General features: G+C 32.5%; 14 protein-coding genes and 3 pseudogenes across 23 annotated transcripts; 7 read left to right on the top strand and 10 right to left on the bottom strand.

Annotated features, from left to right (window-relative positions):
• Positions 1-955: 955 nt before the first annotated feature.
• LOC111302566 (uncharacterized) lies at positions 956-1,917 on the bottom strand. Its single transcript, XM_022898419.2, has one exon. It carries the CDS (start codon positions 1,862-1,864, stop codon positions 956-958), a length of 909 nt encoding a protein of 302 aa, XP_022754154.2. The 5' UTR covers positions 1,865-1,917.
• Positions 1,918-3,841: 1,924 nt separating this feature from the next.
• Positions 3,842-5,846, bottom strand: LOC111304166 (uncharacterized). Its single transcript, XM_022900687.2, has 2 exons — positions 5,328-5,846; positions 3,842-4,662 (listed from the first exon to the last, which is right to left on the bottom strand). The coding sequence occupies exons 1-2, from the start codon at positions 5,714-5,716 to the stop codon at positions 4,185-4,187; spliced, it is 867 nt and encodes a 288-aa protein (XP_022756422.2). The 5' UTR covers positions 5,717-5,846; the 3' UTR covers positions 3,842-4,184.
• Positions 5,847-8,760: 2,914 nt separating this feature from the next.
• Positions 8,761-15,963, bottom strand: LOC111303055 (thiol protease aleurain-like). 2 transcript variants are annotated; one of them, XM_089742059.1, is made up of 8 exons: positions 15,665-15,963; positions 15,413-15,534; positions 14,898-15,013; positions 14,474-14,559; positions 14,111-14,375; positions 13,558-13,689; positions 12,930-13,065; positions 8,761-9,068 (listed from the first exon to the last, which is right to left on the bottom strand). In XM_089742059.1, exons 1-8 carry the CDS (start codon positions 15,847-15,849, stop codon positions 9,031-9,033), a joined length of 1,080 nt encoding a protein of 359 aa, XP_089598185.1. In that variant the 5' UTR covers positions 15,850-15,963; the 3' UTR covers positions 8,761-9,030. The 2 variants fall into 2 exon arrangements, with proteins under 2 accessions (XP_089598185.1, XP_022754794.1); XM_022899059.2 differs by having other exon boundaries at positions 14,474-14,547.
• Positions 15,964-23,339: 7,376 nt separating this feature from the next.
• On the top strand, positions 23,340-25,582 carry LOC111304165 (EPD1-interacting receptor-like cytoplasmic serine/threonine-protein kinase 5A; annotated as a pseudogene). Its single transcript, XR_016326604.1, has 5 exons — positions 23,340-24,078; positions 24,216-24,351; positions 24,448-24,584; positions 24,700-24,823; positions 24,898-25,582. The product of XR_016326604.1 is annotated as an EPD1-interacting receptor-like cytoplasmic serine/threonine-protein kinase 5A (transcript).
• A 2,645-nt stretch (positions 25,583-28,227) lies between these two features.
• LOC111303054 (RING-box protein 1a-like) lies at positions 28,228-30,498 on the top strand. The gene is made up of 5 exons (XM_022899058.2): positions 28,228-28,503; positions 28,591-28,641; positions 28,748-28,807; positions 30,053-30,124; positions 30,228-30,498. The coding sequence occupies exons 1-5, from the start codon at positions 28,368-28,370 to the stop codon at positions 30,263-30,265; spliced, it is 357 nt and encodes a 118-aa protein (XP_022754793.1). The 5' UTR covers positions 28,228-28,367; the 3' UTR covers positions 30,266-30,498.
• Positions 30,499-36,989: 6,491 nt separating this feature from the next.
• LOC111303053 (subtilisin-like protease SBT1.8) lies at positions 36,990-40,525 on the top strand. Its single transcript, XM_022899057.2, has 2 exons — positions 36,990-38,767; positions 39,556-40,525. The coding sequence occupies exons 1-2, from the start codon at positions 37,135-37,137 to the stop codon at positions 40,218-40,220; spliced, it is 2,298 nt and encodes a 765-aa protein (XP_022754792.2). The 5' UTR covers positions 36,990-37,134; the 3' UTR covers positions 40,221-40,525.
• Positions 40,456-45,113, bottom strand: LOC111304164 (uncharacterized). The gene is made up of 6 exons (XM_022900685.2): positions 44,983-45,113; positions 43,746-44,866; positions 42,729-42,781; positions 42,518-42,562; positions 42,379-42,423; positions 40,456-42,109 (listed from the first exon to the last, which is right to left on the bottom strand). The coding sequence occupies exons 2-6, from the start codon at positions 43,890-43,892 to the stop codon at positions 41,539-41,541; spliced, it is 861 nt and encodes a 286-aa protein (XP_022756420.2). The 5' UTR covers positions 43,893-44,866; positions 44,983-45,113; the 3' UTR covers positions 40,456-41,538.
• Positions 45,114-49,734: 4,621 nt separating this feature from the next.
• LOC111303050 (protein LURP-one-related 6-like) lies at positions 49,735-51,646 on the top strand. The gene is made up of 3 exons (XM_022899055.2): positions 49,735-50,230; positions 50,928-51,170; positions 51,336-51,646. The coding sequence occupies exons 1-3, from the start codon at positions 49,997-49,999 to the stop codon at positions 51,477-51,479; spliced, it is 621 nt and encodes a 206-aa protein (XP_022754790.1). The 5' UTR covers positions 49,735-49,996; the 3' UTR covers positions 51,480-51,646.
• An 824-nt stretch (positions 51,647-52,470) lies between these two features.
• On the bottom strand, positions 52,471-53,193 carry LOC111303051 (copper transporter 5 pseudogene; annotated as a pseudogene). Its single transcript, XR_016326603.1, has one exon. The product of XR_016326603.1 is annotated as a copper transporter 5 pseudogene (transcript).
• Positions 53,194-54,176: 983 nt separating this feature from the next.
• Positions 54,177-64,453, bottom strand: LOC111304163 (cation/calcium exchanger 4-like; annotated as a pseudogene).
• Positions 64,454-68,428: 3,975 nt separating this feature from the next.
• Positions 68,429-69,520, bottom strand: LOC111304162 (uncharacterized). The gene has a single exon (XM_022900684.2). It carries the CDS (start codon positions 69,070-69,072, stop codon positions 68,626-68,628), a length of 447 nt encoding a protein of 148 aa, XP_022756419.1. The 5' UTR covers positions 69,073-69,520; the 3' UTR covers positions 68,429-68,625.
• Positions 69,521-71,745: 2,225 nt separating this feature from the next.
• Positions 71,746-74,179, top strand: LOC111302565 (uncharacterized). The gene is made up of 2 exons (XM_089742058.1): positions 71,746-72,062; positions 72,140-74,179. The coding sequence occupies exons 1-2, from the start codon at positions 71,955-71,957 to the stop codon at positions 72,353-72,355; spliced, it is 324 nt and encodes a 107-aa protein (XP_089598184.1). The 5' UTR covers positions 71,746-71,954; the 3' UTR covers positions 72,356-74,179.
• A 201-nt stretch (positions 74,180-74,380) lies between these two features.
• LOC111303049 (proteasome subunit alpha type-6-like) lies at positions 74,381-77,876 on the bottom strand. The gene is made up of 9 exons (XM_022899054.2): positions 77,652-77,876; positions 77,452-77,546; positions 77,255-77,336; positions 76,599-76,695; positions 76,118-76,176; positions 75,842-75,924; positions 75,168-75,263; positions 74,994-75,053; positions 74,381-74,653 (listed from the first exon to the last, which is right to left on the bottom strand). Exons 1-9 carry the CDS (start codon positions 77,725-77,727, stop codon positions 74,561-74,563), a joined length of 741 nt encoding a protein of 246 aa, XP_022754789.1. The 5' UTR covers positions 77,728-77,876; the 3' UTR covers positions 74,381-74,560.
• A 2,764-nt stretch (positions 77,877-80,640) lies between these two features.
• On the bottom strand, positions 80,641-83,503 carry LOC111304161 (methylthioribose-1-phosphate isomerase-like). Of its 3 annotated transcripts, none has more exons than XM_022900682.2 (9): positions 83,277-83,503; positions 83,086-83,141; positions 82,833-82,991; positions 82,549-82,648; positions 82,190-82,338; positions 81,952-82,057; positions 81,501-81,639; positions 81,150-81,427; positions 80,641-80,936 (listed from the first exon to the last, which is right to left on the bottom strand). In XM_022900682.2, the coding sequence occupies exons 1-9, from the start codon at positions 83,370-83,372 to the stop codon at positions 80,853-80,855; spliced, it is 1,167 nt and encodes a 388-aa protein (XP_022756417.1). In that variant the 5' UTR covers positions 83,373-83,503; the 3' UTR covers positions 80,641-80,852. The 3 variants fall into 3 exon arrangements, with proteins under 3 accessions (XP_022756417.1, XP_022756418.1, XP_089598183.1); XM_022900683.2 differs by having other exon boundaries at positions 81,150-81,418; positions 83,277-83,500; XM_089742057.1 differs by having other exon boundaries at positions 83,076-83,141; positions 83,277-83,369.
• Positions 83,504-84,748: 1,245 nt separating this feature from the next.
• On the top strand, positions 84,749-89,886 carry LOC111303048 (protein trichome birefringence-like 16). 5 transcript variants are annotated; one of them, XM_022899051.2, is made up of 6 exons: positions 84,749-84,969; positions 86,043-86,203; positions 86,740-86,892; positions 87,405-87,557; positions 88,067-88,262; positions 88,573-89,886. In XM_022899051.2, exons 1-6 carry the CDS (start codon positions 84,959-84,961, stop codon positions 89,399-89,401), a joined length of 1,503 nt encoding a protein of 500 aa, XP_022754786.1. In that variant the 5' UTR covers positions 84,749-84,958; the 3' UTR covers positions 89,402-89,886. The 5 variants fall into 5 exon arrangements, with proteins under 5 accessions (XP_022754786.1, XP_089598182.1, XP_089598181.1 ...); XM_089742055.1 differs by lacking the exon at positions 84,749-84,969 and adding an exon at positions 85,368-85,511; XM_022899050.2 differs by lacking the exon at positions 84,749-84,969 and adding an exon at positions 85,801-85,951.
• A 13,367-nt stretch (positions 89,887-103,253) lies between these two features.
• LOC111303047 (sm-like protein LSM1B) lies at positions 103,254-105,893 on the top strand. Its single transcript, XM_022899049.2, has 5 exons — positions 103,254-103,614; positions 104,459-104,527; positions 104,647-104,762; positions 104,869-104,931; positions 105,274-105,893. The coding sequence occupies exons 1-5, from the start codon at positions 103,554-103,556 to the stop codon at positions 105,349-105,351; spliced, it is 387 nt and encodes a 128-aa protein (XP_022754784.1). The 5' UTR covers positions 103,254-103,553; the 3' UTR covers positions 105,352-105,893.
• A 270-nt stretch (positions 105,894-106,163) lies between these two features.
• LOC111303046 (uncharacterized) lies at positions 106,164-108,876 on the bottom strand. Its single transcript, XM_022899047.2, has 3 exons — positions 108,437-108,876; positions 106,922-107,043; positions 106,164-106,670 (listed from the first exon to the last, which is right to left on the bottom strand). Exons 1-3 carry the CDS (start codon positions 108,558-108,560, stop codon positions 106,350-106,352), a joined length of 567 nt encoding a protein of 188 aa, XP_022754782.1. The 5' UTR covers positions 108,561-108,876; the 3' UTR covers positions 106,164-106,349.
• Between the last annotated feature and the right edge of the window lie 5,625 nt (positions 108,877-114,501).

Genomic DNA, 114,501 nt, shown 5'->3' with positions numbered 1-114,501 from the left:
CCCAGAAATGTTAAAACCTTTGCCTCTCTTTAGTAAACTATTTCCGATGACTTAATTCACAATGCAATTGGATAAAAAAAATCAAACTAAACAAATGCAGTGAATACACAGAATACATGACACAAACTTTTGATGTTTCTAAACCCAAAAATAAAAACACTGTTAAGTTTCAAACCCATTAAACATTGAAATACCAATCCATCAATGAGGCATCAGCTCAAGCTTTTAGTTTCACGTTAGACTGATAAATCATAGTGAACCTAAACCCTGACTCCTATCTTAATTTCTTAAATTTATGGTATGCATTATGCAATGCAGTAAGGATAGTATTCTTTATTTTAGATTTGCCTTCTTTTCTTTCTCTTTATTATGAATTTTAACAAATATTACTGATTGGATAGTGTGATTAAATATTACTATTTATTTTATATAAGATATTTCTAATTCATCTTTAGATAGAGCAATTGTAAAAAATTGTGCATATAATATGATAAGATTTAATATTGCTTAACTAAAGTTGGGTACTCTTATATCTTGTTAATTTTGTTCTTATATTTAAATAAAGTAATAAGACAATCCAGATAAATATATAATAATCTAAATATGTTTGATATGTGATTGTGAATTAGATTTTATTTTAAACTATAATTAATTTTTTTAATCCAGACAAGTTTTAAGCTGATATTTTAGTGTATTTTTTTATTATATTTGAAATTATCAACGATTGAATTCTATATCATATATCATCTATGAATTACTAAGTAATATGTTGAAGGAGATTACTGGGGAAAATAGATCATTAATCAAATTCCATTCCTTCTTTTCTTCAAGTTTTGAGTTACATCAAACAAATTGAGTACTTTCCACGAAAATAGCTTCAAACTCCATGCTATATTGAATTTCCCTAGATTTGAAAAAAGATGATTGAAACCCCTCCTACATAGAGAAATTATGATCATAACCCAAATGAAACTGGCAAATTCGTTGGTGGCGCTGTTGGAGAAGGTTTGAGACGTTGTGGCTCAAATTTTCTAGCCCACACATGCTTCCCATTGATGGTAAACTTCGTTTTGCTCATACCATTAAGGATCACTTCAATGGCTGATGCTGAGTGACAAACAATTCGAGCAAAGAGCGATTGCTCATCAGGCAGCACTTCTTGCATGTGTAAGGACTCTATGCAATCCCCATAAGCCCTGGTGAAGAATTCTCTGACTTCCCATTCATATACTGGGTAGCCCTTAGAGAATGTGACAAACATAGTCCTATCGTCTGGTGGTACTTCATTTTCTTGGGTCCAAGGAAGTCCCACATTACCTGGACCAAATCCCATCTGAGATAAACCTGGTAGAACCATTGGTTGCAAAGTTTGTGACATTGCTTGCTGCCGCTGGCTATCAGCTAAGCTTTGGGCAGCATTTCTTTCGATGGCATGTTGCATGATGTCCCTTAACGCTCTCATACATACTTCATTCACAATTCTGACCATACCTTGTGCCGCAATCAGCCGATTTTCATAAAAGAATTGGAGAGACAGATCTCCCTCCATCAAGCTTTGCATCAAAGGAATGTCAATGCCCTCGGACAAGGAAGCTAATTGGTTATTGTTAATGATGTTGAGGCATGCGACAGCGTCATCTGCAAGTTCATTTATCAATATATAAGGCAAGGACAATATCTTCTGTACAACATTTTTGAACCCTACCCTCTCCAGCCAGAGCCATAGGGCTATAACCCGAATAGACTCCACAGGGTCCCGCCACAGGTTGATAACAAGCAGAGTGTATAGCAGCCGATCAATTGTGTGAAATATGTTGAATTCCTCTTGTGAAACGAAAGATGGGGGAAACATCATTTTTAGCATTGCCTTGATTTAGACAGGTGAGCAAGAGGTATCAGGACCCTGTATAATAAGCATTGCAATCACTAAGTTAGAGTAACAAAAGAAAAAGGGTGAACGGTTAAAGAAAATGTGACTGCAGAACAATGTAATGGCATCTATGGAGCCTGAAAAACCATTGAAATCTTATATATAAGCTATCATTTGGCCATGAATGCAAGTAGAAAGAAACCTGATTCTCAAATAGGACTGGATCTCCCTCGGTAAGCAGCCTCCTCTATCACGAAGCAGCACAGGTAAAATCAAGGGGCACCCCCACAAGACAGCCTTTTGACTTCTCTTATTCCAGTCCAGTACAGACCAACATATATGCACTGCCAGTGCAAATTCAAACTAAGATTGACCTAGAATCATAATGTTGTTCTTATCAAAATAATGACTGAATAACACCAGAACCTTTGCTGGCTTTTGTCATTTCAGGAAAGAAATTCTTTAGGGCAAGGTATAATTAATGTCTGTAGCCTTTCTATGGAAAGCAGAGTTGAGATTATTAGTAATCTTTCTGTTTCAGGGTATCAAGTATTTGGCATTGAGGAAAATTTAAACGTCTAACAAGATAAAGAACCTAATAATTAGTTTACCAATCTACTAATTGTTTTATTCAGGAGATATTTCAGGTTTATCGTTTGGTCAGAACTCTAGTTTTCATTCCATATATATGAAACTAAGAAGGAAAGGGCTTAAATCCGTCGATTTACTATTCTATTTACGCGCAAAAATCAGAGTTGTTGTCCAATGATGGAAACAAGTTTACTCTTTGATAGTTGCTGTTTATTCACTAGTCCTTTGAAAAAAAAAAAAAGTCGGCATCTTCACCTGATAGATTTGCTTCATTTTTTGCATAATTGTGACATCGAATACACTTCGAAACTTCAGACTCATTATGTTCACTTACAGCTCTCGGATTGCTTTGGAGTGTAATGAAGTCTCTTGTTAATCAATGCTCAAATATCACACAATGTTTATAAACTTCAATCATTATTAAGATATTTTAAGTAAACATGATATTTTCAAGTAATTATTGTCCCCTAAACAAGCCTTCTGTCATCGCTTGATATAAATCTACCGCAAGAATAATAGAACTATCTAGTGCTCAAGATTTTTTGCTCATACTTGGTATCACTGTTGATAATTTGATGCCATTATGAACTTTAACATAAATTCTGTTGTTTTGAATGCCACACATGTATACTTGGTGAGCTTATGAACTTTAACGTAAATTCTGTTGTTTTGAATGCCACACAAGGATACTAGGTGAGCTCATCAGCTATCCCACAGAATCAAAACTTGGTTCAATATGTTTTCACTATGGCCAATGCCGTCCGATCAGTTATATATCTCTCGTTCAGGAATCATAAAATATCTAAGCATAAAACATGAACTTTTAGCACTAAGAATATTAATTCTTATGTCAATACTCTAACCTTGGTCCGTGTATGCATCCACATGTGCATGTTACATGGACATCTGCACATGCCAGTGCAACCATCATCTGACTTCCAATAGCTATGATTTTGGTGTAAACACCATACTTCATCAAACCAGATACAATCGACTGAAAACTTACAGGAAAGTTAACCAGGAAACAAGACTGAGGTAAACTGCACTTCCAAAGTAACAAAAGGAAAGTTGAAAACATTTATAAGGTTTATTTCTCATTTCAAACTGTCTGCAACTTGCAAAAGTCTTTCCCAAGTTGCATTGCAAAAGCATAGAGAGCCAAATTAGCAAATGGGATCTCTTCCATGCTGCTGATGACCTATATAGTAAATTCCACTATTAGCCACAGGAATTGGCAAAAATCATAAACCATAAGGACGACCTGAACTAACGACCCCGTGGAATCAGTCACTCTAAATCACAGATCATAGTACTATAACCAGCACCCTCTATACAAGAAGAAAAATAACGCAATGTTGAAGAAGGTCGAGAGGAGGAAAAGGAAAAACTGCACTGCTACTGCAGTAACATGTAATTATGTAAATAGTGATTGGTATCACTGAGAAATGAGAAAAAGGCCAACATTTGCTTCTTATGAAGAGAATGAATTTTACTATTTGTATTATACAATAAAGCATTCTCATCACCATCTCAAAGCAAACAAGAGATGAAAATGTTACAGCAGGAATTAGTTCTCAAAATGCATGGCCACAGAATACCTAGCATTAAGAGTACAAGCATTAGATCAAAGCAGGAGGTGATAAGTGACATTCTCCAAGTCCAACACCATAAACATTTTGGCGACTTCCAGTTTCACAATTCTGAAAGTGTACTTCAGTTAAATTCAATGCAGTTTGTTGTCCTTGTTGCCATTACGAACAGCCAACCCAGCTATGTTAGGAGTTACACCAGCAACAAACTGTAGATCAGACAAGGAGAAAGACCGGCAAGGAGGGTTCAGTTGAGTAGTCGGTGATGATGATCTGTTGGTAGCTGATTTTTTACACTGTGGATGCAGAGGTGGAAGACAGCTAGATGGCGATGATGAGATTGAGTTGAAGTCAGAGCTGCTTGTAGTAGCTCCAAGAGCCACAGTGCCTCTATTGGAGTTGGCTAGTCTCTTTGATATCTCACTTCCACTGTTTCTCAAAGGATTATTACGATTCTTGTCCAATAAATAACTATGAGCTAATAAGTTCTTGCGTTTCCTATTATAGGGATTATCTGGCTTTGCAAAATCTTTAACAGAGGAAGCAGCAGCAGCATCAGCCAGACTTGTGAAGGACTTTGATTTGCCATTATAAAACTTGGATATGCCTCTTCTGAAATAAAGCAAAATCACACAAATAAGAAATTGAAGCAACCAACAATAACTGTGCAAAATCACAACAGTCCTTTTAAGAAAAAATTTTCCTGTCATTCAAGCAATTCTTGCCAAGGAAAATGGGAGTGCACTGCCCTTGGCTTATAGTTGGTAATCTTGCAAGATGAAGAACTTTCATTCTACTGAACTGGTTTAATGGCATTAGATTAACAGAGTGCAATTTCAAGTAGTAATTGGTGGTCAAATATTTTGAAGACACATTTTCTCCACTTACTATGCTTTACATGCTTCCTGTCTTCCACTACCATTCTAGGAAGCTAGCATCAGCACTTCCCCCATTAACTTCTTAAGTGATAATACAAAAATCACTTATATTTATTAAAGCCAGTTCAACTCTCTTGAAGCAATGGAAACTCATTAAATTTCATATAGGGTCCAAATTAAGAAGTTATAAAATGGATATTTCTAATGAATTCTCCAAACCAATGTTACAAGATAAAAGAAAAAATCTCAAACTAAACCTTAGCCATTCCTCTAAACTACCTGAGAAAATTTTAACAAAAGCCATCGACCAAAAACCAAGATTGGATCAAAACCCAGAAAGAAAGAAAGAAAGAAAAACCCAAATTTTTAAGGGTTTTTTTTTATCTTAAAAAAAATTACCTCATAGGCAAAACCTCCTCTAGAGCATCCATGGTATCCAAAGGTCCTTTAAACTGGCTTTGCACTTCAGCCTCCGTTGAATCTTCACCTTCCGATGAAGATTCAGCGGAAACATCACTGTTCCTTCCGATCGATGAGGAACTACAAGACCCCAAATCATCCTCTTCTCTCTCCTCCGTCGACAACAACCTCCTCCGATCCTCGCTTTTCTCCTCCGGCGAATCATAGACCGAGATACACTGCATCCCGTGGACAAACCCTGAGCGTCTGATTGAACCAGAATTATCATTCCTTTCAAAAATAAGGGACATCGTTTGGGGAAATGAAAAGAGCAGAGAAAGTAAGGGAGTGTAAAAGCAGTGGATATTAATATCTGGTGAAGCGCACATGGGTAGTCGATATTTCCGCCATGGTCGATAACACAGAGAATTTTTTTTACTTTAAAAATTCTATATTATTTTACTAAAAAAATAAATAATTAATGCAGAAGCCACTTTACTGATGGAAAATTCTGTTATTTTATATTTTTTGTTGGAAATTGTCGAGAGGAAAAAAAAAAAAACAGCAAAGAAAATTATCTGGATAAAGATATTTTGGTTTTGTACGAATTAAGAAAGAACAGGGCAGAACTATGTTGCAGACGAGGTTACGATGATTCACGTTTGTCCTATGTTTTGGTTGAGCTGGACTAGGGGTGTAAATGATACATTAGTACTCGCAAGCTACTCGGGTTCGATTCGAAAAAAACTCGAATTCGGTTCGATTATTGTCGAGTCGAGCTCGAGTTCGAGTAGCTCGATTTATCGATCGAGCCGAATTCGAGTATTATTATATCTGACTCGAGTAGCTCGCGAGCCTAATCGAGCTTTTATATTTAAATATATTTTTATTATTTTAATTAATAAAATATTTCGAGTCCGAGTTCGAGTTCGAGTTCGAGCATGAATAATCGAATTTTTGTCGAGTATACGAATCGAGCTTATTTTTACATATTAATCGAGCTTAATCGAGCGAGCTCGAGTAGCTCGAATTCGATCACGAATCGAGCTCGAGCTTGAAAAATAAAACTCGATCGAGCTCGAGCCGAGTATCGAGCCCCGAGTTGTGAGTCGAGCTCGAGCTCGAGCCTCTCACTACTCGGCTCGGCTCGGCTCGTTTACAGCCCTAAGCTGGACGATTGTGATTGGTGCTTGATCATCTCTATCTCTTTACTTTTCATCTTTTGTGTGGTTACTGATGAGAAAACGTAATATTGTCAGTTAAAGGAGGGTTTACAGAAATATTCTGCATTCATATTAAGAGAAGAAATATCATAAAAATTGTGGAGTTGATTAAGGATGACTTCCATTAAATGAAGAATTTAGCGTTTTGTTTTGTTAAAGATGATTAAATGAAGGCTTTTATTAAGGATGATTTTTATTAAATTTCTTACCGGTTGTTAGAATAATTTTATATGTATGGGGGCTAAAATTTAAATTTTAAATTTATTAAAAATAATTATATGTTACATAAAAAATTACATAAATTAATAAAATTAAATTTTATGTTTTTATTTTATATCATATTTATTTAATTAATACTAGTTCGTTGGTTATTTTATTTGTTTATTTAATTTAATTTATTAATTTTTATATATAATATTTGGATGTGATTATAATTTTTTATATAATTATATCCATATTTTTATAAGAAAATATTGCTAATGTTTAATGTATATTAATGTATATCATGATTTTAGAATGAAAAAAGCTGATTGGTTCAAATAAAAATTTGATCCTAATGAAACATATATAAAAAAAGGCAACTTAATAAAAATGTTTGACCTTCGCATTTAAATCTTAAAGACCTCGAACATGCTATATTTTAGTGTCAAAGAGATTTTAAAATTTTAAAATTTAAAATTCAAATTTTATCATGTGTTCTTTTAATTTAATTTTATTCTAATTGCATGTTGATTCTTTAATTATATTTAATTTAATTTATTAATTTTTTATAAAATATAATACTTAAATTATAATTATAATCTCTCTTATTTCAATTATTTTATTAAAAATTATTAAATTTCATATTAAAAGAAAACTAAAATTCAATCACTAATTTCTTACATTAAATATGTATACGTAGAATATCTCAAAATATCTATTATATGTAATATTTCAAACATCAATAAATGATTAATTTAATCAATTAAAATTATTTTTTTTATGAAAAATTTTATATTTGAATCATGTCGATGATCATTTATTAAAAAAAAATATTTCGAACACAAAAAGGTTTGCTCACAATTTAATTTCTTACTTGTCATTTATTTATCAATTAATAATTTTTCAACCAAATAATGTTTAAAAAAAAATAGCGAGCTTTTATTTTTTTCATTTTTATTAAAAAGAATGGGCTGTTTTACCTTTTTTTTCTTTTTCTTTTTGGTTGGTAAAAGAAAGCTCCATTATACGTACTTAACATCTAATTCACATTCAGACCAAATAGAGAATATAATAAATTTCTGGGCAATAAAAGAATATTATAATCCTCGGCAAGCTTTTTTTTACAAATAATAAAAGAAAATCTGTTTTGGATTTGTCTTGTTGCTTTCGATTCTTTTATTGCAAGTATTCAGTTGACAGTTTACAGTAAAACGTGGCAATCATGGAACGCCGGAGTCAACACGTCGCTTTCGTGCTTTGGTTTTGATTCATGAAGACAATGTCAAGACTGTGCTTATTGGACATATTATATATTATTTTTGTCTCATTTTTTTTATTCTTTTTTTAATGTCTCAAATTATTATTTTTGAATATTTAAAATTTTTATTTTTTTATATTTTAAAGTTATTTTTTATTAAAATCATGATATTTTAATTTTATAAAAAATTTAAAAGTTTAATATTAAATATATTAAAATTATTTTTTTAATTTCATAAAAATCAATATATGACAAACATTTTGTAATGAAAAAAATATATTTTTATCTGAAGAAAGAGATTTAAGTTATTCGAATAACAAAAAAAAAACAAAAGCTATAGTGCTTATTGAATATTATATTTGACTTAAATCAAAATAAGAAAAAAAAACTATAATGTGAGATTATTGAAAGGATACATTTTTTGTAGCAACAAAAAATGTTTTTTTGAAGATAAGGTTTTAATTGTGAGGGATTCAGAAATTTTTTTAAAATATCCATTTTATAATATATAAAAAATTAAGACATTTATCAATTTTATCAAAAAAATTTTCAATAAAAAATTTTGAAAAAGTCCCAATAAAAATATCAAAAAAAAAAATTGCAACCTTGAAAAAGAGCCAGGGTCACCGGATAAGGCGGGATTTGGCCATCAAAGAATAATCGACAAACTCTCAGGAATGCCTCCAGCCAAGCCTCATCAAAGGAGGACAGATGCAGGCAAGCGCACGCAAGAAGGCAAACTTGGGTGCTATTTAGGGGGAATATAAAAGGATATAAATTGATTCCCAATGTTGGCAAGTTATTACACGAGAAGCATTCAAAGATAAAATTTCCATTCTGTTTTGTTGTGTACGATACATTTGCGTCTTATTCGTCCTAGACATTATTGTGCATCAAGCCAGCACCCTTCAACTACACTATGACCCCTCGCCTCTTGAGATCGACAACTACAACATTCGTAGACCGTAACTAGAGGGCTTGAATAACATAGCACTGACCTAATCCAGACAGTTCTATCAAATCAAGCAACAACGGGGTATGATGCACATGTTGCCACACCTGCAACCAGATGGGAGATATCAGCATAAAGGGAATTAAATTCTATATATGGATTGTTTACAACTCAAAATTTGTGAATTCTTAGTTTTTCATCATTACCGGATGATCTTCATAGAGTAATAAATCCTTAACATCATAGTGTTGAGAATATTGACTCAAATCCCATAAGAGATTTGTTTGAGATTTGTTTGAGATTTGTTAGAGATTTGTTTGAGATTTGTTTGAGATTTATCAAATATTGCTTGATGGACAAGAAGACTTACAAAAGAAGAATTCTAAGAGAAAAAAGATTCTTAATATGTAAGTTTGACTTGCAAGAGAAGAATTCTAAAAGGAAATAGATTCTTAATAGGCAAGTTTGTATAGTTATAAATATGTGAAGTCTTTACAGGGTTAGGTATGAGAAAAAGATATAAGAAAGTTATAAGATTTTATGGGATAGACACCCCATAGGAGTATTGGAGCTCTACCTCTTATGGGTGCGTATATTTGTTTGTGAGTGGACTAAAGGAGACTGAGTATATTTGTTTGTGAGTGGACTAAAAGAGACTGAGAGGGTCCACATAGGTATGATGTATGAGAGCATATGAGTATGTGTTTGGTTATGTTGAAAGGGTGCACAAGGGTTTGAGTTTGTGTTTGTTTGAGTTGAGAATACTCTATAGGACTAGAGGAAATTGAGAGTGTCTTATGAGTATTGGTTATTGAGTGAGATTGATGATTTGATGTATGTTTGTAATTCTCTACAACTAGTGGATCTTGTTTCTCATCCGTGGACGTAAGTTGATTAGATCGAACCACGTTAAATTGTTGTCTCTTATGTGTTTGATTTATTATTTAATTTCGCTTCCGTTAGTGTAATTGGATTGGAGGCTTTTAGCCCAACAAATGGTATCAGAGCGAGGTTTAAGGTTTAAGGTTCGTGGGCCCAAGGGATCGTAAAGCACTGTTTGAAGGTGTCTGAAAAAGGTATGTCTGGTATGTCTATGCCTAAGTTTGAGATTCCGTTATTTGATGAAAAGAGTAATTTTATGTTATGACAAAGTACGATTCAAGATCTGTTAGTACAACAAAGGTTGGATCAAGCATTAAAGAGTAGTAAGCCTGAGGGAATGTCTAATGCTAATTGGAATAAGATTCAGAAGAAGGCTGTTAGTACTATTAGATTGGCGTTAGCTCCAAAAATAAAGTACAGTGTGTTGACTGAGAGTACTCCAAAAAGTTTATGGGATAAGCTTGAAGGTATTTATGCTTCGAAATCGTTGACTAATTGATTATGTTTGAAGATGGATCTGTATTCTCTGAAGATGAAAGAAAGTATGAGTCTTCATAATCACCTGAATGAGTTTAATAGATTGATTTTTCAATTGCTAGCAATTTCTATTGATGAGTTAAAAGATGAAGAGAAGGCTTTAATTTTGCTGTCATCTTTACCCAAGTCTTATAGGCCTTTAGTTCAGACTGTGTTGGTGGGCAGATCTACTTTGAAGTTAGATGATGTGACTACCCTGTTGCATGAGAATGAAAGGTTTATGAGAGCTCAGAACTCATCACCTGGGAAGAGTATACTAGCTGTAAAGGGTTTTGATCGAGGGAGGACTCAAAAGAGGATTGATGGATCAAGATGAAGATCTAAGTCAAGAGACAGAGATTACAGTGATATAGAATGTTATTATTGTGGTGAGAAGGGACATATCCAAGTGCGCTGCAGAAAGCTGAGAAGGGATATGACTGCTTTTAAAAGGGCGAATGATGAGAAGAAATCAGATGAAGAAAAGAGTGATACTGCTGCTGTCGTGTCTGATGATGATGATGTTGTTTTAACAACTTGTGTGGATGAGACTCAAACTTTGAAAAGTGATAAAGGTTGGGTTTTAGATTCAGCTGCTACAGTTCATGTTTGCAATGATAGGAGCTACTTTGTGGAGTTGAATGAGAATGAAAAGTATAGAGATATTGTGGTTGCTAACAAAGAAAAAGTGCAGATTCAAGGCATTGGGAGTATTCGTCTTAGATCTCACAATGGTGTTATTAGGACACTTTGTCATGTAAGGTATGTACCAAATTGTCACTACAATTTGATTGCTTTGGGTGAGTTAGCTTCTCGGGGTACACATTTTATGGTAGTAATGATTGATTGAAAGTGTATAAGAATGGTAGTGTGATTCTACAAGAGAATAAGGTCAATCACTTGTACATGTTTGATGGAGACTCAGTTGCTGAAATGCGTGTGATGAAAGAAAAGAAGAAAGGTAAGCATGTTAGCTTTGCAGATACTGTTGAAGTGTTTGGAGATTCAAGTCAAGGGAGGATTTGTTGCGATTTGCCTTGAATCTCAGAATCCCGCATCGAAAGTTAAGTGAGTTTGAGTCTGTCTTGTATCCCACATCGAGAGTTTAGTAAAAGTATAAAGGGTTTCACCCTTATAAATAAGATGTTTTGATTTTAATTTAGTAACCCCAGAGAGTTAGACACCAAGAAAATAGCTAAGTGAGTAGGCTATTAAAGGGTGTAATTGAGTTTGGGGTTAAGTTTTGAGTAAGGAGTTTTAGGAGACTTTTCTCATTCTAAAAGTCTCACAATTGTAAAGATTTATTTTATAGTGGATTAGGTTTGGAGTAGGCCATTTTGAATTGGGCCGAACCAAATATATTTGTGTGTTCTTATTCTTGATTTGAGCTTGTTATTTTGTGTGTGGTTGCTGAGCGTGTGTGTTTGTTTTTTTTCCAACAAGTGGTATCAGAGCTGAAGGTTCAAAACGTGAGAAGAGTTAAAAATTCAAGATGTGGAAAGAGCCAAAGGTTCGAGACGTGAAAGAGCTGAAAGTTCGAGATGTGGGAAAAACTAAAGGTTTAAGATATGAGAAGTGCATGGTTTGAGACATGGGAAGAATCAAGTCCAAAAAGAGCTCGATTCAAGAGAAGAGTTCGAGTTCAAGTTTTGAAGATTGATGATTGGTTTGTATGAAGTGTGAAGACACAAGAGAAGAAAAGATGATTGTAAGACTTCCATTACAAGTGGAGCCAAGCATATCTAGCATAAAGACAGATGATTGATGAAATTTGAGTCAAGGTGAAGATTGTTAGGAATATTGACTCAAATCCCATAAGAAATTTGTTTGGGATTTGTTAGAGATTTGTTAGAGATTTGTTTGGGATTTGTCAGATATTACTTGATGGATAAGAAAACTTGCAAAAGAATAATTCTAAGAGAAAGAGGATTTTTAATAGGTAAGTTTGACTTGCAAGAGAAGAATTCTAAAAGGAAAGAGATTCTTAATAGGCAAGTTTAACTTACAAGAGAAGAATTCTAAGAGGAGAGGGATTCTTAATGGGCAAGTTTGTATGGTTATAAATATGTGAAGTTTCTACAAGGTTAGGTATGAGAAAAAGATGTAAGAGAGTTGTAGGATTTTATGGGATAAACACCCCATAGGAGTATTGGGACTCTACGTCTTATGGGTGTGTATGTTTGTTTGTGAGTGGACTAGAGGTGACTGAGAGGGTCCACATAGGTATGATGTATGAGAGCATATGAGTATGTGTTTGGTTATGTTGAAAAGGTGCACAAAGGTTTGAGTTTGTGTTTGTTTGAGTTGAGAATACTCTATAGGACTAGAGGAGATTGAGAGTGTCTTATGAGTATTGATTATTGAGTGAGATTGATGATTTGATGTATGTTTGTAATTCTCTACAACTAGTGAATCTTGTTTCTCATCCGTGGATGTAGGTTGATTGGATCGAACCACGTTAAATTGTTGTCTCTTATGTATTTGATTTATTGTTTAATTTCACTTCCGTTAGTGTAATTGGATTAGAGGCTTTTAGCCCAACACAGAAATCCAATGAGGTTGACACTTACCACACATGTTTTTCCCCAACTCCATCTTGAAGTAGCCATTGTCACCCCATACTGCTCCCCATGAGTTCTTGATGAGCCAATAAGGAACACCGTTTTCAACTCCATACCCAACTGCAAGAACAGCGTGGTTCACATCCTGCCACATAAGCCCATAGTTCATCAATCCATCATATAAATGTGTGTTCTTGGTAGGCACAAGATAGACAAAATGTCATCATAGTCCAAATGATGAATAACCACACACATGCACACATATGTAGGCATTAGCAAATCCAATTCGCATAGCTTTACTATCATTCAATCCAATTGAAAGGTTCAGTTTTGACAAGAAAAACAAGGGCATGAACTGTTAAAGCTTTTATTCTTTACTACTTTCATAACTCAATCTTGAAAGCACGAATTCTGCTATAACCACTAAAATGCTGATAAGGCTGGCAATACATGCAATTCTATGGAATTATAAAAAGCCAGGATCTAAAGCCTCGCTACAGGCTGAACCTATTTGGGTCATATTTAGAAATTTCATAACTTCATAAGATAAATGATCAACAAATATCATTTTCTTGCTACCTAAAAAACCTTATCTAACTCCTAGCACAAAAATAATAGTTATAAAGAAAAAACTTACCATAGAAGTGCTACCACATGTGCCACTGGTGTAAACTCCACTCTTGTAAAATTGGAAAAAAATGTCAGCTTGAAATGCCACACTAACTGGACGAACCATGGCAACTGCATGCTTTAATTCATCTTCAGAACCCTGTGTTTGATTGCACAGATTAGGAAATTCAAAAAGATGAAATATGTGATTTATACATTAAATTCACCAGGCACTTGTTTGGACTTTGGATCAAATTGAATTCCAATAATTGTTAGGGTCACATTAGATCAGTCAATTACAGCTATGTAAATGGAACTGTTCAGATTTATATCACTGAAAAACAACCATGAACCAACAATAGAGATAAACACACTTGTTGGAGTTGAACATTAGTCAGGTTTGGCTTTAGCCAATACTCAAATTGAACTAGACATATACCAATAATCCAAAACAAGAATGATACAAATAGCCAGCACCAACCCATATAAACCAGTCAAATCAGCCACAAGTCAGAATGTCATCCGTTTTCTGCTTTATCCCAGAAAGAAAGGTTTATTTGACATCAAGAGCATGAACTTACCAAGGTAATGTTGACAGAGTCAATGACTTGGACACCAACATTTTCAGATGAGAATTTGCATTGACCTTCTTTTGCTGTGTAAGGGTATGCCTCCTCGGTATCAAGGCCACCATTATATTTGATGTATTCAAAGGCTTGGGATGGCAACCCACCACTGCAACCAAAGTTATTAAAGGCTCCAGCACAGTCCACAAGCTGCTGCTCAGAAAGAGAGATCCCTTTCCCAAATGCCTGATGGTAAGCTGCCTCGAGAGCTCCAGTAGTACTGCAATATGCAAATGCATATCGTCTCAACTGAAAAATTTACAAGCTAAGCTTAGTAGCTTGGTAAAACGCATTTTCTAATCATAACTGAAAGCTAACCTGAACGTCCAGCAAGATCCACAGCGGCCTTGATCTTTGACTGGGCTTACTATGCCTGCTTCCCTCCAATCTTTCTGCAGATATAACTTAGCAGAAGAGTCACCCATTGAGCCAGACCTCAATTGTTACTTCATTTATTATTATTCATTCGGCAATAATATTGGCTCATAGATTTCTTGTTATATGCTTAATTATAAATACTGCACTAACAAGTATTTATCACTAAGTAGCTTTATAGAACATCAGTTATGTCTTGGTACTTCAATAAATTCCACCTCACTATCCTTTACAATTTGTTGCATGTTCAAATCATTATTGATTACCGGGTTAATTAGGCAGGCCTATTGTACAATGAATCATAATAAAACATCGTTAAAAATTCTTAATCTTCATATTTGTAGGAGGTTTTTTCCTGTGAAAGTACCGATTCAGGAAGGACGACATCCGTTAGTTGGTGATTGCCCTTTGTGGTAGCAGAGCAGTTTTGAGCAGCTCCCAACCTAAGTTTTTGAAACTCTTCCCAGGTCAAATCGGCAAACTCTGCATCGATTAATCAATAAGCAAACAAACAAACAAAAAAGTTCATAACAAAATACAAAACAAAATTGAATAAAAGTTAACCATGTTTAGTTGAAAAGAATCAAAGATCAAGCGCAAGTGCAATAATCAAGATCATTAGTTCAAATTTTCATCGAGTCAAAGTACGTTCAGGTCTCTAATGCTAACGTGTCAGGCTAAAGTTGGCCTGTAAGCAAACATACTGGAACTAAACGGAACTAATCCAGATCATACTTAGGAAAGCCAACTTACATACTTTGCAACAAAAATCAGTTAGGTGTCGGAATCAGACACCTTCGACTCGTCAGAAGACCACGGATATACACTGAAATAAACTTTAAACCTTAAAAAAAAAAAGGGTAAAAGAAAGAAGTAACGTACGATTAACAGTAAGAGTATAAGGTAATCCTTTCTTGTTAGTGGATCTGATTAAATCCAAATTGTCTTTGAAAATCTGAAATCGTAGCTTCATCTCCTCCACGTTCTCGTACCTTTTCCCATGCCTAACCAACAAACCAAAAAAAAACAAAAAACAAAAAACCCAAAATTTCATATCAATTTTCACTTTTTTTTTTTTTACGGAAAACAAAAGTAAGGATTAAGATAACCGTCCATGATGAAATGATCGATTACTTGTAAGCAAAACGGGCGAAGGAGACAGCTTGACGAGTATGACCGATGACACGAAGAACAGAGGACTGGAAGCCACGGAGACCATCGGATACCATCCGGGTACGGTTGGAGTCCTCGAAAGTTGATGCTGCGGTGGCGCAGCATATCAGAAGGATGATCGAGGACACCAACGTCAAGCGAGACATGACTTTTTTATCTTTCTTTTGGTTCTCTCTCTGTCTGATTCCCTGCTTCTGTTGCTGTCAGGCTATTTTTGTGGAGAGAAATTTAAAGCGGAGACGTAGTTGATTCGAATAATTAGGACAGTTGGATTGACCAATTGGGTAAATAAATTAAATATTAAATTGTTTTTGGGCACGTGTTTCCCGTGTTTGTTTTAAAACTCCCAAAAATTCCAACTTACTAATTTTCACAAAACAAATAAATAAAAAAGCTTTGACAAAAAAAAATCAAATAAATAAGCATAATCAATGTATTTAAAACAAAACCATAGAAACATTTTTGTGTTCCATAAAAAACTTATTCTGGGTTCTTGTTTTTTCTTCCTTGGTAGCTCTCATTGGTAGTATATTTTGGTTTTTGTTGACCAATATGCAATAAAATATTGTCACATGGAAGGCATTTGTGTTCCTTTGTTTGCAAAGAGCTTTTATGTAATATATCCTATTTAAATAACGTGATGGTTTGGACACGGCATAATGTCTTTTTTTTTTTACAAAAGTTGGTGAAATGGGAAAAAGTTGAGTTGTTAGCTTTACTTTGCAACCAAAATTATCAAGGCTATGAACGTTGATATTGCACTGGTTTTGAGATTAAACAGGAAAATTAAGGAAGAAGACATAATCAGAAACTTTGACATGGATTAATCTCCATCTCACCCCCAACTCAACTAAAACAGAAAATTCAAGTAAACTACAAATTAAGACAATTCAATCTCGATGTCCACCTTTTTTTTTTTTTTTTGGATAAGCAATAATTTTATTTATCCAAGTATAACAGATAAACTGCTACAAGTTCACTGTCTTCCTTCGTCAACTAAATACAACTAAGATCTACCAAACAATCATTAAGTATGTAAGAATTCAAGCTCCATGAATGGCAGAGATTGACAGAATCTGCGGAGGTTCCTCAAGCTTATAATGCGTCCAACAGCCTCTTTGATACACCTCAGTGCCTGCAATTCAGTTGCCTGCTTCTCAGCTTCTGATTAAGCTCTCCATCTGACTGCAATTCACTTACACAGGTACCATCTATATATAGCTATTCCCCAATACGTACCAACTAGGTCTATCCTTGATTTGCAGTCTGTTCATAATATTCTGATCAGAATAGCCACCTAGGATATAGCTCCATGCATCTGACTACGGAGAGAAGACCATATTAATCTGTCACATCTCACTTCCAGAAAAGGGCCAAGCAAGCTCTCCATCTGACTGTTGCAAGAACCGAAGTACTTTGTGCCTAGGCAGAAGAGAAGTTTTGTCCAACACCAACTGCTCCCCTGATTAAGTGGAACTTGCCAGAATGATCATCCCTCACGTACGTAAACCTGGACCCAAGCAATCCATAATGAACCAGAATGTCCACTTTTTTTTTTTTTTTTGTGTCTGTGTACTTCCTCTTTATTGTTTTTGCTGTTTTATAGTTGAAGAAATAAGCCATTCCCATCCCATCCCCATCCTCTGCCCACTCCATCTTCCCCAACAAATAATAATAATAATAATAATAATAATAATAATAAAGATAGGATAATTTTTTATTATAAAAAGAGTAATTGCTTAGAGATGGATTTTGATGATATATTTATGTAAATACCTCACATGCTTTACGAACCATCATAATTATGGTCATAAATGAAACTGATAAAAAAAAATCGTATTCTATTTGATAACCAGTTTCAATGGAATATCTTATAGGCATATATAAGAAATATCAAACCAATGGAAAATTTTATTGCTCAGGCGCATTTTTTATTCAAAAAGAGAACAAAGGATAGTGTGGACAAAGAAATATATGGACAAATATTGTAGAGGAGATACTTTTACGTCATCATTAACGAGCTATCCAGGCTAATTATTAGGAATCATTTGGTTGGAAACAAGTCACCCACTTGCAGTGGACAGGGGCACTAATCAGCAATTTAGATTCCTTCACATTCCAAAAATGTATGCTCATTTCTGGATGTGGAGAATATTGACCCATAAACTTCTTTCCTTTTTCTTTTTTTTTTTAATCCATTGAAAATTGTCAGAGTTGGCTACAATGATGCGTTTCAAATGTAAGTTTGATTTTAACGTATTAAAATAGTGACTGAATTTGAAGTTTTGCAGCTTTCAAAGGAATATCATTCTTTTATCCACCACTTCTTTCTAAGATAAGTTAAAAAGCAAGGTTTTGCATTGAAAAAATAAAATTATTTCCTAATGGGGCCAATTAGCCAAGCATGCAAGATCTAGGCCGACATTAATTGTGCAACAATGAGCCAATGACTTAAAAAGCCACTGTGGTTTTTCCACCTACTGGGCCCAATGAGCACCGCGTGTCCTTTCCTTGGTAAGAGAATCAAAACATCAAAACATAATTTGGGTTATCCACTCCTATCTCAATTGAAATCAGCCCCTTTACTGGGTCCAATATGCGCAAAGTCTTTCTGATTGTATAGGTCGAGATGCCTAACACGGGCTGCGCAGGAGCGATGTGTGTCCTTTCCTTGGTATGAAAATCAAAACATGGGTTGCCCACTCCTCTCTCAATTGACATCAGCCCCTTTACGGGGTCCAGTATTCGCAAAAGGCTTTTTGATTGTACAGTTTGATACTCGAGATGGCTAACACGGGCTGTGCAGAGCAGTGTCATCGGATTAAGCTTTATTTTATAGATTGTACGCCATTTGAACGGATATTTTCGTATATATATATAATTCATTAAGATAATTTGATATTTGAACAAGCAACAAATAAGTTATAAATTAATCTAAAAAATATAGGTAACCAAATATGGAAATGTAATGGGTGCATATCAAGTTGACTTTTGCTATCTTAAAAAATATATATTTTATTAATTTCGATAAGATTTCAATTACAAAAGAAATATAAAGTTTTTTATCATTATCGAGGTCAAAAGAGGCAATCTTAAATGAGTGATCTAGTACATATTTTAATTAGTGAAATAATCTAATAATAAATTGATTGCTCATCTCTTCTAAAAAAGCTTAAAAATTTTTATAACTATTCTATTAAAAACTACTTAAAATGGGAACATTAGCATATGAAATCTACTCTTCCATTAACATCTCTGATCATGATCATAAATATGGCTCATGACATCATATATCCGATCATGATTATATATAAGGTGGGCTCATAACAAGCAGCAAGCGCTGACGGGCACCAAGCCAACAACCTACCTCGGTGCAAAATCTTTGCTACTACTAGTAGGTCTAGTAGTTCGCAAATTGCTGCACGTACGCGTTTAAGACGAAGCCAAACTCTTTAGGCTGAAACCTGAAGCCTGAAGGGTTCAGAAGATAGAATCCATAGTTTCCAACTTTCCACTCACACGGCGAAAGCTTGTATATCAGTCAGAAAAACCGAACGCCATTGAAAGATTGACTTTGACTCCGTAGGATCTCCTCCATTAATTCTCCGCTGGATTGTCATATTTTTCTCCTTCTCTTAATTGTTTTCTAACATGTTTCAGTTCATACCTTGTTACGTAAGACGTACATAAGGATCTTTAACTTCCTAAAACCCAACCAAATTTCACACTTGTTCTATTTTAAGATCATTCCTTTCCACGTTTTCAAAATCCCAAACAACCCAAAATTTTGTTTTATTTTATTTGCTTTTTTTTTTTTTTAAGGAATTTAAAAGAGGCTAGAAGTAAAATTTTCCAAAACTGGCAAGATATCGTTGCCTTTGTTTGGTTGTTCAACTGAAAAAAAAAAAATACAGTCACTTGCAAATGAAATTCCATGAAGCTGTCAGCTGTAGTTAGCTTATTTTTCGCCTTTAATCATGTTATAGTTAGGGAATCTTATCTATAATAAAGAGCAAATCGGACAAGTTTTGCCTGCACAGTACGATAATGAAGATTGAAGGATTCGGGGACAAAATGTCAACCATCTAAGACATGTCGTCCTAATCCTGAGAATTTGCATGCCATGTCCAATTAAAACTCCTAATTGCAAATCTAATGCAATTAGTTTCGTCTCTATCTTATCATGTTAGTCCATCGACTCTTGAAAATTCAAGGAGTAAATGATGACAAATTTTAATCATTGTACAATAAACTCAATTAGAAGAGTCAATGTTGGATATAATTAAGAAGTTCATTTTTTTTCAAAAATTTGGTGTTTGAATGTTCGGACAAATTCCATAAAGGGAAGGTGAAGCAGTTGTAGTTTGATTGATTTGTTCATCCTAATTTCTTGACCTTAAAGCAACTGTAAAACTAGAATTAACCTCAAAACACAACAATTTTACGGCTAATTATTACAAATTTTGTCTTCAAACTGCTGCCACTCTATCCTAAGTTATCAATGAAAACTAGACCTGTTTAATTAACTTGTAGAGGGAAAAAAAAAGAATACAATCAAATAAAATATTTGACGAGTAATTTGTTAATAAAGTCATTTTTTATTTATATATAGTTATTTATTAAGCTTAATACATGATTAAAAATAATATTTTTATGATTTATTAATTAAATGAATAAATTACTAAAATAATAAAATTACTTTATATTCAATTTTTTTACACCCTCATATGTAAATAAATAAAATATTCGATAAACAGTTAAATAAATTTAATTTTTATTTATTTATATTCTTTCATTAAATTTAATAAATGATTAAAAATAATATTTTAAAATTGATTATTTAAACAAACAGATCAATAACATAACAAAATTTTTTTATGTTCCTATATTTGATTCATTTACATAACTTTCCCATTTAATTATATTATTCAACTGCCATTTAAGACAACAAATGGTGTACAATTTTCAAAATGTCTACAACATTTTTTTTATAAGCAAAATCAAAGAAAGCAGTCTCTAGATCGAGTTGTTTTGAATTAGCTTTGGGAAAGAAAAATCAGAAAGGCAATACCCATGCAATATGGAAATTCAATACTAATTTATTTCATTTGATTTCTTTAATAACTACTTATTAGTATGTATTTGTATTTTCCTCGCGTGGATCAAGTCCAAAATAGACTTTCATTCAAGCAAAACGCGGTCGTAATTGCCCATTGACTTCCTTAAGGTGACGACATGACGAATTGTTCTCTCATATCACTCACCGACTCCCTCATTGACAAATTTGCCGCTTCCATCATTTTCATGGATTGAAGGATTAAGACATGAGAACCCTCCCATCTAGGGTTAGCAATCCAATCTGTCTCCGATGAATTTTTATCTGATCTTATAAGATTGATTTTTTTTTTTAATTCAGATTTTGAGTCATATCGAATAAAGTTAAAAAATAATTAAAGTTAGATCAGATTCGAATTTTAGACAAATCCGACTTGATTCAACCTAATATTATATAAAAAATTATTTTTTAATTAATTATTTAATTTTTTATTTATATATATAATGATATTTTTAAATATTTATATTTAAAAAATAATATTTTATTAATTTTCAGTCGGATCGAATCAAGTACGATTTTATATAATATCGGATAAAAATCAGATTTGGATATAAAAAAATAAAAAAATTTTAAATAAAATCGAATTCAAATTTAATAACAAATAAAATCGGATCGAATTCGAAGCGAGCAAAACTTACTTCGAATCCGATATGATACCAACCCTACTTTTATCTTCTTTTTCTCTTAAGCAAAGTCCCTCTCTTCTAAATCTTAATCACATGCATAAATTTGTGTGGTACAAATTATTAAATACTACGCTTTAAATTGCAACTTGGCCAAGGTTCTATCTCAAAAAAAATTTTGTATCTTTTTTTTTTCCGAATTTTTTCATGAACACTAATGCATTGAAAGTAATTCTTGACAAGATTATTTCTTAGTTATTTTTAGAAGAGCATTTCATTTATAAGTTTTTATTACAATTATACTATTACTTAATTATATTAAAAATTATATAAGGATTCGTTACTCATAAATATGGATTCTATAAGAAAATTTGATGCTATCATACAATTTTAAATTATAATTAATTAATTATACTAAAATAATTATAAATAATATATTTTCATTTTTTAGACCCACAACCATGATAGGATTGAGGGGTCTAAGCTCTAATGTCATTGGCAATCTAATTTTTTTTATGAAATTAAAAACATAAGAGAAATTATAATAATAACCAAATATTATTATTACATTCTTATAAAATATATCATTAAATAATTAATTAATAAATTAAAATATAATTAAACAATTAAATTCACACGTAATAAAAATTTAAATTTATGACCTCAAAATTACAATCTCTCTTCATTATTGTTAAGCCAAGGTTCCGTCTGTTACAAATATGATTTTTTAACTTTTAGTTCTGGATAGAAGCACGAACAAGATTAAACAACGTTTATAGTAAGATAATAAGCTGATCCCTCACCCACCAGCTTTCCGGACACGCTTGATATGATATATCCAAGGTCAACTCCAAGTAAAAATCATTGCCGTCAAATCCATCGGAAGGGGATAAAAGTCCACTTTTTACGCGGTTGTGATGATCCTCGTGTAGTTTAATCGACATGCATACCGAATATTTTCATCATGTCACCCATCTACAACAAAAATTAATACTTTTATTTTGTAAATCTTTTGAACTTTTTTTTTTTTTATATATAAGGCAGTTTAGAACTGTTGTTGCACTTAGGAAAAAAAATTTTGAGTTGAAAAAGTTTGTTTAAAAATGTAATAAGAAAATATGTTTTAAAGATTTTATTGTTTTATATTGTTATAAAAAGTTTTATATTGCATTGAAATATTTAAAAATATTTGCATAAAATAATAAAAATTAAATTATTTTACCCAAAAAATTGTGATTGAATCTCAAAAATAATTATTTAATAATTTTTTTATTTGGATTTGCATATAATACCTTTAATCGCAAAAATCACCTCCTTTTTTTATTGCTTAACATTAATACCATTGGATAAAAAACAACTTTTAAAAAACTCAATGCTAAATTAACCCTAAAAGACATAACTTTATATTATTGCAGCCATACCAATCTCTTTCTTTCCTTTGTAAAAAATGAAAAAAAAAAAAAAAAAACCCCTCTTTCAAATTTGATGAAATTGTCTCTGACTGCGGATTTTAGTATGTAATAGCTTGGTATTCTCAAGATTAATACCAAATGTTATTCTTTTAAATTAAACCCACATTTTTTAATTCGTTTTATCAGAAAACAAATCGTTACCTGCAGTTAATTTTGGAATACAACAAGTAGTTTCGAGTTTATAGCCAGACGAAAAGAAGTCTTGCATTATAGCATGTGCTTTCATACAGATGGAACATTCCAAAGGCCAAAAAAAACAAAGTTCTAATTTTCCTATCTTCTTTTTCACTATGGGAAGAGGAAAGTCAAGGGAGCCGGGGCAGCCGCGTCATTTTGTCGATTCGATTTACCGATTATTCAAATGATATAACAATGTCTAAAATCCTATAAATTATTAAGAAGCGTGGAACTTGGAAGAATTCCATTTATTTATGTTGTTTAGAATGATAACGAAGAAAAAATCAAAGGGTGTTGAAAACTAGAAAAAAAGGAGTTGCAAACCTCTTTCTCTTGGTCGGGTTTTCAGAGCGGTCGTTGATTTGGTATTTCAATATTGTCAATCTTTAACCTCCCTTCCTCAAACCTTGTTAAATTCCTTCCAAACCATTGCTCATTCTTCACCATCTTCTAATATCTTCTAACCTAATTTTCTGCTTCTTTCAAATCATTACCTAACCAACAACCACGGATAATCGTCTAGTTTTGGATCCTATATACGTCGATACAAGATTGAAGAAGTGAGTTCGTAGAATTGTAGTAGATTCAAAAAAAAAAAAAATGACTGTGATGAAAATTACTTGGAGATCCATCATCCCATGCTGTTTTTCCAAGGGTGCTGTGAAACCAGAAGCCAAGCCTAAGAAGGAAGTTGCAAAACAAAGTTCATTTACCAGACTTGCTATGTTAGACTTAAGTTATCCTAGCTCGATGCTTTCGGAGGATCTGTCTACATCTCTTGCCGGTTCAAACCTTCATGTTTTTACGCTTGGGGAGCTAAAGGTGATAACACAGAGCTTTTCATCAGCTAACTTTCTGGGTGAAGGTGGGTTTGGACCGGTTCATAAGGGGTTCATTGATGATAAGCTTAGGCCTGGATTGAAAGTTCAGCCTGTAGCTGTTAAGCTCCTGGATTTAGAAGGCCTGCAAGGACATAGAGAGTGGCTGGTGAGTGGTTTCAATCAATTTTGCTTGCATTACATTTGGACATTAATTGCTCTGTTTCCTGAATTTCCATTTGTTCTAATGCTTATTTCAGCTGGAAGTTTGATTTGTTAATTAATAAATGTTTCTTTCTGGAACAGACTGAAGTGATCTTTCTTGCACAATTGAGGCATCCACATCTTGTGAAGCTGATCGGATATTGTTGCGAAGACGAGCATAGGCTACTGGTATATGAATATATGCCTAGAGGCAGCTTGGAGAATCAGCTATTTAGAAGTATGTTCTCTGTGTAAATTAGCATTAATTCTGTTTTAGAAAAATTTTGTTTATACAAACAATAAAAGAAATTAATGTCAATCTGCTTGCGTGCAGGGTATTCGGTTTCTCTTCCATGGGCGACAAGGATGAAAATTGCTCTTGGAGCTGCAAAGGGTCTCGCCTATCTCCATGAAGCCGAAAAACCAGTCATATACCGAGATTTTAAAGCGTCAAATATACTGTTAGACTCAGTAAGTATTGCTTTTTTAAGTTCTTGCCTACCTCAAAAAACTTGTCCCTATAGAATTGAAACATGGGTTTTCTTCATTTACTGATGTTACGCTTTCATTCATGTTTCTTTTTCAGGATTACACTGCCAAACTTTCAGATTTTGGTCTGGCAAAAGATGGCCCTGAAGGAGATGACACTCATGTTTCCACCAGGGTTATGGGGACACAAGGCTACGCTGCTCCTGAATACATCATGACAGGTACAGCATTTTGATTCATATAGTTTTCGCCTAATTAATTTCTCATATTCTCATAATTGTAACTGTTGTTTTAGGTCACTTGACGGCAATGAGTGATGTATATAGCTTTGGAGTGGTACTTCTGGAGCTTTTAACAGGGCGAAGATCTTTAGACAAGAGCCGTTCCCAAAGAGAACAGAACTTAGCAGAATGGGCAAGGCCAATGTTGAATGATCTTAGGAAACTTGGACGGATAATGGATCCTAGATTGGAAGGCCAATACTCGGAAATGGGGGCACGAAAGGCAGCTGCATTAGCTTATCAATGCCTTAGTCACCGGCCAAAGCAAAGACCAAAAATGAGTGATGTGGTCAAGACTTTGGAGCCCCTTCAGGACTATGAAGACATCCCAATTGGTCCCTTTGTTTATACGGTTCCAACCGAAAGTGGTTCGTCAAAGGAGGACAAGCAAACTAAGGAATATGAATCTAAAAAGGACTTAAAGAAAGAGAATGGTCATTATCACAAAAACCACAAACTCCATCATGGCAATAGGCATCAAAACAGATCACCAAGGATGTCTCCATTTCACTCGGAAAGCAACATTCTAAAACAAAATCGTAGAAATGGGTTGAATTCTCCCCTGCACCATAAATCTAGGGAACCATAGAGTATAGACTAACACAACTGTAAATAGGCATTAACTAGAGATATCCTTGGATTTCACACTATGGAAATTTTAAGAGTGTAAAGTTTTTTTCTTGAAGAAAGGCTTGTTTACTTCCATTGATTCTTTCAAATACAAGAATTTTCGTATTTTGTTTTTTTTTTTCTTGAATTGTATCTGGAATGGGCCGAGTTTAATTGTTTATCAAGCAAAAGACTAGTTCAAAAATGGTTAATCACCAACCTATGTTGATCACGAAAGCAAATATTGAAAATTGTCAAATACACAGCTCAGCATTGAAACAACGTGGAATCAAATCCCACTAAACTACTATTTCCTAATTCAATTATTTGTCTAATTAAGTAGCGGGCTAGCAGCCTTGTGCATGATTGATGATATGCCATCGCCAATAATTAAGGGAGAACATATTGTCCTCAGATATACAATCAAATCCGTGTTTTAAGTTGGTTTCTCGATTTTCTTTTAATTGAAAATGAGACAAAGATTCAATCCAAACAAAAGAAAATGGGAGAAATGAGAGAAGAACAGACAAACTCCAAGCAACAAATCTCCCTGACCTACTGGCAAATAATTTTGTCGTTGATTTTTATTTTTGCAAGAAGAAGAGTGATCATAAAGTTTTACTCTTGAGGTTGAGAACAGGGCAAGCCCCAAAGTTAGCCAGGCAGAGTGCAAGAAAAGCATTCGTTGGCATTGCGAATAACACTTTATAAAGCATATACCTTGATTAACTGTAATAATTAAAAACTTTTTATTTCGATCCTGAATAAATATGCTTGTTTCGAGATGTGCCATCAAATTCCCTAGCTGCCTGACTTGACTTCTGGCGTCCATTATTTCTATTTCAGCGGTACAAATATGATTGTGAAAGACACCAAGATATCAATTATCATGAATCTGCAACTCTGAGACTAACACATTAATATCTATACGTTTATGGTCTAAAAAAATGCCAGGAACAAACCGGCATTTCAACCGTGATTCCTCCACTATTTGATCTATTGTTCGCAGTCAGCGAGAGACGTTGGCATTTCAATCAAACAGCTAAAGAGGATATAAACATGCCTGATGACAAAACCACTCACGTGTACCAGAGGAGACGCTATATGTGGGGAAACCATGTAGAAAAGTACATAAAATAAGGATTTATGTGGAATTTAGATCTTATATGAATGAAATAGGAGACGGGGCTCCACGACTGCAACAAGTGGAAACTTTCTTGGTGTTGCCAATCCATGAACTTCTTCCATGCCCAAAATTTTTATTTGAGTAAATTTACATTCAAACTTATAAGGTATTATTTATTTTGATCTAAAAGTTTTATAATTTTATCTCATAAAAAATATTTCATAAGTTTGAGATTAGATTTCAGATGTGGAAATTCTAAAAATAATTCTCTATTGTATAATATTTAATGACTAATACGGTTCTATTGTGTAACATTAAATCTTAGACGTGAATATTCTAAAAGTGACTCCTCACCGTGTAATACTTAATAACTCATATGACTTCATTGTATAGGCATTTAATTACTCCCATAGCTCTATCGTGTAGCATTTGATTTTTGTCGATTGATAACTGCTCTGATATTATTTGTTAAAACTCACATCTAATTTACATGATATTGTTCATTTTAACTAAAAAATTATACGATTTTATCTTATAAGAAACGTTTCATAAATTTAAAATTAGATCTCTACTTATATATTATAATACATCCACATATTTTTTTAATATAAGATTGATACATCACAATCAATATTCCTTTTGTTATAGCCACCAAATAAATTAAATTATTCTTTTTTCCAAATTTTATTGATGGCATGCAAAAATTTCATTCTATTTGCTAACATATAACATATTTAAGCATTCAAATAATAATAATTAATGAAGCAGCATATTTTGCCATTATTTTAGAGATAATTTAAAAAGAGACTAATTTTAATGCTCTACTACTATAAATACCACATTCAAACTCATTAGATTTTGATTTTATAATTAAACCAAATAACCGTTTCTCATCTCATAAAATCCAACTTATGAGTTTTAAATTGTACTCAATAAATCTTGAAGAATTTGCTTTTGCTGTTTCTCAATCTTTTCTAATAAAATAAAAAATAAATTGATAATAAATCAAAACCATATTTGATTAAAAATTATACTAGTATATTAATAAAAGAAACAACAATAATGTAAAATTAAAAAATCTTTTTTTTTTACTTATGCAAACTAGACCTCTATACAAGTCAAACTACTTATTCAATTTGTTAACCTAATCAAATTTAAATTTTAGCCTTATGGATTTCAGAATTTGAGTCAGGTATAATTTGAAATATTAAATTATTAATAAAAATATTTTTAAAAATATATTTAAAACTAAATAAATTTTAAATATTTTAATATATTTTTAAAAATTTACAATCTCTTAAATTCAATTGACCAAGCCAAATTGTAAAAATGATTTTAAAAAGTTAACCGAATCTGGTTCAATCGGATTTAATTCATAGATAGTTTAATACAAACTAAAATTAATGTTTAAATATATTTTTTACCTTTGTTTTTAGTCATTTTTTGCCTTATATATATAAATAAAGCAAAATGAAACACAATTTAAATAATTTTATTTTGTAACCTAATATTTTTCCTACTTTCGTAGCATTCCTAGTCGGCATAGGGGTTGGGGACTTAACGCAGCCTATGTATAAATCCGAACCCAAACACACCCACTTATTAATAATTTCCAAGTTTTTTTTTTTAAACAACACGCTCGAGCTTACACGCGCGTCTTATTTTCTCTTCGATTCGCCTGACTTTACCTCTGCCCCAAAGCAAAAGGAAAAGAGATTTTCTGCCTGCCCTTGCTGTTCGATCGCAGCCATGGCTACTCTAGATTCCGATGTCCCGATGGTCCCCGTCGGCGAGGCTTCCAGTAGCAGTGCTCCTTCATCCTCCTCTAAGAAGCCCAAGCGCTTCGAGATCAAAAAGTGGAGTGCTGTTGCGCTCTGGGCCTGGGGTACCTAACCCTAACCCACTTCCTCTCTCTATATATTTTCTATCTTAAAATTAACGTTTTTTACGCTGATTTGGTTGATGGATGCAGATATTGTTGTGGATAATTGTGCAATTTGCAGGAATCACATCATGGATCTTTGTGAGTCTTTCTGTCTTGATTTTATTTTTTTGTTCGATTTACGATTTTGGTTTTATTTTTTCTTGGTTTATTAATTCTAAATGTTTAATTTAACTTGTTTGTTCAGGCATCGAATGCCAAGCCAACCAAGCCAGCGCCACCAGTGAGGAATGCACTGTTGCTTGGGGTATGTATTTCTTTTATCACCTCCAAAACCTTACGCTGACTGAATTATACCATATGGTAATGTCTTAGGCATGCTTCATTGTTGGGGATTAATAGATTATACAATTGACTTTGCAATATATATATATATACATATATATCTATACACACACATATATATATACATATACATATATATATGCTCGATAGTCATATCTCAGTGTTTGACTCGGGAATTCTTAAAATTCGGTTAGGGTTACAAAGAAGTACTCTTAAAACATATAGCAATTGTTTATTTTGGGTTGTGTATGCATTATTTACTTTGGGGATTAGTGCTAGGTTGTTGGTTTGAGTATACTTTATACCTAACACAAGGGTTGAGATTTTAACTCAATTTTGAACTTTTAGTTGTTGATTTCGTGAATTTGAGGAGTGAGTGTTCTTGTCTGGGTATAGAAGAGAACAAATTAGTTGTAAGGTTTGAAGTAATTATGATGATGCTTTTTATGTTTTTATTAAGAAGAACATATCCAATGACTATAGCTTTTACGATGCTTATGGTAATGAATCAATTAAGTTGATGGGGGCTATCCTGTTTCAATTTCTAATGCTTTGCCTTCGATAATATATACCTTGTGGCATCCAGATGCATTATTTTTTAGGTTGTGCTGTAAGCAGACCTACATAAGCAAGTTGACCTGTGGGGTGGTTTTCTTAAATGCATTTGATTTGAGTGCACTTTTAGTACAATGTTAGATTATTTTGCATCCAAAAACTGTCTGATTATTTTCTCTATTTTGGGCTGGGCCAAGTATATTAACTATATTGGTTGCTCTTCATTCAGTGGTTATATGTAATTAACCAAAATTGTTGATCCCTACATTTTTTGAGCATCAAATGTGAATAGAATTCCATGACTGCACTAAGTGAAGTGCTACAGAAACTAGTTGTTAAATTGCAGTTCATTTTACTTCTTAAGATTCATATATAGTCTGAAGAAACTATTGAATCATGTGGATGATAACATAAAGAACATGACAGCTTTAATATATTTGCTTGTCAATTGATGTTGTTTGGTCTTGGGGTTTTATGGCCTTACCTGAAACAGTTCTTACTTATCCTACATACAAATGTGTATGTGTTGAAAGGTGATCAAGTAAACTTATCCGACTTTTTTTTTAAAGAAAACACAAACTATAATATTCCTGATCTGCACTCTAGCTTCAGCATGATCAATTCAATATTTAAGTGCTGTTTGTGTATATAGGGGTTTGCAACCATGCATTTCACTTCCATTGCATCAGCCGATGGCTCAAAACTCGTCAAGTGTGTCCATTGGGTATGCTCTTCGTCTCCCTGTGCCTTATCTGACTTGGATATTTTGTACATCTCATCTTTTCATACTGCATAGTGTTAATGTCTTCATTGTTTTGTTTTTGCAGATAATAGTGAGTGGGAGTTCCAAAAGTATGGCCACTAGATTTTGGGCTGGTACCCGTGGAACCCCTCTTACCTTTCATTTGGCTATATGACTTAAGAATCAGAATTTGAAATGCCCTGAGTGCAATATGCTAAATTTTATGAGAATTAAAATTCTTATGTTAATCTTTCCATTTCTTTCTCTGGACGTGGATGGTGATGAATGTCTTTTCATGTGAATATTATTCCTTGTTGATCAGTTTGTGCATGAAAGGAAACCTATCTATTTAGTTAGTCTGTTCTGTTGCAACAGAGATTATATGGTTTGCCATATTTGCACATGTGAAAACCTTCCTCCAATGTTATGCAACAACAAAATTTGCTAGGGATTGAAGGTGTATTCTAAAGTTCATTGCTCTGTGAAATTTCTTATTTTCTCATTGCTCTCTCTGTTCTGAATTTCTATTAAGGTAAACAAAAGTTTCTTCTCGTCTCATTGCTCTCTTTGTTATGCTAAGGCAATAATGATAGCTCTTTCTTTGTTTTTTTCCTAGGTTTTCTATCTTTGGCCCAATGAAAAAAAAAAATGATACCAATTGATTCCTGACCAATCTCCACAAGAAAAGAATTACTATAAAGAATATGACGACTTAAACGTCCTCAAGAAAAGAAATATTCGAGATCAAAGTCCCCCAAACGATTTGCCCAATCTAATCCTAGTTGATGTGGGTAAAACTGAACTATAAAATTTGATTAGTTATCAAATTAATTTTAATCAATTATTAAAAAATTTTAATTTTTAATTAATTTTATTTGAAAATTGAATTAATCAAAATTTTAATCAGAAAATAATAAATTTATATATATAATTAAAAATATATGAAATTTACCCTATTTCCTTTTTATGATTTTTTTTTTTATAATTGAGCATATCTGAATTTAATTATTAAAATTAAAAATTTAGTATTTTACATAGCTGTTAGACTTCTTTCACCCTTTAGCAGTCATTTCAATGAACAGAATTGGTTCTGTCTCGTCACCAATAGTGTTTTTGAACCCAAAATAAAGCACAATAGTAAAAACAAGACGCAAGATTAAGTGCAAAACTGAAATTAATGACGACAGCTTTTCCACCACCAATGCTTTTTGTTGGGCGAGAGAAAAGCATCTCTGTGTGCAGGTCGCTGCAAAACAAAGGGAAACAGAGGGAACTTTTTTATTCCTCGAATCCTCCGATATCATTCCCGAATAAAATTAATTTAGCCCATATTTGGATTGAGAGAGGTGAGAGTAAGAAAAGAAAAATAAATAAAATTTTTTTTTGTATTGTTTAGTTTTTATTTTAAATTAAAATAAAAGAATGAAAAAGAGTTGAACACCCCTTTTTTTTTCTTTCCAAAGTTTTATTTTATAATTGTCCCAAATTAAAGGAATAAGTAAAAGAAAAAACAAATTTTTTTAAATGTAACATAAAAATTTTATTTATTATTATCTTTAATTTTTAAAAATAAGCTCTACAGATAATATTAAATTTTACTTTTCTGTCAATCTCAAACTCGTATCTTTACTTATTTTTCATTTTTGTAACTTTCATCAACTTATTATATTATATTTAAATTTATTTTTATGTACAATTTTTATTCATTTTTCTTTTATAGTATATTTTTTATTTTATATGAAAACAAAATTTTAAATTATTATTGTTTTAGGTAACTGCCAATTGTCTATAAAGAAAATATAATCATATTCTTTATTTTTTTTAATTTATGTTGGGTTTTATATTGTTTTTATATTTTATTATTATTTTATAAATTTGAAAAAAAATGTACATGAAAAATATATACAATTACATAAATTATACCTATATTAATGGAGCTTGTTAAACTTATAAGAAAATATTAATATAAGTTTATAATTAATTTTATTTACTAAGACATTTAAATTATAAAGTTTTTTCAATGGAATTAATTCTGAAAAAAAGTATAATTGCATAGAAATAATTTCAAATCTACATTATTTTAGGGATTAATAAAATAACACTTCTTTTATTGATTTTTTTTACTTAAAACAATTAATTTTTAGATTATTCCTATGATATGTATTAAATATTTTAGGGTGTACTTGAAAAAATAAATATAATGAATCATTTTCTTTTTTTTTTTCACTCTTTAACTAAAAATATTTTATTAATATTCTTTTTCTTTTCTTTATTCATTTTAATTATCTAAACATGGGTATATGTATCATTTCTTTTTTTTTTTTTAATTTTTCCTTTTCTTACCTTTATTTTTCTTTCCTTTATTAATATCTAACCAAATATAACATAAGATAGAGATTTTAGGTAAAATTTATGAATTTTTTATTAAAAATAAATAAATAATTAATTATTTTAAAAATTAAAATTTATAAATTATTAGAGTTTAATAAAAAAAATAAGTAATATATAAAATATTTAAAATATAGTTTACAATTAAAAAATTTTAAAACTTATTTAAAAAAAAAACTCTATTAAAATTTTTAATAAAAATATTTATAAAAAAGTTATCGACTTATTATTTTTTTAAAAAAGTGAATGCATTTAATTTATGTAAAAAGTTTTTTTAATCTAATGATTTAAAATTTTATTTAATGGCTTTACCAAAATACCCTACCGAAATCATGCCCGTCCCTCCGAGCCCCATCCGTTCCCTATAGTTCACGCTCTTTGAGTGAAGGATATGATTTTTTTTAGTATATACTTTTCTAAGTATAATGATAAATTTGACCTTCAAATTATATAAAATGAAGTTATTTTAATTATTTCTTTTATTTAAATCAATTGAATTAGTCCTCGTGCAATGGCTTTTATCTCATTTCTCGTGATTGCAGCTAGCCTTCATTTCTTCTTTAGTGTTTGGTATGTAGGAAGCCACTCAAAACTAAAATAAATACAGCCAATAATCAAAGTTAGCATCATTCAATTTAAAAGTGCCATTGTCAAGTAGGAAGGTTTGTGCACATGGGTAGAGTTGCTAGTTGCTGCAAGCCTACACTATCTGCTGTGCCACTGCAATGGCCCTCTCCTGAAATCATGCTCACTTCTTTTCCAATTCCCATCAAGCTTTTCCTTCTTTATTCCTCTCAATAATTATGCAAAGACCCCATAAGATTAATTTATCCCTCTTCCGGGCCACCCTGCATTGGATGCAGAGTAATTGGGACCACCTCGATCTTTCTCACCATACTTAAAACCTACATTTTGTTTTTCATAGTATCACTTTGGGAGAGGAGAGCTCTTGGTCCGAAACCAAATCCTTATGTTTATATCAAACACTTTAATCACAAAGTCAAGGATATGGGGACAACTTAAAACCTGCTTTGAAGATATTGCAGAAACATGCTTATGCTTATTATTATAATCTCAATTTTTTTTTTTATAAAGGAGATTATAATTTAAGAATAAGAAAATGATTGTGCTAAAATTTGAATTTTAAATTTAATAATTATCACATTTTAAGAGTAATTACATAAATTAATTTATAGACAATCTCAAACATTCTTTATAGTGAGAATAGTCCAAAAATGAAAGTTATAATTGTAAGTTATAATGGTTCCATGACCATATTGAAGTTGACGGGAAAATGTGAAGGGGAGTGACTATCCCAACTCAAACTACATTTATTAATGGATGCAACTTTTCTTGACATCTAATTCATCTACCCTTTTTGAAAAGTCATCCAAAATCAACTCACTTTGTTTTTTACTGTGATTATATATGTTGTGGACATGTATTTTAATTTGTTACCGAAACTTTCAATTTCATATTTCATCATGTACAGCATTAATTTCTATTGACAACATGATATGAGTTTGTATGATTGCTTGCACTCAATCTTTTAGCTTTTTTTTTTTTTTCTTTAATCCAAAGTTTTTGGCCTTATCAAGGAGTCTAATTCTATCTATCACGGCTATGGGGATTTTCCAAAGCCTACGATATGGACAAAAGAAGAAAAATTAAAAATTGTGATATGGGCCACATCTTACTTACTGCCTATTGCCTAAGGAAGGTTATTAGGTATTCCCAATGGAAGAGGCAAGTAGATGGTGCGGCAGCTGGTGTGTTTGGTTTTATCCCCACCACAATGGATTGAGGATTCACTGCATCTAAATTATACTCTTCATTTTTATGTGTTGGGTATTTTTGTTTTAGAAAAAAAATTACTTGTGTCTACGTTATTTTAATTCACATGCTTACCCACTACAAATCCAAGTAAATTTTACATGCAAATAGTAAATCAATGGTCAAAGATACCATTATTTGTACAAGCTGGCCAGTCAAAAAACCTATAAAGCCGCCCCTCACGATCAGTCACTTTGACTGTTTGACAACAGATGATTGTTGTTTTTCAAGATGAGAGGAGCAAATTTTTATGAAAGAAGCTAAAAAAAAAAGAGAAAGATGGTTTATAGATGACAGAAAACGCGTGGGACATTATTGAAGAAGAGAGAGAGAAAAAGAAAGAAAGCAGTGTGAGCGTGCGGTACTCGGCAGATTCTTTCAGATTTCATGGGAGTTTTCGTTGCCTCGATTGACGCCATTATCTGCGGCTATGTTAGAGTTTATCATCTACAGTTCATGTGGTCCTCTGTAATTGGCATAAGCGAAAAAAAATCCACCCATAATTGCTACTCCAATTTGAAAAAAAAAAAATTAATAGTAGTTGCCTTCCCTGTTTAAATAGTCAGACCATTTTTGAATAGAAAAAAAATGAATACTATGTGCCAACAAATTCGTCAATTAATCAACTCGTTGTTTTAAAATATAGTATAATAAAAAATAAATTATAAATATTAAAATTTAAATTTATTAAATATTATTTTGTAGCCATATAAATAAATTGAATAGAAAGTGAGGTTAATACTTAATGGGAGCAGATAGGGCAAATACCAGAGTCCTCTGCTAAAAGAAATTCTGCCCACTTTGCCAGTTTCATTTCACACTGAACAAAACGTAAGAGGATTGGGAAATACGTACCAAAAATTAGCCGTTAGCAGTGGATGGACTGCTACGACCGCACGAGTTTGAAGACAAAATCATGACTCAACCAGTAACCAACCTTGACTGCCGTGCCTCCTTCTATTTCTCTTCCTAATGGGCCACTTTTTGCATCCCACCCGGCCCCACCCATTCCATCTGACCCTTCCCTTTTTGTCTTATTTTTTCTTTAGTACTATGTGTCATAATTTGTTAAATTGTTAAATATAAACAAAATAATATTAAAAATGATTATGAAATTAAAATTAATTTTAAATAATCTTGATAAGTGTTTAACATTTATTAATAATTCAATTAACATTCATTTAATTGGATTATAAGTAAATACGTACTTGTTAATAAAAGGATTACAAGTTAATAATTTGCTTAGGACATGTATATTCTTTGTTATAAAATTTATAGATAGAATACTTCAATTATGATGTTACAATTATATATTTTTTTTATAAAAATCATTGATGTTTTTGCAAAAAAAAAGATTACTTAAGATTAAAACCTTAAATAAATTTGTTAATGATTATCCTAAAGTATTTTTATCCTTTTATTTATATTAATTTTTTTTATTAAATGTGATAATCGATAATTAATATGTCGAAATTTCAGTGTTTTGAAATAAATAATTTTTGTATAATAATTTTAAAGATTGTCCTTCTTGACAAAACTTAAAACATAAAGCCAACCATAAATAAAAGGATAAAAAAAAAAAAAAGAAAGTGTAACTCAATCTTGCCTTGTCCTATGTTCTTAAAACGGTGAGATATTTGGTGCCGAGGAAAAGAGGCAATCCTAAATTCTAATGACCTCAACTTCTATCCGATAAATTGACTTCGTATAATTCAGTTCTCACTTTCAAAGTACTCCATCTAGTTTTCATCTGGTTTCAAAGGCTCTAAAATTATATTAAATTTATTTAAGTAAAACTTAATTTGTTGATTGATATGAATATAATATTTAATTATGACCAACTTAAAAGCACTAAAAAAAAAATTAGTAATCGGATTTCCCAAAGAAATCATGCATTTATGTGTACTCCTTACAATTAACTTTGCAATCGCATTTCATGCTGGTTTCAAACTCAAATACCTTATGGGCTACCCCATGGCCAATACCAAGTCACCACATCCACTAACACCGCCGCACTCATTTTGCTTAATTTACAGCCCCTCAATGATCCGACAACCCTTTCACGCCAACTCTACACTGTCCCCATGCCCTTTGATCATACAATGTCAGGTTAAGAAGAGGTAGTTAGTAGCCAATTGATTTAGCGAAGGAGATTTCTAATTAAAGGAAGAAAATCATGCTTTGAAGATTTCTGATGGTGGAAATAAATACCTCAACATTAATGGAACAAGCTTCTAAATGCCTAAAAACTCGATTTCCATAGTCAAGAAAAATAAATAGTAGAAGCAGAGGTAGCCAATAGTGTGCATTTCCTATGACTTGTCTACAGCTGTACCTGGTCCCTTTGCATTTGTATTTGATAAAGACAAATATCTTACCATTTATATTATCCAAATGAAATAAAGATGAAGAAATGAAAACCTTATAATGTCTCAAAATATCAACCAAAATCACCGTTTTTCATTTTTATGATAACTCAGTATCAGATTGTAGAAGACGAATAAGTAAGTATATTATTACATACAGAACATCGACTAGATGGCATTGAGGTAAATAAAGTAAAAAATAAGCCCAATTAGAAATCCAAGTGGGTTATAAATCCGACATTTGTCTAACGTTTCCTTCTGCTGTTTTCTGACAGTCGCATCTTGTTGTAGCGACTGTCCCCTCCTTCATCCACCCTTCCATTTTTTTAGTACTACTACAAAATTAAGTTACTAGTAATCAAATTTTAACGGCTCTCTGTTCTCTGCAATCCACAGTCCACAGACATGGCCTCCATGGCTTCTTCTTCTTCTACGTTCTTCCTCAGCTTCTTCTACCTCGTACTTAGTTTCACAGTCACCGCCAAAAAAACCTACATTGTTCACATGAAAAATCAGGACAAACCTCTTTCTTTTGAAACTCACCATGATTGGTACAGTTCAAGGTTGCAATCACTCTCTGCCACCCCAACTGACTCCCTTCTCTATTCCTACATGACTGCATTCAATGGCTTCGCTGCCTCTCTTGATCCAGAACAAGCTGAATCTCTTAGCAAATCAGATTCCGTTCTGGGTGTTTATGAAGACACCATTTACACTCTCCACACTACTCGTACCCCGCAATTCTTAGGACTTGACTCTGAGTTTGGGCTCTGGGCTGGCCACAACACTCAGCAACTAGAACAAGCTTCTCGTGATGTGATCATTGGAGTTCTGGACACTGGAGTTTGGCCAGAATCTAAGAGCTTTGACGATTCCGACATGCCTGAGATTCCTTCTAAGTGGCGCGGCGAGTGTGAATCTGCTCCTGATTTTAGTCCCAAGCTTTGCAACAAGAAACTCATTGGAGCACGAAGCTTTTCCAAAGGTTACCATATGGCCGTTGGTGGTGGTGGAATTTACAAGAAACACAGAGATATCGAGTCCCCACGTGACAAAGATGGTCATGGCACCCACACAGCCAGCACCGCCGCTGGTTCTCACGTGGCCAACGCTAGTCTCCTCGGATACGCCAGCGGAACTGCTCGTGGGATGGCAACCCACGCCCGCGTCGCCACGTACAAGGTTTGCTGGGAAACCGGTTGCTTCGGATCCGACATTCTGGCAGGTATGGATCGTGCCATCCAAGATGGAGTCGACGTCCTCTCATTATCCCTCGGTGGCGGATCTGCGCCATATTTCCGTGACACTGTCGCTATTGGAGCCTTCACGGCGATGGAAAAGGGCATTTTTGTCTCTTGCTCTGCTGGCAACAGCGGACCCAGTAAGGCGACTCTTGCCAACGTGGCACCATGGATTATGACGGTTGGCGCCGGGACTTTGGATCGAGATTTCCCCGCTTACGCCGTTTTAGGAAATAAAATCCGTTATAACGGTGTCTCGCTTTACAGCGGTCAAGGAATGGGAAAGAAACCGGTTGGTTTGGTTTACAACAAAAGTAACAGTTCCAGTAATTTATGTTTGCCTGGTTCGCTCGACCCGGCTTTGGTACGTGGGAAAGTAGTGGTCTGCGATAGGGGAACAAACGCGCGTGTGGAAAAAGGAGCAGTTGTGCGTGACGCCGGCGGCGTGGGGATGATATTAGGGAACACGCTGGTTAACGGTGAGGAACTGGTGGCTGACAGTCACTTGTTACCAGCCGTGGCGGTGGGGAGGAAAGTTGGCGACTTGATTAGGGAATATGCACAGTCCGATCCTAATCCGACGGCCTTGCTTGTTTTTGGTGGGACGGTGTTGAATGTGCGTCCATCGCCGGTTGTTGCGACGTTTAGTTCGCGGGGACCCAATATGGTGACTCCGCAGATCTTGAAGCCGGACGTGATCGGGCCTGGAGTCAATATATTGGCTGCATGGTCAGAGGCTATTGGGCCAACTGGATTGGCGGAGGACACGAGGAAGACTAAGTTCAACATTATGTCAGGTACGTTACAACGGCTATATTGTTGACTCGCATGTCTTTTTTTGTCCTATTCCTTTTTGTCGAGTTTTGCATAAGTGTACCATAGTTTGTTAAAAAACAACAAACCGTTGGAAGTTGAAAAGAAGTTGCGCAATGGATTTAGTTTGCGATATAAAATGGTCATTTTCAATAATGGTCAGCAGAAAAATGGGTTGGGCTGAAAAGATTTGTTATGGTTATACAAAGAATTCCACAATTACTTTTCCGTAATAATTTATGTTTTCAAAGTGGAGCTATCATGAATAATTTGGAATTTACCTAAATTGTTTTATATCACTATTTATTATTATTTTTTTCAATCTTAATACTTATAATTTATTTCTTTTAATAAATACACTTAAGGATTAGATTAGGATAAAATTTATTTTAGGTCAACACTTCAAATATTATATTAATTAATTAATTTATAATTTTAAATATTATATTAAAAATTATTAAAATTCAAGTATCGAATAAAATTTTTATTATAATTCAGAAAAAATACCAACACTGATTTGTTTTTGATGTCTTAAACAAACTAAAATAGTAGTTGGTAACTGCTTTGATGTAATAAGAAGAAGCCAATTTTGATTGGTGAGCTGTTAAGCACGTGAATGATATTACCTTTAGAAGAAGTATGGTCTTTTCATTTACGACTTAGACAGTGTTCCACACGCATGCATGTTTGGTAACCGGTACATCCTGCCCATTTTCAGTTGTTCACTTTAGGCTTTAGCTTGGTCGTTTTGTTTGTGTTTTAAAAAATGTAGGTACATCCATGTCCTGCCCGCACATTAGTGGGCTAGCAGCGCTGATCAAGGCAGCTCATCCAGAATGGAGCCCAAGTGCAATCAAATCGGCTCTAATGACCACGGCTTACACCGAGGACAACACCAACTCCTCTCTCAGTGATGCTGCTGATGGTTCATTATCTAACCCATGGGTTCATGGGGCTGGCCATGTTGACCCCCAGAAAGCTCTTTCTCCAGGCCTAGTATATGACATCTCTACAGAGGAATACATTGTATTCTTGTGCTCACTGGGCTACACCCTTGATCATGTCCAGACCATAGTGAAGCGCCCTAATATTACATGTTCCACTAAATTCAATGACCCTGGCGAACTCAACTACCCATCATTTTCAGTCTTGTTTGGGGACATAAGGGTTGTTCGATACACTCGTGAATTGACTAATGTAGGCCCTGCAGGGTCCTCATACAAAGTGACAGTTAATGGCCCATCAACAGTTGGGATTTCAGTTAGGCCCAAGACACTCGACTTTAGAAGCGTAGGGGAGAAGAAGAGATATACCGTGACTTTCGTAGCTAAAAGAGGGACAAGCCCAATGGCTAGATCTGAATTTGGTTCAATAGTGTGGGGCAATGCCAAAAACCAAGTCAGGAGCCCAGTTTCCTTCTCATGGACATTGTTATGAGCGTTCGATTTAGACAGTTTACAATTCTGGGGTTTTCCCGTTAGTGAGCCTCTCACAGCACGAGTTTGCATTAAGAAAACCGGTGCAAAAGGCCATTATTAATGGAGGAAACCACTATACATGGACCCTGGATCCAGTCCTTGAAGAAAAGGTGGAATTGAGTCGAGTTTGGAAGTTTGCAAATTTCGTTTATTTGGTTTACTATGGAGCTTTGATTTTTTTATTTTTTTCACAAACAAAGTTATTCTGATTATTGAGGGATATCACTGGATTGGATGCCCAGCTTGCCTTTTTCATTAGCTAAACCGTCTTTACTCTTTACTGGATTATTTATGTTTGACATCTTTACCAGGCCTTGTTCATAAGCTAAGAATCAAAAGGCCTCGTCATCAGGGTGGTTGTGATACTTGTTTACTTGATTAGTGATGGTATAAAAATGATTCCTTCTTTGCTAACAGATTCCCTCAAATGGAGCCCCCATTAATAACAACCATTGACAAATACATTCGAGGTGTGTTTATAGGCGGGTTCGACAAAGTTGCAAACAATTCAAGGAAAAGCAGGAGGGACAAGGATGGACACGTAGGAAATCTTTTTAAGCGCAGCAAGTTCAACCAATTTCACCAACTAATTCTCATTGGGACTGGGGTCTTTGCCTCCAGTTTAAGGGCCTCGTTGTCCTGACTCAATTTTCAGACGATTTAGGAAGGAAAAGAATGACCAAACAAGGATCTGCCAATGAGAATTAGTTGCATCCATGATTGTCCGGTAGTAGGTCCACTGGTTTGAATTTTAGACCATGAAAAGTTCATCATCTACTCTCACTGTGAACAAAGACCGCCAACGCAAATGACAGATGTGTAACAAAAACTTGCAATATGCAGCAAGAGTTTTGATAGGAAGAATCCTATGCTTAAGCAATTCTAGTCAAAGTCTGGTTTTTAAGTCCGACTAATTGCGGATTATAATTTATGAGCGAAATTGTAACATCAAATGACTTTGCTATTTGCTGTGAAATTACGTAATATTGTGATCATTCTGGCATCATTTCTGTACTTGTTCTTATCATGTCTAGTCATTCTCCGGGAAATTTTTTGTAAAGAAAACGATAATAGTTCACCAGTATGACCGAGGCATTGATTCAATAATAAGTAGACAATTCCATCAATCAGGAGGTTCAAGTTTGAATCTCCCTTCCCTAATGTAACTATTAAAAGGAAAAAATTCAGCACTTTCTGACTTCATAAAAGCTATTGCCCGGCAAAAATTGAATGACAAGCTTCGGATCAAGGATTCCAACCCAAATTGCATAAATATATTAGAATAATAAGCAGCATGGGTTACAACAGGTTTTTCTACAACTGCAGCAAAGGCATACCTCTGGACATTGACGACAAGGGCATTTCCATGTGCAACAACAGCAGTCTGTGCATGAAGCAAATGGAAAAATGCAACGGTTTCGGCTGCATGAGATCTTTCTACAGCAATGGGATTTAGGAAAAGAGCAACACTGCCATTTTGGAATTGTGCAGAAGCTTAAACACGAATTGCAGTTACATGAATAGCATTTACATGAGCTGCAGTCACATGAGCTGCATTTGCATGAACTGCAGTCGGATGAGCTGCATTTGCATGAACTGCAGTCAGATAAGCTGCAGTTGTAGGACCTGCAGTTACATAAGCTGCAAATGCATGAGCTGCAGTTGCATAAATTGCAGTCAGAAGAGCTGCAGTTGCAGGATCTGCAGTTACATAAGCTGCAAATGCATGAGCTGCAGTTGCATAAATTGCGGCCACAAAGATTGTAGTCACAGCACCATGGGCATTTCAGATTGCAAGAGCACCCAGAATAGCAGCAGATACATGACAAGTTTAAACAGGGCATTCCACTGCAAAAAAAATAGAATTCATGTCATAAAGGACGTGGAGAGAAGTGAAATACTTCATTATAAAAATTTTGCTTCAAATGTAGAGATAGAAGATTGACACTCAGAATACAAGTTAGCCTGAAGTTCTCAGTAGGCAATGTGTATAAAAATGCAATTAGGTCTGTATAATAACTATAATTATAGGTGTTTGGGAGTATATCTTGTATTTATGAACAAAATCAAGTTCTAATGAAGAATAAACATAAAACAGAAGTACAAGAAATTGGTACCAAAGCCACTTCCAAAACCGACGTGTCTTTTGATTCTTCTGGCTTCTGCTTGGAGGGATAAAAATAAAAGGTAAGGCTTAAATCCACTTCTAAATATTACATAAAAATTGGTGATAAAAGACGACATTTTTAGTCTTACATAGGTATTAGAGGATCTGAGTTTGCCATCACAAAATCTGTAACCCTGAGAAAAAAAAAAAAAAAAACCTATGTAAAAAATCCTTTGGCTAATGTACAACTTTGTCTATCGATAACCCAAAATATGCAAAATGCAGGGATGAACTATATCTCTACCAGAAAACTTTGAATTAACTAGATGCTATTCAAGGAAATTAAAAAACTGTTCATACTCTTTGCAGCATCTGGAAGCATGTTGGATACTTTCGACAGATTTTAACTCCTCCTGCTCAAAATGAGATCGTCAGCAACATTTTGGAATGCAATTGGACCAGACGATATAGGGTGGCAAGAGCACATGATTTGATGATGATAAAATCTCTTGCTAGAATACTCTAGCATCAATAAATCCTAGTCAGTTGTTCATTCAGATCATATATTGTGTCTGTAACCATATATTGTTTGAACCATTTTTTTAATATATGCACATTGTCAAACGTATGAAGGTAAAATCTATTTGACAAAAATTCATAGGTTGATGCACACAAATTGACAGGGAATGAAACACCTGCAATGAAAGAATATGGAATTCAGAAATCTTCTAAACTCTGTACTATTATGTTTCTGTTGTAACGAATTTACGTCTCTAGTTGAGCTGAAACGAAAGGTTTACATAATTAAAGGATAAACCATAATAAATGAATAAAAATTTACAAATTGGAGTGTTAGATGAGCAAAACATGTCCTGCTTTTTAACACAACAATGATTGTCAATAATGTTAATGTTGTATCAATAAATAATAAACCTCTACAATGGTGTGCAGATTCCGATTTCGAAAGACAACATTCTGCAAACAGTTTTAATTGTATGCCATGATAAGCTACCAAAATTTTCTATGCTAGTGAAAAATATTTTCCCAGTTTGCTTTTCTATGTGAATGAACACAACTACAGTAGGTTTGCTCTTTTTCATGTTTTGAATTTAATATTAACCGGCACCTTTTCATTTGATCCCATAAAACTCTCACCAAACAGATACGTTCAAAAAATTTTGTATCCACACGTGACATTAACTTTCAGTACAAAACAGGGAACTTGAAATCTTACAATTTGCACTAGCAAATTACAAAATGTCAATTTCATTTTTTTATCCTAATCCATTAAAAAACGTAACATTGAGAAATTTCTGCATACTAATCTATTAGTAATCAATTTAGAACGAAACACAAGGCTGTCCAAATTAAACACACCTCAAGAAAACTAATCTCTCTCTGAAGCATCTGAATCTTAGCTGTTTCCCTTCGTTTCCCATACAAATCCGGATACTCTGGTGGGAATTTCGGACATGGTGGAGGAAGAGACGGCACAAACGAAGAACCACCTGACCTGGCAGCCATGAATTTCCAGGTGCAACTCTGATTCTCTGGTCAATGCCGGAGAAAAAATTGATAGCTTTGTTTTTCACAATATCACCCCCACCTTCCCAAGAAAACAAAATAAGAAGCAGTGTAGTATTAGAAGTAGCAAGTAAACAAAGGAAGGAAGGCGGTCGCTTCTTGTGTATAAGCAAAAGAGTTAATAAGGACAAACAAGAAGCGGCAAGTAATCTGACGAGGATAATTACGACCCAGAACTAAAAACACTCAGCAGAAGCTGAAAGCAGCAACAGCAGCTGCAGAAGTTGTTCAAGAGAAATGAAGGACATGGGGGTTTTGTGGGGGGTGGGGGTCATTTTGAAAAACAAAGAAAATTTTTAGTCTTTTCTGCTGTGAAGTTCCAGAAGAAGAGATTAAATGGGGATTTAAAGAAGAGACAAAGGAAGATAATGAAGTTCCAGAAGAAGAGATTAAATGGGGATTTAAAGGAGAGACAAAGGAAGATAAATATAATGAGGCTAAAAAGGGTATCATCATTATTAGATGAAATCACAGAGAGTGCGTGGAGAGAAGAACAAAGATCTGATCTTTCTCGACACAAGCGATGTGCATGTAATAATGATAATAGCAATAATGGTAAAGACGGCTGTGAAAAAGCCTGCAAGTGTTTGTACGATCCCATTTAAGCTAAAGTTTCAGTCTTTCCCAGAGTCACCGATTCTTTTTATCTGTGTTTTTGGGTGGTGAAAATTTTCAGTTTTTGTTATATAAAAAACAACTACATGGTAACAATCAACAGTCAACACTTACTAAAATGAAAAGATAACAGTAAAAAGAAAAACAATTTTAACACTCAAAACACTCTCTCAGCTGTTTAAAATTGAATATATTGGCTGTATTATTTGGTCTGAGTCCCTCTGGTGGATGGGGATGCAGAATTGCAGAAGGCAGAGAAGCGAAAAGCACGATGTAGTACCTCAGATCGCACGTGACATCTGAGTAGGAGAGAGAAGAAGAAAAAAATAAGGAGTGGGAACAACAACTCTTGGAGACTACAAGAGGTAAAAATCAAGTAATGAAAATTTTTGTTGTTCATTCATGGGAAAGTTACCTTTTGCAAAAGATGTTGAAATTTGGGGAAAACCAATTTTTGAATCACTAGAACCAGAGGCAAAAATGGGGTAATTCTCTGACTAAAGGAAGAAACAGGGTAGACAGTGATCTAGGTAAGTTCCAAACTTTATTCTTTGGTAGAATCACTCAGAAATTATTACCTTTATGTCATGTTCATTCTTTCCAATTGCATATGCTCTTTTGTTCTTTATTTTTTTTCTAATTCAAAATTAATGCTCTTTCTTTTCTCTTCCTCTGTCTTTTTCCCTGTACCTTATTTACCTTTTTTTTTTTGGTATTTTGCAATGGGATATTTGTTACTAAGTCTACACTCATCATTTGATAATTGAAATACAGAACTCTTGCTAATATTTTTGAGATTGCAAGCAAGGAAGGAAATTAGGTTTGCTCATTTGCATTCTCCCTGGAAAGTTAGAATTATTGGTCTAGACCAGCTTTGAAGGGAAAGTGTAGATGGAGCTCTGGCTGAAAAACCCAATATTTCAAAGTTCTCATGATAGGATAGGCCCCAACACTGGTTCTACAGGGATATTGGTTGATGGTGCAGACCTCAGACAGTACATGAATAGTGACCTTTTTCATAGCTCTCTCATGCCCTCAACTATTCTTCTTCTGATACTGTATCCCTGCACTCTCTGCTCTGCCTCCTGCTAGATCATAACCAATCCCCATGGCAATGCCGATCTCCTAACAGGATTTTGAATCAGTCTAAAACAGTTGGAAATTTTGTAAGATAAAGGTCAACTTGGTTAAGGAAAAAAGAAGAGCGAATTTCAAAAGTATTACCACTTAACCAATTTCTTGAATTAGAGCATGCGAATTTTACAAGTTACATTAGAAGGTCATTATCAATAGGATTTGTTCCTTGAATGATCACGTAAGCGAATGATGACCATTGTCCCAAAATCAACTGTTGGTTTTTAATGTTGAGGGGTCTGTGTTGGGACGAAGACAGTAGTAGAGTGGAGGGGGGCAGTTCACTTGTCACTCAACATCTGCACACCACCGTTGCTCTCCATTTCATAGTTATAGTTCACAACCAATAACTTCCCTTTCTGATTCATAGCTTTTTATTTAGGCCGTGGTAATCTGCATGCTTGGTTGGTGTCTAGGCTTAAATGCCTAACCTACCATTCACTTAGAATGCAGCAATGAAAAGGATTAATGATTAAACCGTCTGAACCCAAATTTGGTAATCCATAAAATTCACGTACATTGAGGTATCTAAATAATCCAACAGAATTAATTTTCACTTAACACAAATGAAGTGATGTAATTTGGTAAGCGCAAAAAGCTTTTTTTTTTTTGGACAAACAAACTAAAATTGGAAATCCAGGTTGGACATAGTATTAATGGAGGATTACTGTCTTTCACGGCACTTATTTCATGCAATTTCCACCCTTTTTACTTCCGTACGGGTCTCAACTCAACCAACCCCCAGTCGTTTCATGTTTCATTCAGAGTTTGAAATGTTGAGGGACTGGATTTTTCCACGCGCACTCTGGGTTTGGCGTGAGAGGACGCAAATGGCGCACTCTCTTCACTACGATGCATAATCCCAGCTCCCAATCTTTTCCGAAGTACAAGTCACAAAAAAATTAGAGATACATTCATTCATTAATTCATATTATATAAACACATATCACGTATATTTTTTATATTCTATTATTAAAAATTGTATCTAAAATTCAATAATTTTAAATCTTAAAATTGTATATTTAATAAAATTATTATACTTAGATATTGTCTCATGCAATTACATTTATAATATTATAAATTAAATTAAAAATTACTTCATTATTATTTTTATTATTTATATTTTACTTTAACAAAAATATCTTTAGATATATAAAGTAACAAACATTTTTAAATAAGTAAAAAATAAAAATAATATTTATATATAATAAAATATATGATTTTACATTTATATAAAATATTTATATTTAAATATATATCTCACATTTCAATTTTAATAATAAATATTTATTAACATATGATTATATTTATACTCCAATATAAAATTTTTTAATAGCTTAATTGAAACCTAAATATTAATATTATCATTGTAAAAATAAATGAAAATTTTATTTGTTTGATCTTTTTATTTATAATTTTACTAAATTTTAGTGAGAACAATATAAAAATGTAATATTTCTTATATGTATAAACTAGTTTGCAACCAGTATGATGTATGAAATAATTTTATCTATTTAATATAAGTGTGTGTATATATATATATATATATATATATTAGTTTCTTCCTACAATTATATTCAAATCTTGAAATTTTATAGCATATATAAAATTCATATATACTGACTTTTTTTTTTTGAAAAATACAATTTTTGAAAAAAAATTATATCATGTCTTCCCTTTGGACTATTTTATCTATAATAATATATATATACTTGTAAAATTATATCAAATAAAAATTAATTATGTTTTTTTAAAACAAAACTTATATATTATTGAATGATGAATTAAATAATAAAAGAAGTATTAACATACTTTTATTTTTGTAATCTTGACCAAATTTATTGTACAAAATATAAAAAAATATGTGAAAAAATGTGAAAAAATAAATTAAAAAAATATTATTTTTCATAAAAATGAAATTGCAATAGTGAAAAAATATATCTTGAAAAATGTTGTAAACCAAAAAAAAAAAAAATTACAGTGGCAATAGAATATACCTTGAAAAAAGTTGCAAACTATATTGAGTAGTAATTATGATTGAATAGATAATTTTTAAATTATCTTTTTAAAATTTAAATGGGATATAATAAGTGATAAAGATGACATCAAATTTTTTGCATATATTTGAAATACAAATTTGATAATTAAAGTTAAGATGAATATAATCCTTTTTATGATCTTATTATTTTAAAGATTTAATAAAAAATTTTGTTTGAATTTTTAATATCTTACGTAAATTTTTGAATAATCAAGGTAAAAAAGGGATTGTTAAAAAATTTGGATAAATTTAATTTTTTGAATTTTTAAATATGTTGAAATATTTTAATAATTAAATAATTTCTTAAATAATGTTTTTTGACAAATTAAGAACTAAAATGATTTATTAGGAAGATAAAATCTATATTTCAGATTTTTAATTTAAAAAAAATATATAGATTAATTTAATTTTTAATTATAATTTGAATAATTTTGTTATTTGAAAAATTTTAAAATTATCTAATTTTTAATTAAAAAACTTATCCATATAAATATTCATTTGATAAATTTTATTTGATATTTATATATATTGTAATAAAATATATATGTTAGATATAGATTTTTTAAAATGCCGTAGAGACAATTAATCCCACATTTATTATGTGGCTACATACCGTACTCCAAGGCATATCACGGAAACGAAAAATGTAAATAAAAATAGCACCAAAAATATAAATAAAATAAAAGTGTATTATTTTAAGTACTTAATAATTAATTAAAAGAGAACAATTACGGGATCAACTGACATGTCAAGTTGGCGGTGCATGTTAGAAATTGAAAGTGGGTTGGAGTCAACGTAAGATGGGGCGAGTATCGTGGTGTTCCAGACTAAACAAGACCACAAAGTCCAAGAAACAGTCGTTGTCCGATTACTCTTTTGAGATAGTGATGCTAGGCTTACAATTACGATACGTGCAATTCAAAGCAGAGCATCTTTCTTTTCCTTCTTTTTTTTTGTTGTGAATTTGCTAATATAATCAAGAAGCCCAAGGATTTGGCCTGCCCCTTGCCTGGGCTGTGCCCGTAAACCTGCTCTGATCTGATCATCAACAGCTACTCTTGTTTGGTCACTTATCCTTTTTCACTTTTAGGACTGAATTATCATTCATTCTTGGTTCTTTTTACTTGTAAACCATCTGGACTCTTATTGTTTCTTATGCTTTAATCACATTTGGGGATGCTATTAACACAAAAAGTTTAGTATTTGTCCATTCCAAAATATGTTTACGACAAATTTTAACCAGGAGCTCTCCTTCTTTGGAGCCTGCAATTTCTTGATAACTATTATTTCCTGAAGAGATGAACATGAACCTTTGTTGGTAGATTACATATAAATCAGAAATTATACCCCAAATACTAGTTTTTTCCAAGCTCAAAGTAATCAAATTCTAATCTTTATGACAATAAGCACGTTGAATAATCAAATTCTAATCTTAGAAGCCAAGTTCTTATCACCTGTAAAATTCTACAACAAAACTCAAATTGAAGTCAGCAGCCATTAGCAATCTTTTCTCATGAAGCTGTAGTCAAGGGAGTAATGAACAATTCGTGGCTATAAAGCCATGACCTAACCATTGGCTACAATAACCCATTTAGCCAGCCACGTGTGCTGATTAGCATCGTTTACAGGTTTTTATACACTCAATAAGGAGATCAGATCATACTCAATGAGTCTTGCATGCATTTTTATAGTGATTTATTCTAAATCAACTTCAAGAAGATACCTTTACTTAAGGAAAAATGGTTCCATAAAGTCCTCTTTATCAATAATTCAAGATTCCCCTTCTGGCAACCTGCCAAATTTTCAAAAGACTCGAAAACTCCTTTTTGAAATCTTCCTCACCTTAAGTCTTAAGTAAGAAAAAAAACATGCAATATTTAACAACGAATCCTACGTGGAGAAGGCGGAGTATATAACGTACATGCTCCACGCTCTCAAATCATTGGCTCATAGAGTGTCGCGTGAGGTTGTGATCCTCATCTTCAACAAGCGAACTTCACAATTCTCAATGTTTGGCACTACATATTCTTACATGTTCCAAGTATAGCAATAGTCAAATAACTTGCCAAATCTTTCAACATAAGAAAAAAAATTTTCAAACCCTTTATTCTTCTTATAATTACCCTATCACTTCTTTCTTCATGCGCAACATTTTATCTATATAAATATAGATTGTCTCAGACTTGAGAAAGATCAGAGAATCAAAGAAAGTTCATAACTCAGAAATTTAGAATTCTTCTTTGAGATATAGAAAGAGATGGCTGCAAAAGCCAGTATAATGCCGGTTATCAGTAAGTTGTACTGTTCTTCTTCTCAGGTAGTGCTGGTGGTTAGAAGGAGGCCACATGTAGTGAATGGAGGAGGTTTCGTGGTCACGGATTGTAGCCAGAAGGTTGTTTTCAGGGTTGACGGTTGTGGGGTTCTTGGTACTAAAGGGGAGCTTGTTTTGAGAGATGGAAATGGGGATGCTTTGCTTCTCATACGTCGAAAGGTAATATATTATTTTTTCCCCATTAGAGCATCAGAAGCTCACAATTAATCATCATCATAAATCATACCATAAATATATAACAATTACCAAGCAAGCATGCATACATAAGAGGATGTTATTATAGTATCCATGAACTGATTTGTGATATACATGAGGGTGAATGACGTGAAGGTGACGGATCAGGGTTGTTCTGATCAATTTGGAAACATGTATTGATTAATATGTTAATTTCTTAATGCATCCATCTTGTATGCATGCGTGCATATGAATGATCATCGTAGGGATAACTGTAATTGATCATGTGCTAGATGGAAAGACAAAATGAACATGATGTTATACAGGATAAAGCAGGATAACATGGAATTGTAATTGATCATCGTAGGGATAACTGTTTCTTTAAATAGTCTCCAATAGAGATGGCAATTGGATCAAGTAACGTTTGTACAATAGGGAAGCAGGTGGGTGAGATGAGTACTCCAAGTATCCAACTATATCGCATTACATTAACTAATTAAGAATATTATATTTATCATTAATTTGATCATAGTTTTTTTTTTTTTTTCTTTTAGAGGTCTATGCGGGTAGTGTTTTTAATTATTAAGTAGGTATTGGCGCATTCATGCACAAGCACCCACAAAGCACAAATTCTATTGTTATGGGCCAAGCCTATATTTTGTTGTTGATTCTTATATTTCAGGGAGGAATGGTGGAGGCCCTTAGCATACATAAAAAATGGAAAGGTTACACTTGTGACTATGAAGGATCACAAAAGTTGGTTTTCACTTTAAAGGAGCCCCGCTCATGTTTAGCAAGGACCAATGCCATCAGAATCTCCATTGAACCGAAAGGAAGCAGCAAGGAGTGGGACTTTGAGATAAAAGGTTATTTCCCTGATAGAAATTGCAGCATCATTGATTCCATAGGCAACATTGTTGCACAGGTAGTTCATATCCACCTCACCTGTTCGACAAAAGAGTAGACTTATTTTCTTTGCTTCCTTCTGTTCTCTTTTAATCAAAATAGAAATGTATACGTAGAATGTTGGCCAATAGCTATGTTAACATCGTATCAAGTTTGCTCTAAATCATAATTCATTTGATGACAGATTGGAGTAAAGAAGGAAGTAGACGAGTTGATGGCAAGTAAAGATCTTTATCATGTAGCGGTAAAACCTGGAATCGATCAAGCTTTTATTTTAGGAGTCATTGCTGTTCTTGATTACATTTATGGTGAATCTACCCGGTGCTGAATGTTCTGAGGAAGCCTAAGAAGGTTTTCCTTTTATAACCACAAAAATTAAAGCTCTACATCTATATACGGATAAAATAATGCTGTAGTAATGCTTTATTTTTGTTTATTCGTTCAGACTTGTATAACTAGATTGGGAATCAATTAAGAAGCAAATTTCAGTTAATGCATTTTTGTTTCATGATCAGAAGCTGTAATTTTAAGTAATTATGACTACTGACAAAGATAGTTGATTTAACTATGTAATAAAATGGCTAGAACGAGAAGACGATTAGCTTAATTTTGCCTTCAAACAATTACAGGCAGCATAAAGTTTGCTTCACATTCTAGTTAAGTTAGAGAAGAGACCATGGCCAGAAGTTCAAAACAGATTAAAAAAAAAAAAAATCTCGAGGATTAACCAACATCTCATTCAATGGCTGAGGAAATATCAGAGGAGCACCCAACGGGAAGAAAATATGAGCGGCCTTCTAACAAGTTTAGCCGACATTGCTGATTATATTAGGGATCAAGCCCATAATAAAATTGGATTTGGACAGCAATGGCTTTTTTTTTTTCCACCACATAAAAACACAAAGCATAGATTCTTAGAATTTGTCTTTTTCATCTTTTTCAATTTTGCCAAGAGATTAGAAAATGCACTAACTTGAAATTCCATTAACAAGGAAAAAAATAATAAATTAATGAAAGAATCCTGTTCCTATCTAACTTGAAAGGATTATATTTGCTTTACAGATTCACCAACCAGTCATACTTTATGCAAATAGTTGCACAATTAAGCCAACTACCGAATTTCGGCTTCATCTTTCTTTCAATCTGTTTCCTCTTTAATTGCAAAAAAAAAAAAAAAGGAAATTATGAAAGGAAAAGACCAACCATTGAGAACCAAATGACAGTCTGCAAGCAAATTATGGCTAATTCTCAAGTTTCCTTGCTTCCTTCAATCAAACGCAACTTGATTTTGTCAAACAATAAAACCAAAGAAGAAGATCTCCCCAACAAAATCAAAGGATTTCATATAACCAGATCTTAGAAACTAAAAAGACGAATAGTTAATTTCACAAGCGCAAAGAAAATCATATAATTCAACAAAAAAAAAGTATTGATGATACGTACAGGAAATTCTAGTACACTAACAAGTAAAAGAAAATTTTAAAAAACATAGCGTCAAGCGCAAGCGCATACGTTCTCGACCACCACGGTATCCTCATCGGTGCACCTAAACAACAAGTACCCAACAGCAAGTCCCAAAACGATGGCCAAGAAAACGCCTACGTTGAACGACATGATAGCCAACATCAGGAGATATCCGATTGCCGAATTGATTCCGAAGAGCACGGCCATCGCTAATTTAGAGGAGCAGCGGTATTTGGGGAGGAGAGGATCGGCGGCTACGTTGGAGGAAGGCTGGGATGAGTTGGAGAAAGCTATGGATCTGAAACGGAGGCGCCGATCTTCCATGTACTGGTAAAAGGAAGCGAAGAGGAAACAAGCGAGTAGAGTGAGGAGGTAACTCAGCCATGAATCGGTTTTCCAGTAATCGATGAGGAGAGTTACGTCTTTTCCCCAATATAAGGTCATGTGCATCATCTTGGATTTTGTTGATTGAAATTGAATCCAAAGACAGGAAAAAAGAGATGGAAGAAGAGAAGAGGAAAGTTTTTCTTCTTTCTTGTATGGGACAGACAGATGCAGCGGTTTGGTTTGGTCAGGGAAATTTAGATTGCCCTTTTAAGTTTTCATTTACGATTATGCCCTTAATCGGATATGCTTGGCGAAGGCGAAGCGTAGTATCAAGGGAAACCAAAGCATGGTCAAATAAGGAGTGGGGCAAACAGCAAGTTGAGTTGTGGGGTTAAATTCTCATTCCAATTTTGATGATCCAAACAAAAAAAAAATATTAGGAAATATCAACTTGACAAATTTCATTTTCTGAATGGAATGATGAAAGTATGAACTGAAAAATAGTGAATTGTGAAACAAAGTAACAACTTTAGGAACAAAGAGGCTTGACCTAAATTGTGGATGCAAAATGGAAGCTTAATACATGAAATAAAAGATTGAGAAAGAGGATTTTTTTTAGTTTCAGTTGAAGAAAAAAAAAGTTATAACTATTACAATTTAAATTTAAAATTTATTGAATATCATTATTGATTGTATAAATTAATTAGATTATTAAATTTAAAAAATAAAAGTTTTAAACAAAGGATAAATGAAGGAATGGGAAGCTGAGTAAACTCAAGTTTTCCAAGTCTTGGTACAGTTGTGAGGCAGAGTACCTGCATCAGAGTAAGAGCAGCAATTTCTAATTTTCCTAAAATGGAGAAAATGGTTACTGGATTTGGATAAGAGATCAACTACCCAGCAGCCATTTAAAATAAAAGCGGTTACGATGAGTTCAGAACTGAAAACATGCATCCTCTGTTTTCACCTAATGAGCAGATAGTGAACAATTCACTGTAATAGAAATTGTAACCGATTCAAGATTTTTTTTTTCAAATGTCTACTTATAACTTATACAAAACGTTGTTAAAGAATTTACCAATTTTACTAATAAAAAATGTTTCCCAAAGAAAATTTTAGGGGCATCAAGGGAAATTTTTTAAAAAAATTTTCTTGTTTTTCAATTTTAGTATGCATAGAAAATATTTTTAAGTATTCAAGATTTTTTTTTTTTTAATTTTCTTATTTTTCAATTTTTAAAGATGTTCATAAACACTTCACCTCACCACTTGAATCCGTCCCAGTTAGCAAGAAACTACATCTAATTCGTTAATCACAAGGTTGAATAACAGAAGGGGAGAGAATGAAAGGATAATCACAAAGAAACATAGCAGAGGCCAAAATCAAGCAAGTTCAACATTTGAATATCACACTAAAGGTATGTATTCCATGATTGTTACTTAAACCATGTAGGGTAAAAAAGAAGGCTAGTAAGAATCACAATTTTCAATGCCATCTAGAGAAGCCAACACAAGTGAGCAAGTGCAATCAGTAACGAACAATTAAATCGGGTCTGAGGCCACAGATACTTAACAACGTTATTTTAAAGTAACAGGAAATTTGTAGTGTGATTAACTAAAATTCTGCTTTGCAATTATTTTTACATGCTGCTAATGTAGATATGGCAAGTGCAATTTACATAACTATTCCAACTCAATGCTATACAAGAATCTAAGCAAAACTTATCCTCCTACACCATTGCTCTTAGGAAGGGAATACACTAACCACCAGGTGACTGAACTCTGTTGTCAGGTTCAGAAATCACTAAAGATGCTACGCTAGAGTCAAGGCCATAATTCTGTCAACCTAAACCTACTGATAAAACACCTATGGATGTGCTCACCCGAACAACGAGAAATGTCAAATAGATCATTATTGGGCCAACCCCCAGTGTCTTGTTTGGGCGCATATCATTCCGGGGCAACACAATGAAGGACCAAATTAGACCTATAACTAAAAATTCCGTTGTACAAAACAAGCTACACTCTTTGAGAACTATGCATGGAGCGGAGCACGTCCCTTATGACGGGTCTGAAGTGATAAATATATCAATGCAAAAATAATATATCATAATAAATTCATAATAAAAATAATAATTAATAATGTAAGAAAAATAAAATACATCAAATTTTATGTAGAAAATCTTTTTGTGTAAAGGAAAAAACTACGAACCACTAAAAAAAATTTACTATCAAATAATGAATATACAAAGTTCTCTTCTAGTTAAGACTAGAACTAATCAACAATTAAAGTGATAATTGAAGAAATTTTATCAAATAGATGACTCAACAAATACATTATAGATTTGTTCCTAGAGAGCTTGAAACTCAATATCCATCATTCAGAATGTAGAACACTGAATTATAAACCCGATGATAAAATTTCAACTCTGTCAAACAACAAATCGATTTTCATTCAACTCACTTTCCCGTCTCCCTTTTCTCTTTATCTTTTCTTGCTTTTCTTTTCCTCTTGGTTTTGGCTTGCGACGCCACTATTTTCTCCTTTAAAATAGCCCCCATAACTATTTTAATATGTGGGGCTCTTTTTTCATGTTAAGTGAAAAAGCTCGTGGCCTTTGAATGGTCAAAACCAAAGGAATAAGGTTGGACCTCACGTCTCTAACAATCTCTCCTTTCAACCCTATTAGGAGGATATTCATCACTATAGTAGTTTCATTTGGAACTTACCTTGGCTAAGGAACCCATTCTGATCAAATTATTGCAGAGCTCAAGATTTTTTCTTGGAAGTGTTTTAGTCAATATATTTACTGCATTTTCATCAGTATTAACTTTTTTTAACTACATTTGTTATTCCTCGATCACCGAACGTAGTTAGTGATACCTAATATCAATGTGCTTTGTTTTAGTATAATACATGATATTTTTACTCAAATCTAAAGTACTCTGACTATCACAAAATATCACATACTCTTTTTTATTTAACCCTAATTCAAGAAGAAAATATTTCATCCAAAGCATTTCTTTACTTACTTCGAGTACTGCAATATACTTAACTTCTGTAGTTGACAAGATAATACACTTCTACAACTTCGACTGTCAAGACACAACTCTTTTTATAAAAGTAAAATAATACCCTGAAGTAGATTTTTTATCATCAATATCACTTGCCATTTTAACATCAGTAAACCCTTCTAGAATTAGTTGTGAAATTCCACAACTCAAGCATATTTTTAAGGTGCCCTTTTAATATCTGAAAATCAATTTCACTTATTCCTAGCGAATCTTTCTTGGATTATAAAAAAATCTGCACTATACCAATTGCATAAGCAATGTCAAGTTTTGTGCAAATCATAAGATACATCAAAGAACATACTGCAGAAGACTAAGGAATATTAGACATAGTTAATTGTTTTTCCTTAGTCATTTAACAACATTTTTTACTTAGATGAAAATTGTTGGCAAGTGAATTGTTAACTGATTTAGTATATTACATGTTGAATCTACTCAGCATCCGTTCAACATACTTTTCCTGTGACAACCACAGCTTTTTAACTATCTTATCCCATATAATATCCATATCGAGAATCTGCTTTATTGGACCTAAATTTATAGATATCATAATCGAATTGGATATTAAACTATTTAAGATTTTAGGTCACCAAGTTAATGATTCAACCACTGTGTCAATCGGGTCAATTTTCGGTTCAATAAAAAATATTTTAAAAATATAAATATTTTAAAATTTTAAAATTCAAACTTTTAACTCAAGTTATAGCTTAATAATTCAATCATAAAACTATAAAATTTAAGATATATCATAAACTACGAATTTTAAAATATAAAATTCATAGAATAATTAATTACTAGCTAGAAATGAAATTACTTAATATTTTATTCAAATCATATTTTATATTTTAATAGTTAGAAATAATATTTATATTTTAATAAATATAATAAATAATTATAAATAATAATTATTTATATTTATTAAAATATAAATATTATTTATTAATATATAATAATTAATCTTTATGTAATAAAAAAGAAATATCTATATATAAAATTAATAAAAAGAAATTTTATATGAAAATTAGTAAAATGGAAATTCAAATCATTTTTATATTTTTATATGAATGTAGATTTTTTTTATTAATTTTTCATATGTACATTTTCTTTTATTAATTATTTTTTATCATGGTCAAATAATTAATCATTTTTATTAACATTTCATTTTTTTTATGAATTTTATGTATTATTATTTTTATAATTATTTTAATTATAGTATCAATTAATAAAATTTTTTATTAGATCATTTTTTTTAAAATTACTTTTTTTTACACGTGTAAATTATTTTGCAATGTTATTACCTATATATCTCAAAATATGCTAATATATCATTAATATAAGGATATAAGGGCTTTAATTATAGAAAATAAGAGTTGAGGGATTTATTTAGATGAAATAGTAGTATAAAGACTTAATAAGATTATTTTGAATACTTAAAGGGCTTTCTTCTTATTTTACTTAAACTTATTAGTTGATATTAAACCAATCTAGTTAAAAAAAAAATCGTTCGGGTTATTAGTTTATTATGTAAACCGTTGGTTCATAACGGTTTAAGGTAATTTAATTGTAAAACTAGTCTAATTATAGAACCAAACCGATTTTGAACACTGGTTCACTGGTTCAATTGGTTGGACCGATGGTTCAATTCAATTTTGATAACTATGCCTAAATCTTTCATGTCAAAGGACTTAGACAATTATTCTTTCAACCTACAAATCATACCAACATCTTGTCCCATAATCAACATATCATTAATATCTAAAAAAAGAATAATGAAGTTACTATCAAAATTTTTTTAACATACACATAAGGATCCACTACCATTCTTTTATAGTTGTGGCTCACTTTAAAAGAATCAAACCTTTTATATCACTATTACGGAGCTTATTTTAAGTCATATAAGCTTTTTTTCAGTTTACAAACTAAGTACTCTTTTTCTTTTCACTTCAAAAACTTTAGGTTGATCCATATAAACATCCTTTTACAAGTTACCATGCAAAAGTGCAGTCTTAACATCAAGTTGCTCAAGCTCAAGATTCAAACTAACTGCTAATCTCAATACTACTTGAATGAAACTCATCTTCACCACTAGAGAGAATATCTTATCAAAATCGATGTTGAGTTTTTGAAAAAAACCTTTCACCAACAATTAAGATTTGTACCTCACTTGTTTATCATCATCTTTTTTTAACTTGAACACCTATTTATTCTTCAATGGCCTTCTCATTTTTAAAAGTTTAACAAGATTATATGTACTATTTTTTCATAATAACTTCATTTTTTCTTTCATTACTTTTAACCAGTGCTTTCTATTCGAAATAATCTGCATATCTTAGAAGCTCTCTAGCTTCTTTTTATTGATAACTAAAATAAAATTTAAACTTAAATAGCTAGTGGATAGCCGATGCTCTATGATAGATCTCTTAGGCTGAGACTCTACATTACTTAATTTTAAAAGTAGCTCTCCCAAGTCAACACTCTCTATTGGATAAGACTATTCACCTTACTCAACACTTTTAAGGTAGAGAAGATTACTTTCTTGCTCAAAACTAATTACTTCTAGCTCATCATTAACTGTGGCTAGCTCATTCATATCTTCAAGTTTTATCTTTTACTTATTTTTACCATTTGTGACTTTTTTTTATGGAACTTCTGTCGCTATTGAAACATCACACTCAATAGTAACTTGTATCATCTTCTTATTTTTTTAAGGTTTGCTATAGTTTCTCTTTCATAGAAGGCCACATCTCTACTTTTATCTTTCTTTTAATTGGATCTCATACCCTATAGTCAAATTTTTTATTACCATATCCTATAAACACACATTGTGTGGTTTTACTGTCAAGTTTTGACCTTTGCTTTTTTTATATATGCATGAATGCTTTATACCCAAAAACTTTCAAGTGAGAATATGAAGCATTTTTTTATGTCCACACTCTTTCTGAAATATCAAAGCCCAAAGAAACTTTAGTGATTTATTAAGTAAATAACAAGTTATGTTGACTGCTTCACCTCAAAATGGCTTGATAATTTTGTCATCCTCAACATACATCTGACTTTTTTCATAATGGTATAATTCATCATTTTAGTTGTACCATTATGCTGCAGTGTTTCAAGTTTTGTTATCTCATGCCTAATCCCATTATTTGAACAATATTCTTCAAAGTCTTTAGATGTATATTCTCTACCATTATCAATTCAAATATATTTCAAGGGCCACACTATTGTCTTTTTTATCATGACATGAAATTTTTGAAACTACTGCAATACCTGACTTTTGTTTTTCAATATATACACCTAAGTCTTACGTGAAGCATCATCAATAAAAGTAATAATATACTTGCTACCACCCAAGGACTCAACCTCAATTAGGGTTGACAATGGGTCGAGTCAGAGTGAGTTTTTACTCGTCCCGAACCCGACTCGACTCAAAATTTTTTTTATTTTTTTCATACCCGAACTCGATCTGATCCGATATTGTATAAATTATACTCGACCTGACCTGACTCGAAATTAATAAAATATTATTTTTTAAATATAAATATTTAAATAGATAATTATATAAATATATATAAATAAATAATTAAATAAAATAATTTAAAAAATATTTTTTATATAATATCGGGTCGGGTCGGGTTTGCCTAAAACCCAAACTTGACTCAACCTAGATTTTTTCTTAGTATTATCTGACTTGACCTGACTCGAACTCGATTTTTAAAAAAAAAGTTTGACCCTATGAGGTCTGATTGAGTCGAAACTTGCTGAGGTTGGGTTGGGTTGTCAAACCTAACCTCAATGTAACCACATACGTCAGGGTGAAACAATTCCAATATGTTTTCTTTTCTTTGAGAATGCTTACGAAAAATTTTTTTATGATATTTGTCATACAAACAATGATCACATGAATCAAGAGATATACCTTTAGTTAAAGAAATAAGAGACTGTCTTACCAAATTCTATAACCTATTCTCACTTATGTGTGCTAGCCTCTTGTGCTACATATTTGTTAAAGCATCATACTTAATGGCATTTATCTAATTACCGTTCAATTGCATTCATATCTTAGACATTATGTAGCACAATTTTTTTTTTATAACTACCATAGATCCTTTGAAAAGTTTTCACTGCTCATTCTTTTATCGACTCTCATATCTTTCCTTATCAAGGACATTATTAACAAGCAAATTTATTCTCGTATCCAAAATGTGTTTGACATTTTTCAAAGTCAACATGCAACTTATACTAGTTTATACAACAATATCATCAATTTTAACAATCTATAACACACTCTTATTTTTCATCTTGGTGTAACCAAAGTCTCCTACTTTGTAAGTTATAATTTAACTTCCTCTTAGAAACATAATGATATGCTGCTTCTGTGTCAATTATCCACTCAATGGCGAGATCACCTACATGATTACAATCACCATTTATACAAATCAAAGTAATTTAATCACTATTTGAATTCACTGCTGCAACATTGTCATCATTTAAACTCTTGCCTTTCTCATTTTTTTACTCTTATTTCAAGATTTTGTAGTATTGCTTTATGACCTGAATTACCATAATGGAAGCACTTTATTTTATCTCTGGACTTAGATCTATATTTAGACTTACTACAATTTTTTGAGTTCTGACCTCTGTCAATGTTTCTACCCTTATTCTCTACGACAAGAGCTTGATTCTCAGGGTCTAAATCTTTTCGCCTTACTTTTTCATTAAGCATACTATCTTTTACCATCTCCAATGTCACATTATAATCAGGAGTTGAATTAAAAACAATCATAACTAAAGTATTTCAACTATTTGGCAATAAACCCAAAAGAAATAATGCCTTCATTTCATCATCCATCTTAAACTCTATAGTAGTCATTCGATTAAATATCCTAAAAATCACTCAAGTGCTTTATAATCGATCGTTCATCTATGTTCTGTAAACTTACTAGCTTTTTAACAAGCATAATTTTATTCATGTTTGTTTTCCTCTCATACAATATTGTCAATTTTTTTTCAAACGGTATAGACATCTATCTCATGCACTACATGATGGAACACACTGATATCAACACATTTTCTAATTGTAGCTAGCATCTTTCTACCTAGTTTCTTTCAGCTTTAATCTTTCATATCTATTAGCTTAGTTGAATCATTAAATATTGACTCATACAAATCCTTGCAGTATAAATTATCTTCCAATGTAGAGAAAAAAATAATGAACTATCAGAAAAATTTTCATTATCAAATAATGGATATATAAAGTTTTTCTATAACTAAAGCTAGAACTAATCAACAACTAGAAAAATAATTAGAGAAATCTTATCAAATAAGTGACTTAACAAATACATAATGAATATGTTCTTAGCGAGCTTAAAATACAATCTCCATCGTTCAGAATATAGAACACTAAATCATAAATCTGTTGATAAAATTTTAATTTAATCAAATTACGAATTGACTTCCTTTCAACCAACTCTTTTTTTTTTCTTTTATCTTTTCTACTTTTCTTTTTCTCTCAATTTTGGCTTAAGGCGCCAGTCTTTTCACCTTTAAAACAACCCCCACAACTCTTTTAATATGTTGGGCTTTTTTTTCATGTTAAGTTAAAAAGCCCACGGCTTTTAAATGGTCAAAACCAATGGAACAGGGCTGGACCCTACGTCCTTGACACCTTATACCAAGTATCAAGCGCCAATGAGATCTCCAAACCAACAAGGTCGTTGAACATAGCCTGCATAGCATCCTGACATGGCAATCTGTACACTAACCCATCATTCATTGCAAGTGCAACATTTGACATTAAATCACCTATTGAGTTACCCCATTCCAATATGGTCAGACCAAAGATTGAAGGGTTGATCCCAAAGATCACACCTAATGCCACCAACAAAGCAACGAGCTCATTTGCGATAATGTAAAACCAGACTATAAAAACAAAAACTCTATAAACCCATGAAAGCAAAAACTGGTGAGGTGGATGATCAAATGTGGTGTATAGATACGCAGGAACTCCAAGTATACCACCAAAGGTAACACCAATAAAGTATACAATTTCCTCACTCGACGGAGTTGCATTATCTTGCGTGTTCCACAAAAAGCCAGAAGAATCGGTGCTAATGTAGCAGTAGCCATAGGACACCTCTTTGACCATCTCTCTTAATCTACTATAGGAAGTGTTAACAGCAACTCCAGTAATGAAAAAAATTTAGAAGAAAAGGAAGACTGATCTTTCAGGGTTTCCTCATTATTTCAACCCCGTATAGATTTTGAATTGTCTACAGGCTCATTCGAATAAATTGCCACCTGAGATGCCCACATCTAGTGAGGTAACCTATTTTCAAGACACGATACATTACTTTTCGAGCCAGATTCAAGCAGTAAGGCATATGTGGAATCCCTTTCTTCATCTCCATTAGAAAATGCATTCCATTTAACAGGTACAATGGTGTTACTTAGCCCAATTTAAACAGCCGAATGTTTATCCTAGCAATCTCATTAAGAGCAAACTGCTACAATCACATAAAGTAAAACAAAAAGCAACGCAGTTCCAACAGTCACCTCTCCAGCAGTTTAAAACAGAAAAAGCCATACTAAACTAAATAAAAAGAAACCTATGTCCCTGACAAAGGAATTCCTATCAATCTGAACCTTCCTCTCAACTATGCAAAAAGAAATAATTCCAATAACACAACTAACAAAAGCAGCACACAAGTAACGTAAATAGCTCCTCAAATACTCTATTAATACCTACCTCACCTGCATCCTGACCGCAAAAGCAGCAAGCAATACTGGCAAAAAGATCAGGATCTCCGTTCTTAATAGCAACAAAGTAACTCGAGCTACATTTGGTGACATTTTCAAAAAATTCAAAAGCATTTCCAAAGAACAACAGATGTAATCGTCGCAGTATTTCTCAATAAATAAAATAATGTAACCAACCATTACAGCAAATACCAAAAAGCTAAAATTTTCACTATTACAATACAATAACTTGACATAGCTGAAAAAACTGTTGGAAGATTTGTCACACTTGAAACTCACGATAGCATACAAGAAAGTTTATATATATATGTTGGACATCATTTGAGTTTAAAAGTTTAAGTTATTTGATTTTTAAGTCTTTCATATAATATATATATATATATATATAATATCTCAATCTCATTTTTTGGAGAGGTAAGATTTTTTACTCATACGTGAATTATTCTAACAATCTCTCCGATTCACTTATAAATTTTCATTAAGTCCCAACTCAGCTTTAGTAAATCTTATCAATATTTCTTTAAGCCAGACATCCTCACATCTCTAATGCGTTTTAAGTCTGATCACAACACTCAACTTTGCTTCTTATCAAGCTCTACCTCTATTCTAGTAAGTCTTATCAATATTTTTTTTGAGTTAAGTAATTTCACACTTTTAATGCGCTTTAAGCCTGATCACAGCATTCAACCTTATTTATTAGATTGGTCTTAGTAACCTCTTAAACTTGCATTGCAGGTTGACTCGATATATCGTCTTATTAGATGTTTCACTTTTGCATATTTATCATATATATTTACTGTATCCAAATCAAATATTTCGATTCTGATATTAATTGTTAAGAAATTTGACACATTTAAAACTTACAAGAACATATAAAAAAATCTATACATACTTATTAAATACTACTTAAACATAAAAACTTAAATAGATTTTTTAATCCTTCATATATTATATATAAAATATTTCATTCTATAACGTAAAATTTTTTATTCATATACGAACTATCCCAACAAAATCCACCACAAATACACTCAGGGTGGGCAATCAAGTACTCACATCGGGCGGGATAGTCCTCGTGTTCAAACAATCCAAAGCCAAATTTGGGATTTCTATCTGTCAAATTATTAGCAACCGAGTCATCAACTTTGACACAACTATCATTGGTTTCTATAATTCTTCTGCGAATAACTTTAACCTGATGATCAAACCAAATCCTGGGTTTCACTAAAAAAGAGTTTTTTTAGAACATTTTCATGATTGTTAAGCAACTAATACCAAGGCAAAAATAGAACGAAACGCTCCATGAAATTTGGAGCTTTTTTCAGCCCCAAAAAGAAGGCGTTTGGGTTCTATCATATTTTGGTTTTCAAGTTTAACAGGGAAATCAGATAAAAGAAAAAGGAAACTTGAAAGGGTTTTTGTTCTAGGGTTTTAATTTTCAAAGCATGGGATACTATGAAGAGATGGGAGTTGGGAAGGCGTTGAAACCAAGGGTTGGAGCGAGGGCAAATTGAATTACTTGGAGTGGTAAACAAGAGAGGAAGCTTCAAGGAGGTTTCATTGAGCAACTGCTTGTCTGATGATGATATTTTGGGGGAGGAAAAGGACACTAACGATTGGAAGCAGCAAAAATCTGCAAATTTGATGGGGAAAGAAACTGAATTTGAGCAAAACGATGCGCCATGGTGCGTCATGGTGTGTGTGGGCGCGAAAGAAGGGTTTTTTTTTTTTTTTTTCACTCGTTGCGTAAGCGTAATGGGGTCCTGATGATACACGACAAAAATGCAGTCCATTACTGCTTTGGCTCTGCCCCTTTAATTGGGTAGAGAAATAAAAGATTTGAAGATCAGGCCACTGCCCATTAATACACTTTTTTTTTTCTTTTCTCAATTAAAAGGTTAAAACTGCACTTTAATAATAGTTAATGCAAAATTTTACGCTCAAAGAACATGGTTTCAATCGTCCTTCCTCAAATAATATAAAAACAAAAATGCTAAAATCAAATAATGTTTTCTACATTATCCAAAACAAATAAAAATTTCACTTATTTAAGGCTAAGTATGCATGTGATTCTTCTCATTTTTCTTAAAGAACTAGTAGTACTTATTTTTCTGTTCTTTATATTCATCCCCTCAAATAAACATGGAGATTCAAGTTTCAACATGGACTAACCATCTATGAGACTATTATTATTTGTTTCCCTATCAGCTTTTTTGTTATTGAATATATTTGATTGTTTTTAAAGCAATTACACAAAATTTTATTTGATATAAATTTTAAAAAATGGCACTAAAGATGTGTAAAGTCATTATGTACTAATGTAAGTATATAACATTCATGGATCGCTATGATACATGATGATACGAAAATCTCAGGATGATGAGTTGATGACACTGACACTCCTTTCCAATCATTATTCAACACTACACTTAGTTGCCGTAGTCTCGATCGTTTAATACATAACTGAAAGCACCAGGAATTTTCCCACTAAACCACTTATCCCCATTTTTTTCTTCTCATCTGTACTTCATTCCAGGTTTGCCAGTGTCTTCATTTCCGTTATTATATTTCGATAGGTTTCTTTTGCATTTTAATTATGGTTTTAATTTTTTAGAATGGAATACGTTTTTTTTTTCTGGGTTAATGATTTGCTTTGAGATGATGAACACTTATTTATGACTACTTTGCAGAAATGGGATTTGATAGGAAAGAATACGAGTTTCTTGGGAAGATCGGTTTGGGTCCTACTAAAGTTGGCTGTTTCATAGATGCCACGTGGAAGGCTAGTGGTTGAGAGGTTTCTTCTGTGAATCCTTCAAACAAGCAGGTTCAATTTGTTCTTTTGAATATTTTGCTGATTTATCTTATCATGGAAGTTTGTTAAGTCGACATAGCATGTACCATTATACTCTGGTTGATCATAAAACAATTTCTTGAAAGTTTTAAAGCATTTAATTTTGTTGACTAGAAAAAAAGAACTGGGATTTATGGTCATGTGTAATGTTCAATATTAACCAGAACCTTGAAGACGTTAAGAAATGTTTAGTCACTTAATCACTCTTTAACAAGGGTACACAATTAAGAAATTTATGTACCTCTATTTACAGTTTTAACTTTGTAGAATCATAAATGGTGAAATCAAAATCTTAGATTTTTCCCCTTCATATTTCTTCATGCAGTATCTTCATGAAGGCGTACAAAAAAATGTGCTGAATCAACTAATCGAGGTATACAACTATGGGCATGTTTGCTCTTCTTTCTCTGACAAGTGAAAATTTTCATGCTGCATGCTTATGCATTTAGGTATTTTGTGCAGTCCATGTGGAAGTGATTGTGCATTGTGCATTGTGAATGTAAATATAGCAACAAATGGAGCTGAGGTCGGTGGCGCTTTTGGTGGAGAAAAATCAACTGGTGGTGGTCGTGAAGCTGGAAGTGATGACTCATTGAAGCAATACATGCGGCGTTCCACATAGTAATTTTCATTCTTCATTCATAGTTGTATTCATTTGCTGTTCTTCATAATGACTGATTATAGTCCTTGGCAGTACGATCAATAATGGAAATGAACTACCATTGGCTCAAGGGATAAATTTTGGCTAATGAATTGGCTTGTTGTGAGAAGTGAGATATGATGTTCTGTCATTTTCTGTATCTCTGATCCACATAGCGGGTCAATATTACTAAGCAAAATCTGCTTTCAAGATTATGCTTCCTTTGGCAGTTTTACTGCACCCACAAAAAAAACATAAATGAACAGCTCTGATATTGAAACCATGGGTGGCTTTATTCTCAGTTCCAAACGATTAAAGCAATATATATTGATAGGAATAGACATGTTAATTATGGTTACTGAAGCTGCTGCTTCTTTCTGTTTTCTTCTCGTTTCTTTCGATTTGGAATACTCGGTTGGCGCCATAGGAATGATCCGTGATAACTCCAGGGAAGACTAGTACCCTAGGCCTAGTCAACTTTTTAATCATCTGAATTTTGGCTTCATCGGCCAAAGCCATCGGCGAAATACCAAGAAGTACCCGACTTGATCCTGTTGAAGAGGAAACTTTAGGGGTTAAGTTCTTTTACCAAGCTCTGGATGAAAATTGGTCTTCTAGAGAGCTATAGAAAGAAGGTTTTCTTTTCTGGACAAAGCTTTCCGTACATAGCTTTTTTTGCTTGAGAGGATGCATGAGGTGTGCTACGTTATCAGTGAGCTAAATGTTGGAACTACACACATGGTCTGGCTTAGGCATCAGCTACTTGAGAAACGAAATAAACACTTGCAACCTTCAACTTAAGTTAATTGGTGTGTCGGGTTAATTTCATTGATTCAATGGACCTTGTCAAATTCGTATATTTTACATTCCCATACTCTTTGGACGAGAGGTAGTTTGTAGGATGGTGCGTCCAAAGCAAATGCTTCGACCTTAGGATATTGCCTATGAGTCGCTTTGATGCTGACAAGGATCCAGCTCGTTAGTCCAACTTTTGACCTTTGAATCTAAGAAGAAAACTATATAAAAGTTATTTTATCATATTTCTGCATGTATGACTTGAATCAAGTTGCTCATCTCATCTCCATTGCTTTAAATGTGGGTTCACTTGATAAATCCCTCCACCTGAAATGCCGCAACATCGGGGGAAATAATTATTAGGATGACGACTCTAGTAAAGCTCTATGTCTCAATCTCAGTTCCCACAGGCTTTACTTTCGATAATTATTTCTTTGAAGGGTGCACCGCCGAATTTATTATACCCTTGTTCTTGGGACCAAAGATTTTTGAAACCGTCAGGCTCAACTCTGGATATATATATATATATATATATATATATAGATATATATATATTGTTTTTGCTGGGAGGGTTCACATCGTTGCCAAAGAAGAAGAGAAGAGAAGGGAAGGCCAAGATATTTTTACTTGATTGTACATCTTGCTAATTGAGACTGCAGCCAGAGTACCAGCTGGGCTAACTGCCCTAATGAAACGGGCATCAAGGTGTCTGTCCCACGTTTTATTTTTTGTCAGATTTAATCATGCTTGGCTGCACATGTCTGGAAACTTCTGTGTTCCATCTAGAAAGTGTTATTGCTCATTGCTAGTATGTTTAATCAGTGATCCAGGACTCCACAATATTATGTTATAATACTATAGGATGAGACAGACTCCAGACCCTAAAAATTAAGAAAAGAAAAAAGAAAAAAAAAGGAAAGAGAGTAAATTATCAAGACGAGTCTAAGCATGGTTCAGCTCCTCTTCTTTGTAGGAAATTTCCTTGCACTTTCATTTTCTGTCATCATCTTCTTTTTGTTATTACCTTTTATGCCACAATTTCTTTATCTGCATACCCCCTTCCATATAAGCAATTTTTCACAGGTGGCCAAGCTGAAATTTGACTCAAAACCAGCACAAACACTACCATTTTCAGTAAAAGCTCGCATGCTGTTAGATTCTTTTCTACCTAATCTTTTCTCCTAATTATGCAGAATTAAGACAAACTGAACCACCGTTCATTACTCAAGGAAAGAGTCAATGTTGTGGTTATCAGCTTCAGCTACAGTCATCTTAAACACGGAGGCATTAAGTTCCTTGGAGACATTAAAATATGCCTGGATTATGCTCAACAATAATGCGTTAAAATGATTAAAAGAACACACGCTAAATACAAGAAACTTTGAAACCCCAAGCAGTTCATTAGATATATGCTATTGGGAGGTCCCTTAAATTCAGATACTAAAACATTAGAGGATTAAAGACCATATATATGTAGTCCATATTACAATCTGATATTGAAACAGAGTTCCTCTGTTTCTTCTTTTTTTTTTTTAGTATATTTACCTTTAAACTTGAGAGGAATAATTCAGCTAGAAAGAGCTGAGAAACAACTCTCAGAACGAAGAAGAGAAGGACCCTTGACTCCTTCAAATCCTGGCAAGACACTACTTGAATTATACCTAAGAGCTCGCGGTGAATCCAGGCTTCGACGGAGAATCCTCCCCATGGCAGAGATGGGGTGCTCTGTTTCATCTAAAGGACTCGACGCCCTGAACTTCTTACAGAAGCTGATGTGTCGGTCCAGTGCTTCCTCTGTAGAGATAAGCGTACTCGATCTCAGAGCCTCATCCTTGACTGCTTCGATGCAGAGTCCACAAATCCAACGGCCCTGGTAACGTTCTCGGACACGCAGGATATAAGCTGGGGTGCATTCCTCTGTGAAGCCGCAAGACTCGCATTTAACGCAGTGAATTTCAACCGGAACAGTCACTTTGCTCGGTGGGGTTTGTGTGTCTGAGCCTAAAATTGCCATTGCAAGGAAACAAACATTGAATGTTCAATCTTTTGCTCTGTTTTCTCTGTTTCTAAACTCTGTTTTGTATTTTCTGTTTGTGTTCTCTAACTTTATAATAATGTGAAGGGAGAGCAGCAGGGGAGTGAGAGATTTCTGTCATGCGGGTGTGATAGAAAGAGTCAAATAAAAATTGAATAAAAAAAGAATAAAGTGGTCATGGATTTTACGTTAAACCAGGGTTAAGATGTGGGGTTTCTGAAATTTGTCTTCGACGTGGATGATGGAAGGGTTTAGAATTATGGGGTTTTGTTAAATTAAGGGTGATTAAATCCAAGTCCTTTCCATTTTGGCATGGTCGCTAAAACTCGATGCTTCGATTTTTATGTGATTGTAAGCTTTCTGGTTTGAAAAATGAAAACACGCGGCTGCTAAAATTGTTGTCACTAATCGAGAGATGACAGCCAGATGCGACACTAAAAAAAGATAAAGAAGAATATACTTAAAAAAAAAAAAGCTTATCAGAAATTTATTGGATAAAATTTATGAAATGTTTTTATTAAAATTAATTAAATTAAATTTTTTATTATATGAATGAAGTGTGTAAATTTTATAAAAAAATTTAATATATTTTTATTATTTTTTAAATAAATATTTTAAATAAAAACTTTGATGAAATTTTTATTATTAAATAATTACTGATAATTTAATTATGAATTATATTTTAATAATTTTTTTGTATTATTAATCTTTTTTTTGAACTTATAAATGTATAAATTTAAATTTTTATTAAATTATTTTTAATAAAAAATTTCATAAAATTCACTTTAAAAACTTTATATAAATTCTTACATGCTTTTAAAATTCAGATTATATTTAATTCATGATTAATATATATATATTATCAGTAAATTATACGATATCACTTCATAATAAATAAATATCAATTTTTAAAATAAATATATAAAAATTTAAATTTTTAAAAAAATTTATTCATTAATAAAATAATATCATCTAATTCACTTTATTAATAAAATAAAATCATATAATTTATTAAAAATACATAAAATTTATACATTTACAATATATCAAATATATTACCTTTAAAACCAAACTCAATAAAGATTAGGACTTTCACAGTCTAAACATTCATAACCACAATAATGAAAGTTGCATTAAATGTCAAACTGACAATATATATATAGTTCAGTGTTGAGATGCTCTTCAGAATGTAATGCTCCAAAATTTTTGAAACAGAGTTGAACATTGGTTTATTCAGAACTAGTTTGCAACCCGTGCTGATGTACGGCTTTTTAATTTTATTTAAATTTAAATAAAAAATTAAATTAATATTATTAAATTATTTACATATTCAAAATATATATAACATATAAATAATATAATTAAAAATATCAAATCATAATAAATATAATTTTTTTTTAAATTATGCTAAAAGCTATAAGAAATTCTTTATTTCATTATTGCAAAGTTATATAGGATTTATATTTTCTTTTTCAAAAATATTAGTGAAATCATTTATGGTTTTGAGGTTTTTTTTTTTTAAGTTAAGATGTAAATGAACTTAAAATTAATACTAATGATGAGATTATACTTCAATTATTTCTTTTCAATTTTATTTTTTTTATGAAAATTAATCTCTTGATTTGAAATTATGTTACATGTTTCATAATGAAAATATGAGCACATAAGTTTCTATTTAGGATACATAATTCTATTATCTCAATTAATTAGAGTATGATTTTTATTTTATACAAATGAGAAATATTGAATAAATAATTAGTTAACAAACGAAATATATTATCTGATTGAGTGAAGAGTCAGTAAAAAAATAAAAAGTCTGCAGACAACACTAGTAAAAATATAAAAATATATGTGTTTTGTAATTCTTATAATTTTTTTAAAAATATTATAGCTAAAAAAATATATTATAACTTATTTGAAAAAAAAAATCCGACCTGATAGAGTGAATAGTTTATTTAGTGAAATAATACCTACATCATAAAAAAAAACATGCTAGTTCCTATAATAAGAATAGACTAATAAAAAGATATACTAGATTAATAGTAAGAAAAAATATATTTAACTCAGTAAGATATTGAAAAAGTTATATAACTAAGAACAAACAACAATGAGGGCTCTCTTGAAGTTATTCTGGTATTTATATATATATATATATTTTTTTTTTTGTGAAATATATTTAAAAGTTAAAGATAAAATAAGAATTATTTATAAAAAATATTAAAGATAAAAATAATATTTTTAAAAGTTGTGATAAATTTAAATATTCATATAATAATGTAAGCATCCACATCTTGTTATATGATAATAATGTATGTTGTAATATATATATATATATATATGATGCGTAGAGAATAAAACATGCTTCTATGGCAACAGCAATAGGAGAAATTATAACTCCTTGAAAAATTTGCTCATAAATGACATGGTTTGCTGATTTACTAGTTGAAAAGGGAGAAATTCCACGAAGATTTAATATGAACTTGTCTCATCAAATTCTGCATTTTAATCTTAATTTATATATATTGAATATTTGCTAGAGTTACTTATTCGAATTCAAGGTTGGTCCATGATAATGACGGGCCTTATCATCTTCCACACAGATGCATCTACTGCAATTTTGTTTTTTAATGATTTTAATGCTTGAGCTTGATTACATTGGAGGCTAGTTAAAGTCCCATACTCCCTTCCAACCTTCTTTCCTGTTGAAATTCGAATTATTGCATTTGGAGCAATTCCCAATCACATCTCCATCAGAGGTTTCTCTCGAGTCTCGGCCACACCTTTCTGAAGCAGCAGTTTCCAGCTTCATTGCTTTCAAGATTCTCTTTAAACGTTGTTGGTTCTTTTTCCTAGGTTTTCTGATGGCCTCGGTACTTCAAATCATCTTCTTCTCGCTGATATCTCCAGACCTACTTGAACTTCCACTGGCATCCTCAGTTTCTGTTCCTTCATCAAACAACCAGTTGCAGGTAAGAGTACAGCAGCAACTGCCTCCTAGGTATTCCTAGGTATATCGTTTTGATATTTAGCCTATTTCTTCTTGTAGATGGTGACTAAACTTGGAGAAGGATTCTTGAAAGGCGAGAAGGGCGTTGCTGTGAATGAAAATGGTACGTTGTATACAGCAACCAAGGACGGCTGGATCAGAAGATTGCATAGAAATGGTTCCAGGAAGAATTGGAAAAACTGCACAGCAAAACTTTGCTTGGAATCACAACAGCAAAAGGAGGTGGTCTTGTTGTCTGTGATTGCAAGGAGGTAAAGGAATCCACAAACTTGTTGCCTTTACAGCCAAAGCAGATGAATTTTTTTCCCAGGTTTGAAACCGCCCATACCACAGAGCCATGCATGATTTCAGAAATTAACGATAAAAAATTAACTAATTTTTAGGTGTTTTAATTGAGATTTCGTGCTTTCAATCTTCTTCATGCTAAAAGACAGTATGTGACTTCATTCAACGTCAGAAAGAGACATATCTGCATCGAAGGCAACATCACTTAAAAATGAGCCATGTGCAAGATTTACTAACTCTTGTTATGCGACAAAATAGTATTAAGCTAATGCTGGTGAGGGAAGTATGGCAGCTTCCTATTGACACGAGGACTCATTCTCGCCTTTTAGGCATGTAGATAGCCAGCTACCGCAAGGGAATCGTTGTCCATTTTGCTTTTGGGACCCGATGACTACACTTGATGCCTCATTGTTTGGTGCCATATGATACTGAAGATATATACGTGACTGTTGCAATCTAATTCTGATCAGAATTTATTTTTCTTTTCGGGTTGGGTTTATCCAAGACCAAGAGAAATTTTGCAACCTGTTTGTTGTCGTGAGACGAAAAAAAGGACCCACCACTACGCCACTTGACCATGATTATGGACCCCATAAACACACTATAGGACGAATTGTTGTATCTTCAGGAAATGTTAACAGAGACTAGAGGCGGTGCTTTAAAACACAATCTGACACCAAGGTTCATCCAAAAGGATGGATCGCTGTCATTCTCCCCGTTAAAAACACATGCTAGTAAACTTGGAAGTCGATCGCCACAGGACAAGAATGTACTTTTCAACTAATGAAAAAAGGAGAAGCATGCAAGGCATATTACACTACTAATCTTGCATGTTCTTAAATTGCCAGGTTTGATTGCAGATGGTGTGATTGGCAGTTTATATTTCAGTGTAGCAAGCACCAAATTTCAACTTAGTAACTGGTAACTTGACGTGCTCGAGGCAAAAACCTCCTGGGCGTCAATTGTGCTAGATGGCCTGTGCTTTCCTTTCAGAAGAAGATTATCTTGTGGCGTGTGAAAAAACATTGAGGTAAGTCAATTCATTGCCAGAGGCACAAGGAGTTATACTCCATTCAGATTATATAATTTCGCACAGTGGAGACGGCTTGATTTGATCGGTTGATGTCTAACCTTCTTTTTCCGGACACATCCCCACTATTTTTCTTATGGTGGGGCAGATTCAGGGCCCTCAAATACAGGCTGAACAGTGAGACAAAAGGACAAACAGAGAGTTTTGTCGAGAACCTTCCCGCTGAAACTGATAACATCGATCTTAACAGCGCCCCCTCCCCCCCCCCCCCCCCCCCCCCAACCCCACGATGGTTCCTTCTGGATCGCCTTAGTCCAGGTATTCAGACTCATCCAATATTTCAACAAATCATGAACAGCTTGATGAAGTAAAACCTCGTGACCTGGACCTAAATGATTTCTTAATGTGCTGCAGTTGATTTCTGAGCACACGTCTAAGGCTTTGAAACGGATTCTAGCAAAATTTACGACACTGATTGAACTTGTGTATGGAACAAAGAAGGCGGCAACGGTCATCAATGTTGCTGCTGATGGCAACAGAATCAAGAGGTTTGATGATCCCAATGGAACAGTCATATCCTTTGTGACAACAGCTTTGGTGTGATGAAGACCATCTTTACTTGGGAAGTCTCAAGTCCGACATTATAGGAAAATTGCCACTGAAATGATTTTATAGTGGGATGCAAATGAGAAAAAAAATGTCACCTAGGACATCCGGGTCTAAGAGATTGAATGAGAATAAAAGCACTTTAAGAATTTTAGATATATATCCTCTATACAACTGCATGAGAATTGAGAGATCGAGCCATTGATGGGGTAAAAAACTAAAGGATGCATATACCTAATATAACCCCAAAAAAGGATAAAATGCATGATTTAACTATCGAATTTTTCTAAAATGTGCACTTAAACCATCTTCATTGAACCAAATAAAAGTTCAATTACCTATTAAAACTTCAACAGAAATGCAATCCCAGAAATAATATGAACTTAATTTAAAGTTTCAAGCAGTAATAGGAGACAACATATTTTGAAGGTATAACCCTTTCCTATTCTCTCTCAAACATGATGATCAAATGAAGTATGTTTGTTGTTTCAATTGAAAACAGAAAGTTTTTGCCAGCAGATATTGTTAGTTTGCACTCACTAGTCACGCTCACTAATAGCTGTTAAATGTTCATCGATTTCCTCGGTTGACAACACTCTGAAAACTGGATTATCAGCTTTCACCACTCCCACCTGCAAAAATCAAAAGATTAATGTCAACTACAGTTCAAAAAGAGGGTAAACAACAATAATTTCAGTTTCTGCAATGATAAGGAATATGTCTATGTGATTATATTAAAGAAACAGAAGCAATTGGATTAGCATGAGGATACACCATAAGCAGCCACTGAAACTATCAAAGGATATATTAGATTATATACTGCTTGTCTTCAGGGAAAAGTTATTATATACAAAAGGAGCACCAAAAAGATATTTAATCCATTAAAACATTTGGATTATTGCAGACTCACAATGGCAATATAACTAATACTGTAATCACTAACAACTAAAAACTTCAGCTGACTCATTATACCTCTATCTCAGTAGCCTTGAAATCCTCCTGAAGAACAGATTGCAGAGCAGAAATAGCAGCCTACAGAATAGTATCAATAGGAAACATCAGACAAATTTGATTATTTTAGCTCATGTCGAACATGTGGTCTTTAGCAACTTCCTTTACAATACATGATGAATATAAATAATATACCTGCACTGTTTCCTCATAAGTAAAAGCAGGGTCATTCTTCATCTTCTTTTCCAAGAAATTAATTGCCTCTTGTTCTTTTGATCCGGCACTGGTTGCCTGTATCAGTCAAAATTCATTCCAGTGGTCAAATGCTTATCCTAAAATTGGTCAAAAAGAATTTGGTTCCATGTTATTGCACCAGCCAATTCAGATTGGAAAACAAACATGCTGCTTTCATGCTAAAGAGATGGAAAAAGAAAATTAAATAGTTAATGTAATTTAAATTCAAATATGTCATTCATTTACTTATCCAAAATAAATATGCCATGAACTTGTGGTAGTGAGAAGCCATAATATGGTGGGTACTGGGTAGCAGGTACTATAATTATTGGATCATTCCCATTCTCAAAACTCTTTGTTTGGGTGAGCAACCCTCTGAAATTTATGGTAATTATTGTGGGTTTTCATTATCATAAGCAAATTATAAAAAGGGAAAAAATCACTAGCAATTATATTACTTCACTCACAATGTAAATAAAGCTTTTGTAAATAATATGGTCAAAGAGAACTATTAGAGAAAAGCAGTAATAAATCATAACCATAATGATAACAATATATGGTTTATGGAACCAGGTCTTTAGAACCAAAATCAAGAACTCATACTCAATAAGCAATAAAATTAACTTGCAAACTACCTTGTGGCCATAAAAATGGCCTGCTGGATCACACTTGTAGAGTTGGGGTCCCTTCTCTTCATCAATACCCAAAACCATAGCAACTTCACAGAAAAGGATATGAAAGATATTAAGGTGAGAATATGATAATGTTAAAGGAAGTTACTTGGAACATATGTTAACATATATCGATGCTTGCATGCATTGACAAGCTTTAAAAATTGGCAATCCACTATGACAAATACAAATAATTAAAAAAATTAAAGTTGGAAGATTTATAAGGAATCATAGACTTACCAACTCCAAGAGGTCTCATATAAGCATGTTGAGTATAAACCTGTGACTTGTCTGCAATCCTATATCAATAAAGCATGTTATGATAAATTAGTAGTATGACCATCAAAATGCACAAGATTCCCAATCAAAGAAAAATCCATGAAGAATTCAAAATAATAGTAATATGAAATGTGGTCATGTGGATGTATTATTTTTTGAACCAACGTTATATCCATGAACTAGCAAATGAAGAATACATTGTCTCCAATGTTGATGTTAAGAAGAGCAATAAAGAATCAAGGACATAAAATTTTTCCAATTCCTACTAGCAAACATGCAAGGGCATAAACCTACAGCTGACTTAGATCCAAATAACCAGTCCCTTGAAGTCACTAAACTTGTTCAAACATTATTTAGATGGGCACTACAGATACGGCAGCCACCAATTGTAACACAACTAAACATCGTTAGGTTCCACCGGATAAGATATAAGAAACCATACCATTTGGACAATACATCCACAGGCATCTCATATCCATATTTGAACCGAAAATCAGCTGCTTCATTCCTTGCTTGTTGGACCAAGGTCCTTGCATCAGCTAAAGAGTGAGATGTCAATTATCAAAGAATCCCTCACAAAATATTGCCATAATAGTAAACTAAATCCAACCTCAAGCTGTAACCTAATGAAGTGAACAAAACCAAATTCGAGCTCTATGATAAAGATAGGCAAGCTATTTAAAGAGGCCTGCCATAAAGCTCCTTTTCATCTTTTCAGTTCTCTTTTGGGGCTTTCTTTGTATTTCTTGTTGCACTTGGTTGCCCTCTTCGTGGCATTTGAAATAAGCATCATGATTAGTAAGGAAGAATTGTGGTTATTATGCTGAATCCCAGGGTAAGTAAGAGCTACATTATTATGAAAACCATTTGTTCTTATCTGATATTTCAACCGCTTGCATTCCTTAGGATGCAAATTAGGAAGTTTTTGAACCCTGATTTTGACTGATTATAAGTGTCAAATGAGGCGCATCATTATAACCCAGAATCCTTAATATCCCCCAAACCCTAGTTCACTAGTCAACATAACAAAATCTTCCCAATTCGAACAAATAATATCAAAGAAAAATAATTAAAAAATGGTATTTAACAATAATAAACCTGTCATGCCAGTAGCCAACAATCCAAGGAACTTGGTAATAGGGAACAAATGAGTGACACTAGTCTGATCCAAAAGCTTGTCCTGCATCGCATTATTAAAAATGTAAATACCAAAATTGAGAAAAACCCTCAAATCACTTACTCCAAAAAAAAAAAAAAGTCCAGATTAATAAAGGAAAAGAAAAGAGAGTACGGACGGGAACTTTCTTCTGAGTGACAACGCAGACAGAGTCTTTTCCTCGAACACCAATCGATGTGATCCCAGCTGCTTTCACTGCCTTAAACGCATACTCTGCCCCAATTTATTCGAAAATCAAAATTAAAAAAAATAATAGTAAGTTCTTCATAGGAACCCGAAAAAAAAAAAAAGTAGTGGTGGGAGAGTGAATATACATACCGACTTGGAAGAGACGGCCTTCGGGAGAGAAGATGGTGATATGACGATCGTAGCCGCCTCCACTTCCTCGGCTCATTTTCTCTCTGGTATTTTGGAATTGCTTTTTTTCTTTTTCTTGGATGTTTCGAATGCAGAGATTTGATAAAAGCGAAAGCTTTTTCTTCAAGAGACCCGACTGCTAAGCGCTTTATGACTCTTTCGAGTTAACTCGCGGAAGAAGAAACTGGGCTACTTGTCCAAAATGCCCTTCTTATAATTCTATTTTTTCCTCTTTGTTTTTTCTCCCCCACGACGCGTCGTTTTTTGTGGGTTAAGCAAAACGGCAAGGCGCTTTGAAATATAGGGGTTTGTAGTTTTTCATTTATTTATATATGTATACTACATATAAAAAAGTACCAATAAATTTTTGGATTGATGAAAATATTATTATTATTTATTATATTTTTAAATTAATATTTTTAAATTTTTATTATTAACAATATTTATTCAATTTATAAATAAGAATTTTAATTTAATAAGAAAACTTTCATTAAATGAATTTATTTGACAATAAATAAAAAGAATTAAAATTTTCATTAAATTACTTTATTTTAGATTTTAGATTTTTTATTAATTTAAAAAATAGGTTTATTTGATAATAAATAAAAAATTAAAATTTACTTTCAAAATTCTAATTTTTCATTAACCTTATAAAAGAAAAAATTTATGTTAAGCTAATATATTTTATATGAGACAAATTTTACATGTATGTTTATGAAAGTTTCGATTAATATGCATTTTATTAATTTTAATTGTTTCACATGTTAATGCAAATTTCAATTAATATGTTCTTTACTAATTTTATTTATTTTTATAATATGTAATTTTATGTTGAAGATATAATTTTTAAAAAATAAATATGTTTGACAACAATTGCTAGTTCTTAGGAAAATTACGTATAAGCCCTCGTAGTTTAATTCCCGTTTCAAATCAAATCTTGAAGCTCAAGTTGTCATGAAATCCAAACATGGAGAAATTTATCATTTAATGATGTAGAATGTACAATTTTATTTCCTACTTACCTCATAGTAAGTTAATAATTGTTGGATGGGCAGCCTCCAAAAAAATAATAATAAAATTGTTGGATGAGACAAATTTTCTTTCTTTCATCTTTCCTTCGTTCCCACGAAAAGCACCCTAATGATAAGTCTATTATGCTTAACACTATGTTTAGCATCTTCATTCCTACAAATTTTCATTCTTTGATCTTTCCCTCATTCTTACAACAGTTTATTAGTTAATAGCACTTGCTATCATGAGCTCCTTGTTTAGAATTTAGGGATAACATCATTCCGAAATTTTTAATGATCGAATTTAAAATTTAACTTAATTAATTTATATATTTATTTTTAAAATTTACATCTAACATATCTGAAATTCAAATTCCTCAACACCCCACTCAATTACTTCCCAGCACCCTCTTCCTGCTTAATGAGCTCTTGGTTTTAACTAATTCAAGCAACTGAAAAGGCTTTGCATGTGGTTAGTATAAACCCTAGACATATACTATACCCTTAAACATGATTGAGATGGAAAAGTAATATCAGAGCATGCACAGGTTACGCGTCATGATCAGGGTTTGGTGTGTTTTGGTCCTACCATAATTGACCCTGAGCTGAGCAACGATCGAGATCAAACTGATGAGAAAATGATTCTAAGAGATGGAGGCGTGCATTTGGAGCATTGGCATATGTTACTAATATGTTGTGCGGGCAGTGAAAGCCTTGGACCGTAAGATACGCAAGTAAATTTGGGATAATAGTTAAGCACCCTTGAGCCAAGTAGTATGACGAAAGCCATTAGTGAAAGCAGTGTGCGGGCATTATGAGCATGGGAATATGTTGGGGATATTATGCGTGGATAGTCTGAGATAGCTGGAGAGAAAAGTGTTCCCATTTCAAATAATCTTACGGTTACTGGTAGGAGACTAAAAAAATCTCTTATGCTCTTTATAGAGGGATGACTGGTGTCAGCTCTCCATCACCCCCTTAGTTAGTAGGCAGGCAAGGGCCTGGCTAGTCTGAAGAGCGTGGCATGATGTTTCCTCGGATCATGGTAAACCCAAGGACAATTGGGGCTGACGGGCTCTTGTGACCAATCGGTAGAGGTGTGCTGCAGCTAGAGCAGCCCACCCAAATCCCCCTTGTGAAACTAGCATGATGTTGGGTGTCAATCATGCGTGCGGACAGTCTACATTAAAATTAAGGGCCTAAGCCCTAAGAACTGAGTCCCTTGGAATGAGATGAGCTTAGAGCCTCCGAGCTAACTACTGACCAACATAAGTGTTGCGCTTGCATAAACTTGATAAACTAGCATGATGTTGGGTGTCAATCATACGTGCGGACAGTCTACATTGAAATTAAGGGCCTAAGCCCTAAGAACTGAGTCCCTTGGAATGAGATGAGCTTAAAGCCTCCGAGCTGACTATTGACCAACATAAGTGTTGCGCTTGCATAAACTTGATACGAGAGCTTGCGTACAATACGAGCGGGCATGGTGTTAGGTTTTCACTATATCAAGAAGTAATAATATAATGAGAATCGGGATTGTGTATCCCATGAGTATTCGAGAGTCGATGCTCGAGATCTTAAGCCCTGTGGACAGAGGTGAGTGTTCGGAGTCACTTTGAAAATCGTGGGTTAATGAGTTATGAGAGTTGAATTCTTCCTTATAGAGTTCGGAATAGGTAATCTTATGAGATCAAAACCAAAGAAAAGGCTCCTGTCTTTGCGACTTGAAATATTGAAATTGAGCTGTCCAAGGAAATTTCAGAATAAAGAACGCGCGGATAGTGACATTATGCATGTAAGAACATTGTTCATTATGTACAACAAGATTAACCTGAAAGCACTATTTTACTGTATCTTAAAACCGAAAGAGGTTGATTTCATTAATAATCATTAACCAAAATGCAAGAAATCCGGCTCATGCGTTGAGTTTGACACCAAAGAGAGCCTAACCACCTGCACATTAGTAATTTATTTATTGATGTTATTGTGCATTTACAACCTCGGAAAAGCCAGTAGTACAACAATTTGGCATCAATGAACAAAAAATTCCGACAAGTCTTACAACACAAGGCACGATCAGCTCATATTCCAGCTTACATATCAATAACCTCGACTTTGAGTTTGTAATGTCTTACAGCTAGAGATGCCAAATTCAGAAAGTAGATTTCCCCGCTGCCTTCTCTATGAAATCCTTGATGTCAAAAGCATCCTTAATGTCATTCTTTGTAATGACACCCTGCTTAAATAACAATTAATCATCAGAGTGTAATTCAACTGAATAATCCATTGGAAAAATCAAAATCACATGCAAGATGAAATAGGTATTACTATCTGCTCTAATAATGAATAATTTGTTTCACTGAACTACTAACATATGCCTGGATGTAATGTTTATGTCTACATGCACACAAACACAAAGAGAGAGAGAGAGAGAGAGAGAGAGAGAGACCTTTTCTGTTATGATACCGGCTATTAGATTGGCAGGGGTAACATCAAAAGCTGGGTTCCAGACAGAGATCCCAGATGCAGCTACTTGCTCTCCCAGTCCTCCCCGTGAGTGCAATAACTCCTTTGCAGATCTTTCCTCGATAATAATTTCTTGTCCAGAAGAAAGAGATAAATCAACGGAAGTAAGCGGTGCAGCAACATAAAAAGGAATATGATGATACATTGCACATAAGGCAAGGCTATAGGTTCCAATCTTGTTAGCAGTATCACCTGCAATCACTGAAAGGCATCAGTTATATTTACTTCATCAGAGAATTTAGAGGGAAATGCATCATTAACAGCCGTGGATTACCATTTGCTGCCACTCGATCTGCTCCAACAATAACAGCACTGACACGACCTTCTTTCATTAAAGCAGCCGCAGCAGAATCTGCTATTAGAGTAGCAGGTATTTTATCATGCACCAGCTCGAAAGCCGTGAGTCTGGATCCCTGCAGTCAGAGTCAAACATACGTGAGAAAACATAGATTATGAATAACAGCTAGAAGTAACTAGACTGACAATTACTATCACCAAACTCAATGGCCTATTCACGTTTAACAAAGGCATGATCCTAATCACAAATTCATATATCACAAGAAAAAAAGGAAAGGTAATTAAGCATGTAAAAGTACTTAACACTCAAGTCATTTTTCATACTAGTTCGCGTAATTGCAACACCAAACATTTTCTTATGCTGGTTAGTGAGACAATGCCTGAGGCAATTTTATTATAAATATGCAAACAACTTCAACAAAAGGTACCTGATTGAAGGGTCGTGTTTCTGTACAATATGCCCTTTCCAACACTCCTTCAGCATGAAGGGCACGGATTACACCAAGGGCAGTACCATATCCAGCTGTGGCAAGACTGCACGACAGAGTAAATCACTATTTGAACACTATCATATGCCAGTTTAGTCCCCGTATGAACTCTAATGCCCTCTTGCCAACATTACCATTACTACAACAAAAGGAACAGCAGGGAGAAGACTAACAAAACCTTCCAGTGTTGCAGTGGGTCAAAACAGAAAATCTCTTTGAAATTTTCTGTTTCTGTTGCTGCTGCAGAAAACTTGCTCCATGAGACCCAATTGCTTTGTTTGAAGCAACATCATCATCAAGCATAATTTCAGAAGCTTCTATATAAGCCTGTAAAGATTGAGAAAAGATAAATATATAGCGAGGACAAACAAGACATGCTTAAATATCCCGAAAAGATGAGCTAAGACAAAATAAAAGAAATCAAAACAAGGCTGTTATGAGCCTCATATATCATGTGTGTCAGCAAACTCTAAATGTATACAAGTCAATGACAAATAGCTTGATTGCTGAAGCATAACCAATACCATGAATACCCACCCGGAAAACACTCCCAGGCTCTGTAGCAGTAGAAGCAGCCTTTGATATAATTTCTTTAAGTTTTGTAGCGGCATCTGAAAGATTCACTGCTGTTGGTCGGCTGAAAAGAACATAAAGACAATATTGAATCAGCTACACTTCGAAAATGCAAGGAAACAACTAATTTCAGTCTCAGAAAGACCTGGAGAAACACAGTGTTACATACAAGAGGTTACTTAAAATACAATATAATAGCAGCTGCCATGACCAGCAATATTAGGGGAAAAAGTTGGAAAAGTGAAAACCTTGAGACAAGATATTCCAATTTCATTTCAAGGAAAGAAGCAGCATCCCCAGATGTCCCATTAAAGTCCTTTAAGTTGGCAACTTCTACCGCCAGGGAAAGGGCTGCAGCTATGGCAATAGCGGGCGCCCCTCGAACCACCATATCCCGGATTGCGTTCCTGAAACCATAAAATAAGAAATTCAAGTTGACTTGCTCAACTTCAATGCAATTGAGAGAGGAAAACACATTTCACAGGAAGTACTACTCATCACCATCCGTCTGTTGAATCTTGAATATCTAAGAACCCGGTTTCCAGAGGAAGTTTTCTCTGTTCAACAACCAATCACAGTCAAGTAAACAAAAAAAAAAAATCAACAATTAAAAAGGTCCAGATAATAAGGTATCGGAACAATCAAACTTCAAAGATCTTCAGCTTTATACAAAAATGAATGAAAAACTATACCTGGTCAAGCAGCTTAAGGGAGCCACGTTTGTAGCAGATAGCCTGGAGAGTGTTATCAACTACGAGCCCGTCACTCGACATAGAATCAAGCGCCATCGATTGGATTTCTGAGAAAGCGAAATATAAGGAATTCGGAGCCTTTTGAGCTTTCTGCTGCTGCTGTGTTTTACTGCTTTTCTACCTTGCGGCTGCGCCACGCGACTAATATGATTGCTTATTGGTTCCTTCGTTACATATTATTTGCCCAGAAGTCCTGGTTTTGCGATTTTTTAAAGTGCGTGCCCTTTTTAATTAAAAATAGATAAAAAAAAATGTAAGCTAAAATAATAATAATAATGTCAACAATCTCACTCCAAATCCTTCTATTTAAAAAAAAAAAATCAAGATAATAAAAATATAAACATAATAGCATCTCAACATCAACCGTTTACATACAATTTTTAAAAAAATTTTTATTTTCTTAACATTAATCTATCCATTTGTCATCAATAGAAGATTTATTAATAAAATATTAAATTTTTATAAATTAAAATTCAAATTATGAGAATTTCAAGTAAAAAATAATTTAGTTTACACATTTGATTTTTTCTCAACATCCTGAGATTTATTAAGGATGGATTAGCTTACTATATTTTTAAGTGAGTTATTATCTTTTAATTTTCCATCATACATTTAAAAATTGATAACCATGTATACCATATTTATGTTTTAAAAGAATACCAAGTTTAAATTACCCTTTTAGCTCACCTATATATTCCATAAAAAAAATTTTTACCAAAAATTTTATGATAAATAGCTTTAAGATCGAAGATATATATATTGTAAAGTATAAAGTTACTTGTATTTGTATTTACTTACAAATAACTCTTTTTTGATGTTACATATGATACTTAAGTTATGTTATTTTACATTATTTAAATTTAAATATTAAAATCTTAAAAAGATGTAATTATTTTTAAAAAATAAAATTTAATAAAATCTTAAATTTAAATTTTTAAAGATTAATTCAGATGATTTATGTCTTCAATTTTAAAATATAGAATCTAAAAGATTTAAATTTTAAATTATAATTTCTTCAATCATTTTTTTATTCTTAAATTACAATTTTTTTTATATAAAAACATCTAAGATTTAAATTTTCAATTTTTTTATCATCAAGAAATGATAATTTTATAAAAATAAAAATAATATTTATATATTAATTAATTACACTTAAATTTATAATTAATTATAATTTCATCATGATCGATTTTTTATTATCCAATAATTAGGATCATCATTAACAAAAATGATTTAGTACTTATTTTATTTATTTATTTATTATCAGCTTATTACCTTTCCATTACTGACATTTTTCTTTTCCCCAAATTAGCGGAAAAAATAAATCTAAATCTCCACGATATTAGCAAAGCAGTCTTCTCCGTACGGTCTCTATGTATTTACACTGGTCAATGCAATTTAGACGGCAAGTCCCTTGGGCCTTGACCCCCCCATCGAATTTTATTCTCCCTTCATTTTATTTATTTACATTTGTTTTTTACTCCCACTACCTTTTTTTTTTCTATTTCCTTCTTCTTCATCTTCCTCCTCATTCGTCACATTAAAATTTAATAAAAAGAAAATTTTAAAAATTCGTTGCGCAGAGTTTTTTATTTCGTGATTGTTGGTCTGTTCAGATATTGATGCGCCTCAGGTACTTCTCTCCTCAGTTGTTACCTTAATCGAAGTTTTTTAATTCAATTTTCCATAATTTTTTCAATAGATAATAGCCGTTGGATTTTGCGTTGGATCAGAATCGAGCGGACATAATCGTAGATTGCAAATTTGTTCATGTTTAATTTCGTTTTCTCGTACTATTATTTAGCTGATTGTAACTCCAAGGACATTGTTGTTTTTTTTTTTTTGTCTTTAATTTTCTTTCACTGTCATTGATTTGATATAATGGCATGGAGATTGTCAATTTCGCTTTGAGTTCTCGAGATAAATTGTCTCTAAATTTTAAAATTATGATTAGAAAAATAAGGAATTAGGTAGATAATTCGGTAATAATTTAATTGTTGATTATAGCTTAAACAAAAAATCCTGGGGATTGTTGGAGTGTGCTGCTCGTGTTTAGTAATGTTGGTTGTGATTTAGAATAGGATCTGTTGGCTTCTAAGCACGCCATGGAATCAAGCTTGCCTAGCTTAGCTATGTGGCATTTCCACGCAAATGGAGTCGAAATCTCTGTTTTGTGTAAGTTTGATCGTATAGTTTTCGAATGTTTGTGATTGAATGGTTTAGATAAGGGAGTGTTGCTATCCCCCAACAATGGGTTTAGAATGTTTCCAGTGCTTTGAAGTCAAACATTTATGTTTATAACTTAATTCAGCTTATCCTTTTGTGAATTTTATGATTCACTCCATGGTGTAACGCTTGTAATAAGCGGCTTCGTAAGTTTTGCAGCAATAGAATCTCTGATATATTAACTTTTTTTTAGGTAAATCAGCATAGAGTAAGCGAAGAGTTTCTAAAATAACTTTTTCTAGCAATTAGATAGTTGCTAGTTGTTTTGGAAGCAGGAAGTGCATTTTCTTCATTCAACCTTAATTCTTTGTACCTTTGTCGTACACTTACACAAAGAGAAAGCTGCAAATGGACCTGAAATTTTGTTTCTTTTTTTCTTTTTCCTTGAGGTTTCAGCCTTTCTCTGCTCTCTCTCCTTGTGCAAATTGCTTTCTGCCTTTAGTGACCTGTTGATGAGTCTTTCTTTTCATGTCTTTGTAGGATGAAAGGAGGCCCCTACAAATTAAGGCGCAGGGCTAAAGAACTGTCTCTCATTCTCATTGTTCTTGTGGGTGCAACTGTTCTTCTTTGGACATGGGACAGAAGTCCAGTACTTACTTCCTCACTACCATCCAAAAATAAGTTGTTGCATCTCTCTCCAGGTTTCTTTGAACCTATCTTATTTCTTCACTGTGCCATTTATTTGTTTTTTACTCTGTTTATTGGGGTAACCAAAGCATTTTTTACTACTCTTATTTGAACCCTCCTTTGCTCTACAGGCTAGTCCAAATAAGCCCAATATGAATTTATTTGTCGCTCTTTTTTGTTTCTCATGCTATGTTTATCTTCAGCATTCTGTTAATATTCCGGTTAATGCCACATTTGTATAATTTTAATGTTGAACAAGTCAGTTATTTTTTGTTGTAAAAAGTGCATTATGAAGCCTAGTAACTTTCTGCATAGGGATTACAACATACTGCACCAGAAGACAATACTTTTATCAGCATATTTTAATAACGAATTACCAACTAATGATGATATTTGCTTTCCTTCTGGACGTGGCTTTTTAAACCTTCTAGAAAATAAAGATATTTGACAATCATCTGAATTTAGAAACTTGGAAAGCATATTCTGGATAAAAGTACTGCTACTTACATGCTCATGATAGTTTTCCTTCCTCTCATAATATCTGGTGCAGATATTAAAACGGTACCATTAGAGCCCAAAAGACACGTGAAAGAAGAAATTTCTACATTGACACGTAGTGAAGTCATAAATAACAAAGAGGAACATCATTTCGATGAGACATCTTCTACTGATACTACTGAAACAGTTCCTATTCAGAAGAAAGGTGAGCTACTTTTCTGTCTGTCTCAAGAATAAAGATCAAATTTGTGAATATTGCAGTGGCTAATGTTTTAGAATAACATGTTATAAAAAATTCTGGTTTAGGTTAGTATTACCAAACTTTCATTGAATCATGGTTATATTTGTTGATGTCTGTGGCTTCCAATGGCCAAATGTCAATGCTATACAATTTTTTGTAGACCTCTATGATTTTAATGAGCATTTACATGGTTCGATGAAGCTGTTTGATTGGCATGGGAGATCAGTTCTTTTCCTGCTTCTTATCTGTCTGATTGTGAAGTCATCAATGATTGTTAGAGCAAGATTTTCTATTCTATTTTCTTGAGTTCTAATGTTTTCACTATGCTGAATGGTGTTGTGCTCTCCAGCACACTTTTCCTTTACTTGTTTTGTAATGAATATTATTGGGATCTTGATGCCGCCAGTTTCTTCATTTTACCCTTTGAAGTTGCTGTATCTTGCGGATTCCCATTGTAATTTGTTGTGGTGGTGCAGAAGAAGAAGCAACAAAACACAAACACGGTCCAAAAAGAGAGAAAACCGGTGTTATTAAAACTGGATCAAGTTCAACACAGATAGAAGAAACAAAAAATGTAATTTTACTGGAAAAAACTTCAGAAAAAGAAGAAAAGACAGTGGAGAATCAAGGTAGAATATGCCTACACATGATATTATTCATGTTTTGCACATCTGTATTCCTCTATGAATTCACTTATGGAAATTGCAGAGAAGAATTTCTGCTGCTAGTATTTTGTTGTTAAATACATTCTGTTTGGGGAGAAAATGCATTCATCAACATGATTGAAACGACTTTGTCTGAACAATCTATTGTTGATCGAGGTTTTTAAGCAAATGCTGGAAATCTCAGCAAAGAGTTATTCACCTTGTTTTTGGTATCTCTTTTAAACCTCACACATTTGTTTTGCATGCTATTGCATGGTTGTAATATCATCCATTCCCTGGAACAATTTCTATTGTGCACTTCATCATTTAGTCATTTTCCTAGTGATGTAGTTGGTGATGTGCAAGCTACCTGTGGTTATGATGTTAATGCTCCCTCTCTCTCTCTTTGAACCTTTAGATTTTGGATCTGTTAGTTCCATATTCTGATAGTATTACTGATTACTGACTTTCATTTTATCTGATCCTTGCTCCAGCCTGTAATCATGCAAAAGGAAAATGGGTTATAGATGATAGACGGCCTTTGTATTCTGGGTTTGGTTGTAAACAGTGGCTAGCACCAATGTGGGCTTGCCGTTTGATGCAGCGTCAAGATTTTGCCTTTGAGAAGACAAGATGGCAACCAAAAGATTGTGATATGGAAGAATTTGAAGGGTCAAAGTTCTTAGCAAGGTATTAATATCTTTGTCCTTGAATATTTTTCATTTATTTTGTTTGGAACATGATTATAATTTTTCAATTGGTGCTTCCTATTTAAATCTAGCCAGAAGAACTGACAATTTGACTGTTCTTAATTTATTAGGCTTGGATTTCATAGATTTAGCATTTTGCTTTCTCCTCTATAGATGCACTCCCTTCTCTTTCCGGAGGTTGTCTCTTTGGTCAGAGTTTATATGAGTGGTTGGCTGGTTGCTTTTATTTACTTGTTTAAATATAAGCAATACTTGTGGGACTATTTACATATACTTCTGATGCATTCCAGGATGCGAGACAAAACTCTAGCTTTTGTTGGAGATTCATTGGGTAGACAGCAATTTCAGTCTCTAATGTGCATGATCACAGCTGGTAAGAATAGTTCAGATGTCCTCGATGTAGGCAAGGAGTATGGACTTGTCATACCACCTGGTGGTAAACGTCCTAATGGTTGGGCTTATCGATTTCCCAGCACCAATACTACTGTCATTTACTATTGGTCTTCAACCCTCTGTGATTTGGAACCTCTTAATGTCAAGGACCCACACACAGAATATGCAATGCATCTTGATCGACCTCCAGCATTTTTGCATCAGTTTCTCCCCAAAATTGATGTTGTGGTTCTGAACTCGGGGCACCATTGGAACCGAGGGAAACTTATGGCTAATAGGTGGGTCATGTATGTTGGGGGTGTGCCCAACAACAACAGCAAGATAGCAGATATGGGAAGTGCCAAGAACTTCACAATCCACAGCACTGTTAAATGGGTAGACTCTCAGCTGCCGAAGTATCCTCTTCTCAAAGCCTTTTATCGGAGCATCTCCCCCAGGCACTTTGTAAATGGGGACTGGAACACTGGAGGGAGCTGTGACAATACTACTCCTATGTCTATAGGTAAAGAAGTATTACAAGAAGAGTCTAGTGATTATAGTGCTGCCAGCGCTGTGAGGGGGACAGGGGTTAAACTTCTGGACATAACAGCTTTGTCTCAGGTGAGAGACGAGGGTCACATATCCCAGTTCAGTATTACAGCAACACCAGGAGTTCAGGACTGCTTGCATTGGTGTTTGCCCGGTGTTCCAGACACATGGAATGAAATCCTCTTTGCACAAATTTAGTCCCACTTTGTTGTTACTGAATGAAGAATTCTTGCTGCATGCTCTGAGACACGAAAGTGTTGTCTCTTCCTATCATTGGTTGGGCATACTTTTGAGGGCATCCTTTAACAGCGTATCCCATGGAGGACTACCACGTTGTAACTATGTCAATCATAGGCTCGTTCTTCTGTTATGGAACCACGTAAATTTTGTGGTTAGTGTATTTTAAGATTTAGTCTCCAGATCTTTTTGTAGCATAGTTAGCCATAACTTTTTCTTACCTTTTGATTTAACACTCTTTGAACGTTGCTGGAGGAAGCATCGGAATAAACGTCGGACAGAGACTGGGTAGGTCTGCAGCCTCCGATGAAGAAGAATGCTCAAATGGAGGAAAAACAGCAGGAAAAAGAAAAAAAAAAATGTAATACAAGGGATAATGTAGTGTTGGGAATTGGAAAGGAATGAACAAGAAGAAAAATATATGAAGTTTCACATTTGATGTCAAACCTTAGCTTTCGATTGTTGACGTAATAGTATCACGTGATATTTAAAAGTTAACATGGTATTGTTACGTTAGTACAAGGTTAAAAGATTAGAAATAAGTGAACAAAATTATTTACTTCAATTTAAAAGATTAAATAAAAAATTAATAATTAAATGATATTTTCAAAATATGATTTATAATTGAATGAGTAACAATGTATTTTATAAAAATAAAAATGTGAGTTTGGAGTTTGGACCAATTGACCATTGGATCCCATAAAAGATGAAATCCCTTCGTTGCTATTATCTTTAAGATATGGATCACAGACTTCAGAAATAAAAGGTGAAATCGACAATCCGCCCCCTTGAAAATATTGCAACATGGGCAAATTAATATCAGTTTAGAATCGGATAGATGGACGGCAAAATTTATTTTGGTAAAATTAAAAATATTAATAGAAGTAAAATTAGTTATTATAATAATAATAATATTAAAATGAATAGTAAAATATATGTTTGGATGTAAAAACTGTAATGATGGTAAAATAAATTATAATAAAATTTTTTTTAAAGATATTAGATTAAAATTATATATAATAAAATTTTAAATTATTTAATAGTTACAAAAAAAATTATGAAATTAACAAAATTATTTCATAATTTTTAAATAAAAATAAAAGATAAAAAGAAGGTAAAAATTCAAAATAGAAAATAAAAAATAGATAAAAATCAAAATAAAAAATAGAAAAAATTAAAAATTAAAAAAGAGATAAAAATCAAAATTAAAAAATAAATAAATATCAAATAATAAATAGTAAAAGCAAAAACAAAAAAGGTTAAAATGTAAAAAAAAAAAAAAAAGAGACAGTGAGATACTGAATCTAAAACTTTCAGTGATTAACTGGTGTTAAACGCACTTCAAATGATATAAATCTATATTAAACACACCAATTCATGATAACTTAACCTCAACCGCAGCATCAGTTACATCAGCTTGAGGAGAAGGTTTTGTTTCAAAGTACTCTGACATTTTTTCCCCAAAATTGGTGGGACAACAATGTTGGATCAAATAACTACTTTGATTTGAATACTACCAACAATAAAGCTATAGCCCAGCTATAGCAGAATGGGGAATGGGCTTTGGCCATGCTTTAATTTGTGTATACATTTCCAGGTCCACTGTTCCTTGGGTTCTCCTCTTATTCATGAAATGAGAATCATGGCTATGCCATCTTTTCCTGGTGATGTGAACAGTTACGATGCAGTGGCAGATGCAAATGGTATGTTACGGTGTCCAGGGACACCTTCAAAAAATAAAAAATAAAAAATTTAAGTAAAAAATTTTCTCTGGATATCTCCAAATTTTCTCCTGGATACTTCCCGAATTTTTCCTTGAACATATTTTTTCTTAATTCTCTGATACTTCAGTCATTGTCGCTATCCAATATCCAGCCGTTCTTCATAGCCAATCAGCATTTTACACTCAGTAGACATCAAATGCAATAAATGAATACCTCCAGAAAACAATCCTGCATCCACGACTGTTACGATGGACCTATCATTTACAAATTGCTCAGTGGCCATTTTACCTGCACCGCATGATGTGGAATGTGTTGGATTTTTCACTTGTCCTCATCTCGTCACATTTCTTAGTAGAAATGCTATTGTTTCAAAATTAAGCATACAGACTTGCAATATCTCTGAGTATACCTGTATGGTCCTACTTGAGAAAAATAAAATAGACAAAGCCACTGAATCTTCTGGAGCTTGGAAGGTATACTTTTGCCTCAGTTAGGACACCAGGTTACCACTACATTGTCTACATCAGTAACTGGGTCCTATTAAGTCATGCTGGGGTTTCATCTTTTCTTTTTTCTTTTTAATTTATTGTTATATCACATATGCTAGCTGGGAGTGCACTTGGATCTTTTCACTTGAAACACTGATGAGAACGCCTTCTCATTTCTGGTTAATGTTTTAGCATAATTTTTTCAGGCGATCCACAGAAAATAGTGGATATTGAAGCGCCCAAAATGATATTGCTTCAAAGCCTTTCAGTTGGCTTTGGTGACCTGATTGCAACTGCGGAAAACATCCGTCCTGGATCTGCAGAACCAAAATTGCCTGAAGTTACCGAAATTTTTATGAAGGCAACTTCAGATTGCTGTGGTCAGATGTTTAACCAATGCTGTTGCATTTGCGGTATCCAGTGTTGTTCAAAGATGAATGATCAATGTGCCATTACATTAACACAGCTATGCACTGCCCTGGCATGTTTTGGCTGCGTTGATTGTTGCTTACAACTATGCTGTCCTGGACAAGATGGGCGATAAACACATTCAGACAGTTTGAATTAGTTGTTGTATATATATTCTATGAAATGATAATTGGTATATTATTTACAATTCATTCTCACTTGAATTGGCTTGTTGCTGTATCATGGGATGTGAAATTGAAAATGGAAGAATGAAGGTGATTTTCCTCTGTTGGCCAAGGAGATATTGACCATTGCAAAAGTAGTTTAATTTTCATTCAATACTATATAGTGCTGCAATTCGGCCGCAAAACAATTTCATTCACTTCCCCCCAACACTAACGACAATGCAGTACTGCACCTAGATGGTGTAAATATCATGCACAATCACAAACCAAACGCTAGTAAAATCACTAATTTGAAAGATGAAACAGATTTGGATTGCTTCACTTGCAATTTCCATCACTAACATTAAGTATTAATCATTAGACATGGAGCTCAGGATGGCTTTCATTAATCAAAAGATGCTGTTCAACATGTTCCTTAACTCCCAACTCTGATTCTTCACAAACGTTTTATGAATCTGAAAAATAACATTAAGTAGTTGTTTCATCTTTATACGTGAGTATATTATCTCATGCTGCCATGCACGATATCTCATTATCATTTAGCTTGTTGGATCCCATGTAAAACCTGAGTTTTGATCTGACTGAACCATAGACCAAGGTTTGTGTTTGCCCTAGTATCATGGAGAAGTGTGTTTAATTCCTAGGCCTAGCAGGCTATAGGACACAATTTTCTTGACCAAAATTAAGTTTCGACAAAATCAAAGCAAATAAGAAAAGAAATCAAAGGACCACAATTTGGCTACTTGCTACCCTCTCGAATTTGGGTACTTGTACTTGTTTATATTTGTCTCTATTCTCAATCACATGTTCACATGCTACGAGTTAAATTATCAATTTAGGTAATGTGGGTCACTTACCATTTTGGGTAAGTCTCACGAAGCTTTCTAAGTATGGCATAGAACCCATATCCTAAAAAGGTAAAAAGGTTCAATTGGCCATGAACCCAGATGATCAACAGGGACAACTTCACGTGGGATCTTGTAAATTTCCCAAAACATCTCTAGATTTTCCCCATTGATCTCTGAAATAAAGAAACTGCTATGAATAGGAGCTTAGAGATAGAACATCCTTCCAGGAGGAATAATGTCATAAGACTTATGTTATTAATTGATTTCAAGGGGCAGTAAGGAAAGTCTAGAGATGCTCGAGATTTAAAGGCTTTGTGAGTTTGGGTAATATACATGGTGATTTATATGGGGAGAGGGAGACAAAATGAGCCATTTTTTGTTTCGTGTTGATTAGAAAGGAACAAAAGTGAACTAAATTAGTGGGGAAAAGGACGTGGTAGTTGGAAAATAAGGTGACAGAGAGATGTGAGAGAGGCAAAAGAGGAGGCAAAGTCAGTGTTTGGGAACTTGAGCCATGTAGCAAGTAGGCAGTATAGCAACCACACCAGCTTGATATAATATATGAAATTTCTCAAACTGCACTCTATTTAACTCCTAATACAGCTAAGCTTTCACTGGCTTATACGATTTCTTTGTATCACTTACATTTCTCTAACCCCAAATTTAATATCATTGATTGCAAACCATATCTGTTTTGTGCTGTTTTCCAAAGCTGCAGTCTAAATTATTTCACCTAATGAAGGTGAGAACTAAGATTAAAAGCTAGATAGTAAAGGCAATTTAGAGAATCAATTTTTTTATTTGAAATTATCAAATTTTGAATTTAATTACCAAAACTAAAAGTATAATAATATTTTATCAATAAACCATGCAACTATTGACCAGTCATTTTTTTTATTAGTTTTAATTTGTACATTTTTAAGGTGTATTTTATGTCTTGTTTGGTTCCAGATATTCAGCTGGGTGCAAAACAAGCTCACTGGAAGGAAATCCAACTCCATTCCTGCTAATCGTAAGTGTTCTTCGATCTTTTCTTGACTCTTACTTTCAAGGTTTTCCATAAAATTATTTTAAGCTCTTTCTCCCTCCTCCAGACATGTTTTATTTATAACAAGAAGATATTCTCTGGTCCAATCATTTGTTAGTTTTCTTATGAAGTTGTCATTTTCATTCCTCTACTAGATCATGACCAACAGCCTTGCAAAGAAGAGTTTAGCGACTGGCCACAGGGACTGCTAGCAATTGGAACTTTTGGAAATAAGATAAAACAAGAAGCAGATCAGAAGGCAAATCTTAAAGAAAATTTTGTCTCCTTACAAGATCATCTACATGGTCTGACACCTGAAGAAGTAGGAAAACTTCAAAAAGAGTTAAAACTTAATATTTCACGAACATTTTGGACCAACATCAGCTAATCTGGACTTGAGCACGGAAACTGAAGAAAGGAATTGCAGTGCATTCTCTGATGATTCAAACAACAAAAACGTCAATAATCTCCAGTGTAGCACCAGTTTAGTTCATGGTATAGGGAAAGATATCTGTTTGGATAATTCTAAAGGTGCCATTGGCAAAAAATCATTATCATTTCTTCTAAAGAAGATGTTTGTATGTAGAAGTGGATTTTCACCTGCCCCAAGTTTATTAAGGGATCCAATCATGGAGAAGGTAATTCATGCGACATTAATCGTGAGTACACACAACAGTTCACTAATTATTTAGCTAATTAATTAATAGCCTTTTTAATATTAATTACTACAATTCTTTTGATCTTGAGTTTCAGATGTTGAGGACTACACTTCACAAGAAGATATATCCACAAAGTAGTCCGAAACTCTGTGCCAAAAAATCCTTGGAGAGCAGTCATATCCCCAAGACTGCCAATGGAAATGAAAAGACAGATGATGGAAGTAAATGGGTAAAAACAGATCCCGAATGTAAGTTCATATAATATACTCCTATATAGTATCAGTTTTCAGTTTATAATATGCATGTGCAGTTCAATATATACAAGCATCTTACTTGGCAATTAATGTTTAACTTGATCTGTTTCTTCACTATAGATATTGTTTTGGAAATATAAGTCCTTTCTTTGCTTCGACCGGTTACGAAGATTCAAGGTGAGAACCAAGAAGTTCAAGTTTTATATATGTGCCCTGGCTAATTAAACTTTTTATTAATTTGAAGATATAATAATGTACACTTGCTCACATGTAGATGAACTTCAATCTACAATTAATCTAGCTAGCTAGTTCATTATCATTGAACCATTAAGTTTCATTGGTTTATTTATATAAATGTAACCTAAACGTGATTGGTTGATAATATATAAATTTGTGCTGAAGTTTATCTGATGTTTTTGCAGATATCAGCAATCCTATATGATATGCTTGTTGGATGCACGGTTTTTTTTCATGAGTTGGGAGAAAATAAGACTTCACTATAAGCTGATGTCATAGTATCAGTGATGATTACAAAGATCCACGAGAAACAACATGATCCAATTAGTTTATTGCGTAACTATTTTTCAGATTGCAAGGTTTTTTAAAGCCTTGAAGGAAGAAGAATTCAAGTTTGCATTGATTCTCTCTTTGTTGCATTTCTAGGTCCTTTTTTTTTTTTTTGGAGGATGAGAAGGTATATAAATTTGTCTTGTAGTTTCAAGTCGGTTATGATCTCCTGCATGTATAGAATTGTAGATTATGAGTTGTATGCAAATTAAAACCACCATATATCTTCAATGGACTAATCTATCTACAGAAACTAGCTAGACAAAATGTGAATAATTTATTTGTTTTTAAGCAGGCCATAATTCATGGTTTCCCTGGAATTTCTACTTGTTTGGCTTGAAACTACTGAGCAGAACGGAAAAGTGAGATTCATCAAACTTTGAACGAGAATGGTCCAAACCCAAGTTTGGACTGCCCCTGGCCCTGGTCCGCAACCAAAATGAACTTCAAGTTTCGCCCAATCACAAAAAGCCACGTGATCTTGTTTGGCTAAATGCTCAAATTAGGATCAAGAGTGGTTACTCAATTTAGAACCAAACGTTTTAATTCGTACAAATAAAGATAAAATGTTATCAACTTGTAACAATATAAAATTTATTTCAACGGTAAAAGGGATATACATGTTATACGCCTTTATAACATGTAAAAAGAATAGAAAATAACTAATTACGCAAATTAATGTTGATTTGGATTTTTTTATTATAATTTTGAAAAAAAAAAGAAAAGTTTTTTAGCAAAAAAAATTGTGTTTAACCCAAATTAGAAAAAACTAAAAAGTCTCAAACTTAGAGCAGATTGCCCTTAACCTTAATCACCTAGGCAAGTTATTTCAATCATTGATTCAATTTTATTTGTTATTTTTTGTGAGGTAAGCATTTTTTTAACTTTATTTTAGGCTAACTAATATTCGGTTCAATCAATTAAGCTTCAAGAATTGATTCTTTTTAGAGTTCAATTGTTTGAGTTCCGAAAATTTGGAAGGTTAATTGTTATTTTTTAGTTAAATTTGTATAAAGTGAATAATATGGTGAAGAATATATAGGTATATTTTGGGTTTTGTTGGTTTTCATAGTTACCCATTTTGTGATTGAGGGTTTTTTTGTTTTTTTTGGTTATTCAAAGTTAGGCATATTCTGGTTTTAGGTGTTTTGCAGTTTTTCATTCTTAGTCATATTCTAATTTATGATTTTCTGTTGTTCTTAATTACTCAAATTTATATTTAAGGTTTTCTGTTATTGTTCTTAATTCCTTGAAATAATAGTTAGGATATTTTACTATTGTTCTTAATTGATCAAAATTATAGTTAGGATTTTCTGTTGTTGCTTTTAATTGCTTGAAATTATAGTTAGGGTTTTCTGCTGTTGTTTTTAATTACTTGAATTTATAGTTAGGGTTTTTTGCTGTTTAGGCGTAATCTATTTATACATAATTGTTTATATAGCATTTTGATTCTTACCCATCACTTAAGCCTCCACTAGTGCTAGCATAAATGATCACCTATCACTGTTGTCTTAATTTATAGCATAAGTGAAGCCAATTAATTGACATAAAAAATAAATGTTATTTCATACAAAAAAAACTAACAATTCATGGCAGCTAGGATTACAAATAAGGTTAAATATGAAAGGCAATGAAGGTTAAGAATAAGCACGATTACAACCTCACCAGAACTAGCCATAAAACTAGCCACAAAATCACCAACAAGATAACCAGGATTAAGTATAAGCATGATCACAACCTCAAGTCCACTTTATAAATTATCTTGCCATAAACATTACTAAATAATAGCATCAAGTTAATCATGTGAATTCTAATTCTAAGAACATAATAACATAGGAAAAATATGCTTTGAGCTAGAATGTGCACATAAAAAACCTATTGTAAAAGAAAATTGCATTTCAAAGAAAGACCATTGGTTATAACAAAGTAAAAGCTTATAACATAAATTTTATAACTAAGTAAAAGATTATAACAGAAATTAGATAACAATGTAAGGGACATACACACTTAAACTAATTGCAATTTTTATTGTTACGGATTTAGGGTTTTTTATAACACTTATAATATAAATTTTTGTTGAAAATGATTTTTATAGCACTTATCAATTGTTGTTGCTAAAATTTAGGGTTTATTGTGACAGAATTTAATTTCTTTGATTTTGCAGTATGAGTTTTGATTATTGTATTTTATGATTTTATTATGCTGGGGCTTTTGTTGGTAATGATCTTAATCTAATGTATATAAATGAGATAGTAGAGGAATTGATAGTTCATCCTAGTGAGATATCTTACTTTGAATTGTTAGACATTTGTAATAAGGTTGAGTATATGAATATTAATGAGATATTGTATTTAAAACCTGAAAAAACACTAGTTGATGGCCTGATGGTAATAAATGATGATAGAAGCACTCTTGAGGTAATTAGGTATATGGTAGATTAAGGTGTAGTTGATGTGTATATAGTACATGGTATAAATAAAGGTATTTTAGCTCCTGAGCTGTTAACAGAACCTGAAGTGAAAGATGTAGCTAAGGTAGTAAGGAATGAAAGGGTAAAAAATCAATATGTAGCTGATGTAGTAGAGAATAAAAGGGTAAAAAATCAACATTTAGGTAAGGTAGTAAGAAATGAAAAGATAAAATTTGAAGAGGTGATTGAAGAAGTAAGGGTAGAGAATGAAAATATAGTTGAGGCAGCAAGGGTAAAAATTGAAAATGATATCGAGGTAAGGGTAGGAAATAAAAATGTGGTTATGGTAAAAAGGGCATTAAGGGTAAAAAATGAAGATGTGATTGGGGTAAAAGTTGAAGATGCATATGATAAAAATAACAGTAAAGGGAATGACTCTGAGATGAAACCAAATTTAACCTCACCAGTAAATGAAGTTGTTGATGATAGATATCATAATAAGTACTATAACTCTAATAAGTATGGTAAGCTTATCGGTGATGAAGATGAAATAGTTGATAATGCTATTAAGATGAGAAGTAAATTCTCAGTGTATGATTCCAATGCAAAAACCTCTTACATTGAGTTGGTATGTTTTTTGAAAATTTAAAATAGTTTAAATATGTTATGTCCTTACTATGTATTAAGACAAATAGGGGTATCATTTGGGCAAAAAACTATAAAAATTTTGTTAAAAATAAGTGTGTTGTAAAATAATGTATTTGGGTAATTTATGCAGCATATAATAAAAAGTTACAATTATTTTAAGTAAAGACTTACAATAATAATCATGATTGCAATAAGTTTTTCAAAAACCCAAGGATGAGTTAAGCTATTTTGGTTGAGTTGTACACAAACAAATTTATGAGGGATCATTTTCTTAAGAATGTAAAAGTACAAGAGTTAGTTAAGAAAGAGTTTGATATAGTGGTGAATATTAGCATGATAAGAATGGCTAAAAAAGATGTGGTTTATAAAGTTATTATCAATTATAAGGATGAGTTTAAACTTTTATGAGATCATACTGATGAGATAAAAAAAACTAACTAAGGCAGCACAGTGAAAATGCTAGTTCATAGGCCATTGCCAAGTTCTCTACCTGTATTTAAAAGGTATTACATATGTTTCGGGGCATTTAAAAAAGGTTTAGAGAGTGCTTTTAAGCCTTTTTTGAGACTAGATGGTTGTTGGCTTAAAAGTTGACAAAAGGTGAGTTGCTATGTACTGTTGGTAGAGATGGAAACAAGTTTTTAGTGGCTTTGGGCATTGGTGGAAGTGGAATGCATAGCGTCATGAAAATAATTTCTTGGTTTGTTGAAATCAAACTTGGTGTCTTTAGGAAATGGTATAGGATGGACAACCATGATAGATCAATAAAAGATAAATATTTATATGCTTATTTAAATTAAATTATGTACTGAATACGTTAACTTATTATTAATTATTTTTAGATGTAGTGAATTATTGAAATCAAATTAAATTATATACTGAATATTTTAACTAATTAAATGGTGTAAGGACTTGATAATACAATTGCAGAATTGCTTCCAGATGTTGAACATAGATTCTATGCTAGGTATGTATATGTTAATTGGGCTAAGAGGAAACATAAGGGTGAAGAGATGAAAAGAGTTTTATGGACAATTGTTAAGTCATTAATAGTCAGACAATTTGAAGAAAACATAAGGAAATTGCAAAAAAAAATAAGACTATAGTTGTAGATATAATAAAAACCCTACTTTAGCAATGGTGTAAAGCTTTCTCCAACACAAACTTTAAATGTGAATAGGTTGACAATAACTTATATGAAGCTTTCAATGGAACATTATTAGATGTAAAGCAAAAATCAATAATTTCTTTATTTAAAGACATAAGAAGGTTTCTGATGATAATAATTGAGAAAAAAAAGAAAGAATGATATAAGTGGAGATGTGTGATTGGTCTTAACATTTTAAAAGTGATAAAAAAAATATAACTATAGCATCACAATATGTAGTTGCATTTAATAAAGATGGTGGATAAGAAATAAATGTGGGTGTAGATAGGTTCATTGTCCAACTTGATGAAAAAACATGTAGTTGTAAAATATACCAACTTTCTAGTATCCCATGTGTACATGCCATATGTGCAATTAGAGATCTAGGTAGAAATATTGAAGATTTTGTGTCTAGTTGGTATCATAAAGAGATGTATTTGCAGTCTTATAGTAATTCTGTACAACCTATGCCTAGAAAAAAAAATTGGGCTAAACTAAAAATAGAAGATAATGTTCAACTCCCAGAGTTCAGAAAGATATTAAGCAAGCTAAAAATTAGTAAAAAAAAGGATCATAATGAGTCCAAGAAAAAAAAAACCCAACAATTCAATAAATCTATCCAAGAATGACATAATAATGACATGTAAACTATGTTATCAACTAGGCTATAACAAAAGAAGTTGTCCTATGGTAGACAATCAGGTGATTTCATTTTATTTTATTTTTATTTATTATTATAAACATTGTACTATTATGGATCCTTTCTTGTTAAAGTCTTTTACCCATCAATTCAACTTTATTATTTTGTCCATGATAACAAGATTATCATGTGCTTAAATTTGGAAATCAGAACATGGACCAAGGTGCATTAGGTGTTGTAGATCATATTGAAGCTGCACATGGTCCAAGCAACATGCTACTGCTTCAATTACTGCTTATAGTGCTTCCACATCAGCTTCTGCTTCTACATCAAGATCTGGTTACGCATCTGCATCTGTTTCTACTTTAACTAATATCAATGGTTTTGCATTTGCAACTACAACTATATTTACATAAACCCTAAATCCAGTTTCAAATCCAATTTTCATTTCAGTTTCAACTTCAACTTCATATCCACTTTTCATTCTAGTTTCAACAAAAGTTTCAAATCCAGTTAATATTGTTGCTTTTGTTGCCATTGAAAATGTAAAACTAAAGTCTAAAATACAAACAAGATTTACTTAAAGATGTTTTACAGATGAGGATAAGAGACTTTGTAAGATGAATTATGGAAAAATAAGTCCATTATCAAAGTCCAACTCTTTTATAATATCACTGGGAAAAGAGTAATTTTAGCAAACAGCATTAAAAGTTACAATAATAAGCACACTGTTGGAGCTGCCACAAGGAGTAAGACAAAAGTCTTACAGGGTTATGGATTATATACAAACTTAGAAACAAAGAGATAAATCTTAAATATGAATGATTCTTTACCAAACATATATATTTTTTATTTTATTACTTTAAATATTACCTATTGTAACCTAATAAATGTTATTCAATAGCCTGGATTAAGAAATGAGAGAGTGATAGCAGTTGGAACAAGCAGAGGCAAGAGGAAGGTTGTTGAAAATGTAATTGGTACTTAAAAAAGTCAAGTTCTTACTTTTAAAAGAAAAAAAAAAAAAGGGAAACAAAAAATTTGATAAATTGATATTCTGTTTTGTTGACTATTGCTGCTAGCTATTAATGTTAACTTTTTTTCCTTGTTAATATTGTAAAAACGCTTTCTATTTAACCTTCTATTAGTCGAATATTTTTGTAATAAATGTTATGTAAGAACAATTTTTATTGACATTCATCAAATTATTTTGTTATAAGATTGCCTTTATTATCATATTGCCTCATATTACTTTCTAGTTACATATTGCAAGTTGAATATATTGCATTAAACCACTTTTTCATAACTAATAACATAAAGTAACAGAATTCACAGCTAATAACATTGATTCAATTACCATTGATAAAATAAGAGTTTTAACAAATATTTACTGGCCTTCATAACAATCCTAACCCACTATTAAGCATATATGTTAAGTTTCTAGAATTTTTTTGGCATTGAAAAAAGATTACACAAAATACAAGTATAAAAAGGAATGAAATAAGCTAAATTTTTTTTCAGTTACCATCTCTACCATGTCTACCACCAGTATTTTTATTGTTTTCTTTCAATTTCAATATAAAAAAAGCTAACTTCTCCCCTCAACTTCATATTTCAAAATTTGAACATGACTAAATAAAAAATTTTTCCTTTTTTCAGCTCCAAAATAATCTCTTTTACTATTTCAAAAATTTTAGGATCATGCCATAAATGAAATCCACAAAAAGTGCCTTACAATCACACCAAAGAAATATAAGAAATAAATTTTAGCAAAAACACTAAAGAAATACCAATAAATTTATCGACTTACAATCACACCAAGAAAATATCAGAAAATAAATACTAGCAAAAATACCAATAAAATACCAATAAAAACACCAAAAAAATATCGGTAAATCAGATAATGTGGGCATTCATAAAATCTTCTACCAATATTGCTATTCGTTCATGAAGTCCACCTAACTACCTTTATATTGTAGTAACAAAAAATGAGTTCTCTTTCAAAGTTTATTTTACAGGGTAACTAGCTAAAATTAACTTATACGTATTTATATCATACAATCTTTATCTAGAAACCCTGTAATTTTAATATTTTGAAAAACAAATTCAAAAAAAATCAGAGCATAAGAAAAACCTAAAATTTATATCAGCTTTGAATTTACACTATTATATGAATTGATATTTGAATAAGATATTTGTGTTTAAATGTTATTTCAACAGAAAAAATTTTTCACTTTATAGTAAAAAACGAGAAGAAACGAAAAAAAAACCCTAAGCTACAGCTGTCTCACGATATTACAAATAGAAAGGATAAAGAAAAACATAAAAAAAAAAAAAACTTTAAAAACAACAAAAATCTTACCTAGGCTGTCGTTTCACATGAATAAATTAATTTCACGTCATATTGTCTGTAATGACTTTTATTCGTGAGCAATTTAACGACACGTAACATGTATATCTCTTCTACCATTAAAATAAATTTTACATTGTTATAAATCGATAACATTTGATCATTATTTGTACGAATTAAAATATTTAATCTTGAATTAAACAACCATCTAAAAATTTGATCATAATTTAAGCATTTAGCTATTCCTATTTTGTTGGTTAGATGCATGATTCCATTTCAATTAGATTAATTTTTTTAGTATAATCTGCTACGTCTTAACATATAAAAATGGACAGTCATAGGAAGTCTCGAAAACAGCTTCGTTATTAATAAACCCCAAATTCAATCCAACGGTCCAAAACCAATAATTAAAGCAACAATTCATCATTATTAATAAAACCCCAAATTACTTTCTTCCTTCGTATAAACCTAAACCTAACTCTCTTTCTCTGTCTCTCCCTTTTATTCTTTTTGCCTTTTAATAAAAGCTTCCTATAGTTTGGTCGATAAAGCTAGGGTTTTGTTTTACAGATTTGGAGGTGATCTTTTCTGGGTCTACACTTATTGAGAGAGAGATTTTTGATAAGATTTGATTTTTTTTTTTTACTTTAATTATTTTGGTGGGGGAGAAGTGGTTTAAACTTTGGAGGGTTGATTTGGAAGCCAATGCCATTTGTTTGGAAAATTGGAATTGAAGCATTAAAAAAAGAGTGATTTCCATGTCTTGGGCTGGTCCTGATGATATCTTTCTCTCCACTTCTCTTGCCACTTATCTTGACAGTAATCTTTCTCGTTCTCTCTCTGTTTTATTTGTAGTGAATAAGCCAATGCAACTGAATTCCTTGATGTTTTATTTTCTATCTTTAATTGTTTTTTCTTCTTTTTTGTTTTTTTCACTTTTCCTTGGAAGCGAGGGTCGGTTTGTTTAATGACACTGTTTGATTCAGTTTGTCCTGTTTGCGTACTTTACTGTACTGGGTTCTCTCCCTTTATGAAGTTCTGTTCTTTAATGGGATTGCCAGTATTTTTGTAATTTCGGTTTCTTTAAGAATTGGGAGGAATTGTTATTGTATTGCGTGTCCAACTTGTTGTCGTTAGCTTGGAAGACAGGCAAAAATTAGATGGAAAGGATTTTTCAAGTAAAGTGGCATCTTCTCTTCGTTTTCCAATCTCTACAGACTTGTCAATTGATTTTTTGAGAAAGACTTTGAGGATCTTCGAGAGACTCACTTGGCATTTGTGGAATCTCATGATTGAATTGTTTGTAGAATATTGAATGAAAGTTACCATCAGGGATAATTGGGTGGCATCTCAAAGTTCTATGTTGCAATCTGACATTTGGTCCAAATAGAATTTGTATAATTGAAGCATGAAAATTCTCTTCCACAAGATGCCTCAGATAGAGACAGAGAGTTTGTTAGCATAAACTATGATTCTGGTCCCATTACATTATGTTTCCAGACTCCTTCAATGTTTTTGGTTGTAATTATTTATCTCCCTACATTCTCATTTCATGTGCTATAAGGTTGCCCTTTTATTTTGCAACAATTTTTTAGTAAATTGCCTGTGATTTAGATTTTTAATGATTGTAGAACATGCCTAAGGACTGTTATCTATTTTGCAGAGAAACTCCTTGTCTTGCTGAGAGACGGCCGAAAGCTTTTGGGATTACTGCGTTCTTTTGATCAATTTGGTAGTTTGTCCTGATCTTATTCCTTGCTAAGTTCTATTCTGATTTCTTTGTTTCTTGTACTTCTTCTTTCTTTTGTTCTGAATTATAATCAGTGATGTGATATCCTTCCACATTCACAGCTAATGTTGTTCTAGAAGGAGCTTGTGAGCGAGTTATTGTTGGAGAATTGTACTGTGACATCCCCTTGGGTCTATATGTAATCCGTGGGGAGAATGTTGTCTTAATAGGAGAGCTGGTATACTGCTATCTTTTTTTCACCCTTTTCTTTTGTTGGCACGTGGAATTGTTTGTTTTCTCATACAATTTTATTTCTTCTTTATAAATTGCTGCTTGCTACCCAGGACTTGGAAAAGGAGGAGCTTCCCTCACATATGACTCATGTATCGGCAGCTGAGATAAAAAGGGTAAATGACTTGTCACAATTCTTGTTTCTTTGCATGTTTTTCATGTGGGTTTGCCGTATCTATTTGACTGAATCCATTTTATGAGAGGCTAGGTGGATATTTCCACTTACAAGGTTTTCCTCATATCTGTTTACCGTACTGTATATGCCTATTTTTGTCTGGTTTTGGCAAAGACAGCTAGTAATAATTTACTCTTCTGAGATGATTAATTAAAAAGAACTTGAGCAAGATGCACTTAGCTCCCCGTAGTATTAACTGAGGGTTAATTGATTTCATTATGAAATTCCCTATGTCAGTGTTTCTTACGCAATATGATTAACCCGTCTCTTTATCCTTTTGCAGGCTCAGAAAGCAGAAAGGGAAGCAACAGATCTGAAGGGCTCCATGAGAAAAAGAATGGAGTTCCTTGATTTTGATTAATGGATCCTGCTATTTTTTAGACTTTCATGCAATGTTCGCAAATATTAGTGCGATTGTGACCCAAATATGAACCCAAGGTGGGATAAGCATGAAAGATTCTTACTTCATCTCTGTTATTGGAGGAGGAAGCTAGAAGACGGGGAAAAGTTCTTAACTATCCTGAAAACCTTATCTGCTAAAAGGTTGGGGAGAGGAAGCTATTTTTTCTGTCTGTTAAGAGGCTATGATGATGATTTCTTTGTACCTGCATTGCATGGGCAATAACTCTATGTGCAGTACCTACAATTACGATCTTCGGTGATTTTAGGATTTTGAAAGTTTTCTGTTTATACCCGAAATTGTCTTTTGCTATCCTTGTTTTTGTTTCTCTTTACTTTCTTTCTAGGCTCTTACATTTCATTTGAGTAGAAATTGTTCAAAATTGTCGTGGTTTGTTGCTTTGGTGCCGCATTTTGTAATGGCACAATCACTTTCAATTTATTTGTAACGTGTTTAGTTATGTTTCATGATCATTAGATGCAGAAGTTTCTTCGATTTCTTTACTTGTGCCTTCTTCTACCTAGCCGTCTTGCCCTTGTTACTTGTAATGATTATAACTTATGAGCAAAATTTCCGCTCTACAAAGTGCGCAAACTTATGCTCAAAGCAAATATTTCTTCCTTTTTCCTAGTATAAGCTACCATAAAATATGGAAATTGGCACAAACGCCATTTTTTTCAGCGATAGAGGTAGGTTGAAATTTTCAAATTGACATGTATAAGCCTATAGGTGATAATTCTGGCCAAAAAAAAAAAAGAGAAAAGGCCTACAGGTGACAATCAGCAAATTGATCTACAACATTTGCAGAAAAGTCTGTCAGTGTACAAATTTATTGTTAATCTCTTTTACATAGAAAACAACATTTGATAAACATCTTAATACTTTGTATAGTACAGCGAATATAAGTTGGAAGTATTGAAAGCAGCGATATCAGAAGTCTGATTTCTTGATTACTGGTTTCAATCAGGATAGGTGAGTAAAGAAATGACACGCTTTTGATTGGGAAAGCGAGTCAGAAGCTCGGATCGTTTTGCCAGCTCAAAGTCTTGGAACTGAAAGGCAGGTGCGCAGGTGCATCCAACAAGGGAATAGTGGCTCTCACCATCCCTTGATTCAGTTTTTGTGACACTCCCGTCAGTTGAAATCTGAAAATCCTTTGTTGGAAATGCACCAAACCAAACATTTGGAGGTACCGTATACTGCACCTGCTGATTATCTCCCAGATCAGGTCCAAGACATGTTAGTTTCACCTGCCCATCTTTCTCATCCAACTCTAGTACCTGTATCAAATATGCTCCATTACTCATTCGGAACAATAAATTCCCATCCTTCTACCCCTATAAAGCTTTTTTTTTTTTTGGTTATATATTCATATTTTTATTGACATAAATCAAGAACATTTCAAAGTTAAAAATCAGCTTTCATGTCATGATTAAAAGGAAGACACAATACTATTTTGGCTTGAACATGGTCAATGCGTGTAAAGTCGTAAACTATATCTTTCTGTTAGTCCAGTTTGTGCAGCAATTACCGTGAGAGGTTCTCCCAAATAAAAATGCCAGGTCTCAGCACATGGTATACGATGAAGATGAGACACACACCCGGATGGTAGCAAGAAGTAAATACATGAGCTAACAGCACGATCAACTTTGTCTGCAGTGAAGCTACTGTTATTTTATGATAAGAACAATCATACTTTGAAACTAGAAAGAAACCACTTTAATTAATATTTCAAAACTTTGAATTGCAGAAAAGGACCCTGCTGTTTAAGCTGAAACTTCAAGGCAAACAAGTCCGACCAATGACGATGCCAGTGGGCAGGGACGGATCTACATGGAAGCATGTGGGGGGCAGTTGCCCCCATATTGAGTTCCCCAATTTCTTTTGGGTTTATTATAAAAATCTCAAAAGTTTTGAAAATTTAAAATTTTGCCCCTATTAAAAATTTTTGTAATCATATTTGCCACCACTAAATTAAAGCTAATACAAAAAAGTTTTTATTGTTTATCCAGTAATTGAATATTGATACTTTAAGTGCTAATCAATTTTATTATAATATATATTTATATATTTTCAAATTCGGAAAAAATGAAGTAAATTATTTTAAGAAAGTTTGAAATTGTTAAATTTTTAATTTTTCCTAATAATTTATTTAAATTGATGCAAAATAATTTTATAAGAGTAATGAGACTTGAAACTTACATTACTTGAATGGTTTAAACTTTCTAACACCAAAAAAATAACATATAAACTAGAAATTAATAGAAATAAAAATAAACAATTATCTTTAATTAATATATATTTATATCTTCATTCTTCTTTTTATTATATGTAAGAAAAGAATCATTTTTTATTCTCCAAACTATAATGAATAAAAAATCAAATATATTTATTTATTAAAAGAAAATGATAAAACTAATATATTAAAAGTAAATAATAAAATCAGATATGTTAATTTTTATTTCATTCTTTCACATAATATATTTATCTTAAAAAATTTTATAAGTAAAATTTTATTAAATTAATATATTTATATATTTATGTCTATCATAAAAAATGATTTATCTAAATAATATTTAAATTATATTAGTTAAAAATTATATAATTAATTATGCAAATATTATTTCTATTGACAAAATATTTTTTATATACAAAAAAAATTATACATACTAATTTTATTTATAATTTTTAAAATTAATTTATATTTCAAAAAAATTAAAAATTAACTTAAAATATTTGCCCTACTTACCATAAATCTTAGCTCGATCTCCGCCAGTGGGTGTAATTTTCATAGGAAGTCAAGGTCAACTTTTCTGTCTTATTAATTTCTCAGCAAAATTAATGAGCTTTGGGCCAAAAAAGAGAGAGAGGGTGAAAAGCACAATTAACTGGTAAGACGCAGATCAGATCCCATCTAACAAGAAAGTGGAATCATAAACCAAAAAACAAGCTATTCCCAGATTAATAGGTTTGATCTCTACTGCGGCACAAGTGAAAACATCACAATACAAGCAAAAATATGAGGAATTTTATACAAAGTACTTACATTCAGGTGGAAGTTGAGATTTGGAGAGGAAAATCGAGGTATCTCTGAAAGTTTCAGCATAGAAGCCACCTTCAGGGTGGGCCACCAGATTCAACTTTGCTGCAATCTCTGATGCAGAAGCCATGCTGCTTAAGTTTTCCTTACTGGTAGATACAAACTCCGACAAGCTTATAGTTTTCTTTTTTTGGGGGGTGAACAGACCTCAATGGCGATGAAGTCACTGGTTACGTGTAAAACTAAGGAAACAGCGAAATCCAGCCACACCTAGTCTTAATGTGGGATCCACATTTGACATCAACTGTATATTTAGCTGTCGAAATCTTTGCCTGTCAGACCGTAGAACGTTAGGTTAGATCTGTTTTTCCCGAAGATTAGGTCAGTAGGGTGCAACGAAGACTCTATCTCTAGAAGGCTACCAAATCCGTCCAATCAAATTCTTTGAATTCTCGTTAGGTATGGCAGCTACAGAATAAAGTATGTTTGCTCGCGATGGCGTGCTATTGCAATAGATTGGAGTTGGGCCGCGTCTGTCAATAATGAAACATTGCAATTTTTGGCCTTATCAAGGAGGGTCTATCATCTATATTACTGGTTGCAGTTTCACTATGCAGTTTGAGATGAGAGTCTGCACATAGAAGGAGTAAATCATTCCTCACATTAACCAAACATTTCCTACAGGTATGTATCATAAAGTATAAATTCATAAATTTATTATTAAATATAAATTTTAAGAGTTATCATTAATTTTTTATTAAAATACGATTAATTACTCAATTAAATAGATTTTATTTAAAAAAATTTTAAAATTAACTTAAATATATTTAAAATGATAAATTTTAATGTACAAAACTAGATTTTAAATTTTAGAATATAATTATATTTGAAAAAGGTTACAAAATCCTCATAACATCTATCCAAAAGATAATATCAGTTTAATTTTAAATTATCTAAGCCATAAAATCTCTTTGTAAATTTATCAAATAATTTGATTATTTAAAATTGATCTTAAAATTACATTGATAATTTGGTAACAATTTAAGATAATTTTTTCGCTTTAAAAGTGTCCATGAAGAGTGTATCACTCTAAAAAGGTTCCATCGTTGGATTTATTTGATTTTTTTGTAATAAATATTTATATATCAAAACGAAGTTTAGAACTTTGATATCGAAAAATTCTCATCCAAATTCTTCAATATGTTGATAAACTTTAGAAAATATTCTCTCATCTAAGAATTTACATAAATATTACTATTTACAACGCTTTTAGTAATTTTATCATTGGATATTCAAAACTTAATTTAAAAAAAAAATTATTTTTAAAAATATTTTCCAATATGTTGGTAAAATTCTCTATAAAAAATTATCCTCCAATTTGTTAGTAAGATTTTTTTAAATAATTTTTTAAAAAAAATTTATTAAGTCTTCTAATAATTTGGTAAAACTTAATTCATGATTTAAATCCTTCAATAATTAGGTAAGATTAAAAACATTTAAAAAAAAACTATTTTTTATTTGAAAGAAAAAAATCAGTTAAAATAATTAAAAATCATCATACAAATAATATCATGCAATAATAATAACCATGCAAAAATAATATATATAAATTATCATACAATTAATATATCAAAGTCATGCCAAAATAAGAATTAAAAATAAATTAACAAAGACTTCATGCAAAAATAAACTTTTTCATAACATTAACTGAATCAATCATTTAAAATAACATATATAAATAATATATATATATATATATAAAAAAATAAATCAAAACAAAAAATAAACGAAAAAAAGAAAGAGAAAAACATGCGCTGTGGTCGGGTTTGAACTGGGTTAAACCATAGATCACACAGGTCAACCAAATCCTAACGTAACTAAAAATGACGTCATTTAGTTTCCTATATAAAAGCTAAAAATCAATTTTTGTTTTCAAACCTGCTCAGTTGCTTCTCTCTGAACAAAATTTCCTATGACCTCTCTCTAAATAGTCCTATTAAAAACTTCAAATTGTTTCAGAAACTAATCAAGACCTAGATTTCGATGTTGAAATCTTCAAATGAACCTAAAAACCACCATTTTCGGCCATCGTGAACTCACCAAAAAATTTAAATATGCCATAAACTTTAACCATTTTTTGGAAAAATCCAAAAAACTTCCAAAATTTTGAATCTAACCCAAAAAAAAAAAATAGATACCAAAAAAATAAAATAAAATTTCACTCTAAACCTAGAATCTTAAAATCCTAAATAAAAAATGAAATCCTGATCAAAACCCTAGAATTTAATCCAACCCAATATCAAACAAAATACCAAAAAATTTTCTAGCAGATTCCAGAAACCAAAAAAATAAAAACTCCAAAAAATTTCAAAAATGTTAAAATAAAAAAACCCATTTCTCAAATTCCAAAATTTCTAGACAAAAATCAAACCCTATTCGCATGAACTTAGAACTGGAAATCAAAATTCCCAAAACTTAACACTAAACCCAAAAAAAACTGTATCTGTCGGATTGTATTATGCCTTCCCTTTAATCTATTTGTGTTTTTGGTTTATATAGGGCTTAATTCCCTTTAATTATAGAAGAAATAACTCAATTGAATCCTTAAATTGGGGATGATTTGATCCTCTGTAATTTGGGTTTGATTCCTGACTTTCTAAAACCATTCAATGATTTGATTCATTCTTCCTAATTTGATGCCTAAGATAAATTTTGAAAAAAAAATTTGATTTTGTTTCCAATTCTATGCAAACACAATTTCTAGAATGATTTTTAAAAAACCAAATTCTTGATTTTGTTTGCTTTTTCTTTTCTTTTTCATGAAACTTTTAACTTTTTTTTCATGAAATTTGACTCTTTTTTTTTTTATTTTTTAGAAAAAGTAAAAATTAAACAAAAAAATTAAAATTAAAAATTCTTCTATTAGGCTTAAAGATTTCCAATCAGGCCCAACCTACGATCGAATGTCCATTTTTTATGCCAGAGAAACTCTCTGATAGAATGGGGTATCTACAATATGAAAATAATGTTTGATAAATAAAAGTGAAGGCATCATAAAAGAGATTACATTAATCTCTTTAGTTATGAAAATTAAGCAAACTGATGAAATCCCATGGCCTTTCTCTTACCTTGAGGTTTTGTAAAGAACTTTTACAATAAAGAAATGAGAAAATTTATGGGCATTAAAAAATTACTTAGTGAAAATGGCACAAATACAACTCATTTTGCATTAACCTATGTAAAACATATCAATAATATCAATACACCCTTATATAAAAAGTATCCCTCAAAAGATCTGAGAGTGTCACATGTACTTTTTTTAGGTTATTTTGCAGCTTTTTGTTATTTCATTAGGACCAAGTTGGAGTTTTACTGTCAGAAAGTTTTTTCAAAGGATACAAGTGTTTTATTTTATTATTTTGTCTTTGACACTTATGATTTAACTATAATTTTGAAGGTTATTTTTTGGGTTTTTCTTGTTGCTTTAGAAAGTGGAGCTTTTGGCTTGAAAGAGAAGTGTCTCAGGTTCTTTGCTTTTTTTTCAACTGTTTTTAGGTAAAATATGTAGTTATTTTTCATTATTTAATTAAATGTAGATTTTTTTTAGGGTTTTCTTAGGATGATTTTGCTATTACATATTTTCATTTTGTTTAATAAAGCTGGATTGTTAAATGGGGTTTAGTGATTTTAAGGTTTGCATGTTATTGTGAATGTGTTTTTTTTTTTTAAGAATTTTTTTTTGCATGTTGTGATGTTAGATGAAAATAAGATTGTTGTTTATAGAAACCTAATTTTACAATACATAATTTGTATTGTCTTTTGTTGTTTAGTTTTAACACATGTGTTTTAACTGTAATTTCGAAAAAAAAACTTAGGTTTAGTACTACTTTAGATAATGGAGTTTTTGGAATGAAAAAGAGATTTCTCAAGTTTTTTTTTTCCTTTTTTTAAGCTATTTTTAGTAAAATCTGTGGCTATTTTTATTATTTAATTAAATGTAAGTTTTTTTTATGGTTTTCCTTAGATGATTTTGCTATTGGAGTTTAGGTTTTGTGGTTCTCAGGCTTGCATGTTGTTGTAATGTATTTTTTTAAAAATAATTTCTCTTTGTATATTTTGATATTAAATGAAAGGCGAATTGTTATTTATAGAAATATAGTTTTACAATGCATAATTTATCTTTATTAGAAGTATTTTGTTTTGTATATTATTTAAATGAAGTTGTGATTTTGTTTTTATTGATTTTTTGCTATTTTTTTATCTTAGGGTTTTTTTAAGAATATATACATCACAAAGATTAATTACACTCATTTGTCTCTTATAACTTTCAATTACTATGCACTGAGTGAAGCATTGATTCAATAAAAAAAATGAAAATATAGTTGAAAAGTAAAAAATAATTGAAATTCTTAGAGTGAAACTGGAAACTCAAAGATTTGAAGTAAGATTTTGTTCTTTTAATAGTAGTCAAAATGAGTCGATTTATAAGCTATTAGGTTTTCAATTCTGATAACTTTTACAAATGTTCTTAATTTTTTTTGTTACATTTTTCTTACAAAGATTTTTAACTCAATCAAAATTTAACTTTTAATCAAACTTAAATTATTTTCCTGCCTAAAACAGTATCTTTCTATCTCATAAACTTTATCATTTTGTAGGTTTTCAAGTTGGGTTTTAGTTGTATAGGTCATGTACAATTCAACGATCCTACCTCTAAAAATGTTGATTTATCAATCATCAAACATGTATTCGACAAAGGAATCATTTTTTTTATATGTCAGACATTTATGGACCCAAAACTAATGAAATGTTTTTTGGAAAGGTAACATGCTTGCACATAAAGTTCTGTTATAGACTTTTAGCATGAATTCCAAGTTCCAACAGCTTCTAGTTTTGCTTTTAAATGAGTTTAAGTAAATGGCTTTTTGGTAAAGCAATTTATGATTCAGAAAACTAATGCTTTTAGGTATTGAAGCAGTTAGCACGAGAAAAAGTACAATTAGCCACAAAATTTGGTATTACAAAAATGGATTATATTGGTTTAGTAATAAATGATACACCTGAATATGTTTGTGCCTCTGTAAAGGCTAGCCTAAAGCGTTTTGATGCTGAATACATTGATATCTACTATCATTCGACACCACAATACCAATAGAGGATATTGTACGTATTGTAGTAGAAAACATCATATATTTTCCTTGGTTTAAATGTTCATTGTGATATTATGATGTTTAGCTACTTGAACTTAAAACTAAACTACTTGTGTTTATTCTTTCTATCTTAGATTGGAAAACTTAAAAAGTTGGTGGAAGAGGGGAAAATAAAATATATTGTGTTAGCTTTTTAAGTGAGATGGTGATTCAAGAGAAGAGTGAATTAGATTTCTCCAAATTCTTTCTAAATAATGATTTCAAAATAATTGAATGAAAAATTAAAATTAATATCACAATATAATGCAAATGACAACAAATTGATGAACTTGAAGCAAATATAAACTATAATCAAAGTAAAGAATAAGGATAGAGAAATCAAATATAATAATTTGTAGATGTTTGATCCTTTTTCACAAGGCACCTACGTCCTCTCTTTTTGGTTGTCTATACTAAAGCTTCAATCTACTAATCTTGAATTAAATTACAACTCTATCTTTTTCTCTCTAAGGCTTAAGATAGAAACCTTACACTCTTTACTTTCTAGGCTAAGTAACAACCTCTTAATTCCACAAATTTAAGAAGATACCTTACCTTTTGATTACAAAATCATTTAATAAAAATGCAAACTTAAAACACCTCTTAAAGGCTAAGTGTTTGCCTAATGAAGTAAAAAAAAATTTGATGAATAAACAATAACAATGATTTGGATACAACAAACATAAAAAATAACAATGATTTGGATACAACAAACATAAAAATATAGACTTTAAAGCTCTAAAAACTCTTGATTTTTTTAGAGAATAAAAATATAGCTTGTTGACTCTTACCCTCTTGATTCATCAACTTTCTTGGTGTGTTGGAGTGCCCAATATATAGAGAAATTGAAGAACTAGCCGTTAGAGATAGTTTGGAAGAGGA

This window comes from Durio zibethinus, chromosome 13 (assembly GCF_047325235.1).
Source record: "Durio zibethinus cultivar Kanyao isolate XHJ-2024 chromosome 13, ASM4732523v1, whole genome shotgun sequence".
NCBI lineage: Eukaryota > Viridiplantae > Streptophyta > Magnoliopsida > Malvales > Malvaceae > Durio > Durio zibethinus.
Note: the sequence above shows the minus strand (reverse complement) of the source record. Positions and strands in the feature narration are given on the sequence as shown.

Coding starts and splice junctions, on each gene's coding strand:
- LOC111304161 (XM_022900682.2), bottom strand. CDS start 83,372: ATGGCGCTTGATTCTATGTCGAGTGACGGGCTCGTAGTTGATAACACT. Junction 82,992..83,085: donor CAAGATTCAACAGACGGATG/GTGATGAGTAGT, acceptor TTATGGTTTCAG/GAACGCAATCCGGGATATGG. Junction 81,428..81,500: donor AGATCGAGTGGCAGCAAATG/GTAATCCACGGC, acceptor GATGCCTTTCAG/TGATTGCAGGTGATACTGCT.
- LOC111302565 (XM_089742058.1), top strand. CDS start 71,955: ATGGCCTCGGTACTTCAAATCATCTTCTTCTCGCTGATATCTCCAGAC. Junction 72,063..72,139: donor CATCAAACAACCAGTTGCAG/GTAAGAGTACAG, acceptor TTCTTCTTGTAG/ATGGTGACTAAACTTGGAGA.
- LOC111303054 (XM_022899058.2), top strand. CDS start 28,368: ATGGCTACTCTAGATTCCGATGTCCCGATGGTCCCCGTCGGCGAGGCT. Junction 28,504..28,590: donor TGTTGCGCTCTGGGCCTGGG/GTACCTAACCCT, acceptor TGATGGATGCAG/ATATTGTTGTGGATAATTGT. Junction 28,808..30,052: donor GGAATGCACTGTTGCTTGGG/GTATGTATTTCT, acceptor TTGTGTATATAG/GGGTTTGCAACCATGCATTT.
- LOC111304162 (XM_022900684.2), bottom strand. CDS start 69,072: ATGGCAATTTTAGGCTCAGACACACAAACCCCACCGAGCAAAGTGACT.
- LOC111304166 (XM_022900687.2), bottom strand. CDS start 5,716: ATGTGCGCTTCACCAGATATTAATATCCACTGCTTTTACACTCCCTTA. Junction 4,663..5,327: donor GAGGAGGTTTTGCCTATGAG/GTAATTTTTTTT, acceptor GCTTTATTTCAG/AAGAGGCATATCCAAGTTTT.
- LOC111303050 (XM_022899055.2), top strand. CDS start 49,997: ATGGCTGCAAAAGCCAGTATAATGCCGGTTATCAGTAAGTTGTACTGT. Junction 50,231..50,927: donor TGCTTCTCATACGTCGAAAG/GTAATATATTAT, acceptor CTTATATTTCAG/GGAGGAATGGTGGAGGCCCT. Junction 51,171..51,335: donor TAGGCAACATTGTTGCACAG/GTAGTTCATATC, acceptor ATTTGATGACAG/ATTGGAGTAAAGAAGGAAGT.
- LOC111303047 (XM_022899049.2), top strand. CDS start 103,554: ATGTCTTGGGCTGGTCCTGATGATATCTTTCTCTCCACTTCTCTTGCC. Junction 103,615..104,458: donor TCTTGCCACTTATCTTGACA/GTAATCTTTCTC, acceptor TCTATTTTGCAG/AGAAACTCCTTGTCTTGCTG. Junction 104,932..105,273: donor CGGCAGCTGAGATAAAAAGG/GTAAATGACTTG, acceptor ATCCTTTTGCAG/GCTCAGAAAGCAGAAAGGGA.
- LOC111303049 (XM_022899054.2), bottom strand. CDS start 77,727: ATGAGCCGAGGAAGTGGAGGCGGCTACGATCGTCATATCACCATCTTC. Junction 76,696..77,254: donor GTTGGCTACTGGCATGACAG/GTTTATTATTGT, acceptor CTCACTCTTTAG/CTGATGCAAGGACCTTGGTC. Junction 75,925..76,117: donor TATGAGACCTCTTGGAGTTG/GTAAGTCTATGA, acceptor TTTTCTGTGAAG/TTGCTATGGTTTTGGGTATT.
- LOC111303046 (XM_022899047.2), bottom strand. CDS start 108,560: ATGGCTTCTGCATCAGAGATTGCAGCAAAGTTGAATCTGGTGGCCCAC. Junction 107,044..108,436: donor ATCTCAACTTCCACCTGAAT/GTAAGTACTTTG, acceptor GCTTCACTGCAG/ACAAAGTTGATCGTGCTGTT. Junction 106,671..106,921: donor ATTTGGGAGAACCTCTCACG/GTAATTGCTGCA, acceptor TATTTGATACAG/GTACTAGAGTTGGATGAGAA.
- LOC111303055 (XM_089742059.1), bottom strand. CDS start 15,849: ATGTCTCGCTTGACGTTGGTGTCCTCGATCATCCTTCTGATATGCTGC. Junction 13,066..13,557: donor CATGTGGTAGCACTTCTATG/GTAAGTTTTTTC, acceptor CTTATGTGGCAG/GATGTGAACCACGCTGTTCT. Junction 9,069..12,929: donor GTTGGGGAAAAACATGTGTG/GTAAGTGTCAAC, acceptor ATCTGGTTGCAG/GTGTGGCAACATGTGCATCA.
- LOC111304164 (XM_022900685.2), bottom strand. CDS start 43,892: ATGGCTGCCAGGTCAGGTGGTTCTTCGTTTGTGCCGTCTCTTCCTCCA. Junction 42,563..42,728: donor GCTTCCAGATGCTGCAAAGA/GTATGAACAGTT, acceptor TTTTTTTCTCAG/GGTTACAGATTTTGTGATGG. Junction 42,424..42,517: donor TCAGATCCTCTAATACCTAT/GTAAGACTAAAA, acceptor CCCTCCAAGCAG/AAGCCAGAAGAATCAAAAGA.
- LOC111302566 (XM_022898419.2), bottom strand. CDS start 1,864: ATGCTAAAAATGATGTTTCCCCCATCTTTCGTTTCACAAGAGGAATTC.
- LOC111303048 (XM_022899050.2), top strand. CDS start 85,911: ATGGACCTGAAATTTTGTTTCTTTTTTTCTTTTTCCTTGAG. Junction 85,952..86,042: donor TTTTTTTCTTTTTCCTTGAG/GTTTCAGCCTTT, acceptor ATGTCTTTGTAG/GATGAAAGGAGGCCCCTACA. Junction 87,558..88,066: donor AAAGACAGTGGAGAATCAAG/GTAGAATATGCC, acceptor TCCTTGCTCCAG/CCTGTAATCATGCAAAAGGA.
- LOC111303053 (XM_022899057.2), top strand. CDS start 37,135: ATGGCCTCCATGGCTTCTTCTTCTTCTACGTTCTTCCTCAGCTTCTTC. Junction 38,768..39,555: donor TAAGTTCAACATTATGTCAG/GTACGTTACAAC, acceptor TAAAAAATGTAG/GTACATCCATGTCCTGCCCG.